The sequence below is a fragment of the Canis lupus genome, chromosome 14, assembly GCF_011100685.1.
Source record: "Canis lupus familiaris isolate Mischka breed German Shepherd chromosome 14, alternate assembly UU_Cfam_GSD_1.0, whole genome shotgun sequence".
NCBI lineage: Eukaryota > Metazoa > Chordata > Mammalia > Carnivora > Canidae > Canis > Canis lupus.
In genome coordinates, this window is record NC_049235.1 from 28,685,269 (window position 1) to 28,829,447 (window position 144,179).

Genomic DNA, 144,179 nt, shown 5'->3' on the forward strand with positions numbered 1-144,179 from the left:
TCTAAATGTATTTTTTTACAGAGGTAGAAAAAATATTCCAAAAGTGTATATGGAACCACAAAGATCTCAAGTAGCCAGAGAAATCCTGAGAAAGAAGAGCAAAGCAGGAAGCATCACACTCCCTGATTTCAAGCCCTATTATAAAGTTATAGTCTTCAAAACAGTATGGTACTGGCATAAAAACGCACAAATAGACAAATGAAACTGAACTGAGAACCCAGAAATAAACCTAGGCATAATTAATTAATATTTGACAAGGAAGCCAAAAATACTCAATGGAGAAAAGAGTCTCTTCAATAATGGTGTTGGAATAACTTGATCTTAAAAGAGTAAACCTGGACACATATCTTAAACCACCCACATAAAGTAACTTGAAATGAATTAAAAACTTAAATGTAAGACCTGAAGCCGTGAAAATTCTAGAAGAAAACATAGGAATAAATCTCCTTAACATGGATCTTGGTGGTAATTTTTTTGGGATATGACACCTAAAGCATAAGCAACCAAATCAAAAATAAATAAGTGGAAACATATCAAACAATAAAGCTTCTGCACAGCAAGAGAAGCCATCACAGAATGAAAAAGCACACTAGGGAGTGGAAAAAATATTTTCAAACTATATATCTGTTAATGGCTAACAAACAAAATATAAAAAGAACTCCTACAACTCAAAAGTAACAACCACCACCACCACCACCCAATTAAAAAAAAAAAGTTAAAGGATCTGGATAGATATTTTTCCAAAGAGGATATACAAAAGACCAATAGGCCTATGAAAAGATGCTCATAGGGAATTGGAAATTAAACCACAAAATAATGGTGTACGTATGAAACTAAAATAACATTTTAGATTAATTATATTTTAATTTAAAAAACACACAATGAGATATCACAACATGCATGATATGATGGCAATTATTAAAAAGACAAAAGATAATACTGACATGAATATAGACAAAAGGGAACATCTGTGCACTGATGGTGAAATTATAAACTGGTATAGCCAATATGGAAAACAATATGTAGGACTCTCAAAAAATTCCAAATAGAACAACAATATGACCCAGCAATTCTACTTCTAGGAATATATTCAAAGGAAATGAAATATCTTGTCAAAGAGAGGTCTGCACCCCACATTTATAGCAGCATTATGTACAGTACCCAAGACATGGAAACAACCTAAGTGTCCATCAATGGATAAATGGACAAAGAAGTCATGGTGTATATATACAATGGAATATTATTTGGCTATCAAAAATGAGGAAATCCGGGATCCCCGGATGGCTCAGCAGTTTAGCCCTGCCTTCAGCCCAGGGCATGATCCAGAGTCCTGGGATCGAGTCCTACATGAGGCTCCTTGCATGGACCCTGCTTCTCCCTCTGCCTGTGTCTCTGCCTCTCTCTCTTTCTCTCTGTCTCTCTCATGAATAAATAAATAAAATCTTTTTTTAAAAAAATGTGGAAATCCTACCACTTACAACAACACAAATGGACCTTGAAAGTATTATGCTAAGTGAAATTAGTCAAAGAAAGACAAATAGTGTATGATCTCACAAATATGTAGAATCTAAAACAAACAAAAACAAAAAGCAAACTCAAAGAAAAAACAGATTTGTACTTACCAGTGATAGAGGGAAAGGAAATTGGAGGAAGGTGGTCAAAAGGTACAAACTTTCAGTTATAAGATAAATAAGTATTAGAGTTGTAGAGTACAGCATAACAACTATAGTTAATGATGCTATAGGGTATATAGGAAAATTGTTGAGAATAAATCCTAAGAGTTCTCATCACAAGGAGAAAAAAAACTATTTTTTCTTCTTTCTTTTCTTTTCGTTGTTTCTATATAAGATGGATGCTAGCCAAACCTATTGTGCTCATCATTTCATAATACATGTAAATCAAACCATCATGCTGTATACCCTAAACTTGCAGAGATACATATGTAATTATTTAATTAAAATTGTAAAAAATGTCCAAAAAAACCCTTAAAATGATAAAACAGTAAGCAGGGGACAGAGGAATCACCAACTTTAGCTTTCACTGTGTCATTTGTTAGAGTTCAGACATTCTGGTAATATCTGTAAAAAGTGATGAAAAGAACTAAAGACTACTTGTATGGAGAAGTGGGAAGCCTCCAAAGCAAGAACTCATTCAAGCGAAGAGAGAGCTGTTAATGACAAACTTGCTTCCATACTACATGCTTATTTTCAGAAGGGAAAGTTATTCTGAGCATAGTCTCATGTCACACTGTCACTGGCTTAGTACCATGAATTTCTTTCTATCTGGGTCCTAATGGAGAAAGAGGACTCTGAGTTAAAACCAGGACAGGATGCCTAGCAGGCTCAGCTGGTTAAGCATCTGCCTTCAGCTCAAGTGAAGATTCCAGAGTCCCAGGATCAAGCACCACATCAGGCTCCCTGCTCAATGGGGAGTCTGCTTCTCCCTCTGTCCTTCACCCTGCTCATGCTCGCTCTCAAATAAATAACATCTTTAAAAAAACAACAGAAGGACATTATGAATTAATTTTTGTGTATGGTGTTAGGAAATGTTTTAGTTTCATTCTTTTTTGAATCATTATATCATGTACTTGAAACTAATGTAACACTGTGTGTCAACTATACTCAAATAAAAACGAAAACAATATTTTTTTTAAACTCCAAAGGACAGTTTCACTGGAAACTTTAAAACTATGGAGTACAACTTATATTATCTTGGTATGCCTCTAACAAATTTTAAAACAAAATTTTAAAAATTTCAAAACAAAATGGTGGAACAAGGCATTCTTTTCTAAATTGCCCCAAATATCTGTGACACTTCTGAACTTCGAGGACCTCTGTACTGCCCAGTGGTCACACATGTATCGAGTAGAGGGTCAGCAGCGGTAACAGAAACCGCAATACTCCCTGCAAGACACCAACAGGGAAAGAGAAGCACAATAGGTTAGATAGATATGAAAAGTTAGAATAGTGGTACTGATAACACTTAACATATTTAATTTGTCCTGGCAGCAATGCTAGTAGAGAGGATTAGTATTATGCCCATTTGATACATAAGAAAAACTGAAGGGTAAACATTGGCAATGTGTCATCCAAGACCACCAAGTTAGCAGACAGAAGAGAAAGTGTTTTAACCCAAGCAATAGGATTTCCAAAGCTGAGAATTTTCTAACATGGATGTTAAAAACCATTTCTTTTCTGTAAAAGTTAGCTACTAAATATTTTCAGCCCTGGGAGTTTTTATGGTTGCTGTTGCAACTATTTAACTTCGTCACTGTAATGTAAAAGCAGCCATGGACAATATGTATACAAACAGGCATGGCTCTCTCCCAATAAAAGCTTATTCCAAAAACTGGAATCAGCCAGACTAGACCTACAGGCCACAGTTTGCCAACCCTTGCCTTCTTTTAACTGCTGTGGCAAATGATTTGCTCAGCCATGAAAACATGTCATACAAAAACAGGATTTAAGCCCCAAACACCTCCATCTTCTTTGACTCTTAACTCTTGTGAAACTGCTAGATGTTTGAGGGCAGCACTGATTTGTTTCACATGGTGAGACTAGTCTCTTTGGTAAGAGAGCTAGAAACAGACCCTGGATGTGAGTTTTCCATAATAAATCATTAATTTTTGCACCTCTTTGGCTGCACCTGCTCATCGCCTGTACGCTGCTTGCTTACATTTACCATGATCTTTTCTGACACCTGTCCTGGCCCAGCTCCTCTTTCCCTTTTACTTCTAAGCTACCTTTTTATTTTTTTCTTTAGATCTATGACTTTTTTTTTTTCCCCCATTTGTGGTCCCTATTTCCCATTTGCAGCTGCGATTGCAGCACATTTATTTATACCTATAGCATCTGTGTTTCTGTGGACGCCCCATAAATTCTATGAACACTTCACATGATGAGAGGATTAGCACTGGGTGGGCAAACTCTTAAGAGCTCAATGTTGTTCATAACTTGAATTGTGTTAATACGGTAGGAAGAAGCGGAGAAGGACCTACAGGATGAAACAAACAGGAGAAGGACCTACAGGATGAAACAAACAAAACCTAAAGTGAAAGTAAACTCAGCACATTCCTCAAAGAGACTTGGATGAGAGCCAGAAGGAAAGTAACTACCAACACACACACACACACACACACACACACACACACACACACACACACTTTCTTTCAAAGAAAAAAAGGAGAGAAAGAAAGGAAAATAAGGGAGGGAGAAGAAGGAAAGGAAAGAAAATGAGAGAAATCTGGAGATATTTCCCGACTGTTTACAGAGTTTATTGCAGAGCTGACCCTTAAATTGAAGTCTGCTGATTCACTATCTAGGGTTTTTTTCTAGAGGCCTGAACACCTGGAAAGAAAGAACATTTCTAAAATGTTCCTTCTATTGCTCTAACACATTATATCGTTAGTCCTAGTTCTAATCACTCAGGCAAAATGACTGGGGCTTCTTCCCACATCTGGAAACATAAGGGTTAGAGCTGGTTAGGTCTTTAAAGAAAGTCCGATTTTAAATACTCTTTTCAAATCAAGCGTCCTTCTTTCTTGCTGACTTTCACCTGCAAAAAATTTCACCTGTCCTTTAAAGTCTTTCAACCTAGAAGATGAATTTTCCTAAAGCACAATTCTGAAAATGCCACTCTATTCACTCAAAAAAAAAAAAAAAAAAGACATTTAGAGGATCCTCTCTGCTTTCTCACACAAGTATTTCCTAATCTTCAAATTTTGCTCTCCGTTTTCCTTCATCTACAACTAAAACACACAAAGCATCTCTTTATTATTTTGTCAGAACCCTTGTATAGGTTTACCAGGGCTGCCTTAATGAAGTGCCACGGACTGATAGCTCACACAACAGGACAGTATTGTCTCACGGTTCTGGAGGCCATAAATCCAAAATTAAGGATAGCAAATTTCCAGAAACACATTTGAAAGGGTCGTTTTCTCCTGAGTGTCACGAGGGAGAATCTGTTTGAGCCTCTTACCTAGCTGGCAATCTTTCACATTCCTTGGCTGTGGCAGCGCAAATCCAATTTTACATGGTGCTCTCCCTGTGACTCTATGTCCACATTTCCCCCCTTTTGTATAAGGACACTAATCAGATTAGATTAGGGCACCCCCTAATGACCTCATTTTAGCTTGGCTACATCTGCAAAAACCCTATTTTCAAATAAGGCCACACTGGGAGGTTTTGGGAATTAGTACTTAAAATATGAAGTGAGGGGCAGAGACACAGACACACTATTAAACCCCTAACAACCCCACTTGTATTTCCAGGCCTTAAGCAAAAGCAGTATCTTCCACGAAAAATTTCTCTGCCTTGACTGAGACCGTGTTTTCCTCTGCTAAGCCTTTTTGCGATGATTTCCTCCTCCCACTTTATGACAAATTTCTCAAAAGAGAGATTGTGCTTTTCTCCATTTGCTACTGGATTCCCCAAGTTGATCCTGCTGTTTGACATGTAGCAGGCCTTCAAAAACGTTTGCCAAGTTGAAGAGAAGGTTTCTGTCCCCTAGAGGCCAAAAGGAGTTTTACGTGGGCCGGGTCCTGCAAAGACTCTGCATCTTCGAGTCGCATTTGACACCAAAAGGCTGAGAGACAGCAGAAGGTCATGGTTTAAGAGGACTGTGTTCAAACAGTGATTTTGTCCCTTATGTATGTGTATAACCTGAGGATGCTACTTAACCTCTCTTAAGACTCTCTCAAATTTCCTCATCTATAAAGTGTAATATTTAATCCATGCTGCCTTGAAGAATTTGATAGAAATATTAATACCTAGCACCTCCTAAACAATGGCAGCTAATACTACCGTTGTGTAGGGCAGCTCCAAGCCTCAAGTGCTGACACTGTTTTAAAAACTTGCAAGACGATGTGAAGAACTTGGTAGGACTAGAGATCACAGAAAGGCCTCCATGCTCTCATAAAGAAACCTTGTGAGCCAGATTCACCAGGAGGAAAAAAAAAAAAAAAAAGAAGAAGGGACACTTTGTATAACATTAAGGAAACAGTGGTCACCACTGGTCAAGGAGAACAGACGGCAATTGTGCTGATTTGAGCTACAGATCCTACCTTTGACTTTTTAGTCATGCCACACAATTAGCCAGAAGAGCCGTTTTCAAATATCAAGGGCAATACAAATACGGTTATTATCATCACTCACTCTTCAAAGCAGTGACCTTTCCTTGGGGCTAGTTTCTTTGGCAAGGAAGTTTGGCACGGAGCTTCGAAAGTAACATTAAGCAGCAAAAATCTGTTCTTGTATCTACGCTCTCTTAATGGCAATTTAACAAAACACCTAACTTCAGGCTCAGAGGTAAAAATGCTTAAGATAACCCACCTGAGACTCGCAGGAAGCATATTTATCAAAACGAGTTAAAGTCACCTTCTGAGTAATTGCTGTGAAGGTGTTTTAGCACAGCAGACAGGCACATTTTCTATGGGTTGAGCGATTGATCACTAAGTTCTAGTAACAGGTGCATCTTGTTTCTGGGGCCTTGAAACATGACAGCCTGTAGAAAGACTATTAAAATCGCTTTGCTAACAAAGAAAAATCAATTGTTCTCCACAAGGAGGTGCCCTCCGGCACAATCAATATACAATAGTACAATGCTGGGCTGTAAAGCCTGTGAACAGAGTTAAGCTTTTGATTAGGTAAAAGGTGGCTGTTTTTCATCTCTGATGGACAAAGCGAGATAAAGGTGTATTTTGCTGCCAGTTGCATTTGGTTTTCCTCCGGTAGATCAACTTACTAAAAGGACAGTTTTTTCTTTCAAGTACAATCCTTTATAAAGTATCATTTTGCTTGTTTTCAGTTAAAGTCTAGGGGAGGGAGTCAGAGTTGGTAAGGGACATATTTATGAGACTAGTCTCAGACTCAAAATGAAGAGAAACACGGGAGTGGTGACACTATCACTTCCATTGTTAAGAGCTCTAGTCGAAAAGTATATAATACTTGTGATTTTTTTGCTAAATGTAGGACACGTATGAGTTGAGATGTTGGTAAGGTCTTGGTACTTTTTGTGCATTTTTCCGCCAATGAATCAATAATCATCTGTCATTTACAGACCTATATTTCAAGAGTAGAGAAATAGCATTTTCGTGGCATTTACAACCTCCATGTATTTTCATGAAGCTTTATCTGTGTGCCAACAATCTTTGAAGCAGGTACAAAACTCAAAATAAAACTCAATTCAGGCTGTTCTAATGCAGAAAAAGCACATTCCCAGTAACAAAGAACTTTATGCTGAGAACATGAAGTCCCTTTTTTACTTAAAGGAATGTTACAGTTGAAGAGTGCAGCTAAAACCCATTGAGCAATTGTCAGTAATTTTTTTGTAGTTATCTACAATGTGTATACATTAATAGATTTGAAATTCAATGTCAAAAACATGTTAAATAGCCTTAATTTTATAAAATCAGCAACATAGTTTAGTATTTTCATGGAAAATCAATTATATATGTTGTTCAGCACAAAGCAAAAATACAAATGTTCTGTAGCTTACATGGTTTTGGGAAGTACACATTATTAAGGGGGTCAATTTTGTTCTGCATAGATCAACTAATAAGCCTCATTTCCTAAAACTTCCAGACTCATGAGTTTAACCAGATTAATCTATGGTTAATCTTGTCCCTGTGAATCTGTTCTGGCCATAGAGAAATCAAGTAGATTGCCAGAAAGAAAGGAATGTTGTTCTCATTCTATCAATCCAAAATAAAGATCTGGAAGTATAACAGGTAGTGATGGGAAATGAGGCCAAAATTTGAGGACAGAAGACTACTGTAGAGTTAAAAACCAGGAGAGGTCTAAAATTGTGTTTACCCTAACACCCACAAAGATACTGCTGCAAGTTCTCAACTGGAAGGAATTAGACATAGCTATAAATCATCCCTTATCTGCATCTATGGAAGAGGGCTATATTCATCTCTGATCAGGTACCCTCATTGCCTATATTTTTTACTCAACATATTTAATGGGACTCCTTCAGGAAGATGAAACTGATGCAAGAGGGAAGCCCAACGATAAAGGAAAAATATTTGGAAGAGCAATATATGTGGAAGGCATAGGCAAACCTAAATGGATATTAACAGTATAAAGGAAATAAAATGTTTTAGGTTTAAAAATAACCTAGTATTTAAAGGTCACTGTAGGGTCTTGAAAATGTTAACAAATTAATTTATATCTGACTTTAATTAGCCAAAAAGCTGTGTGAAAATCTCTAGAGTAGATGTTGATATGTCAAGGAATGTTGTAATAGTAAAAATAGTGTAAGAATGTGTAACTAACAAACTAATGGATGTTGAGTTTAGTAAACACAAACACAAAAAGTCTAATTTAAATAAAAACAAACAGAAGAAAAAATACACAAAGAAGACTTGGAGAAAACAAGGTACAGAGAACAGATAGAAGAACTAGAAAACAAATCGAAAGATGGTAGATTTAAACACTAATATACAAATAAAATAAGTGTAAATGAACTAAAATTATAATTAATAAATGAAGATAAAATACTTTAAAGAAACTAAACTAAATAAATGTTACTTATAATAGACATACTCTCAGTATTAAAATTCAGAAAAGTTAAAAACAGAATACTAATTATTGAACAACACTAAAAGAAAGATTTTTTTTAAAAAAGAATAATAATAAAAATTATTGAACAACACTAAAAGAAAGATTTTTTAAAAAAAGATTTTATTAATTTATTCATGAAAGACACAGAGAGGCATAGACACAGGGAAAGGGAGAAGCAGGCCCCATGCAGGGAGCCCGACGTGGGACTCTATCCCAGGACTCCAGGATCATGCCCTGAGCTGAAGGCAGATGCCCAACTGCTGAGCCACCCAGGCATCCCTAAAAGAAAGATTTTAAAACCACATTAATATCAGACAAAGCAGACACTAATGCAAGACACATTATTAAAGATCAAAGAGACATTTCATATTGATAAAAGGGTAAAACCCCCAGGAAAATATAATAGTTCTAAGTTTGTACACACCTTATAACATATCTTCAAAATGATGAAAAATTTTACAGAACTATAGGAAAAATAGTTTCACAATGATACTGAAAGACTTTATTTATTTATTTATTTATTTATTTATTTATTTATTTATTTATTTGAGAGAGAGTCAGAGAGCACAGGCATGCCAGCCGGGGAGGGGCAGAGGGAGAGGGAAAGAAAGGGAATCTCAAGCACACTCCCCACTCAATAAGAAGCCATTGTGGGTCTCTATCTTATGACCCTGAGATCAGGACCTGAGCCAGAACCAAGAGTTAGCTCGTCAATGGGCTGAGTCAGAGTCAGCAAGACACCCTTATATTGAAGGACTTGAAACAACTCTCAGCAACTGATAAAACAAGCAGATAAATCGGTAAGGTAAACATAATTAACCGACTTGACATAATGACAAATATAGAATATCCAACCCAACAATTTCAGAATACAAACTAATTTAAGCTAAAAGTAGAGGGAATTTATTGGCTTACTATTATTTATTATAACAGACAGGTATGTGCTCGTATCTTTGGGTTTCAGACATTGGACCCAGGGAGTTAAAAAATACCTTATAGATTTTAAATTTGTTTTCCTAGCTCAGTTCTGCTTTATTTTACATGTTTGATCTCCTTCTCTTCTGTTGCAAATAACCTGTCTTTCTCAGGCCTAGGAATATGGACCCAAGCAAGTCTAAATTTACATTTTAGCACTTAAATTCCAAAGGCAAGAGATGGTTATCCATATAGTAGCACTTGTTAAGATTTGGAGAATACTCTTATTGACCTGGCTTTGGTCTCATGCTAACGCCTGAATTAAACATTGAGGACAAGAAGATGGGTCCAGGATCTAATTCTACAGCAGCCTTATTAAAATCTCATGTCACAAGAGAGGAGTTTGGCAAATAAAAATGTTTCATGACTTCATAAGAACTCCTAAACTTCTGTTTACCAGAACTATGATCACCAAAGACAGTCTTTGATAATGTATCATAATGGAAAAATTACAAGAAGAATTCTAGTTGGTCCATTTTGGGTCACAAATGCCTCTTTGAATAATGTTAGCCAAGGGCATATAATATTTTTAATTTTTTCCTTTAACTTTTTATTTGGAAATAATTTCAAATTTAAAGAAAGTTAAAACAATACCATAAAGGATCCTCTTATTTCCTTACTCAAGTTAAATAACTTAATTAACATTTTGTCACACTTTTTAAATTATTATAATGTGTGTGTGTGCATATACATGCTTATGTTTCTAAACAATCCCAAAGTATGTTGCAAAAATCATGCCTTTACCCTTCTCAGCAATCATTTGCTAAGTACAAGGGCATTTTTTTGCTTATTAGAGTACAATTGTAAAAATCACAAAATTTAACATCAACACAATACTATTGTATAATATATAGTCCACATTCAATTTTGATTAATTGTCTCATTGTATTTAATCAATTTTACAATGTTGGATATTAAGGGTCCTCTTTTTATTACATACTAATTTTTTTAAAAGATTTATTTATTTATTCATGAGAGACACAGACTGAGAGAGAGAGAGGCAGAACACAGGCAGAGGAAGAAGCAGGCTCCACACAGGGAGCCCGATGTGGGACTCGATCCCGGATTCTGGGATCATGACCAGAGAAGAAGGCAGGCACCCAACCGCTGAGCCACCCAGGTGTCCCTCACATGCTAATTTTGATCCTATACCTTCTGTACCTCTGTATAGATAGTAGACTATTATTTTTCTGTGTCTCCTTTTCCTTATTGCCTTCTGCTATTTCCTTTTCTCATTTCTTCTCTGTGTTGCCTCCATGAGACCCAAATTGGTGTCTCCTCCTTTCTCCTACTATACATAGCTGCACCACTGTGTTTATGCCCTTCTGATGCCAACAGCTATACCTAGGTCTGCATGGACTTGGGGATTCTACGAGTCTACGGACATAAGATATTATTCACCCTAAGGAAAAAAAAATTTCCTTCAGAAGTAGAAAGGAAACTATGTTCCCAGGTCTTCACCAGTGTCCTCCTAAGCCCAGAGTATGTTTACATGTCCCTGTAGGTAGAAATAAGTCAATTACTTGAATATTCAATAAACCATCCTGAACTTGCACTTACCTTAACTGAAAAAACTTCATTGATTTGTTTTTGCATGGTTACCTTTTATTCAGGAATATGGCTTTGTTATTTTCTCTAAAATGACCTTGACATGATTTTTGCTTAAACTTCAGTAAAAGTTAAAATAATGGCACAAGCAGCATATCCTGTGACCCAGAACTTTCACTCCTGAGACTTTAAACCCACCCTCAAAAAACGATAAGATAAAAATACAAAGATAGTCTATCTGAAATTTATAATAATGTAAAAAAAATAGAAGCAACTAAATGTCGTTATTGGAAAAATAGTTAAATAAACCATAGAACATCTATACAATTAAGTATTATGTAACTTTTAAAAATCACAATGTAGGGCAGCCCCGGTGGCACAGCGTTTTAGCGCTGCCTGCAGCCTGGGGTGAGATCCTGGAGACCTGGGATCGAGTCCCAAGTCAGGCTCCCTACATGGAGCCTGCTTCTCCCTCCATCTGTGTCTCTGCCTCTCTCTCTCTCTCTCTCTCTCTCTGTGTCTCTATGAATAAATAAATTATAATGTTTTTAAAAAAAGAAATTAAAAAAATAAAAATCACAATGTACAATAGTACTTAAGAATACAGAAAATTGTCCAGGTCAACAAATCAGGTAATAAACTATTATTCTAGAAAAACTCTATGTTAGGTAGCAAAAATTGGGATTAGATAGATTTCTTACTCTGGAGACAAAAGAAAAACAAAGCCTAAAGCAAAAATTAGAAACGTTCTTGAGGTAAACGATAAATGAAATATATGAAGTCCAAAAGCCTTCTGTTTTCTGTGCCAAAATCTGTCTTGATGCAGTGTCTTCTTCTATATTAATAATCTTCAATAATACTATACATTGATAAGAATGGCTCCCTCATGACTGCTTGTCTGTCAAATTCAGAACCTCCTTATATTTAGTCTCTGTGCCTGTCACACCAAGGATTTATCCCAGGACCATGCCAAGCTCAGTAGGAGAGCCAGATTCTCTCAGTAATGTATACAGTTTATATTCCTCTTCTCTAACCCAATACTATTGGTCAACTCAAACACTCTTGCTATCTGGCCTAAGCATAGTGGCGAAACAAGGAACATAACAAAACTCTCCCTTGCCCTTTCTCCAGCCCACAGGCAAAGTTGGGGTATATCTGACTCCGGAAATAAAATGACTAAGTTCTCAAAGCAGGAAACACTACATAGTATGGGCTCACAGCTGATTATCCTCAGCAAGGTAAAGAAGAGCAATCAGGTCTAAAGTACCCAGTCAACACAGTCCAGGATGATTTTGCATATGATCTTCATGATTTTTATATTTTGCTTCAAGATGATAAATGCAGAGAATAGTAACAGATTGGTTTAATGCCCTATTTGGGCCACTTGGAGAGGTAGCAAATGACTCCAGACTGCTTATCTCATTTTATCCCTGATCTTCTTCATGTTTATATACATAAGATACTTGGAATCCCATTGCCCCAATGTCCTCTTGCCATGTTTATCAAACTAGCAATAGAACATGATAATTTTTTTAAAAAAGGACATATTATTCAATGTTTGCTTAATGTTTTATAAGTACATCTTATAGAAGGTCAATGTTACACAAGTTATTATTTCAATTAGTTATGACATACTAATACAGAGTAGAGCTAGAACTCGAATTTCTGTAAATACTAGCAATATTTTTATCATAACATACTGTCTCCCTGAAGAGGAAAATTTGCCCATTCTGATCTGAAATATGGGAGGCATGACACGAAGGTTCCTTCCAGTGTTCCTGTGTTAACCTACATATGCATATGAATTGACTCTGGCTGGATCAAGCAAGCTTTAGGTCCTATTATGATCCTTCCTATTCCACTGGCTCCTACTCACTTTGATGATGGGCCTTGGATAGTCACTCATTTTGTTTGGGCTATTCCATTCCTTGTCCAGCCCCCATCCACTCCTGTTCATGCTGCAATGCCGCCAAACCACTTATCTGGTTTCCACTGGCATCAATGATTTTCAGATATCCTTTTTTTCCCTCAATATCAGTTATTATAATATACCCTAGTTATTATAATAGAGATAATTTTGTTGTTTTAACATTCTGGTTCCAATCTCTTTATGACTTGTAATTGGGGCATTGGAAACAGAGGCCAGATTGATTCACTAACTAGCTGGCTAGAGATCTTCAAATATATGCAGATGCTCTATCAAATAACGTATAAAGGGTCATCTCTAAATATACTCAAAGACATTCTATTCAATAACAAATAAAAGAGTCATTTTTCTCAAGCTGGAAGCCCCCTAACCTCAACTCTGGAATCTTCTATTAGAGCAATTTGATGGACCGTGATGCGCAAAGAATTAAGGCACACTTTCAACTCCCAATCTGCAAGCCTGTGCAGTATTCTACAGTAAGTTGCAATGCTGAATAAGTGCTTAAATAGACCTGTCCATCTAAATCTCTTCTGTCATTTATAAATGAGCCAGGATGCTACCATTGAGCTGATTTGTGGGGCAGAATTTAAAAGACCTTCTGTCAGCTTGTTTCAGATCTGGGTACACTGATCTCTCCAGCATCATTGGTGATGTATTTAAAAGCAGTCTCTCCACACCAGGGTACCACTGCTCTTATTCTAGACCAACCCTGTACTCAGGACCTTCCCATACACATTTTCTTGATTTGTTTCTTTTTGTCTTGAGAAATGTCATATTTTAATATCCTTGAGAACAGAAATGAAGATGATACTTTTATATTCTCCACAATCAATTTCCTTGTGCTTTTAACATAGAAAGCAGACAATAACATTGGATTGGGGACAAGGAGGAGCCGAAACCTAGGGCCCTTCCTTCAGGCTTTTCCCAGAGGAACTCACAGCTCCTAGAAAATGAGGCTCCAGGGTCTAATTACAGTCCTCTTCTATCTCTTGTGTCAACTAATTGCATCCTAATTGATCAGCTTGCCTCCACTCTTGATAAGCCCCAATATAGCCTCCACATATCTACAAAGGAACATTTTTAAAACAAAAATATCACTCTTCACCCTTCTACTTAATAGTCTTTGATGACTCACCTTAGCCAAAAGCTGCATTTCTAAAATGTGCTTTATATTAAGAATCACTGGAGTCTTATTTTATTTTATGATTTCAATTAGCATACAGCAAAATTGACTTTTTTCTTTTGGTCTCCAGTCTATGAATTTTAACACATGTCATTGTAGGCAGAATAGTGGCCCCAGATTTATAGGCACCCTGAACCATTTTTCTTGCCAGAGAAGAACATCAAACTCTGGTTTCAGCCCCTCTCAAAAACCCTTAACCCCGACATACTTCCTCCTATCTTCCATCCCATATAAGGTCAGTGGATCACTTATAGCAGAATCGTATGGGATTAGGATTTCTAGACCCAATCCCAGACCTACTGAATCTGAAACTTAGGCATCTTTATTTTAAAATAAAACCCCAAGTGATCTTACCTGACTGCTAAAGATCCTTGTTTTAGTAGATCAAAACATAGAAATGTTGTGGTGTTCATCTAGGTTGAAGGTACAATCATCTTGGAAACTTTATAAGAAGGACGTGTCCCAGCTCTTTTGTGTGTTATTGGTAGTTGGAGATTGAAGCACATATCTTAAGAATGTTTCCCAGGAGGGGCAGCCCCAGTGGCTCAGCAGTTTAGCCCCACCTTTGGCCCAGGGCCTGATCTTGGAGACCCAGGATCGAGTCCCATGTCCGGCTCCCTGCATGGAGTCTGCTTCTCCCTCTGCCTGTGTCTCTGCCTCTCTCTCTGTGTGTCTGTCATGAATAAATAAATAAAATCTTAAAAAAAAAATTTTTTTAAAGAATGTTTTTCAGGAGATTCTGACAATCCCAGGTTTTCTTTCTCTCTCTTTCTCTCACCTGCCAGTCCCTATTATCTACCTGAAATTGTCCACCAAATTTATATGCTAGCATAATGTATCATTTCATCTATAAAGATGTCTCCATATCTATATTCAGGAAAGATTAACTGCTCTCATAACTGTACTCAAATACTTATTAGATATTTATAATACAAAATTTCACCTACTGAATTATAGTCAGTGATCTGTTTCTTTCTTCCTCCTGCACTGTGAGTTCATCAAGAGAAGGAGCCGAGTCGTCTGTACTTTGTCATCTCCAGAGCTGGTTCAATAAGTATGTGTTGAAGTAATTACAAATTATGCTTTATATTTTTTAAAGATTTGTTATTTGTTTGAGAGAGAGAGAGAGAGAGAGAGAGAGGGAGAGGGCACATGCACAAACAGGCAGGAGGGGTAGAGGGAGAAGCAGACTCCCTGCTGAGCAGGGAGCCCAATGTGGGGCTCAATCCCAGGACCCTAGGATCATGACCTGATGCTTAACTGACTGAGCCACCCAGATGCAAATTACATGTTTTGTAAACACGGCAAAGCAAATAGCTCAGTAACAGCAGCAGGAAAGTCACTGAGAGAGTTTCTAGCATGACAAGTCTAATTCTCCAGTCTCCAGAAAATAAAGCAGCTCTGTTCCATGTTTTCCTAAATTTCTTTGTTTTTTTTTTTAAGATTTTTTTCATTTATTCATGAGAGATATACAGAGAGAAGCAGAAACATAGGCAGAGGGAGAAGCAGGCTCCCCACAGGTGGCCGGATGAGGGACTCAATCCCAGAACCCTGGGATCATGCCCTGAACCGAAGGCAGATACTCAACTGTTGAGCCACTCAGGAATCCCTTCCTAAATTTCGTATTATAAATATCAGTGTAATAAGTTTCATCTCCTTTAAAGATGTCATTTCCACTATGGGAAACTTTATGATAAATTTCAATATTATTTTCCTTGGAATTCAAAAAGGATAGTAAGGGCTGATGGTAATTTGTTTACTCATATTAAATACCCCTCCCTGCAGAAAGGTTATATATTGCCACTTTCTGGAACTCAAAAATGGGTAAGTCCATTCTTTGGCCATTGACTATTAAGTGCTAGTTAGTGTAAATTCAGAGCAGAAGCCAGGAGATGGTTACCGTGTTCTTTTTCCCGATGCCATAACAACCATCAGTGTTCCGGCTTGAGACTGTACTGTCAGTGGTAATTCTGACACAGCACTGCAATTGACTCATGGTGGGTATATATAGAGAGAAACATGGTTTGTGTAAAACACTTAACACAATCTGGAATAAACTGGCTGATACAAGGCTCTTGTGACGTTGTATCCTTGAACAATCACAGCATCTGTCTTTGAGTTCCCAAACGGGTATGACAATAAACCTGAATATTGGGGTTGCTATGGTGAGTGTGCTTAAAAATTTGTTGAGCTTTTTTGGGGTGGAGGTTACATTAGGGGCACTTAGAAATGTGTGCATGTGGGGGGGCTTGGCTGTTATAGTTACTGTAGTTCTCACTGGCATGTAGTGCCTTTGGGGTTCCAGAGGCTATACATCCTACAATGCATCAGAATCTTGCTCAAGAATTATCTAGCCCAAATATTCATTGTTCTGGTGGAAAACACTAGACCACACCAACTACTTAAAAACCTGCAAGTTAATTATATTGAAAAATAAAAGAAAGAGTGAAAGAGAGGAACGAAGGAAGGAAGGAAGGAAGGAAGGAAGGAAGGAAGGAAGGAAGGAAGGAAGGAGAGGGAGAGAGGGAGGGAAGGAACATGCAGATTCAATAGTTATGTTTATAATGGATAAATGAAAGGTGGGTTTATCAGAATTTGAATTTTTATTCAAGAAGATTATTGAATCTGTTTGTGAAGAATATTCTGTTGTTCCTGACAAATCCTTGTTCAGAAAGCTATTACATTTCCAATTTTATGGAATATTCTTGAATCAGTTCTTTAATCAAAGGCTGAAATTTGAGGACTATCTTTCAGACATATAGTGTCTCCCCCCTCAGGATTTCAATTTTTACTAATATGGTTATGAATTTATTTATTATCTTTTTTCCCCATCGAGTGTTTTTCCTGCCCTTTACAGAAGTATTTATTCTATTTTGCTACTCTCCTTAAGAGATATTATACATCTGAAGACAAATGTTATATATAGTTCTTTCGCCTTTGAACATACTGTACACACCTTGATCCTTCACCATGAGCACTTCATGGTCATTCTTTATTACTAGGCTATGATTTCCCTCTGTACCTTTTTGTTGTTCTAGAAAAGGATGTTTCCAAAGGGAATAAATTCAGTCAGAAGGGACTTTAGCATTGCATTCAGAAACTGATGAATCTTTTTCAACCTCATCTATTAGATCAAACATCATGTTACATCTCTCGGGTGATGGCTGACATTGTAAACTCATATGCGCGTTGCTGTTCCCTGTCACCTTGTTGCATCCTTTGGCATTACTGCTGAATTTCTCTCCTAGTCACTTCAGTGCTTTGCATTTGACACAAGCATTTCTCAGTTGTGCCAGGGCACCTCTGTCATTTTTTCTTTTTTTTTTCTTTTCTTTTCCTTTCCTTTTTTGTTTTTTTTGTTTTTGTTTTTGTTTTGTTTTTCATGATTTATCCATTTAAGCACCACCGTCATTTTACTGGCCTCACTGCTTTTAGCAGTACTTCCTAATTTAGTATCAGCTGTGAATTTCAGTGGAAAACATCTACTCCTTTCTATTTGTTTAACTAGGTATCGTATTTAACTTGCACCTTGCGGGCAGTTTCTATCATGAGGCCCATGCACCATAGTAGAATTCAAGTCTACCCAATGCTGAAGAGTCCGGCAACAAAGAGTCGTGTGCTATCTGGTCAATCTTTTGTTTAAAGCTAGGCAGATTAGATGATAAAGCATTGGCTTGTCCTGAGACTCAGAAAAAGATCAAATAACAGCATCAGGATAGAATCTTGGAACGCTAAGTGAATTAAATGATCCAGTGACATAAGTAACTATTTTCAAAAGCAACATAAATGTTTGAGGTCAAATCTATTTTCTCCTTCCCCTAAATCTGGATTTATTGTATACCTTGTCTGAAATCCTGGGGTGCATGCTGAATCTTTTATTCCATTTATTTTTATCAAGCCTGAGAAAGCTGTGTGAATGTTAATATGTACTGAATAAATCCTGTGATCACTGTAGCACCTTATAATGATGTGTTCCCAAGCTGCCATATCACAGTTGATTATTACTTCTTTTTCTTTGCAATCCTTCATTTAATTACCACTCCTTACATCGGTGTTAATATTCCTGACTATTTGAATTCATTTTTGAGTTCATGAGATGCTGTATCAAATATTTTGCTAAAATCCAAACGTATTACATCTCCCACATTGCATTCATCCACTAATCTTGTAATTTAATAAAAAAAGCAATCAGATTTGTTTGGCATGATTTGTTCTGTGTAAACCCATGCTGCTTATTGCTCAATGGTGCTTAAATGATAAGTAGTGCTCAACGCAAATTTCCTCATCTAACTTCTCATTTTAGCTCGGAAAAGTCTATAGTGTTTTTGTTCATAGATTTTCTCCTGGCACATAGTTAGTTTCTAGGTCCTAAACACCAGAGAACAGCAAGAACATATTAGTTTTATTACAGTACCATTTTTCTTTTTTCTTTTCTTTTTTTTTTTTTTTGCTTTTCCATTATTTGTTTTTCCCATTTATTACCCCTGCATTTCCTCATTAGATTTTCCTTAAATTTATTATGTGAGTAATCCCTTTATTCTCATTTGCCTATAGCATCTTTTGAGGAAGGTGGTAACTGGTGGAGGGATGAGGACACTGAGAATAAAATATATTTCAAACATCTTTGAGAATAAAGGTCAATGCCTTGGTTATATTTATGCAATGTCTTTATCCATTTTAGTCATGTAATATAAGAAAGACATAGCTGTCTTTTACCCCTTAAGTCTGAATCTCATACTTACCATATAATATTTATTTCATTTTAATGGATTCTTTCATCTTCATTTGACCATAATTTAAATACTTGTTATGGGTTGAATTGTATCCTCTCTCCAAAACAGAGGGCGGTGGCAAGCTAACTGCAGTGCTCTGGAATGTGATCTTATTCAGAGAAAGGGTCTTTACAGAGAGAAATTAAATTGAGGTCATTAAGGTGAGCCCTAATGGAATATGACTGACATCTTTCTGAAAAGGAGAACTTGGACCATGGGGCAGAATCAGAGGGAAGACAATGTGAAAGGCACAGGGGGAAAAGGCCAACCACAAGCCAAGGAGAGAGTCCTACAACAGATCCAGCCCTCAGAGGGTACCAACCCTGCTAGTACCTTAATTTTAAACTTCCAGGGCAGCTCCGGTGGCTCAGCGGTTTAGCACCGCCTTCAGTCCAGGGTGTGATCCTGGAGACCCAGGATTGAGTCCCGCATCAGGCTCCCTGCATGGAGCTTGCTCCTCCCTATGCCTGTGTCTCTGCCTCTCTCTCTTTCTCTCTGTGTGTGTCTCTCATGAATAAATAAAATCTTTAAAATTAAAAATAAAAATAAACTTCCAGTCTCCAGGACTTCCACCACATTTCTGCTGCTTGACCTACCTAGCCTGTTTGTGTGACTTTGTTATGGCAGCCCTAGCAAACGAATACAGTACCTGTCCTCTATGCATATTGGTTTGTTCTCATCATTATTCCTCTTAGATTATACTTTTCAAGAACCTGCTAAACATTTCCACTTCTTGCTAATCACTGCTTTTATGTCCATGTACTACATCAGCAGCCTTTAAGGGCCTGTAGGAATCAAAGAACTCTTGAAGGAATGGGAAGAACAAAAAGGACATTCTATCTTCAGCAGTTTCCCCATTTGGGAGATGAATGATAATATTATTATTTGGGACTGTGAAAAAGACTGGACAATTCTGTTTCTTTTTCAGTTGCCAATGACTTGGGAGAATTGCTTCTCATCAACTGTACAAGGGCATGATGGGGCTGGTGGAAGAAACCAAACTAAGGGCCAACTCTTGGGTTTTCTCCTCAGGGCTCTGAATCGTCAGTAAAGTGATGTTAGCATGGGAAGATAGTTGGTAAACATTTATTTCAGTAGTGGTGGCCTGCAAAGATTTATCATTATTTCTTGCTTTTGGGATTTTTTAAAAAAACGAAGTTCTTTATCATATCCATTAGTTTTGCCATCTTACTATCCTACTAAGCTTCTTTTCCACTTAAAACAGGTAGAGTCGCAGTGTATTCATTTTCATGGGGGTGTAGCTAAAATTCAGAAACCTTAAAATCTATCCGGCTCAGCCCCACAGATACTCATATAGATGCCTATGCCTCTCATACTTATAAACATCCACCATTCCCCGACTGATAAAATAGAAGATACAGGAATCTTTTATCTTGATAAACACCACAGATATGGAGGGGAGGGAGGTTAATTTTGTCAGGTCCAGGAAATAATCCCTCAAGTATATCTGTCCTGGAGGAACGGTATGATGCTTCAATCACAAAAAGTCATTCTGTGAGGCAACCCAAATGGAGCATCTTAATCATGCTTTCTGATCTAGAGTTCAGGTAGAGTGAATTTACTTTCCAAAGTTTGAGAGTGAGGAGTGGGCGCTGTTAATAACACACAGGGACAATAAGTGGATTGTCCCAGGCAAAAGGGGATTGATTATCTCAGTATCCCAGAGGTTCTTAGGTGGGTATCAACCTATGAGCTGTCTGCTACGAAATAGTCATTGCCACTGTGAATTTGAAACGGAATGTATCAAAGACTAGAAATAACTCCATCTCAGAAGATGCTTTTTTCATTTCTATTGACCTTTTTAAGCATCAACGGTAGGTTGGGAACAGGGGGGCACTTGTCAGGGCAGATAACAAGGAAAACTACAGCATCTATAAAATGGGACCTCTTTGACTTGAAAACCTTCAGTTATTGTTGCTTGGAACCATCAACCATAACTAATACAATAACCCCTTCATAACAAAGGGAGAAATCCTAGTATGTACACATACACAGCAAGTAGGCATTTGATTAATGCTTTTTTTTTGATTAATGCTTTTAATCAAGATGTTTGAGATCAAGGCAGTCCAGAAGTTAGAGTCAGCAGTCTTCCCTGCCCTGATTTATAAATTTTGACCATCCCCTGCATTATGGGCCACATTACACTTAGTGACTAATTAAATGCTTCATTTAATGGTAATAGGCATGATTGAACATATAAACTCATTATATATATATTTTTAAAAGTATTCTTGCTTCCTACTGTCACTAGCATTCTTAAGGCTACTTCTTTACCACACTCCATTTGCATAGAATCCATACACTAAAGGATGGATATATCACATCCACTAAGTGATACACCAAACCATATAATTATCTAAGTGTATGTTAGATTTACATGGGTTAGTCTTAGTTTAAGTGCGGGGATCACTTTTTATAAATCTGTTGTATATTCCATATGGCCTACCTATGGAATGGGGCATTTATTTTTTTCTAAAGATTTATTTATTTATTCATGAGAGACACACAGAGAGAGGAAGAGACAGGGAGCCCCACAGGGAGCCTGATGCTCACAAGACTCGATCCCAGATACCAGGATCATGCCTTGAACCGAAGGCAGATACTCAACTGCTGAGCCACCAGGCATTCCTGGAACAGGGCATTTAATTTGAATGCAGAAAATGCACAATCAGCTGATTTTTAAAGCAGTGTTTAATACCAATTTGTGGAAAATTCTTATTAAGGGATTCTGAGAGATTAAATCAATGGATTTCCCAAATTAGAGCAAATTGCAATGAATAATCTCAAGTCTGTTCTAATATGAATTAATATTTACTCAATGAATAAATTAGTGCACAATGTACTTTTCCTTTGGGATCTACATATCCAAACATTTATTTTAATTTTTTCACTTGCTTTGGTTTTAGAAATATTGCCTCGGGGTTTCTACATAATCACAAATTTTGTGAAAAAAAGTAAACAGCAAGTTGTGGGGAAGAAGTCATTTTTCAGTTGGTTCTATTTCATAATTTTCTTGATACTGAATTTCAGAGGTAAGCAGGCAAAATAATCAGAAGGGCAATTATGTGTGTTATTTGTAACATTTACTATTTACAAGCTATTCACAATACAAGTAAAAATCAACAAACAAAATTGGAATGTATCACATTTGGGCCTGGTATTATATATCTGAGAAAAATTTAAATATAATAATAGAATCTTATCTCTTCACATGCTACCCTTTCAATAATGAAGTAAAAGTTTATTCCATAAGTGAATGATTCTAAACAAGCCACCCTAATCTATATATGATCGAGTACCACAATGCAAGAAATAGATTTTGAAAGGAATCTTTAAGAGACTTGGAGAATGCGAGAAAAATATTCTATTTCTTTTCACGTGGAAAGTTTTTAGTGCTTATACCTAAAAATATGGTGAGAGGACAGTGGAGAGATGCCCATTTTATCTTGATAGCCTACTTTAATTAAATATTGTTATTTAATTTAGGATGTTTGTGATTTTAAAAAAATTATCTGAAATTATCACTGTCTTAAAGAGTTTAATCATAGCTTCAGTATGTTTGTGTTTTTATGATGTTAATCAAATCTATCATTTCAAATTTAAAAACCATGACGGCAAAATAATTTACTGCTTGACATGGTTTGTGTAAAGGGATTGTTTTTACTTGTTAACCTACACCTAAATAACGGAGTTATTTTCAAAACAGCCAGTAAGCTTATTATCTAAATGAACTTTTCTCCCTGCAACAATAATTGGGGCTTTGTAGATACACTGTTTATACATGTTTATTTTTTTTCTTTAATAAAGCCATTAAATGACAGGGTAATACCAGAAACAATCTATTAATGAAGAAACTGCAATATGAATTATGAGAAAGCAGAAAAAAACTGCATTTTTACCTTTCATTTCTAATATATGATAAGGTATTTTAATACTTTAAGAATAGAAGGATCTAGATGTTTTGGAAATAGTGGTGATGGTTGTACAACATTCTGAATGTAATTAATGCCACTGAATCACACACTTAACATGGTTAAAACTACAAGTTCTATGTTATATATACTGTACATTTTTAAAACAAAACAAAGAATTTAATATTTATGATTATTTTTAAGTATAAAGTAAAATATTTCTGTAGTATTAAAAGTAGAATAGTATTTTAAATTACAGAGTAAAAAGCAGTGCCCCCTTTTTGTCTCCTTTTTTTTCTCCCTTTTTTCCCCCCTTTTTTATTCTGCCATTTAAATTTGTTAAACTATAGGACAAGTACTTTTACTAGCTTTTCATAAAATTAAAATGTATATAAGATGTCACAGTCCCCTTTGTAGTAATGTGACATTAACAAAAAAAAAAATCAAGATTTCTTTATAAAATAGTTTCTATGCTTTCAGTTCTTTCTAATTTAAACATCTGTCTCTTGCTTCTTCTGAATCATGTAAATTCAAATTTACTGTGCCTTAAAAGTTTTCTGGAAAATCTATTACTTTCAGAAGTCATGTCTAATAGCATAAATCACAGGGGCAGTGTTTACAACTTTCTGACGAATTTGATCAGTACATCTGTCTCTTTTGGGAGCGTTAAGCTGTATCCTTCTCTAGTAGGGGGGAAAAACCCACCACCAACAAAGTGGTACTTCAATCATTTTGATTTCTAAATGCTTAAAGACTCAAAAAAAAAAAATCACGGTTTGATGTTGCTGTGTTTAAATAGCACTTGATTTCTTTGTCAGATTTTTCTATAAAGACTATTCAAGAATGGTTAAAGAAATGTTTTAAGTAAGACTGTGTTCAGCAAAATGTGAATCATTGTTACATACATTTTTAAGTATTAGAAATTTAAATCGAGAAAGTAGTTAGGTCCAAGTAACAGAAAAAAAGTACAGCTTATGAATTTGCCTGTGATCACATGACATCTTGACACAAGGACGTTTTTGTTTGCCACAAGCCTCACTAAGCTTCTCCTCGAGTGAAGCCAATCAGTGATAGAGGCAGTAGCATATGTCATGCATGGTTGCTGGCTGGCACATGGGAGTCACTGAAATAATTTGGGTAGCTCCCTTCTACAAATTTCTTTCCGATATAGTTGCTGAAAGGATTAAGTGAAATAATATATTAAAAGAAATTAGAGCTTACAACTAGAAAAAGATTTATCAGATATCCTGGGACCTAAGTTACTGGAAAGAGAATAATACATGGGAAGTGGTAGAAGGGTAGCAAAGACATTACTCAAGTGTCTTGGTCATAAACTAAATGATTAAAATGATTCAGATGATTAGGAGCAAGTCAAAAATTTAGACAACATTTCTCAGTTTTAGATGTGCCACCATTCAGAGTGATCACAATAATACTTTCAGTTTCTGGGCTTTTATTTCAGATTTAAGTTTTGAGCATATTTAATTTGCTATAATCACAAATTTCATAGTATGTATTTCCAAACCATAATTTCAATACATCCAAGTGGATTGAAAATGTCTTCTCCATAGAAATATTAAATATCATTTTAGAATGGAAGAATATTGGAGTCTACATGCAAAATAAAAACAAAAACAAAAAACTGTACCCAATATATGAATTCCTGAACCATAGCTATTCTATATATAATTTAGCATTCTAAAATCATTACTTCTATAAAGGTGTCTGTCCACTCTCAAACTCTATTTTTCCATATTTTTTTATAAATAAATCTTTCTAAATGAGTCTTACTTTAAAAAAAAAAAAAGTTATAGTCAAGCCCTGAAAATACCAGTTCAGTTCTAAGTATTAGGCCAAATTCCTCAGGATCCCGTCCAACAGTGATATCTTAGGGAATCTTGTTATGAAATTCTTATCACAATTGCTTAATATGCTCAATAGGCTTTTTAATTCCCTTCTCTTATTTTGAACCAACTTTTTTTTTTGTACTACTCTATTTTTCTCATCTTCACATCAAACTGCAACTGGAAAATAGCTCATTCACTTATTTTTAAGTTTTACTTTTCCTCTTTTAAGATACCCAGTATGAAACATTCAAATGGCCTTCTCCTCTAATGTTTTGTTACTATAAGTTCTGAAAGTGTTGCTAGATAGACAAAGTAGCTTATTTTAGATACGCCCAAAATCTAGTTAAATGCTATTAACAGTGGGTAGTAGATTTCTGTCTTTGTCATATAGATGACTCATACTTTAGAACTAAATAGTAATCCCTTGCAGATGTTGAGATCGTATAGTAACAACTCATACTAGGACAAAAAGAAATTTATTTAAAAAATATAACTCTGGCTTGGACAACAGATTTAACTGAGCTACTACTCTGTAATTATCACACTTTTTTTTTTCTCTCATTACATAATATTTACATGAGCAGTTATTCAAATCATGTAAAAGCTTGATGCGATTACCAGATGCTTTAGTGGAATAGGTAAACTTGAATAGAATGCTTTCAGTACCATTTATGTGAACTAAAACTATTTCAATGGTAAACAAAAATGTTTTTCAATAACTTCCAATCCTATCTTCATCAATAAGACTTTTTGCCCATAGGTAAATCAATCCGTATTTTTACAAGTGTCTTCATCTACGTGATAGGATGAATAACACACCCTCCCCACACCCCTCCATAGCCCAGTCCTGTGAATGATACTAACTTCAAAGATGTCATCAAGTTAAAGATCTTGAGATGAACAGATAATCCTGGGTGGACCCTAAATGCAATCACAAGTGTCCTTAGAAGAGACAGGCAGAGGAAGATAGTAGACAAAGGGATGTGACCACAGAAACAGACTGGAGTGATGAAGCCAGGAGCCAGGAGCTGGGAGCCAGAAATGTCAGCAGCCTCTAAAAGTGGAAGAAGTTAGAATGAGATTCTCCCCTGGAGCCTTCGAAAGGAACAAGCCCTATACACACCCTTTGATTTTAATAGCTTTTGACTCATTTTGGATTTCTGATCTCTAGGGCTACAAAAGGATAAATTTGTGTAGTTTCAAACCATTAACTTTGTTATAGTAGCTATAAGAAATTAAAACAATCTGTAAAAAGGAGGTTCAAATAAATGACCTCCAAAATCCTTCTAGGATTTGAGAGAACTGCTCTGCACTGTTAGCTTTGTGAATTTTTATTTTTCAGCATAACTTAAGAAAGATCATTTTTCATTAGTTATTTAGGATATAACATTCTTTGTTGTAATTAGTCTGTTGGGTAATAGGCAGCAAACTCTAGGAGGATATTTCTTTTAGTTTATTTTACCAAGTTGAAGAAAAAAATATTTTTAATTAATTTTCTATGAGTAGCCAATTAAATTAGAAATTCAAAACACAAGAATCTTGCAGAAATCAGCTGCCAGATTTATTAATCTATCTGAAAATAAAAACACAAGCAAACAAAAGGTAGGATAAAAACAGAACTTAAAAAAAAAAAAAAGAAAACTTTAGATACATTTCCCAAAAGAGTTTATAATGCAATGTTTTGAACCCTTCCGTATCGGAAATATCCTTAATGTTGGCCAATTACTTATTTTGTTTTGTGATTCACTACCTTAAGCAGAAAAATAATTTGTCCTTAAATATTATATAATTAATACTAGTTCTTCCTTTGATCCCTTAAGATAAACTCATAGTCCAATTCCTTCCCAACGGGAAATTAGAACTTGAAATTTGAAAAGAAAAAGAAAAAAAGAAAAAGAGGAAAATAAAAAAAAGGAATCCTCAATACAATTTCATTTAGATATTTTAAAGACCCACTTTTCATTTCTCCTTTAATTTCTCCAAATATGTTCTCTTTCCAATAAATCTTCAGCTGAATATGTTAAAATTTGTTTTTATTCTAAGTGCTGTAAATGGCCACATGAGCATAGTGAGGGGAAAAAGTTCTCATTTTTAAGGCATTATTAGCCCAAATGGGCCAAATGATATATAATGTATATGCAGAACAATCATTGAAATCACAGGTTACATATATATGTTGAAATTAAAATCGTTTTTTTTTTTTTTGTAGGATTAAATGTGAGTAGTATTGATTATGGTATGTAAGTTTCCCAATACCTGTTCAATTTAGATACAGAAGCTGTGACCTGTGTGTGCCATGTTGGAAAATCGGTTGCCAGGCAATCATCTTTCATCAGTCTTTCCTGTGCTTGTTAAGAAATGCTTTTTTAAGTTCATTTTGGCTTTGTGTTTAAGATATTTTTCTTAATATTTCATTATAGACTCTTAAAAATGTTGTTCCTCTGGGATATTGATGGATTGAACAAAACTCACGCTTCTTGTTTGAACGGTTTTAGCAAGCTATTCAAAGATATTATAACACCACTTACTTTTTTTTTCCCAAGGTGAATGAAACAACATATCCTGCTTTCAATATTTTCTCCAAATGCCAAACAAAAACAAAACAAAACCCTTTGAAACTTTAAATCTTTAAATCTTCTTTCAAACAATCCAATCACATTTACACAAGAGTCCCAAACAAGATGAGTATCTGTGCCAGCACTATGTCATACAACAACTTCCTCAGATTCTTCGACAGTTTGTAAATAATTTTCTATTTCACCAAAAGTTACAAAAGTTTCCACAGTTTCCCTTAGCAAGCTGAAGCTTACTCTTCATTTGTCAATGTGCATAAAAGCTGCTTATAGCATAGCATGGCATAAGCTATTTTTTAAGCAATAAATGGTTTGAGTCATCTATTTTGTCCTGAAATGCTATCTGTAGTTAACTGCATTGCTTATAAATGGTCATAGTAAATTCAGCATGAAAGAGAATATTACAGAAAAGACAGCAGCAGAAGCATTAGCATTATCTAATATTTATATATGTTATCAACATAACACAGCAGTAAAAGGTTTAAATGCATATCAACGGGTACCATGTCTAAAAATTACTATAGTACCTATTTAGTGTATTGGATATTTTTCTTAAGGAGTGCTTGCTGTATCTAGAACAGCATAATACGTGATTTAGTACAGTTAATTCTTATCGATTAAATAATGTTTCTTTATGTACTGAAGGAAGTGAGATAGATATTTTTTGCTTCATTGTGATCCCAGATTTAACATTTAAATGAAGATCTCAAAGGACCATGACATATCGTTATTTAACTGAAACGGGCTTCAAAATATTTAAACAAGAGTATGATGTGTGTCTAGACAGCAAGGTGGCACCAGGTACATGGGATGCTACTGGCCTGTGACTCGATTTGGAGCCAGAGTCCAAAACTGTGCCCCTCATTTACAGTCATGGTGATCATCACTCAACTTCAGAGAGAATGACCCATTTTATGGTTATCCTCTGTGAGTCATACAGAAAGCAAAACAAAACAAATAACAGCAAATGCGATCTCTAAATACCTTTTTACAACAGGTGCAAAACCAGTCATTTCTAACAATTAAACTGCCATTTACAGTAGGTTTTTTTTTTGTTTGTTTTTTTGTTTTTTTGTGGATTTTTTTTGTACACCTTGCAGAGACTCAGAAATGACAGGGGAAAATGCCCAAGGCAAATAGTCTCCAAGTGGATATTTACACAATGTGAATTAACTGTACCATAGATACCCAGAGAAAATGAACATTTTCTTATGTTGTTATGAAATCAAATAAACATGATATAGCTTCATCATACTTAAAACCTGTAGGACCCCATCCCAAGCCTAAGTAAAAAGTAATCCCTATATCCCCCCACCCATTCACCCATTATTTTCCTGTTACACAGAATAAATGTTTAGATTACTCCCACCCACCCTCAAATAAAGTGCGCAGTCCATGGCAGACCATAGAATAATGCAACAGGAAAGCCCCTTTTTGTGTATTATTATTTAAAAATAAAATACAAACAACGAAAATCAAACAAAGATTGAAGAGAACTCAGAGATTCTCTGCATCCTGCAAAAAGAGGAGAAGCGCGAGGAGGCCCTGCGTGACTGTCACTTGGATTAATATACATAGCCTTCATTGTAGGGGTGGGGGTTGCAGCAGCCCCCTTCAGGCATGTAGGCCATGCTCTCGTCAAAGTGAGACAGAGGCACTGTGTCCTCTTCATTGATGTGACGTTCCATGTCTGTCTTCAGCAGTGGGCGCTGATTATCTGGAAAGGCCATGGAGAACAGGGCTTCTGGATCACACACAAATTTGTAGACATATCTCTCTCCGGCCACCTGATGAAAACACAGAAGAGAAAAATCGATCCTTACGTATAGTGTGGGATGTTAACTAACTAGCTTCCTGGGGTGATTATGTCATGATATATGCAAACAGTGAATCCCTATGCTGTACACCTGAAACTGACATAAAGCTATCTGTCACTTAACCTCAGGTGAGCCACAATCTTGACCATCCCCAAATGGTAAAGAGCAGAGAAAGAAAAGAACAAAAACATGGTTATACACCAGAAAGGATGCATAACAAAAGGAAAGTAACCAAGTGTTAGCAGGTATCCATAAAAGAAAAAAAAAAATCTTACTTTGTGGAATACACTTCAGTCCAATAGAGGGAAATGAGACCTTGAGCAATGATTGACCTTGAGTAATAATTACATTCATTCCAGGCACAGCTAGAAAGCTTAGCAGTTTGTTCATTTTAACATAAAGGTAAACTTACATTGTTATTTGGGGGGGGGAAAATCAATGATTTCATGCAAGCATCTCACAGTGAAATTTTTTTCCTTTGCTTTAGATAGTAGTATCTTTATTAAATAATTGGACCTTTACAACATAGTGTTTCCCTCTAAATATTAGATTTCTGAAATTCCTTAAAAGAAAAATGTGCTGTGTTCCTAATAAGACTAGACTAGTGACTCACTGATTCAAAAAAAGAACTGGTTCTTTTTTCTTTTCTTTTATTTGGGGGGTGGGGGGAATGACTGCATATTTCCATCTAAAAAAAAAAAAAGAAAGAAACGAAAACCATAAGATGCATAGCCTTATTTAAATGAAAGATGGATCAAGAGGACAGCATGATCCTGGGTACATCACTTTTAAAAATGAAGGCAAGATGCATTAGACAGAAGTTAAGGATGTGTGTAAAGTGTCAAATTGAAGTAAGAGGTGTAAAAAAGTGAAAGGAATTTAAAATATACAATGATAGGGAGGAAATGAGAAACAGAAATGTGACAGCTGCCTGAAATAAAGGAGAAGTAGCATAATTTGTAGGGAATGACATGTCCCAAACTTAAATTTTGAAGAATAATGTTTCTCTAGGAAATTATAAACAATTGAATGGAACAAATATGCACCCTCCTTCCCCATTAATAGACAAAACAGAGGTTCTCAAAAAACTGGGGCGGGTTGGAGATGGAGGGTGGGAGTAGGTGTGTGTATGAATACAATTCTTCGTATTGACATTGAGGTAACTCTTCATGTAGATGCAGAGATTAGTAATTTTAGAAAGGTGAAAATTATTCAGTGCCTCTGGGTTCCTAATGTATCAAAAAAAAGGCACTGCTAGCTGCTTTGTGATGTAGGAGAATGCTAAGTTCATGGTTCACAAACTATCTGTATATGTTTGGAAAATAAGAATCAACTACCAAAGACTGCTACTGTTCTGGACTTAAGATTTATAACATTTTTTTGTCCTGGATTTTTTACCTTGGAACAGGAACCAATTTAGAGGATCCAAGTAATCTGAATAGTCTTAGGTTTGAAAACAGTGAGCATTTAGTTTTTATGAATTTGGATGTGTTTTTAACCGGGCCTCAGTTCCTCCTGTTCTGTGAAATAGAGGTGGGAACGGCTCCCTTTGGAAAGCCTTTTGTAAAACTGAGATGGACAGCTCTCCGGTACATTGCATGACAAACAGAAGAGTTGGCATAAATTTACTTACTTCAGCCCCTTATAAAAAGGAAATTAAGTTCATAAAGGTGAAATTGCCGTAAAAATAAAAATTGGCAATGTCAGAAACAAACCCAAGATATGAAATCCTGGTTTTCCATTTTTTCTTTATTCAAACCAATTTGAGAAAAAAAAATAAATGGCCTGCATATCTTAGAACATTTAATAACCTGCTTTGTTTTGTTTGGAGCTGCAAAGAAAGAGGTATTTGCTTTACGCTACTGGTAGCTTTTTTATCCAACCTGTTGCTATTGGTTATAATTAGAACTGATTTGAAAAATCACTATGGGGAATTAAATGTACAACATGCAATCAAGATTATAAAATCTCTTAAGGAGTCTGCCTTGACTCATTGCTTCCTACTATTTTTCTTATGAAAAAACATTTTTGGAACTACTACTATGTTAAATGTCAGAGTTTAGAACAAGGGCTGATAATTACCATGGGAAATAATGTCTTTCATTATTAGGAATACGATTACAATCTAGAAAATGCTGTACATTAAATATACCCAAAGTGCAATGCTGAGATAGATAAAACATGAATTTTATAGGAGAGATGAATCAGAAATTAACAAGGAAGTATCTTTTGAACTGTGTTTTGAAAGACTAGATATTCGAATTAGGTGTTAACTTTTTAAATATCAGAAGTAACAGAAAAACTGGAGGAAAATTAAAAATTACAGATCAAGCCAAAAGAAAATAATGATCTATCCTTATATTATCCAGAAATAACTACTGTTAAAATATTTGCATAGATTTTCCTGGGAATTCCTAGGTTTTGAAATAGAAGTGTACACATATAGTCTAAAAGCCATATTCCAGGCACCTAGGTGGCTCGGTGGATAAGCATCTGCCTTTGGCTCAGGTCATGGTCCCGGGGTCCTGGGATTGAGTTCCATGGAGCCTGCTTCTCCCTCTGCTTATGTCTCTGCCTCTCTCTGTGTCTCTCATAAATAAATAAATAAAATCTTCAAAAAAATAAAAAGATAAAAAATAAATAAAAGCCATACTCCATCATTTTTTATCTCTTTCAGAGCTACTGAAATAATCAGGGTTTTTTTACATGTTTAGATTCATTTGATTATTTTTATTTCAATGTCTCATCTTTCCATTTAATTTTCCCTAACATACACCACATACATACATAATGTTAAGTTTATAAACAAGTGTGGTCATATAAACATTTTCCCCTACACACTGAAATATAAAATTCCACATCATAGATTTTTTTTTTTTTTAAGGATAGCATAATTTTCCTCTGAATGGCTCTGTTAGAATTTATTTAAACATTAGATTGGTACAGATGTTAGGTAAAAATCAGAAGGTAAGATACTATAGAGAATCATAGAATCATAGCAGTGAAGCAATGAGGGAGTCACAAGCGTGTCACACAGTAGCAAGTAGAATGGCTCAACAAGTGAAGAAGAGTAAACATACTGTAAAAACTGTAAAAAGCCTTCCCTCCTTTTGTGCTAGTTACAAGTAGACTTCAATTTTATATGTTTCAATCATCAAACAACCTATGCTTTCTTATATTATGTAGCAATACCCCAAAAGGTCTGTCACATACAGACACTTTGCTATTCTATATTAGCTGATAAATAAATAGTTGCAAATAGTTTCTTTTACCTTATTTCATTTAATAATGACAACAACTTCATGAAGTAAGAACACCACCAGTTAGCAGGAGAGGAATCTGTTCAAAAAGTTGATTCCTTGAGAAGGCAGCATGTAAACTTAAATCATGACTGTGTTTTCTGTGACAGCACCTCAACACTGCCCAGGGAAACTGGTGAGCACCTACAGTGACAGCCCACCTGACTGCCAGAAGCATCTAGATGGTGAGGGAAATGGAAGGAATGGAATGCATCTGGAATGATGCACTGAAGGGGTTTGGCTGCAGATGGGAAAGGTGAATGAGAGGAAGGGAGGAATTAAAAACGACCCCAGTGTTGAGGTGGAGAAGACAGGGGAGCAAGTAAGAAACGGTTACACATCCTGAAGGTGAGATTCAGGGAAATAGGAAGGGAGAGACTAATTGAGACTTATCTTTCAAAGATTTTGAGCATTCTGACTTGTGAGCCAGCAAACTCCAGAGCATTGATTTCCTTTGGTCTAAAAACTCAATGATGCTGTTCCCTCTAGTCTAGTATGTTTCGTGTAGCAACTGGTCTAGTTTTTCTTGGCATAACTATAGTGGTATAAAAATATGCCAAATCTGCAATATATAACTATGTTTGTGTCCCCCAACTGAACAAAGGATGCACAATAAAAGAGTAATGTTCACAATGGATAGATCATAAACTTAGTTCACAATCTAGACGTTGGAATGAATACACATGCAAGGCTTAAAACATGTAATAATAACAAATATCCAATGTTTGATCTTTATTCATGTATTCATGACCTTATTCAAAATTTTATTTTGTTCTACGTGTACTTCATTTGTTTTATCTTATTCTTTTTAAAGCCACCTTCAAATATTAAAAGAAGCTCATTTGAAATAAAATAAAATACATTTAACTCAACTTCATTCACCAATGAAATAATATCAAATACCGATTTTGAATAAATGGTTTAGGTTTCTGAGCTGTCAAGCAGCAAAACTGGGCAAGATTTCAAACAAGAAAAGATTTTTCAGGAGAACAAGAAATGTTCTGAATGTTTTAAGCATCAAAACACGGAGGGGAAAAGTAAGAATTCAGTTAGTATCAGAATCTATAAACAAAGGCATTTCAAAATTATGTCATTGGGGAGAATACAGCAGACTACCAAAAACTTCTGGGAATATGTGGGAATATTAGTACTGAAACAACATTTTTTTACCAAATACGGTAGAGTTGGGACCTCCAGAAAGTCCACTAGTTTCTATATGACATTATTACATAGGACTATAATGCTCATGAATTTATAAATAGAAAGGCTTGTCATACCAAAACCAAGAGCTAAGCATATGTTAAAATGAGTGAAAACCTTGCTTCAGCAATGCGATGATATGTGGCTTTTAAAGTATGACATGCAGATTAATGTGCAACATTTCAATGAATTTTAATGCTGTTGTAGCTGCTCACCTTTTGCATGATTCCTTTCTCATAATAATAGCGAAGCGAACGGCTAAGTTTATCATAGTTCATAGCTGGCCTGTTTTTCTGAATGCCCCAACGCCGGGCCACCTGTCACCAAAACAGAATTACATTGTAGTGTTAAGCATTACCTTATCGAGATATTTCCTAAAACATTAGTAAATTAATCAAGGACTTCCAAATCTTCCAAAAACACATCCAAATTAAAGACATAAGTAAAGAGGCAAAAGCTCTCATGATCTGAATTTTCCTGTGTCCTGGTTTGCTTTTAAACCAGGCGTGCAGTGATCATTCTGAAACTTCACAATAGAATTCTTTGTCACTATTGTTTTGGATACAAAATTAAATGGAAATAAGGGGATGTGTTTACAATGGGAATGAACAGGCTGCAATTCACTAAAACGAGGCAAGTTTCCCATTGTGAGATCTACTGCCTGTTGTTTCCTTCTATAGTTTTTCAGATAAAACCTATAGATCAAGCACAGCTTAGTGATTTGTGTAGGTGTTTTCTGAGGTTATGATAAACTAAAGAAAAAATACCCTGTTAGATACTCAATGAAAGAGTAAACAAGTGGCACTGTGTGTGTAGCAAAGGAAACAGTATACAAATTCATAATCTGAACTGCAAATAATTTTTATTGCCTGAAGCAGCACCAGAATAAAACTGTAACCAATACTGAACTGAGGAATTAAGCATTCATTTAGAGAACAGTAATTGGACACTAAAAATAAAAAGGAAGTGGAAAAGGTCACCATGTACATGAGTCCACAAACAAAAACTTCTAAAGCAGAATGTCCACTTTGTTGTTTAGTGAAAAATCTCAGAGTTTTTGAGAATGTGGCCTTGGAGGAGCAACCTCTCTGGCAAAGCAGAGCTCTTCAAGGAAACCTCCTTCTGCAATGTGTCTGTATCCCCGACCTCACCACCACCCTAGGCTGCCTGAAACGCTACATCCAACAGTGTAGCTTTGACTTTGCCTCTGCTACCCCAGTTAGAGACGTGTTCTCATTGATTTCCATATTTTATTACTCTGAGCAGAAACTGCAGCTGTCATGCATACCTAGGTGACCCCAAGAGGACGTTATCTAATAGGGTTAGGGTTTTCCTTCATTTCTATGAAATTCCAAGTTGCTGCTATGCCACATCCTATACTAAAAATAAAATGCTTTTCAGAGAGATCATTTCTGTCTCCTCTCCTCTTTATTAGCAATAACCTTTCCCCAGGGTTTGTTTTTTTTTCTTTCAAAAATACTGATCCTTGCTATTTTCTCCCCCTGCTAATTTGTATTTCCTGAATGAAGATACAATGTAATTTAGCCACTTGCATCAGTAGACTTTTTTAAGAGCAGAGAGATGTGATGTAACAGGAACATGATTACATATCCAAGCAGTCAGCATGGCAGGTACATCTGAATTTTCCAAAGATAAACTTCATTTTAATGTAAGTGTTCTTAGCAATAGTGAAATAGGAGGGTGGCAATAAGAAATGAAAGCAGTACTTTCTAAATAAAATGTCTTTTAAAAACCTAACAATGGGGGTGGGGCACCTGGGTGGCTCAGTGGTTGAGCATCTATCTGCCTTTGGCTCACGTCATGATCCCAGGGTCCTCAGATCCCACATTAGGTTCCCCACAGGGAGCCTGCTTATCCTTCTGCCTATGTCTCTGCCTCTCTGTCTCTCATGAATAAAAAAATTAAAAAAAAACAAAAACAAACCATAAAACGTAACAATGGGCATCAGCAAATCTTTAATAGACTTGGCAACTGAACAGCACGCAAACATGGAAGGGACATAAAAATAAACTACTAATATTTCCTTAAATTAAACACCAGTTTCTGACTACCTTTTCATTTATAAATGATTCTCCTCTAGAGATTCACCAGGATGCATATAGGAAGTCAAATACTTGCAACCAACTTTGAGACAACCCAGTGGAAGTCTCTAGGGAGAGAAAGATAATTTTTTGATACCATTAGCAGAGTCTGATTTTTAGGATGCCAGTTAATTCTCAGCACAAGTGGGTGTTAGTAGACATTTTTAAACAAAAAATATATTCTTCGAGCTGTTTTTATTTGTTCAATGTCACATTTATCATAAAGGGAAGTGGGATACACCACTATGCCTATGGGATGGTCATGCAAGGTAAATTCTAGAGATCTGCTCTACCTCAGCATGCCCATCGTTAACAATACTATATGATACATTTAAAAATTTGATAAGAGGGCAAATCCCATGTTAAATGTTATTATCACAATAATAAAAATAAAAAAGATTGAAACTTAAAATCAATAGGTAATACAGATAATTTCCTAGATAGCTTAGACCACGTACCAACACAGAAAGCCCAGTCGGCCCTCATGTATGAGCCACCAATCACTGCTACCTCCAGCACCACTAAAAGCCAAGGCAGCATTCTCAACATGGAATGGGTGCAGTGATGGCAACACTTTCAGTAACTTCCTTATGATACTCCTTCAACTCCGACTATTAATAAGGAAACTGAAAAGGCAACTGAACTATAAAAATCACTCTAGGGATGCTGGAGTGGCACAGTCAACAGGGTCAGACTCTTGATTTCAGCTGAGGTCATGATCTCAGGATCTCGGGATCAAGCCCCACAGTAGGCTCTGTGGTTAGCAAAAGTCTGTTTGTCCTCTTCCTCTGCTCCTACCGTCATTCATGCTCTCTCTCAAATAAATGAAGAAGGTCTTTGAAAAAAATCACTCATATTGTCAAATGAATTAGAAGGAAAATATAATAGCTCAAATATTAATTTATTTTTAAAAATCATGTTTGAATACCCAACAGTAAACCTGGAAACCATAACTAGGTCCTGGTTATCAGACTTCCTAGTAACTCATGTAGCTCAACAACTTTGAATATCTTTGAAAGACTTCACTGGGTCCTAGAGATGTTGTACTATGTGAACAACTGTTCCCTGAGACAATTCCCTCGGATCCATGATTAATTTGAAAATAACATCTCATTATCTCAAATATCTCAAAAAGAGAGCTGTTAAATAACATGCGCTTGCTTGAGTTACTCAAGCACACTGAGCAGATCATCAGCACAAGACCACAGGCTTCCTCAATATCATTTTAAAATGCAAAATGAACTAGAAAGAAATGAACCAATGAGTATTTCCTACAAGGATGGCTTCAGAGGCACCTTTCAGGAGCTGTATTGACACAGACACTCAAGGAGCTACTGTGTGGTTCAAGAAGGAGGGTGACCATGGGCCACAGAGGCTAAAGGGATTTCACAAATGCTTTCCAAAAAATAAATGTAAATGGTACAGCCATTGTCTAATGGGAGCGACTACAACAGTGAGCAATGCGGCATTAGAAACATGTTTTATTTTGAACAAAAGCCATAGGAGACTTAGTACTTACTGAACAACTATCATTGAGTCAGTTACTGTTTGGAAATGGTCTACTGCCTCTGAATTACTTGGCCTTTTTATAAGTCATGAGTCTACTGCAGAAAAGGTATCTAAATGTTTATTGTATTGAACAGATGTAACTGTGTCTTTCTTGCAATTAAAAATCACTGAAATTTAGAATCTGATAGAAGTTAATGGTCATCTGTTCAAGTCTTCTTATTCATGATTAAAATGAAGTCAACAATTGCTAAATAAAAACCTTAATGATGTACGTAAGAACTTTATTCTTCAGAGATCAGTAATTACCAACATAATTCAGAAATTTTTCCACCTTAACAAATAATATGGCAGGAAAAAAGTTCTGTTTCTGCTCACTTTATTTTAGTCCTAGGTAGAGGAAAGAACTAATAGAAATTGCTGTTGGATATACTCAGGTCTAGGATGAACCACCTCTTGCAGCGATTATTAACATGTTTGATGAGGTGAGGAACACACACTCCCATCATGTTAAAGGGCTTTCAAGTTACTTTACATTAAGTGTTTCTAGACTCCATTTGTTAGTGCTTCACATTTTTATGGGTCTTTCACTTACATCATTTAAGTACATCTACATAAAAATGAATTTCCTTTGAGAGCCAAATTAAGCCTTAGACACACTATGAAATTCAAACACCCAAACACTTAGCTCATACTAGATAATGGATATTTTCAAAGTCTGATACTGAGCCCTCTGTGTGTTTGGTGGAGGGCAATGGAGATACAAAGCTAATCCCTCTAGACTACTAGTGTATTCATGTCATCTGAAGTAGACATAATTATGCTAACCAGCTCCTCTTACTTCAAACTTCTTTTAATACAAATTTGAATCAGAGAATCTCTTAAATAAGGAAAGTAACTTATTTTCTGGCTATCAAATGAGGACATGTCATCTGATTATGCATGAATACACGGTTTCAGAGGGCAGAAAATTGAAGATGTAAAGTCCTATTAGCCTAGATTGTAGATGTCCAGTCTATACTAATCGAAACTAATCACTTTGGGTTCAAAATTAGCTGGATATCTTACTAAGTTTTACATGTTTCTGAGGCATTTAGACCCTACAGCCAATATGAGCCATTATAGGCATGCTAATTGAAAGTCGTCCATTGCTTTCTTGGCTAATGTAAACTAAAGTCAATTTTAATAGTAGCCGAGAAAGCACCTTTAGTAAGATACAAACATTTTACGTAAAAGTCACCTTTCTATAGAGGTCCAAAATGATATTAGTGGGTTATGCTGTAATAATGGTAGTAGTATTAAGCCTCAAGCTAGACCTGGGGAGAATAAAAATTGAACTGAGAAGATCTTCAGGAAAACTCCATTTGTACATGCATAGGGGTGGGGAGAAGGCAGCAGTAAGCCAGGTGAATAGTTAGTTGAAAGTATGTTCCATTTATCCATATTCTCTCTCTCTCTAGAATTATCTCATTCTGGTAATTTCTTAGTTAATATGGCGATACTCTCTCCTTACCCTCCAATGGAGTGTAAACAGCCCAGCTGACTTGAAAAGATGTTACCAAAAATCAAAGAGAAACAGTGTTATTATTAGGTTGGCATTTCCTAAGAAATACTTCCTGACTGAGAATTGTCTACTGTGGCCTTTGTGTGCCTTTATCCCACAGCAATTTCTCCCCCACCTCCTCTTGTGCATGACTTTGGTCTCTAAATGTTCCTCTCTAATCCCTTGACAAAATCAAGATTATCCAAATAATAACTTTCTCAATGAACAATTCCTTCATGTGCAAAACTAGCTGTCAACAGACAAACCCTCTCTTCTTCCAAGAATATCAAACATCCACAATTTAGATATTCTTTTAGAGACTTCCCAAGAATCATATTCTTGAATCAAGTCTAAAACCAAGTCTAGCTGGTTTTCTACAACATCAATCCTGTAGGATGTCATTCAACTGGAAAAATCGTGCAACATATTTATTGCTTATTTTAAATGTAGACATACTTTTCCTTTGCCCAACTTCTAATTCAGAAGGTTTCCCTAGAGTTTTAAAATTAAAAAAAAATAGGGGATCCCTGGGTGGCTCAGCTGTTTAGTGCCTGCCTTCCACTCTAGGCATGACCCTGGAGTCCCAGGATCAAGTCCCACGTCGGGCTCCTTGCATGGGGCATGCTTCTCCCTCTGCCTGTGTCTCTGCCTCTCTCTCTTTGTCTCTCATGAATACATAAATAAAATCTTTAAAAAAATAAATAAATAAATAAAATAAAATAAAATTTAAAAAATACATTTTGGCACATTAATCAATATGTTTCTTTATATTATAATATATCTGATTTTCCTAATGAAAATCTATTAGACCCACCTCTTCAGGCTCAATCAGTTTAAATTCCATGCCTCGCCCAGTCCACGCAATGAAATGAGAATTTGAAGGGTCATCCAGAAGAGCTACCAAAAACTGCCAGAGTTGAAGTGATCCCCGCCGCTGGTATGTGGGTCCTTCCCGATACATTCCTGGCTCCTGTTTGATGTCTCCTAAATTAAAAAACATTAAAGCTTCTATTACTAGCACTATTATGGCATTTACGTAAAATTTTCATTAAACCAATCATTAAAATGGTTAAATCACAACCACTTTATGGGTTTCTATGAAATAAAATATTACCACTAAATAGGGCTTTAAAATAGTTAAAGGATTTCATGTAAACCAAGAATCTGTACAAACTTACAAACAACTATATATAACATATAAGGGTCAGAAAAAATGCACACAGATGCAGAATAAATTCACATATATAATTTACTCATTAAAATTTTGTGTAACTATCTGTTTGTTTTCACTTATTTATTTAAAAACCATACCATCTAATCACACTTCTTTTTGTTTTATTGTTAATGATATTATTCACTGCTCTAAGCAACACTGAAGAAAAAGTATTCAATTTTAAGCTCTGGGCACTTTATTCATACAAATTCTGCAAACTATAATTTGTAATACTTCACTGGCATGCACACGAAAAATGCAAATTTTAATGCAAATATTTCAAAGCAAATTTGTTTATTCATCCATTCATTCATTCTAAAAGATGTATTTATTTGTGAGAGAGAGAAAGAGAGCAAGCAGGGGTAGGGGCAGAGGGAGAGAGAGAGAACCTCAAAAAGACTCCAGGCTGAGCACAGAGCCCGATGTGGAACTCGATCACATGACCCTGAGATCATGACATAAGCCAAAATCAAGAGTTGGAAACTCAACCAACTGAGCCACCCAGGTGTTCCATCTCAAAGGAATTTTAATAGCATCTTAAACTCTGAGTTAAGTAATCTGTACTTTATATAAATTAGGAAAATCTCATAAGTAAATCAGGGCATATTGGATTATCATCACACCATCTTTTTCCCACACCTTCATACTGGTACTACTACTTTCTTAACTGGGGGCAAATAAAAATTCCTTCGTTTTTCTTTGTCTTCTTTGCACTTCAATCACATGAATTTAATTTGCTAGTCTCTTTCTAAAAGTGCAATCTAAAAACACATATACAAGAGCTTTCTGTCGATCTATATTTTTAATCAAGAAATGTTGCTTTGTGTTACATTTATGTTATTTTTATATAGTATAAAAAACCTATTAAGTAGATTACAATAAGGGTGTTACTGTTCTAATTCTTCTGGTATAAATCTGGCCAGTTATCTTCCTTATACCAAACAAACAAAAATTCAGTCATAACTCCTGATTATTTACATCTGCCTCCAGCCAACCATCCCCAAAAGTATGTGGAATCGGTCACACTGGGGACTGAATGTCTAGGGCCCTACAAACATATCATTATTAATGCACGAACTTCTCTATGCCATGATAGAAACAATTCAGAAAATATATTCACAGTGTACGTGTGAATTATAAAATGGACCAGATCAGAAGCTTCTTAAAACTTTCCTTTGGTTGGGGCAGCCCCGGTGTCTCAGCAGTTTAAGCGCCACCTGCAGCCCGGGGTGTGATCCTGGAGACCCGGGATCGAGTCTCACGTTAGGCTTCCTCCATGGAGCCTGCTTCTCCCTCTGCCTGTGTCTCTGCCTCTCTCTCTCTCTCTCTCTCTCTCTCTGAATAAATACATTTTAAAAGTCTTAAAATATATATATATATATATATATAACACCTTTCCTTTGGTTAACAGACAGAAATGTGCATCTTAAAATAATTACAAAAAGAAAACACAACACTTTAAAAACCACAACCAAAATAAAATTATTCGGCCAATCGCTGCTAGAAATCATTATGTCATTTTGGTCTAAGCCAAATAATACAGAAGTGTCTCTTCATATTGATTTCAATGACAGTTTTATTTATCTCAGTTTTTCCTTCTGAGACTTACAAATTTTTTCATGGGGGTAACTGAGCAATTATGCAGAGTGAAGCACTATCAAATGTTTTAATCTCTAGATTGCTTCTGCCTATAAATGTGACAGGCTATCCTAGCCTTGTCAATGAAAAAATAACTCTGTGCTTTTCTAATCTCTTGCTCTCTATTCCTTATAAAATTTAAGACTATCTTCTAAAAAAATATTTTCTTAGTACAAAATTGAAGAATATTTAGTAGTCAAAGGGAATAAATAATCAAGATAGACAGCTCCCCTAAATATTAGTGTGACTTAGGCTTGTTAGATTATATCATAATCCAATTGGTAGTTTTGAGCTATTTTTTCTTCCTTAGATGCCCATTCTGGTCATCAAGAGTTTTTTTAAACGTTAAGCTCACTAAGAATGAAAAACAAAACAAAACAAAACAAAAAAAACTGATGAAGGTCATTCCAAAAAGTAAAGGCTTTATGCTTTGTCTTAAGAGAAAAGGCTGTATTTTAAGAATTGTGATGCTCTGCTAATGATGCTAAATAGCACATATCACACTGAAACTCGAAGCTTAAAAAACTAACATCTATTTAGAATAAGGCCAAAAAAGTGACTCCTAATGGAGCTTAACCCTGTGACCTTGAATGAATTTAGCCATTTAAAGGAAGACTAAGGAAACAGATCTTTCCCAAATTATCATTCTTTCTGAGAAGGACCAGAGTAGCAAAAGCCTTAGGAACAGAGTAGTCTTCAAGAAACTAATTAGAGATGGAGAAGCAATCTGAGCATGCACTTTGCTGTTTAAATAATGACAATTAAAAACTTCTGAGAGCTACCAAGTCATTACAGCCATGATCCCCAAAGTTTGTGCAATCAGCTAATCAGAGGGTCCCTGCTCATTTCCTGTTAAACAATCAAAGCAGGAAATATGGAGACCACTCTGAAGAACCACTAAATCAATTAACTGTTCACTTTTTACCCAAGCTTCCTCGTAGATGCTGACTTCTACCACCTTTGTCAAGGAAAAAAAATATTTTTTTCTAACTTGACACTCATTTCTAAAATCTGGGACTGTTTCACTGCAAGAGACAGTGATAAAAAAAAAAAGTAATGCTTTCCTAACTCCATTTTAAGCAATTACAAAGTAATTGCACATTAGTAATGAACATCTTCCCAGGGAAAGAAAAGGAAAAACAAAAAAGAAGGACTAACAATCACTAACTAAATGGGCAGCTATGTTGTTCCTGTGTTCCATAATGCATCTTTTCATGAACAATAAAAGGAAAGAAGCTGCATTAGTCATCTGTGCATCCACAGTAGCATGCTTTCTGTTCTGCTTTGTTAATTATGGGATCAGCTTTCAATAAATCTCAAGCAACAAGCTGCATGTGCTCTGCAGGGCAAAGGAAAGACCCCTCTTACTCTACACAAAGCTCAGCAAGAATGATACTCTCTGGTCGGATCTTTAAAAATGAGACCTCTCATGGGACAAAAGAAAAAGCTTCTGAATAGGGGAAGGAAGAGAGAATTTATAAAAGGCAAAGTTTAGCAAGAGTTAAATGCATCGTAAATGATGTGCATAAAAATCGTTAGGGCGCGATGTCAACTGTTTTCAGGGGAGTCGAGGGTGATCTTTCCACTCCTTCTCAGAAAAATTCAAACTTGAAGCACAGTGAGAAACCTACCATCAAATTTCTCTGGGACAACACAGGTGTCATCATAAAACTGCCTGGGGCCCTTCTCAAACATACAGCCTGTGGGAGGAAAAGAGGATACATTTATTCATGATAGAAATGAAGCTCACAAGCAATTTAAAATATAGCCATTAGCACAAAACTTGGGGTAGGAAAAGGACTCTGCCAGTTTTCAGCTCTGTGACCTTAGACACACTGTTTAGCCTCACTGTCTCTGTTCCCTCACCTATAGAATGGGAATAATGATAAATCACCTATCTCAAAGGGTTGTTGTGAGGAATAACTGGTTTAATATATGCAAGTTTAGAATAGTACCCAGCACACAGTGATACACGACAGATATTTATATTATTACCAACCCAAGCACAGAGCGGTTAACACTGGCAAGCCTAGAAATTATAAAGTATCATCTCCTTTTTCATTTTCTTCCAAGTTTTGTTATTTATGAGATAGTAGGAAAATCAAGATGAGTTACTCGTATTTACCTTGCACAATTACTTCCTGATAAACTGAAACACATTCTGTTTACCCCTTACTTCCCTGGAAAAATTTTTAGCCAGGTTAACCTCCTAATGTTTTCATCTTCAACAGACAAGATAGTTTTAATTTTCTTTTTTTTTTTTTTTAGCTTTTTTTCCCTGTAATAAAACTAAGTCCATGGAAAAAAATGCAAAATAAATCAACAGCTTTTAGCAATCATTTTCTCCCCCATGTATTCATGACTGTGACCCTCACTGAATCATTGTCGTCCTTAATCACCAGTAAGAAATTTCATATACTTTAGCCACAGTTTTCTTTCTCAGATGTACTGGTCTCTACAGTGAGTGCATAATATTAACAACAGTAGTGACAATAATCGCACTGCATTTTTGCTAAATTTCTGGTCCCAAATATTTTGGACTTACCAGCTTATTATATACTCTTCTTTAAAGACAAGCATTTACTTCTATCGATACCACTTATACAAAATAACCAGTATTAGACCTAACCTAAAAAGATGCATCTGTGTCATCTTCCTGAGGACACAGAACGTTTATGTCATGAACTATGCACACATTTCCAGAAACTCCTTAATAGGGAATGTATCTAAAGAAGATTATTCATTACTTTGTAGGTTATCAAAGTCCGTTAGATCAAAGCTTTCCCACGTGATTACCATGAACACATCCACAAAAACTCCTTCTGTAGGTCTCTGATGTGAAATTCCATTCTAGCAATTACTTATATAAAAATGAAAAATCCAGGATATTTAAAAGCAAATATATTTAAAACTACTCTCTTTTATTTCAAAACACAGACTTGGGTCTGTAAAGCAAAACTGAAATTCCTCGAAGATACATTTCAGTAGAGAGTAGGAAGGTAGGCTAATCTATAAAGCACATGTTCTATTTTAAAAGAATGTGGTTGTTGGCCAAAAAAAAACCCCAAAAAACAAAACAAAAAAACCCCACAGAAATCCACTTTTCAGCTGTTTATACACACATGACTCCTGTTAACCAAATTCAAGATAACATGAACTGAAACATCTTCCTTTTACTTTAAAAAGATAAAGTTTTTTAATAGTGGTTTAGGGAACATAAAATATGATGATTAATCAAATGACTGCATCTTTGGTACATCTGATTATTCTGATCATATTTACAAGGAATTTCAGTAATAAAAACTTAACTTCTGTTCTGCTGGGATGAGCCAGGAAGCCTTCTTGCCTCATATAAATGGAGTGGCAGCTAGGCACTTCTGAAAGAAGAAACATCAGTTAAAGAGCAGTTTGGAGCTGAAAATGTTATCAATAGACAGAGCAGTGGGAAAATAAAAGAAACTGACATGAATCTCCATGAAGGGAACTTGTCAACACTCAGTTAACATTTCAGGCAGGGCCCACACAAGAAATGGAAAGCTGAGGGGCGCCTGTGTGGCTCAGTCTGTTAAGCATCCAACTTGATTTCGGCTAAGGTCATGATCTCAGGGTTGTGGGATCGAGCCCCATGTGGGACTCCATGCTCAGCAGGGAGTCTGTCTGAGATTCTCTCTCCCTCTCCCTCTGCCCCTCCCCCACTCACATACTTGCACACATGCTCTCTCTCTCTCTCTCAAATAAATAAGTACATTTTTTCTAAAAATTGGAAAAATGAGAAGCATATCATGGCAAACACTGATCCTCTCCAACAGGCATGTAAATTCAAAGTTTTACCCACATTTACTGAAGGGTGGCTCTCCTGTAACCCCATGTGAGTATGAGAGTGCCCTTAAAACAAACGGTGTCATGAGTTTAGATACGTTTGGGGGCATTTATGTGATACATTTGTATGTCCCATGGTATTCAAAGCAAAGATCAACAAAGACTCATTCATGGTTTATTTCATGAACACTGGCAGAAATTATTATGAAAAGATGAAAATTGCCCCATCTCTTGAAATTACTCTAGCCTTTAAAGGTGACTGCTATTTTTCACCCCCAGATAAAAGTATGACTGCTGTTTAAGCACACAGATCACATTCATAACGAATGAGGCTATAAAACAGAAACCCAACAATTTCATAGCAAACACCATTATTACAGCAGGAATGAGGCCTTGCCTACCTGACCAAGTTAACTCATCACTGAGAAAATAAACTTGGTTAATGGTTAAACTAGAGTCATAGTGACAGCTGTGTATTTAACATGTTTAGTAGCTTACATAAAGGGAAAAGGAAAGAAATATGGATGAGGAGGCAAAAGATTAAAATTCAAGTCCTTAATTTACTACTAATAAAGCTACATGACTTTAGATAAGTCATTCTGTATCTAAGATTATATAAAATAAAGGGTGGGATCAGGGTTATCTAAAATCTATTACAGGCTCCAGTTCTTTGATTCTGAAAATAAAATGTCATTCACAGGAACAGAGGTTGATTTCTGGTGAAGCCAATGCAATTCAGCTTTAGGCAGGACCCTCCACTTACAGGAATCCCTTCTGATGCCCTATACCTCATTTTGTATATGCTATTTCTTTTTCTTTCAGAAGGTTCCCCAAATTTTATGTTTTAGTTCCCACAAACCTGTATATTACATATATAACAGATCCTATAGGAATTTATAAATATATATGACTAAATTAATTCTATCCTCTTTATGTATACTCAAGATTTTGAAACTTTTAACACATACAAAACTTGTAAGATATATATGACAAATGTCCTATTTAATATAAAAGTATGTCCTCCATTCTGCCATTTGTAGTAAGCACATAATTTCTGAACAAGTAATAAAGAATATTTAAATGACTTGGGGTCTAAAGCCCCTTATCTCTTCTTAACTATCCAAACATAGATTTTCATGTTTAACAGATAATTAGTATTATTTCTTTGACCTAGAGGTCATTCTTTCTTGGTATGGAGTGTTCCATTTTTAAAGTCTACCTGATTTTTTCAAAATTTGCCTGGTGACTAATATCAATCAAAATATGAGATGATGTTTTCACAGAAAAAAAGTTTACGTGGTTTGAGTCAAAAATATCTTTTTTTTTAATTTTTATTTTTATTTATGATAGTCACACACACAGAGAGAGAGAGAGAGGCACAGACATAGGCAGAGGGAGAAACAGGCTCCATGCACAGGGAGCCCGACGTGGAACCCGATCCCAGGTCTCCAGGATCGCGCCCTGGGCCAAAGGCAGGCACTAAACCACTGCGTCACCCAGGGATCCCCCTGAGTCAAAAATATCTTAATTGTAATTCCTAATAGAAATAACACTTAAAAATATGTAGAAATCAATAGCTTATGAGTTGAAAACAATATCAAACTCATTATCAAACATTTTAGAACACCATATCTTTTTTATATAACATATTATCTAGTATGTAATTCTCACCCCGCAAAAGACAGAGTTAATCTTGTTTCCTGATATCAGGAAACTTAAAATGGGGTTGCAGAGTAGTTGAACTTCTGTTACCAAATTTAGCAATCCACTTTATCCATACTTTTTAACCAGTGGTACTTCAAATTAATTTTTAATGTTACGTTGATTTATTGCTAGGCAAGGACCCTCAAAGCAGCTGGGCCTAGAAGGGACAGTGTTAATGACTCTGCCATCAGCTCAGCAGCTGTTTAGAGGTAAGAATTTTGTTGTACCAATGTTGACACCCTGCCACAAAATACTTTTACTGACTGCAGCCCAGCTGGAGTATGGCTGTAAAAACAGCTGGCTGGCTCTGGAGGCAGCTAGAGGAAAACATATAGATTAAACTCTATTATATATAAGTGTGACTAAATGTAGTCTTTCCTCCCCAGAGAGGGAGAGAAAGAGGAGGAGAGGAAATGCAAGCTTTTGTAAGAAACCCACTATTCAAAGTCAAAGAATATCTTATAAAAGTACTCTAACATAATACAAAATAAGCATAATCTTGGACATTTGGTATCAAAGACAGAATTTGATGATCATTTCACTAATCCTCATGTATCTATTGACCTTGCTGATTTGTTATTTATTTTACTAATTCTGTAATATTTTTCATAAATTCCATTATCGATATGACATTTAAAGAATACGAATTTGAAATTCATAATAAATTAATGATTTACAATAAGGTTAAAGCCAGAACCTCCATTATGGTTCCAGAGGCCAAACTTTGATCTAAGTTCTAAGAAAAGCCATGAAGGAAGGGCAACTTAAGAAAAAAATTATATACATATATATACATATATGTATATAATTTTGTTTTTGCCATCCTTAATACTACTTATTGCACTCCAGAGTAAATAAGATTAACATCTAGCTCTTGAAATTGAAACACGTGGCTAGCATTGTTTAAATCCAGTCTAACCTCAAAATCGGTATCCTTTATACAGTCCAGAGAAGCCTGAAAAAATATGGCTAAGAGGAGTTTATTCCCCTAAAGTAACTAAAGTCATGTTATCCTAAAGTGGTATCAGTTAATTTATGACTATCAGAGTGGGTCAGACTCTAATCAAATTGTAGAAACATTTCCAAAGTGATTATTCAATCAAATGACTAACATGGTTAATTAGGAGCCATAAACATTGCTCTGAAGTTCATCAAAGTAATGACTTGCCCAGAAAAATTACTGCTAATTAAATTGCCTGCTGCTTTCATTTCTACCTTATCTAATAAAAAATCCAACCAATGAAGTTTGGCATTACATTTTAACTTTTGCTAAATGCTCAACTAAGATCCAAACTAGCTAAGTGGTGACTTCAAAGGCAAATGTTTTGTAGCAGGGAATGGAGGCACTGCATACATATGCATTTGTGTTTTTTTCATGGAATAAGCTCACAAATTCAGCAACGTTAATAAACTGCAGTTTAACTTATGCATAAATGTTACTATGACAGCATATTTATACTGTTCTATTATGTCCGCAGCTTATAATTTTAGGATTGTGAGCACAGCACTGTGATTACAAATGTGCACCTTGTCTTCTAACACACCTGGTTTTGAACCACAGTTCAGGTGTTTCCTGGGAGTATGACGTTTTGTTAGTTATTTGACATCTCCAACTCTCAACTTCTATATCTATAAAATGGGAATAATAAGGATTTCCTTCAAAGGGTTGTGGAGAGGGACCATAAGGGCAACATTTAACTCAATGCAAACAGTGAGGATTCAAGATATGGTGCTTCTCATTAATAACAGAAACTATTTTAAAGTGACCCTCACGGGACACCTGGGTAGCTCAGCAGTTGAGCCTCTGCCTCGGCTCAGGGTGTGATCCCAGGATCTGGGACCGAGTCCCACATCGGGCTCCCTGTGAGGAGCCTGCTTCTCCCTCTGCCTATGTCTCTACCTCTCTCTGTGTGTGTCTGTCATGAATAAATAAATAAATCTTAAAAAAAAAAAAAAAGTGGCCCTCACAAGTGAGTGAACCACAGGACTTAAAAATAATTACATATTTAAACTATTTTATATTGTAATTTGCTGTTCTTAAAACAATTATCTACTGAGAAAGATGAGTTGTTGCTTATTAGTGTACTTAGTGATATTCTTCACAAATCTATTAATCTATGATATTTAAAATATATTGTTTTAAAATTCATTATAAATTTATGATTTACCAGGTTTAAGTGAGAATCTCTATCACATTTTCAAACTATTTGGAGGTATCTCTTTTGAATTTCTATTTACAATGTCATACTTTGATATTTACTGCTAAAAGACTTTTGTTTACAAAGTTTTAAATTCAGGGGTGCCTGGATGGCTCAGTTGGATAAGCATCTGACTTTGGTTCAGGTCATGATCTCAGGGTCATGGACCGGAGCCTGGGATGGAGCCCCCTGCAGCCCCCATTGCACCGTGTGCTCAGTGGGGAATCTGCTTCGCCCCTCTCCCTTTACCCCTCCCTCCCACTCGCGTTCTATCTCTCTCAAATAAAAATATAAATATAAAAAGTTTAAAAGTCAATCTATAAATTGCATTATGAAAATTTAAGACAAATGATTTTGTATCTTTTTGAAACTTAGGTAGGGATCAAAAAAGTACTACAATGTGACACTTAGCATGGGCCTAGTCAGCTTGCAGAAACTAAACTGCCTATAATTTGTCACACATGAATTCAGGGGATGCTTAGCCAATTCAATATGCTACAAAAATTCAAAGCAGTAAAGCACTATTCTCATTGTAATGCACCCGTGAATGTAGGGGCAGTTAAGAAGAAGAGTAAACGAACACCCCAAACTATCTGATTTGATTAGTCTGCACCTTTAGAAGCAGGGTTAAAATTGCCTTTCAATTTGCAGGTATGAAACTAAAAAGTTGACTTTTCTGTCTCGAATTTTAAAGCCATAATGGGAAATACAGGGCTGACTTGGGGAACGTTACCAAAGGTTTGACCACAAAGCGGAGTTTTGAATTTGCACACCTTATATAGCCATACACTGCTCTGATTTGCAGATTCACATACTGCTGCCCAGAGGTACAGAAGGAACGATCACCTTCAGGGCATGGTTTGCCTAAACCTTCTAGGAGCTGTATTAGGCCAGATCAGAGACAAAATATTTGCCACGACCATCTGAACCATCCCTACAGTTGGCTGGAATTATTATCAAGTAGTGTGCAAACCTAGAAATATTTGATATTGTAAACTTTGAACAAGGAGGAAAAATGCCTCTCACTGGATGCTTTTGGTTAAATTGTTGTAGCAATAATCAGTGTGATAATATAATAATGCATTCAAGTCTCTGAGAGTAAATGAGAAATCCCTATAAAACAGGAATAAGTCCAATGTTGTATTTTAATGTGATTTTACTTTCATATGAATACACAATGGAAAAAGATCGATTTTCTGACCTCTTGAGGAGGTGATATGACAAAATCAAGTCTACCTAAACTTTTGTGTAATACACTAATGATGGTGGAAAACTTGGCACATTAAATGTCCAGGAGAAAATATGTTTGTGGACATACATCTGAAATTATGAGATATTTAGTGAAAAATGTGTGTGGATATGTATTAATTCAGTGCATACAGAAGAGTTCAAACAAGTTTTTCAAAAACATATATCTATTATCTTAAGAAATACTGAGTTGTACCATGAACTAACGACACTATTTGCATTCAAGAAAGATGAACATTGTGACATATCTTGCCAAAGTTTTAGCCATCTTAAATTTCATGTTTTACAGTTTTGTTTGTTTCTTCCCATTTCCTTGGCACAGAGTTTAAAATCCAAAGCTTAATTAATTAATTAATTAATTAATTAAAATAAAATCCAAAGCTTTTCTAGAGTGCATAAATAAGTTTTATGAAGATGTATTTAAATGCAAATACATTCACATATACGGTAGTGTAGCATCCTTTTACTATGCATTTCCACTTGCCCCATGAATAGATTTCACGTATTTAATTGAGAAAATTATATATCGTAGAGTTTCTGAAAAGGATACTAAGGGGAAGGAATTATTCTTACAACCATATGATCTGTCCATGATAGAACAAATCTAAAAGCAATAAACTCTAAAAGTAAGGCCCAGGCTGAATATGGCTGAATTTGCTTGAGAAAGAAGGCAAGTGGGATGACACAAAGATGAAGTTTTGTAAGACTTGTTTGCCTTCAGTCACAAAAGCTCTACATGGATGTAATAACATCTTAGTCACTGGACCTTATTAAAAAAGGCAAAAAAGTTGGAGTTGGCTAAAATCTTAAGAAGAGAATGATGAATTTACTATGACCTCATTCACACTTAGATGGAATCTTTTACATTAGGATTTTTAGTCAACTGTGAATATAAATAATGTAAAATCTGCAGAGATATTCTCTTCCACCGCAGCTCAGAGATCTATTGTTGATACATTATGAGGACAGAATGATTACCATGTTAGTCTTTATATGCCTAGTGTACTGTTTGCAAAAAAAAAAAAAAAAAAAAGTAATGCTGTTATCTGCATTCAGGTACACATAAAGGCTACTTAACATGAACTAAACAGTATAGAAAAGTGTAGCTATGAGACCACAAACTTCTCTTGTAAGCATGTGGGTTTCGAGGGGGGACCGTATCCTCCACAAGTAATGGCCAGATTCAGGTTTCGCTCATATGATCTAGTAAGCTGACAATTTTACAAGTTTTAGAAGCCTGTGAAGGTTTTATTAAGTTAGAGTTAAAAGTAAAATTGAAGTGATAGGAAATATAAGAACAATTGTAACTGTTTATTAGGTATTATTGTACTCTGACAGTTCACCGAAGTTTATAAGAAAATATTGCCATTAGCTGTTAAAACAGGGCTACAAAAGAATTCTGAAGAAGGGAAGGTTGTAATGTTGAGTTTCAATACTGAATTGTTCCCCTTTGGAATCTATGTGATGTGAAGCAAACGCATCACGAATTGCTTTGTCCTCTCCCTTTCATCTCTCCTTGGATCACTGTAATATTCAGATATCTATTTTACTTGTTCTGAGCATGAATAATACTAGTGTGGAGTTCTGTGTGATGGCTTCACTCTGTTGCAGACACTGTAATTAGTACAGTATCCTGTTGATCTTGCACAATAAGATGGTCTTCCCAGAAGAATCTCTCTCTCACTTTGTCTTATCCACTAGCCCCCAAGAGGGTATTGGTGAATGTTAGAAATAATAATGGCATCTTATTCAAGGACTGGCAGTCTTTCAGGAAATCTCTAGAAGTAGTCAAGATAAAATTACATCTACAGAAATCCCATACTATTACCTGGATTCCTGCTACTATACATCTTAGTAACTTTACAAACATAACCATATCCAGTCCTTACAAAAACAGAAAGGCATAGGAATCATCTGCCCCTTTTTTATAAATGAGGAAACGGAGGACAAAAGGTGCAACAACACATGCTTAGTATGACAAAGAGAGTAAACAGTCATCAGGCCCAGAATTTAGTATAATATTTCCAGTGTCATACAAAGTGGGTGGTTTTGTTTTTTTAATGCTAAGAATAACAAAAACATGTGGATGAAGCAGTACATGGTGGAGGCTCACATTGAAATGAAGGGTCACCAGAATGAAGTACTCAAACCTACTTCTCCAAATTCAAGAAAATGGTAAATAAATCACAATGGCACATGCTTGCCATCCTCTCGGTTTTGTTTTGGTTGATTTTCACATCTATCTTTGAATACCACTCTTTGTAAAATTTTCCAGACTTTATTCAAAACAATTAACTAAAAATCCTAACACACGATAAAAACAATTATCATCTATTTAATGTGACAACAATTTCTTGAGAATGTTTCAATTAAATGATCTATGTGTTAGTTAAAAATAGTTTATGGAAATAAAGTCTTCCTTTTCCTCTAAACTATTAAATAGTTAACTCACTTAAGTATACAAATCCTTTAAATGAAAAAAAATTCTGTAATGTTTTATACCTAAAAATGCATATTCAAATACTTTTAAAAAATAAATAACACTTATCTTACCTCTCTCGTTCTCATTCATATGAACACACACATGCATGCATGCTCACACACACACACACACGCACAGATCCAAATATGCATCCATAAACTGTTTCATTTAATTTCAAATCTCAGTTATACATATAAAAACAGTTGTCTGTTCATTCCATCTACTTGCAACAAGCAGTTCTAGGCCTAACCATCCTAATGGTCTTCTTTAAAAAGAAACTAAAAATCCTACACCACAGAAGTACTCTCCCCTCCCCCTTAAATTTCCTTTTTGACGCTAGTATAACTCACAAGCAGATTATCTCTCCCTTCCCCCTTTCCTGCCTGCAAAATCCAAGTTAGACAAACACTGTGTGGCTGAAATGACATATTTGAATGGAATTCAGACCCACCAGTTCCTGTTTATGTTTCTGATTTGAGAATGTTGTCTTCTCATTCACTATACATTAGGAACACTGCAAGGCCATAAATAGTGTTGGGTTACATGCAGGCAGGACCAATGAGCATTAATCATTACTTCCAGTCAACTGGCAAAAGCAGCAGCTGACGGAACACTACACCCTTCAGCTCCGTGTAAATGGACATTCCAGAGAGTAAGAGTGTGTGTGTGTGTGTGTGTTTCCTTTCAGTCTCCATTTTATGAATGAAACTCCAGGCTCTATAGAGTCCATTCATGTAAGACAAATGCTTACAGGGCTCTTCCCCCAGGGATCAATCAGTCATGGGTAAAACTGATATGATTGGTTTAAGACAGGCTTCAGCCTTCCATTACTGACTTAAAATGCAGTCCCTGTCCATTTGACCTGTGTTAATGCATAAAGAGTAAATCCAGACCATAGTCTCAATTCTCAAATCAAATCACTAGCCAGTGCCACTTACTGTAACTGTAGATTTAGAGCATATTTAAGTATTTCTTAGAAAAAGCGAGAGTGGACCTGAGTACTGTTTTGGGAGATTTGCTATTTTAACTCGGAAAACTGAGGAAAACCCATATGTGGCATGCTGGACAATAAAAAGCAAAGTCAAGTTGTGAGGCCAATCCCTGACCTTTGTAATAACAAAATCAACTAGGAAGGCATCACTGTCACTTTTCACAATTGAAGCACCTAAAAATCTGAGATTAAATGATCTGCTCGTCCACAAATCACTGGCTGAGTAAAAGAAAATTATCTTTGGATGTTAGAGAAACAGAATGTTAACATTTTCTGAAGGATCAATAGCTCATTCCTTTAAATTCCCAAGTGATTCTCCAGTTGAATTTCTTGAAGCAATAGTTTTAAAGTTAGGATGGGGAGGAAAAAAAAAAAAAAAAAAAAAAAGAGCTGCCATGTTTCAGGAGAAAATGTAACCATAAGCAAATGATGCTTGCTAATGGAATAGGGCCAAGCGTTGGCCTCTGGGAGTGTTGAGTATCAGGTACAAAAAGCCAAAGTTCATGAAACTGTAACCATCACTACACTGGAAATTACTAAAGATGGTAATGCTTAAAAATATCTAGAGTTTTTAGAAGGAAAAAAGCTATTCATGAGCAATTATGGGAATGATTTGTGATGAGTTAGCCATATACCAAACACTGTTATACACAAAATAGGTTTTATCAGCCATCCATCTGTAACTTGGACATTGACTCAAGAGGGTAGAGACCACTTCTCTCTTCCACTGACTTGAAGCCATCTCGGAAAACAGTTGTAGTCAACAATCTCTATATATATCTTTAAACAATTTCTCACAAAATCTTTACCATGCCTATTAAAGAAGGAATGAGGAGAAATGAAAAAGATGCCTCGTCTTTGGCTTTAAAACTGTGAAGGACTGTCTACTGTGGCCTAATGACTATTTAATACATATCTTTCAATTTCTAATATCTGATTAATAAAAGAGCAGAGAATATGTAAAGTTACCAAGATATTTTGGAATTCAAAATTGAAACACCTGGCAACATCAGGCAGGAAGATAATAAAGAATTCTATCATCTCCCAGCCGAGAAAACAGGGAGCAGAGGCAAGACCACTGAAGAGTGAACATATACTGAATTATTAATTTCTAAATAACACTCTTTATTCAAGGCTTTAATTTTTTTTCTTCTATTTCATGTAGTCAAAAGACATGTAAATAAATGATGAAATTAAGCTGAATAGTTTCAAAGGTAATATTTCATATTTAGAAATTTTAAAAGTATAATTATTGGCCATAGAACCTTCCATTTTGGAGATGAGGAAGCCTGCTGGTTTATGGCAAGCCCGGATGTTTAAAATAAGTATCAGGAGCCCTTACTCCCTCTGTTCCATCTGACTTTAATTAGCATTTTTCGACAGTTTCCTTTTGTAATCACTACATTCCTTGTGTTTCTGGAACAATATGTTTGGTTGTTTACTTATGTGTAACTCAATTGTTCAGAAAAAAATGTATAAAAATTTATTAGAAAATAATGCATGAGGTCAGTATCTCTAAAATGTATGTCTCCACTTGTAAATAAATAATAAAACATCATTTTAAAAAATAATAAGCACTGATGACAACACTTGGGAGATCCTACTCTCATAGTAGTAGTAGTAGTAACAATCATTCTAGTAATAATTTAGAGATAAACTACTAGGGAACTGTGGTCTTCTGAATTTTGTTCTTTTGTTTTCACTTTTTTGAAATTTTGTATAAGTTGAATCAATTGACTGAGGCCCTAACGAATTTTCTCTGAACTCATAAAGCAATATTTACTTATATTTCCATGTGGTTGCAGAAAATAATCATGTTCACCTTGCTCAGTTATCCACTTATTTCAACCTGTATCTTTAAAAAAAAAAAAAAAAAAAGATTTTATTCATTTATTCATGAGAGACAGAAAGAGAGGCAGAGACACAGGCATCCCACAAGGAGCCGGATGCAGGACTCCATCCTGGAACCCAAGAATCACGCTCTGAGCTGAAGGAAGACGCTCAAGCACTGAGCCACTCAGGTGGCTCTCAACCTGTAACTTTCACTTTAAAACCTTATAAACGTTGCAAAGGGAATCCCAAACAAGCCTCTCTAGAAGCAGCATAAGGAATTACTTGACTACTCTTCCTATGATTGACTAAGATGCGTAGCCAGCCACCAACACAGAATAACAATGACAATCGAAAAATCTTCCTCCATTGCCATTTGAGAAACCAGAGAGTATTTATATTTAATTCTCTTGTCTAAAGTGCCAGCTTGGGCCCATATAAGTCCCAGATATATCTGTCAGCTCTGACAGCTGAAAGTTGAACGTATTCTTAGTTTTCACATACTAAACATGAAGTAAATATGTTTTCAGTACTTATTTCATCATTTCTATGCCTATATAATGTTTCTACATGCTAAAGACAGAAAATCTTTCTCTAAATTTAAAGATTTGTCTATTGGCCTTTGTCAAAGTCCTAAGGTGACAAAGAAGGATATAGGGAAACTCGGGAAGGCTGCTTGGGTAAAGAATGGGTTTAAAAACAGAGGATGGAAAAGTCCTACCTTATTTTTCCAAATGTAAGCTTTCCTTATATCTGTTTTATATAATGTGGTCCCTTATAAGCTTTCTGGTGAAATGTGGATTCAGCTGATCAAAGTTTGAAAAGACTGGTCTAGTTAAATTTTAAGCCTCTGAGAGCAATCAAAAAAAGTTTTTTTTTAAAGATTTTATTTTTAAGTAATCTCTGTACCCAACATGGGGCTGGAACCTGCAACCTCGTGATCAGTCCCATGCTCTATTGACTGAGCCAGACAGGATAGCCCTGAGCTATGAAAAATTTCAACAAAGTGGGCAGCCCTGGTGGCTTAGCGGTTTCGCGCTGCCTTTGGCCCGGGGCGTGATCCTGGAGACCCAGGATCGAGTCCCACGTTGGGCTCCCTGCATGGAACCTACTTCTCCCTCTGCCTGTGTCTCTGCCTCTCTCTCTCTCCCTCTGTGTCTCTCATGAATAAATAAATAAATTTTTTTAAAAATTCAACAAAGTATGAGTGATACCCAATAAATAGGCCTATATAAGTCTAAGTCCATATATAATCCAAGCATTTTAGAGCTGGATGAGCTGTTAATTAGCTGACTTTTCCTTCCAATTATTACTAAGCTTTTTCCAGAAGGCCTACTATGAAAAGTCACTTCCTTGACAACCTCAACTCTTGACAATACTTCTATTTTTTTAAACAGGAAACAATGTATTTTAATCTCCTAAATGTCATTGGAGGCCCCATGTTTTCCTACCTTACAACAGTGAGCACTTAATAATTAGATATGAATTTCAGGATCAGCTAATGTAAAAAGTACACCCCCCAAATTAGGAAAAGCACACCTTTAGTCTCAAAGCAGATGCTTTCATTGCTCTGGATCAGGAAGAGCTTTTAAAAACCATATAGAAACTTGGTCTGGGGGAATCCCTGGTGGTTTAGTGCCTGTCTTCAGCCCAGGGAGTGATCCTGGAGTCCGGGGATCGAGTCCCACATCGGGCTCCCTGCATGGAGCCTTGCTTCTATCTCTATGTCTCTGCCTCTCTGTGTGTGTCTCTCATGAATAAATAAATAAAATCTTAAAAAAAAAAAAAAGAAACTTGGTCTGAAAATTAGAGCATAGGATCAATAATATATGTAAGAAATGGTGGATTAAAGTACCTTATTTTCTATAACTGTGTAGAAAAATGGTGGTGAACAGTGTACTAAACTAAGACTAAGAAAATGTTGTTTCTAGTTTTGTTTCATGAAATCCCTGTGTCCCTGGAGGTAAGTCAACAGGAGTGAACCCCAGGCATTTTATCTGAACAACTGAGGCATGGGGAAGGAATGTTAACTAAGTGACCTCCAAGAGCTTTCAGGAGTTTAAAAATTTCTAATTTTCTGAAACAACTATTTGTGTCAACTTCCTAATTTAAAATACTGTTAACAACCTTTACCACCACATACATGTTACATGCCTCCAAACTGAAGGAAGGCCTCATCAGTACCTGCAGATTGGCCCTAAAAAACACCATTAAAAAATATAAAGCACTTTCTTTGGGAGACACATGATGTCCACTTCCTCTACTACCCACTCCTTCTAATTCCTCCTTTCCTGAAGGTCAAGACTTAACTCCCATTTTTTGATGGGACACCTTTCTTTATGTCCTTAAAAGGTTCTCCTATTCCCCTCTCCATCTTGTAGATTAAACAGCTCCCCCACATGGCTGGGAGGCATCTTTTAAACTAATTAGAGTAATAGAATAGGCCCTATTCTACATAGAATAAGACTAAAAAAAAAAAATCTTATTCATGTGATTGCCCTCCAATCAACTCCTAGGTTGAGCTTTTTAGTGCACCCCAAAATGCAAAGGAACAAAGCACCAATCATGGATTGCAAACAACGTGCAGAAATGAACCAGAAACCCACTGAGTAGCGTATTAATTATGTTCCCACCTTTAAGGCAGTCCTGGACACAAACTAATAGCAAGCCAGCTGGGTTTGCAACATGTGGGACTTTAATATCCTTTACTTAGCACTTTTTTCACTTAAAGGACTGATGTAATTAATTTGGACACTTCTTCAACCTCAACTAGGTTGATATTTTAAACTATAGTCCTTATTCTATCTGATTAGAAAAGCAGTAGCTAAACTCTACCAAGTACTGTTAAAATGCAAAGCACTTTATAGACCTAATAAAATTGTTTAGACTATCACCACCCATATCGAGCCACAGTATATCCATACTGGGTCTTATTTTGCATGAGTCCTACCTTATACGTGTCATATTCTTTTTTACTCAGGTCTCACTTCATTATTTTTTTTTAAAGATTTTAAGTAAACTTTACATCCAACATGGTGCTTGAATTCACAACCCTGAGATGAAGAGTCACAGGCTCTACCAACTGAGCCAGCCAGGTGCTCCTCATTCAATATTTTTTAAAAACCTGACTTCAAATGGCTGCATAATATTTCTCTTACGGAGGGCTATAACTCATTCTACCATTCAATACTATATATTTATAACACTTCTCTCTCACTCCAACACTCATTGTGCCCTCCACTGCTTAACATAATTTCCAGAGGAAAATGACCTGATCACAGTGTATGAGTGTATGAATATCATGTGCTGATACTTTCTTGAGTCAAACTTTAGTTTCATGTGCTCATCACTCCCTTAAAAATACTACCCTGTAAACTATCAAAAAAAAAGGAAAGGAAAGGAAAGGAAAGGAAAGGAAAGGAAAGGAAAGGAAAGGAAAGGAAAGGAAGAAAAAAAGGAGAAGAGAAAAGAGAAGAGAAGAGAAAAAAGAAAAGAAAAGAGAAAAGAAAGAAAAGAAAAGAAAAGAAAAGAAAAGAAAAGAAAAGAAAAGAAAAGAAAAGAAAAGAAAAGGAACAACCACCAACCAATCAACTAACACAAAAAACTCCACAATGAAATATGTTGCTCTGGGTGTGGGTGCCTGGGTGGCTCAGCTGGTTTAAGTAGCTGGCTGCCTTCGGCTCAGGTCATGATCCTGGAGTCTGGAACTGAGCCCCACATCAAGCTCCCCGCTCAGTGGGGAGTCTGCTTCTCCCTCTCCCTCTGCCTGCTGCTGGTGTTCTCTCTCTCTCTCTCTCAAATAAATCAATTAAATCTTTAAAAAAATATGTTGTTTTGAATACATAAAGCACTTGCCTCATTGGGCATTGTGAATCTGCAACACCTCATATGCAAACATGAAAACGGGAAAATAACTATGATTCTATGAAAATGGGCCATTGCATACGGCACTCGCACTGACTCAACCCTTTTAATGTAGTCACCTGGCCATTAGGGCAAGAAAGAGAAAATCACGTTGGATTCAGGTGAAACTAACCAACTAACAAAAAACCTGTGCATTGCTTTGTGCAGTACTATTAGGCTAGAGAAGAGGAGAAAGAAAACAATAATAACAGATGTAATTGTTTAGAACTTAATATCCTAATAGAATCATGATTACACTGTACTGGGTCACCAAATTGGTCCTAAGTATCATTTTTTTTGAGTCTTCTTAGTGTCTTCTGATCCAGGTTTTCTTCTCTTTTCCCGAAGAAAAATTTCTACTCTACTAACATAATATTTTGCATTTTTTAGCTTGAATATTCGGCAATTGAAATTGCATTCCTGTAATTATAATTATAACTAATAGACCTTCCATTTCCCATGTCATAATTAATGTCAGGCTTTATTAGAGCATAATCATGCTGCCTTTTCACTTACAAAGCTTCTTTTATTTTCACAACATTTATGTTATATTGAATTAAGCAATAAAGAGTTCTAGAGGCCTCTTGAAATGAAAATCTCTGGATCACAGATGCCGAGTAAACTATGAAACGTTTTTGCATTGTTTTTAAATCACATAAACTATGTTCTAATGTCCCATTTGTTCAATGTTAGTAAGTGAACCAAGAAATCAATGATCCAGTGATAAATACATTAAATTCTCTAAAAAGGTTATTGAATGTGCTCTCAGCAAAGATGAAAGAACTAATGACCACAAAACAAAATATCTGGAGATCATACTTGCTGACTGCAGTGTATAAATGTATGACATATGCAGATGTGTCACTACTGAACTGCAGTGATTTGGTGGCCAGGAAAATACATTTTGATACTTGTATATTAATTTTTCACAGGCACTGGTTACAAACTGTTACTTAAGTTTTTTTAGACCACAACCAGAAGATACAACTTTGCAATTTAACTACTGAAACAAGGCAGCCCCGGTGGCGCTGCCTTCAGCCCAGGGCCTGATGCTGGGGTCCCAGGATGGAGTCCCACATCGGGCTCCCTGCATGGAGCCTGCTTCTCCCTCTGCCTGTGCCTCTGCCTCTCTCTCTCTCTGTGTCTCTATGAATAAAATAAATAAAATCTAAAAAAAAAAAAAATACTGAAACAAAACACAACTGTATCTTATTGGCAATACTGAAATTAGAATTCAAAGGTGCTATTCAACTACTTTAGTGGCCTGCAATAGAATTTAGCGAGAAGAAAGGAATATAAATTAACAGCTTCTCAAATATTAAACAACTATTCTACAAGTAATTTGCCAGATATATGGTACACCTAACAATAGACATACCCTATATACCTTTAAAACAGGATACTAGACAGTTACTGACAGAATGACTATGTCCCCCACAATTCATTACAGATGCCCTAATGCCCAGTATGACCAAATTTGGAGATGCAGCCTATGAGGGTTGAATTAGGTCATGAGGGTGGGACCCCCATGATAGAATCAGTGCTGTTATAAGAAGAGGGATCAGAGCTTGCTTACTCTCTCTCTCTCTGCCACATAAAAGGACACAGTGAGAAAGGAGCCATCTGCAAGCCAGAAAGAGGGCCCTTCCCAGGAATTAATTCTGCTGGCACGGTGATCTTAGGACACCCCAACCTGTAGAATTGTGAGAAATAAATATATGTTGTTTAAGCTTCCCGGTCAATGGTAATTTACTATTGCAGCCTGAGCTAAGACATGGACTATGCTTTTTTGGCTAGAGCTGTGCTTTTGAGGGTCAGACAGTGACCAGCTCTGAAGTTCATATTATGTATGACCCACAAATAATGCATCTTCTCAAGAAAAGTTACACATGCTCAACACCATGTTATACATAATTTTGCATGAAACATAAATGTAAGGCAAAGATACATATATATATTTATATATATTTATATATATGGAGCTAACTACAGAATCAAGAAAATGGTTTCAGTGTAAATCTTGCTATACATAAAAACATTTCTACAACACACAGAGATACTCTCTAAATGCTATGCTTTATAAGTCCTTTTGAACAAATTATTTTGGCTATTTTATATGATTTCCATGTAAAGATTCTTGAAATCATGGTGACTTCAAAAAAATGTGCAGCCAATAAAAATAGGGTTTTGGGGAAAAAAGAGAACATCAGTTAAAAGGATTTTATATTTACAGAGAAAAATGAATCCTATCTATAATAAAATCCATTATATTATAGGACTCTTACTTATGGACATAAACTATGGACAAATATAAGAAGTTCTAAACTGAAACTGCTATGGTACATTTCAGGTACATTTAGTCCCCAAATTACAGAGCATTACAGACAAGCATTCAAATGAAGGCTTCATGCCATATGTTTAAATTTTTTTAAATTGTAAACCAACCAACAGATAAGTAAATATGTCTTCTCCTCTGATGCCTTGGAAATATATCATTTACAACAACCTAGAAGGCCACATCAAATTTAGAATTTGAGGAAAACTCTAAGATTAGCGTTAGAATAGAATGGTATAGAACCAGTTTCTAGTCTTCAGAATCTAGCTCACCCTGTTTCCTTTCTCTTTTCCCATCCCTTAACCTCATATTGTGCCATATACCATGAGGGCCTCACACACAGTGACATGGGCACATCCAAGCTCCATCCTCATTCTACTACAAACAGCTACCCGGTGGACCTAGAAGTGAACACAAGAATGATGTGTTCTGCCTTCAGAAAACTGAGCCTGGGATGAAACTGTTCAGGCTCTGGAAGTGGACTTAGGGCCAATTAGGCAGGGGATTCAGGGGCCCTTGGTAGTTGGTGCTCTTTCTAGAAGTGGAAGTATGACCTCTGAGTAGGCAATTCCTCTTGCAAAGAAGAATAGTGGCCAAAGGAAGACTCTGAGTTGTAGGGCTCCTGCTTGCTGAGCTTCAAGGGCAGTTTATAATGAAGTAGGGAATAAATAAATAAATAAATAAATAAATAAATAAATAAATAAATAAAGCAGGTAACTTTATGCAAGTTAAAAACTCAAATTAGAGACAATTTTTTCCTCAAGTAGATATGATAGAAAAATCAGCAATTATTCCTAGAGAAGCAACAGTTTCCTCACAGAGAACATCCATAATGTTGCATCTAAATGAGAAAATTATGCCATTTTCAAGTATTTCCAAGTTCACAACCATCTATTACAATGTTAATAGTGTTTTGTAGGAGCATGGTACCCTTTTTATAAGCATTAGCTTTTATTTCATACTTTCTTTCAAAATTTCTGAGATGTCTGAAAAGCTGGCATCCTGATTTTGAGATTATAACAGGTAAAAATGAGGTGAGTTAAGTAATTCTTCTAAAGTCTCAAGGTCACATGTTGGTGAAGTTGGTCATCATACTTATAACCGACTTGCATTTCCTTACTTTCAGAAGACTCCTTTTCTCCATCTTGATATATTATTCTATGGGAGCTTTCTGGTTCAGTGAGACCAAAGCTAAGCTCTATGAATTAACCATTTTGAAACTCTTCTTCTAATATGTAAGAATCCTTACTTCTGGACCATTGGAATCTTGCCATCAATAAAGGAAAAAACAGTTATAAGCAATAAATTGAGCCAATACAAAAGAATATTACTTTCTGGAAGCATTGTCACTAAATAATGCTACAGTAGCAAAATGGAAAGAAAGCTCAAAATTAAGAGAAGAATTACAATGTTACTCTCTTGGACTGAGAGTGTGCCTAATTTTACAAATTACACTTCTCGTTGGACTGGATTCATATCTAGACACTATTTCAACCATTGGCTCAAGCCAAAATGGTTTAATAGTCCAACTTCATATAGAGAGGATTCAAAGAAAGGATAAAATCAGGAAGATTCCACACCAAATGGTCATGTGCTGCTTATTCTGATGCCAACACTAATCAAGTGACAAGCAAGTGTAAAGATGTTTTAAATGTCACTTAAAGCATGGGCCTACCTGAATCATATGCAAAGTCTCTGGGTTCCTGTTTAATCATCAGAGGAGGAGGGAAGCTTTGGCTGGCTGCACCACCAACCATGGTGTTGTGTTCGTACACTGGGTCGTGGTACTCCTGCTTAAAGCCTTGAGGTGGGAAGGGGATGTTTGGCTCAGACATCTGCCGTTGGTACATAGGACGTCCTTCCCTTGGCATTGTCGGCAAAGGAGGAAAAGAATTACAGGGTTCAGAAAGCTGGCGGCGAAATCTGGGAAATAAGAGAGCATGTTTTAAATAAAAAGGTAAAAACCCATACTGCTTAAAATACTGATACAATTTTCAACTGTTTGATTAATGAGCATGATACCAACTGTCCCGAAGTGCAAATCTTTAACAAGGACTAGATTTCTCCTTCCTAGGGGCACCATGTTTTAAAATCATAATATGACTTGTGTTCCTTGATAATCTGTCTCTTGAAGCACCATTTTAGTACACTACAGTGAATTAAAGGTGTGTTCTGAGTAGGGATAGGAGAACAGTGTACTGTTTTGAGGAAACACACATCCTAACAGCTAAAATTCTAAACAAACTGGATCATTTACTAAATTTCCATATTAATAGAGTCTCAAGTAATTATATACAGAAAAAACAAACCAGGAAAAACAGAATCTGATTCCAAATTGCATCCTTTGTCCCTTAGCTGTTACCAAGCTAATCAACAAACATACCAAAGATCAACCAGGTTTTTATTAACCTACTTATTGGTTTTCCTTCCCTTACCATCAGTTATTGAGGAAGCAAGAGAGGAATGACCTTCCTCTCAAATGGCAGGATTCTTAAATCACCAATAATGTTCTAAAAACATTGTATTCTGGTGAGAAATAAAATGGGAAATTTTACAGAGACTAAAATCTAAGCTGGTTTTTAAAAGACCACCTCTTTAGCATCAAACAACAGCATGGAATACATCAGCTTCCGATACCTTCAAAGAAGATATCGGATTGATAAAAAAAAAAATAAGCATCAAATATACAGCAGGCCTCCAAAGATGAAAACAAGATGTATGTGTTGAGTAGACTTAGGACAGGTTGCCCTGTAAGGTCATGAGAAAGTTCTGAGGCCTCACTAGAAGGCTGGCGGCGAATCCCCATCTTCCTTCCTTCTTGGTTATGCTGTGTAATGATTGGCTAATCACATAATCGTTTGGTTCTGTGTTTCTCATCCATAATATCATTGACCCACCACAAAGATGTGGATTAATTAAAGATTTAAAAGTACTCTAAAATGCCCCAAGAGTGCTTAAAAATAACCTACCCAACATTTCTCTGAGCAAATATAAACCTATTAACTGATCCCCTGCCCCCAACACTAAAAGCATTCCTGAGACTTTAATTTGGAAAGTTAACATTTAATTTTGGTAACATTAAATGAAAATAAGGTAAAAGCTAAAGAATGGCAAAGCAATTACTTCAGCATTTCTACAAACGCTCTTTCCTCTCTATCCTGTGATTTAACTCTAAGTTTACTGGCTGCCATAGAAAGCACTGAAATTCCACCTACACCTGCAGAAAACAAACTTAGAAACTCGGATATTGCAAAACAGGCTGACTGGCACTGCATTCATTTCCCTTCTCTTGCTTATTTCATTAGCCAAAAAAAGAAACAGAAATTATCATTAAGAACTGTCAAGGAGTGAATCAGAAAATTGTAACTTGAAGTTAAAATAAGAAACCAGCTCACTCGTGAAGCCTTAAATGGAAGTTAATAATACTTATATTGAAAGCTTTGTAAGGAATCAAGCCATTTGTTATTACGAGTCAACCCCATTCTGGTTGGTACCTGCTGAGGACTGCATATATATGTAACATGCATGCTGCATAGGAAGCTACAAGTGTCTCGTGCCATTCTTAGGAGACACTGGGCAATGATAAAGGTAAAGGGACTCAAGGAGCTTCTAGGAGAGAGTTAATGGGTAAGGAGAGCACACTGATGATTCTTGGATACAGAAAAACAGTGTATAAGTGGAGGGAAACACTGACAAAGAGAGACAGGGCTCCTGCACAGTGGGTTTAGGAACATGTGCCAAAGGGCTGGCCCAAGGAACAGAATGAGCCTGAGGAAAGGAAGCAGGGGTGCAGCCCAGTTGGCCATAAAGCATTCCCAGAGTGAGGTGGGGTGCCTGGGCTGGAGGGGGCTATTTGGAGAAAGGATCTGTTCCCAGAGCAAATTTGCTATTTATAACTGAGGGACTGTCATTTGTTGGCTAGAACCCTCCAAGAAATCCTCCTCAGAAACATACGGCTTCAGAGATTTTCCTGGGATTGGCCAGCTGGTTCTGTCCTCAAAACTCAGTAGGGGGCAGTGGGAAAAGACCCTGAGCTTCCCTCTTCTAGTTCCGGGCCGGCTGTTCTCAGTCTCAAATATTTGACTTCAAGTGGAGAAACTAAAATGGATTTGGCTAAAGCATTTCAAGTTAGGTCACCTAAACACAGGCATTCTGCTGGTTCAGCAGTCACCTTCCCTAAGAAATAAGTGCTCCACGCAAAGGGCCAACATCACAAGCTGTAATGCCTATGCTCACTGCAAGCCCAAGAGCCTCAAGAATTGGGGACTCTGGGAAGTCACCAGAAGTGGACAAAATAAAACTGGCTTTTCTTGTTTGGACTCCTTCTTCCTTCCAGTTCTGCACAATGTGCATCTGTTGAATGGCCCACCCTGCAATAAGATTTCTTTCATCTGTATTTACAAAACTGTTTACACAGATGCACATACCATCATGCGCTGACAAGGTCTCAAGTCTACGGAGTAAAAAGGGAAAGATCATAGGAGGCATTTCATAACCAAAGCACAAGAGGACTTAGTGATGGAAACAAAGGTAGAAAAAATCCGGCTTAGTTTCACATTATAAAGAATGCTTTTATCTTATCCATCATACCAAAAGAGATTTAACTGCATTTGAGATTGAATCACATTAAATAACCTATAAAAAAGTAGATCTGAGTATTTCTGTATTTTCAGAAAGTTGCTAGTGACACATCTTCTGGTTTCCTTTGCTGATCCAGAGGATTCCTTTGGCTGAGTTATTTTTACAATGGTGTGTCAGAGCCAGTTTGCACTGGCTTATTGTTAAATTTTCAGAAATACTGTGAGCCAATTGTTAAACACAGGATTATTAAGAATTAAATGATGTCAATGTATAACTTTCTAAAAATTATATTAAAAACAAAGACAATAAGTACTCAAAACTCACCGCTTACAAATTATTTTACTACATCTTACTACTAATTATGCTCTGGAGCTTAAGTCTATTTTATCTAAACAGCAGAAATACTAAATAAAGGTATCCTACTACAGATCTCTTTCTGACTCGACCTTCAGGGCTGTCACAAAGACAGCTTGGAATCGGAATATTTACATCACAGACTTATCAAATGCTACAGATGACGTCTTCTGGCTTTTGTCCCATCAAGCCCATTGTTAAACATTTCCCAGCACACCACTGGCTCTATATAATTACAAGGCAGAAGGGAAAGGAAGGATGCTGTATACAATCAACCTGTGTTTTAAGCTGTATTATTAAAAGTGCTAAAGGTACTCCAATATTTTATTTAAATATGAATTCATCTCTAGGAGTCCAGAATTATCCACTGCAGCAAACTCCTTAGCTCCACGTTCTGGCTCTTGCCTTCCTTCTAAGTAATAATAATTCAGTCCCTATCTCTTTACTTTATATTCGAAGTGTCCAGGGTCATGCATCTAGTGACATTAAATATTCATCACTTGGAAAGGATGGAAAATAGTTTTAATCAAGTAAGTTCTATTCTGCAAAACTATGTACAGCTAAACCATTCAATCTAAGGTAAAGAACCTAATTCCATAAGCCACCTACTAAAATTAGTCTCCTAACTTTATAGAACAAGTACACACATATGCTCATAAAAATGGGATGATCTGATTTAAAGTTTAAGTGAGGCAATTTAATTCAGGCAAAGCGAAAGGGAAATGTTCAAATGTCAGTATATAGATTAATTTTCCACTTTAGCAACCAATTTAAATGTTTATAAAAGGAATGTTTATAAATGACCTTCTCCACAAATTATTTATAACTACAGATAGAGCAAGCTCTTTCTAAAAATATTTTGCAAAGATGTGCAAAATTAATATGCTCACCTTAAATCTACCATAGGTCCTAAGAATTGGTAACAGGAATTTCTTTCAAGATGCTAAAAACATTAAAAAAAAAAAAAATAGTACTTGCAGTTTACCTGTGGTCCATGGGGTAGCTGCTGTCTTGTATGGGCTGCGAAGGAGGGAGGTGAGCTGGGAAGGTGCGGTCAGGCTTCGGAGTGTGAGTGGAGTTTGGAGATGCATGATGTAGTGGGGACACTGGGGTGCTGGACGGTGTTGGGGGATTGGAGGGCCTCATTCCCACTTGTGGCTTCTGATCATAGGCACTACCCGAGGAACAAAAGAGAAGAGCACATTTGTTTCTTTGGAACGATTAAACAATTTTTCTTCCAACCCAAGAAAAGCAAAAAATATTCCAGGCTCAAGTTATAAGAAAGTGAGAATTTTAAATCTAATGGTTTTTTTGTAATCCTAAAACACATAATCTTTAGAATCACCCAACACTTAAGCAGAGAAGAGGATAATCAATATATAACTCGGTATCAGCATGAAGAGAAAAATGTGTGTTTCAATTACTACACAAACAACTTTGCATATGGAAAATCACTAAGAGAGAAGTGGAACTATGGAAATAATTATTGATGTATCTATTCTTGATATGCCTTCTTAAGCAAGTTGGATAGAGCTTTCCTAAGTCATTAAATATTTCTGATATTATCATTGTTCCATATCACATAAGATTTTAGAACAAGACACTAACCTCAGTTTCATAAGATGGAGACCATTCCTGGCTTGCCTTTATTTGTGATATAATTTTAAGAAGGCATTCCTTTTGCCTTATTTTCATTTTTTTATATAAAATAAATGATGCCTGTCATTAACTTCCTCACATGGGATAATAAAGAGTAATGAGGCAAATTAAAATGTCTCTGATATAGTTAAATTTTCTTGGAGTATAAGAATAGGTACAAAATGAGGTTCTTAAAAATAAAATCCTATTATCATAGTCTAACTTCTAAACACAATTACCAAAGAATAAAACGAGTAAGCCTGTTTTTACATACACTATGAATTTAAGTTGCTTTCCTGTGTGTAGCTCTTGGGAATATGATTTAACGAATTTTCCTAATCTAAAAAACTAATTTACTGAGAATAAATTTTACTAATATTACTGAATAAGAAAGGTATTTCTAGGTTAAAATAATATATTTTCTTTCAAAATAAAAAGCAATTATCAATACATAGTTTTGCTTCTTAAAAAAGAAACATTCTTTTTGGATTAACTTATGTAATAATTTATTCAGTTGCCACATCTATACCACAGAATTACATCCAAGTGCAAAAATACTTCACAGAAGTGTAGGAGTGTGTGCTGGGTAAGTCAACTGTTGGTTTTAAAACAAAGTCAACAGTACTCATATTATGTTTGGTTCTACCTATTTCCCTTACCAATATTTCTGAATGAGAAACCACCTCTTCTACAAAATAGTTTGCCTGTCTCGTGCCCTATAAAGAAAAAAAAAAAAAGATCTATCTTCTGCCCTGGGACACTACTTTTTTTTCCTCTGTGAAATACTGTATTGAGTTATCTTGTTTGTATAGAGATGGAAGTACTAGAATTTAACCCATACATTGCTGTGGAAATTATCGGTCTCCAAGAAGAACCTCAAAATATTCAGGTGAGGAATGTCAGGTATGTCATCCAAAGCAGTAGCAATTTCACAGTTACACATCTGATCAGTACCGAAATGCAATGACAATTCTACATATCTGGTTCATTAACTTGAAATTTTTCAGTATGTTAAATAATTATTCTGTGAATATACTACTCTAAAAGAGAGAATGCAAAAATAAAAACACTATAAATAAAAGTCAGATTGATCAATATGATTTTTAACTGAACTCAGTATGCTTTATGCTTTAAGAGCTTCTACAAGAGATCTTTTTAAATAAAAGCTTTGCAGTTTTAAGTAAGCTGGCTCATAATTCCAGGCTCTGGTAATCTTCCTAAAAAAGCATATATAAAAGACAAGTTTATAAGAACAAATAGCAATAGAATATCCCAACACTGGTCAGCTGCCATGAAATTGCACCATTCTAAGTTTCTTGAATCTTATATATCTTGGATATAACACTACATGCTGCAAATAGATGAGAAAATAGAACACTTTTTGGATCATAATGTATTATGAACTTGAATCTATGTAACTTCTAAAACTGCAAATATTTGTAGTCATTTTTATAAGTTTCCAAATGAGGTCCTTTTAAGAACTAAGTTTCTACTGTAATTGAGAATAATGATGCTCAATATACAGAGCCAACTTCTCCTCATGCAATTAGAGGACAATATGAAAAGTAACAGAATGCAATTTACTATGAAGGGTTTTTAATGAACATATATGTTATCAAATCTTCTAACAAATGAACAAAGTAATTTTACTGCTCCACCCTTTATTATCATCAAAAGGAACAACTGGCTTTTTAATAGATAATAGCCTGTACTAAGCCTTATAAAATTCTAACTTTATTGCAATTCTCCAGGAACACATCTTATAGATCATCTGCAAAGCCTGTCAGATAACTAATGTACTGCTCAGACCTGCCAAATGTTTCATTTTTTTCTACAGACTCTATCTAAAGTGCATAATGCATTCATTCTAATGAGAACTTTCAATAGCTGTTCATGCCAAGGAAGACCCTCTTTTCAAATCCAGGATGCATTACTACAGTAGAAAAGCAACTAATGATTTGGATGAAAATTATTGCTTTAAAATGATTCTAAAAGGTACGATCAGATAGTGTACAGTTCTTCAGAGTTTGGCTGAACACATTACCTAATTAGCTTGTTATCTGCTAAAGATGTAATTCATATAAAATAGAACTTGAGAACTGATACTATTCTGGATTTTTAGTTCTAATTAAAACCACCACCCTCTATATCCACCTGATGGCTTTACCTGACATTATACAGGCACTTCTCTCCATAGCTGAATTTAAAGGGCTGCTCCTGACTGCAGGCAGACCCAAGTTCTGAACATGGACTGTGGGGTTCCTTCTTGATTTTCAGTGGTAGGCCATGAAAAGCCACTAGAAAACAAAACAAAAATATCCACACAAATTAAATGTAGTTAGAAATTAAGTAATCTGTTCGACTTCTCTTGGTTAAAATGTCACTAACATTTCATACTGAAAAAGAAAAATCACATTTAGTGAATTTCATGGAAGAAAGATTCTAGAGAATCTCTGTAACTACATTCTTTTTCTGCTTTTACTGTTTAACAAAACGCATGCTTGAACTCTCATTACTTAAAGTGAATTACTTATAATTTGCTTAGCTGTATTAACAAAATTAGAAGCTCAGTTTTCAGAAAGTTTTAAAAACATTTCCAAAAAATTCAGTGATTAAAGAAGAAAACTGATTATCTAAGAATTAAGTGAGGACTAAAACACAATTTTCAGTGTCTTTGAAAGGAAAATATCTCGAGCCCATCAATAGTAATGGTTTCATGGAATGGCAATTGAACTATAAGAAAGAAAATCAAAGTGCAGGTCCAGTGGTAACTGATGAAAGTTTGGGCAAACAATTCAATGTCTCTGAGGCCAATGCTCATTTATAAAATAACTCTGCTAACTCTACTTAGAAGAATTATGAGATAAAATGTGAGAAATATGTGAAAATGATATGTCAAATGTAATCTACCACAAAATAATTCTTCTGTATCAAAGGCTATTTTCTCCTTTTTCATATGACTTAATGGTTATACTTATATATATTAATGCTTAATATAATATAAAGATCATATAAAATATGAAGGCTAGAGGAATATATATGTTTGGGAAGAAACAGCTTTAAAGCCAATACATAACACTATATATATTTTCATTCTTCTTTATGAAATTGAAAACAATTCCTGTTAGAGATCCTATTAGAAGTTTTAGTATAAAAGGAAAATTAGTAAAAAGATACACATGAGAATGGATTTTATTTTCATGTATGATATACACAAATGATTAATCAAGAAAGAGACACAAGAAGAATAAACATTTGGGAGATTAATTCTAACTCCTTTAAGAATTGGAATTAAAACACAAAATACTAAGTCTGTATTCTATAAAGGACAGTATGACAAGAGAAACTTCATGGTTTATGATGCCATTCAATCTTGATTGTGACATAACAAGCATTATAAATTTGTACTCGTTTGAATGTCGTATATAATTTAACATAATAATTTGATATCAAGAACTACCAAGCTATAGGCAAATATATGCTACTTGTTAAAATACATGTATATGATTTTGAAAGAAATGTTCTATGGTATTCAAAAGCCATCTGAAACATTGTAGAGTATACATTTGCCAAAGAAATAGGCACATTTCACCTAAATTAGTTATCTAAGAAAAATTTAACAAAAAGTAATAAAATAATTCCAGTGGATGGTCTATTTGAAAGTATTTTCTTGATATACTCTGAGTTTAACATGCCTACTTAAAATAGAGAGTAGAGGAACAGAAACAAAGGAGAAATTACATGTGTTTTCACATGTCAAGGGATTCATGCTCACTAACTTTAACAAGTCAGAAGTTATTGAGACAGAAGAGATATGAGAACATGAGGACTTGTTAGGATTCTAATTGGAAAAAAAAACTATAAAAAGGCAATTTGGTAACAAGACATCTAAATATGGCCTGGATATTAGATATTTAAGAAATTACTGTTAATTTGTTGGATGTGATAACGGAATGGTAATTACACAAAAAAAGATTTAATGTTAGAGATTCATATAGTGTTTAGAGAAAATAATTAGATGTCTGAGATTTTCTTTAAAATAGTCTAGAGGGTGGCTGGGTGGCTCAATAATTGAGTATCTGCCTTTGGCTCAGAGCGTGATCCCAGAGTCCCGGGATGGAGTCCCATATCAGGCTTTCCTGTGTGGAGCCTGCTTCTCCCTCCGCCTATGTCTCTGTCTCTCTCTATCTGTGTGTCTCTCATAAATAAATAAATAAAATCTTTAAAAATAATAGTAAAATAAAATAGTCTAGAAAAATGTATGAAAGATGAATCAAATTAGAAAAATATTGATAAATGTTTAAAGCTGATTGATGGGTAGGTGGGAATTCATTACATTATTCTCTTTACCTTTAACTCTCAAATTTGCATGATAAAAACTTTTTAAAATGTGAAAAAATCCACAAAAGATTTAAAGTAGTATTGAATAAGAAAATTTTCTGCCTGTGTGGGTTTGTGTACTGCTTCTTAGAATGACAAATATTGTATGATGAAACCACTGACTATACATTTGTTGCTTTCTTAACAAATAGTTTTCAACTATTTACTACTTCTTTGAACATATACAGTAAAATGGTATGCCCAAGTTCAGCACTTTGGGTTACGTATTGGGTTTTACACTTTTCTTAAGAAAAAGCAGTAGCAACACATCAGGAACTCAATTTGTCATTCAAAGTAGTACCAAATCATTATACCTGAGAGACTGCATCTAACTTGTATGGATAAAATAGGTGAGACTTCAAGAATAAATATACAGTATGATATAAAGTGTATTATATTTATCAAAATACCAGATCTATCACAAACTACTATTATATCCAATAGTAGTGTATCTTAAAAGTCTTTGAGGCCTTGAGAGAGAATAGGGTTAGTGAATGGGACTCTAAAAGCACTAACCATAAAAGAGAATAACCTACAAATTATGCTTCACTGAGATTAAGAACGTCTCTTCATCAAAAACACTATTAAAAGACTACAGAGTAAGCCACAAACTCCAAGAAGATGTTTTCAATAGAGAGATGACAAAAAGTTCATATTCACCATAATAAGAATCACTACAAATTTAAGACAAAACAAATGACCCAATTAAAAATGGTCAAAAGCCTTGAACAGGCAGTTCATAAATCGTAAAACAAACAAATGAACAACAATAAAAAGCCTATGTAAAAAGGTATTCAACATCTTTACTTATCAGGAAAATGCAAATGAAACCACATAAGATTATCATTATACACACACTGGAATGGCTAAGCTCCAAAAGACTGACATTACCAAGTTTTGAAGAAGACCTAGAGCCAACAGGAACTTTTATATATGTTGCTGAGAGTATAAATTGGTATTAGCACTTTGGCAAACTCTTTGGCAGCATCCACTAAGGCTGCAATATAAATGTACCCATGACCCAGTCATTTCACTATTAGGGACAGATCCAAGAGAAGGGACTGCATATGTTCACACAAAGCCATGTCTAAGAATGTTCATGGCAGCTTTATTCAAAATAGCAAAAACTGGACAAATTCAAATGTTCGTTAGCAGGAAAATGGGTAAATGATTCATGGCATATTCATACAATGAAATACTATGCAGGAACAACAATGAACAAATTACTGACTCATGTAAAAATATAGATGGTCTCATAGATGTGGAGTGGAGTAAAACAAGTCAAACACAAAAGAGTATGTAGGAGTAAAACAAGTCAAACACAAAAGAGTATGTAGTAAGTTCATTTCAAGAACAGACCAAACTGACAGTGAAAAAATTCCCTTCCATTGGTAGATGGGAATGTTAATCACTAAGAAAGGGCAATAGTAACCTGCTACAGTGCTGGGAATACTTATACCTTGCTCTGAGTGCCACTTCTATGAATGTACAAATATGTAAAATTCATCAAACTGTGCAGTTAAAAACTTACATAATAATGACAGCATATCCCAACTAAAATGCTAAAGAAAATATGAGGGCAACAAGCAATGCTACACAACTTAAAATACTTGAACATGTCTGGCCTCTTCTTCCAGCAGACCCATCTGAGAATGGATCTTAGAAGTGTGTTTTATTTTTAACTGGACAGGATAAATCATTCCAGATGAGTCAGGGGAGGAATGACAAATCTGGGGTGCCATCAGGAATGGTTGCTAGCATAACGGTAGACTCCTATCAAAGTATCTACTGATATCAACTTAGAAGAAAAAGTACTATCCATCCTAGTGAATACACTGCCTGCAGCTCTACTGCTTTCAGACTGGTTCCATGAGCTTCCTCAATTGACTTAAGATGAAAGGATGTAAGGAACCCTCCAAAGCTATCAGAGGCAAGTTGATCCCAAATCTGACCAATCATAAAATTTAACCAGGTACTTTTGAGAAAAACAAAACAAAACAAGACAGAACTGGGACTCCCAGGCCTGAGATGTTATAGGTTGAATTAGGTCCCCTCCAAAATTCATGTTAAAGTCCTAATCCCAGTACAACTCATGATGTAACCTTCTGAGAAGATTAGTTAAGATCAGGTCATTAGGGTGGAATCTAATCCAATATGATTCAAGTCTTTATAAAACAGATTTAGGATATAGAGACCCTCACAAAGGACAATGCCACAGGAAATAAAGGCAGAGATGCTGTGATGCTTCTACAAGCCAAGGAGTGCCAAAGACTGCCAGCAAACCACCAGAAGCCAGGAGAGATGCATGGAATAGCTACTCTCTCACAGCACTCAGAACCACCCTACCAATACCCTCATCTTACACCTCAAGCCTCTGGAACTGCGAGGCAGTAAATGTCTGCTTTTTAAGCCTCTCAGTTTGTGGTACTTTGTTATGGCAGCCCTAAACAAACCAATACACCACTCTCAGAGGTGATGATTCATTAAGGCTGGGATATACATCAGGATTCTGTATCTTATAAAAATTTCTAGGTGATTCTCCTAACTGGGCTAATTTCAAATCCACTGTGATGCTTATCCCTACCTGGATCCAGTGTGTGTGGCACTGAAATAGATCCAGTACTTGCAAAGACTTAAAAAAAAATAAAAAAAAATCTAACAACCTCTTTCTATTTAGTAGATGCGCACACTTGAGGATTTTCACAGGTTCTCCAAATCCAGAAGTTTGGGGCTCCCCTACTCCTAACATAACTCCACAACAGGAATGTGTCTCTAACACATGCAACGTGTGTGGGCCTCTTAATCATCCTGGGCCCTCGGAACTGTGATTTTTTTTTTTCCTAAATGTAAAACAAATAAGTAATCCAGTGAATTTAAGTTGGCTTGGGATTTTTAATTGCTGTGAGGGAAAAAAAAAAAAAAAAAGGCGGGGGGGGGGGGAGAGCCAATCTGAAGATCTCCAGCACTCTGCACAAGAACCACATGTGACTTTATTCTCCCCATTTTCACTTTCCATCTCTTTCTTCCTAGAGATTCCTAGATCACCAAAGTGACTTCTCCTATTTATTCTTAAGGGAGGATAGTAGGAGACTCCCCCCAGGGCTGAGCCGAGAACGGGTCGGGTGTTTCTTCACAGGGCTGAGAGGCTGAGCGTCTGCTAACAGGCAGTTTTCCAGCTCACTGGCACTGGCACAAGTGAACGCAGCACATTCATTTTGTGCAATTTGCTTTACCTTCCCACATGGAGTTGGTGCATGTAAAAGGCTGTTAAGTACTAAATTATTCCTTATCAAATCACCATCATCTGGAGTCATGATCAACACTAATTAAATTACTTTCACTGAACACGGCTCCAGCCTGCTGCCGGGCTGCTAGGTACATTTCATTTCGCTGACTGTACGGACCTTGCTGGGTCTGACACAGACAGTGCCACGCATCTGCATTGTTTGTAAGTTTTAATTAAAGTGAATCTTTCTGTCTTCCACCGTGTCAAATTGCGGGAGTTAACTCCTTCATTTCATTTACAAAGAAAAGATCATTCAAATAATAAATACCATGTTCTATCTTTACCCCTGACTTTGGACAGTTCGGAAAACACATCTGTCAAATCTGCAGCCTCCCTCAGGCATTCCTCAGGGGCGTTTCCAGGCAAACTTTTATGACCCCCGGCTCCTCCGGACAACCAGATCTTTAGGAGGAGGAGCCGCAGAAAGAGTTGCAAGAGCTGCATCTTGCATTTTTTTCTTTGATCGAGGCTTGACCTTTAAAACCACATCTTAAGGCTGACTAATGATGACTGGGTTCTTCTAATGGTTAAATTTAAGAGCTCCAAAATACCAGGACTTTTAAGAGTGTACTTCCAAAATAAACTTAACGACTTCTTAATTTTAAAGTTTACTTGGGGTTATGGTACTCATCATAAAGGATTGGTTAAATTAATAATGGTTTTCATTTTAGAACTATGAACTGCAAGGCATCATCTTGCTTCCATTTTTTTTTTTTTTTCCTGTCTACATTCTAGACAGAGGCAAAATCTTGTCCTTGTTCTACTGGGGCGCAGAGATGCCCTCCACATTTCTAAGTGCCAACAATGCTTATATATAACCATGTCTTTGGTTCAAAGTACATTTGAACACCTTAAAACAGAGATGATGATAATGAATTTAAAAATTCACTCATAGGAGAATAATTTCCTAAACAATCGTGACACTGGAACATTTTTCTAGCATTAAATTGAAAACAGACCATGTTTGTTTTAATGGACTGGTTCATGTTAGTCTGGAGAATAAACAATTTAATCTATACATTGAGTTTCTGCTTATATTTCTAGAGTGAAGATGATGATGTCTTCTGATACATTTAAGAAAGATAATATGTTTAACTATAAGTAGTGACTTATTGAACTGTGCTTGAACTTAGAATCATGATAGAAAACTCTAGCTACAATGCTTTTTAAAACCTTCAAATTTATATAGTATTACAAAGTTTTCAAAGAATCTTCACCTACTGTATTTGATTCTCATCATTCAAGACAAGAAGGACCTTTATTATACCTCCCACTTTTGCAAACATTTTTCAAAAGGTATAAAAAAGCTAAGATTAATACCTATCCAAAGACCTAGGACTAACTTATAACAGGTTAAGAATAAAAAGCCCTAGACTTCTGATGACAACTCTTGAGCACATAATTCAAATGTATTTTGAATAAACACAATTATTATCCTTCACATACATAAGCCCCACTATAACCTCCTATCAGATGTTTATCCATTCATTCTTTCATTAGTTAATTCATTTACTATGGCCTAGATATGATGCCAGGTGCTGAGAGGAGGAAAGACGATAAAGCTGTAGAATAAGGATGAATGGTAAGACATTCTTACCTTCAAGAACTCAAAGAAGGCCAATCAGAGCTTTATTTTGTTTTTTAAAGTGTTTTCTCTAATAAAGGTATTAGCCAGTGTCCTTTAAGTTTGAGTAATTCATATGTGTGGAATGCATGTTTACATATATATGACTTTAATAATATATTCATGCCACTTGTATCTAAAACACTTCTCAGACTATTCATGCTTACTGCTAGGCATTCTGCTTTCTTTCAATTTATTACTGTGACCAAAAGCATTTAAAAATTCACACCACTCATATGGAACTAAGGAAAAATGCTGCTATCCAGCCCCTAAAGCTTCCCCTAGAGTCTGATAACCAAAATGTCACAAGTGATGGGTCCCCTTCTATATGTGGACAGTGAATATAATTACAGTGATAAGTTGCCTTGGCTCTGACCTTTCACTCTGCTTTCTTCACAATCCTTATCATAAGAGTGAAATAGTGGAGCAATTTCTGTGAGTACAAAACAATTTACTCTGAGAAGAGAAACCCATCACATTTTTAATTACTTCTTCACTAAATAGAACTAAGTCTTTGAATCCAATCTGTAGGTTTAAAAAATTTTTTTGAATGTGTAGTTCTTAAACAAAAATAACCTAGGAATACAGAGCCTTTTGATGTTGAGATTTCTGATCTGCTCAAAAATTCTGCTTTAGAATAATCTACTTTTCGATATTCCAGAACAGGGGTTGCCAAATTACAGCACACGGCTTCCCACCTGTTGTGGTAAATGAAGTTTTACTGGAATACTGTCCCATCCTTTCACTGAGGTGTAGTCTAGGGCTCCTTTGAAGCTACAACGCAGTATTTGTGACAGAAACCCCATGACTTGCAAAGTCTAAAATATTTACTTTCTAGGGGCACCTGGGTGGATCAGTTGAGTATCTGACTCTTGGTTTCAGCTCAAGTCATGATCCCATATATTTACCATCTGACTCTACAGAAAAAAAAGTTTGCTGACACTTGTTCTAGATTATGCTAGATTATGGTCTACAATGAAAGAGGAGAAAGAAAATGTAAAAGTGAATGGTTAGAATAGTGACACCTGCTACTGACAAGGTTTAGGTAAATTAGTTAACAAAGGCCCATTGATTTGCTTTATTAACTCTGTTTACACTGACTCTCAAAACCAAGTATGCAACCCTATGCAGCCAATTTATAGGAATATACATGAACAAGATGAAAAATGACATGTTGTTGAGTCTCTAAAACAATACAAATTTATGTTATTTGAGGAATTTTAAGGCATTTACATAGACCGTGGTTATGTATCATGTATAGTTTTTTACACTTGTCTACAAAATATAACTGAGAAAATCAAAACAAATCATCCCGTGGACACTAAAGTGCTTATAAAAAAAATACTTTCACTTGGCTAAGCAGCAAATTAAAAAAAAAAAAAAAAAAACAACACTGTAAAAGTGGGAAAAAAATCAATGGTATACATAAATTAGATTATTTAAGACCAGATACAAGCATGGCATGAAAAATGCATGCAGCCTTTTATACAAATATATGTAGTTGGGAATACACTCACTAGATGAAAAGCATTCACTTTAAGTTAATATCATTTCAATTTCAGGTGATAAATGGATGGCAATGACCTCAATTAGTACTCAGTTAAATTCCAGAAGCAAAGGGGAAGGCCTGTGTACAAATAAAGACAATAGTGTCACATGTTCCGTAAATCCATCTTCCAAGAGACACAGAAAAACAGAAGGCACTTCTGCTGCAACTGAGCCTCTCAAAGAATCTTTTCCAGTACATTTACCTCTTGCAGGCCCTCCCCGCCCCCACTGTGCACACATACCACTCACAAATACACGCACCAACATCCATTACTAACGGACCTAATCTCAGATATCAGCAGAGTGCCTTTATGGGGCCATTAAACCATTTCTCTTGTTTACAGTGCCTGAAGAAAGATGTGAATTACGTCTGTGACAAAACAAGCGATAACATTTCTAAACTGCTATCAAAATGCAAACTGAAACACATTTAAGGACAGGGACCCTGATTCGAGTTTTCATGATTTTCCATTATTTGCAGCTTCTGGAAATACATTCAACTATACTATTTCCAAGACAGGAATTTAGACTGTAGTGCAGCAAGGTGATATTTATTTTTTTTCTTAAATAATACTCTTGAAGTGTAGTGGTTATTTTAGAAAAGATGATATAATGTTTTTAAAGGAATATTACCAGCTGGCCTAGGTCCCAAATCTAGTTTGCCCTCTGATGTTATTTTGGCAATATACAAGATGTCACTTAGTTATAATCAAAAGGCAAAATAAGGGAAACTCTCATTCTTGTTATGAATCTAAGAATTTTTTAATTATAGAGCATATTAGGTAAGATCCAGTTTTAGGGATTAAGCTAGTGTTTGTACTTAGAAACCACTATACTAAAGAAATCACAAGTAGAAAATAGCTGATTGGGTAACAAGATTTTTTTAAAAAAGAGGAGCTATATTTATTAGAGGAAGACAAATGATCATGAATCTGTCCATATCTTGCTCCTGGAAATACATATTCAGCACCTGCAAGGAAATTTCTGGGCAGGCTGAAAACCAGAACTGAGCTCAGAGAAACGATGCATTTCTCAGAAGAAGGTATCAAACTATTTTTTTCCCTAATACCAAACTCTTCTATTGGTTTCAGTGACCACACATTCTATTGCAGATTCTTGAAGGGTCTCACCGGGGCTGCTTCTGAATAAAAAGAGATGTACTTGGACAAAGTCCGGGAAGTGCTCCTGCACCTCACGGCCCCATTCAGAATCAGCAATTCACAGACTTGGAAACCAGGGCTGCAGTTGGAAGCCACAAGTCCTCATAATCTACAGAATAAAACCTTCTGATGTTAGAGGTTCACAAGAAAGTTATTTCTTAAAAATACACTTAATTCGACTTTCTCTACATTATAGAGTGCCATTATGCCATCTTAATAGGCAGAAGAGAATGGACAAATCTTCTGGGTTTGGGCCTGTGTTGCTTCTCTTCAAAATATAGCATTGATACAGAGATGTGGCCAACTCTTACTCACCTGAAGGTCATTTATCTACCAGTCCTGATTATCTAAACCACAGATTGCCAATGTTTCCATCTGGCTCATGGAATGGTTTCAAGTAATTTCTTATTGCAATGCTTTTAAAATCACCTTCAAAATCTCTTTCTGGTTTAAAAATCCAAACTTCTGGCTTCTCTAGGGAAAAATACAACATCCAGCAATACTGAGTCTACTTTCCAGCCTGAAAAGCAGGACAGGACTTAGCTGAGCCCAGTATCAGTTGCCTCTTTGGACACGATCTGCATTTTCCTATTTGCTGCAGTCCCTATCATCCCCACTACTCCACATCCCATTATCTCTTGCATGAAATTTGCTTCAGTCACTTATATCCTTGGCATGCGAGTTTCCTACTTCTGGAGAACACATAGGAAAGAAACCAAATCACTTCTAAACAACAAAAATACTATAAAACTCACATCACTCTGTGTGTTAGATACTCAGGTTACTCATTCTCCAGCAATAAGGCATAGTGGAGGAGCCAACAGACACACCAAATCTTCCACTGTTGCTGACCAACTATAAGAAGGGGCAAACCAGTTAACTTCTGTGTTTCCCTTTCCTCATCTATTAAATTAAAAAATAAATTAAAAATAAAAAAGGAGATACTAATAGTATCTGCCTCACAGAGTTGCTGATATGATTAAATGAGCCACTATTGTAACAGGAAGTACTCAATACTGTGAGCCATCGGTGCTGTCATCATTCAAACCGATAAAATCAAGAATAGAGCATAGACATCATTCAGAAATAAAAGAACAGAGTGGTTAAGAGCATGAAGGCTTAATCTTGGCTTTGTTATGTACATGCTGAATGACTTCTGGTAAACTGAGTAACTGCTTACGTGACTCAGTTTCTCCCTATGTAACATGAGACCTTCCCCTTGGGGTTTGTGTCAGAATTGCCTTAGGTGAGGCACACGAAAACTTAGAAAAGGACCTGGAACATGGCAAATACTCAGTAAATGTCAGTCACTATGGTTATTAGTTCAACCACTTCCTTTCATGGAGGTTAAAACAAGACTCGAGGAAGTAAAGGGACATTCCAGAAATATGACTACCACCCATCCAACTAGTATGTTACTACTTCTTTTTCGTTTTAAGATTTTATTTTATTCATGAGAGAGACAGAGAAAGAGGCAGAGACATAGGCAGAGGGAGAAAAAGGCTCCTTGTGGAGATCCTGGTGCAGGACTCAATCCCAGGACTCCTAGATCATGACCGGAGCCGAAGGCAGACACTCAACCACTGAGCCACCCAGGTGTCCCTATGTCATCACTTCTATTTTGCCCTGTCCCCAATTTTATTTTGCGCTCATTACCCATACACCAAGAGCAAAAACAAATATTACATATGGAGAAAAGTCTGACAGAAGTGAAAGAGCAAACAGGGTGTCCTGGAAGAATGAGCACTAAGATCAGGAATCAAATACAGCTGACTCTTGAACAACACGTGTTTGCACTGTGTAGGTCCACTTATATGTGGATTTTTTGACAAATACAGGACAGTAGTGTATTCCCTGGTAATTTTCTTTAAAAAGTAAGATTTATACGACAAGAGAGAGAGTGTGCACACAAAGCAAGGGGAGTGATAGGCAGAGGGAGAGGGAGAAGCAGTCTTCCCGCGGAGCAGGGGCCTGATGCGGGGCTGGATCCCAGGACCCTGAGATTGTGATCTGAGCTGAAGGCAGATGCCGAACCAACTGAGCCACTCAGGCACCTCTCTTATAACTTTCCTAATAATGTTTCCTTTTTCTCTAGCTTTATTGTAAGATATAATACATAAAGCATAGAAAATATGTCTTAATCAACTAATAACAGAAGGTTTCCAATCAATAGGAGGCTATTCGTAGCTTTGGGGGAAGTCAAAATTTATATATGAATTTTCCACTGTGCTGAGGCTCAGCCTCCCTAACCCCTACGTTGTTCAAGAGTGAACTGCAATATCTACCTAGTTCCCACCTTACCCGTAATTAGCTGTGGGCTCATGGATAAACTGTACAGCCTTTCTGGGCTTCCATTCCTACCTATAAAATGAAGACACTAGGCTAAGCAATCTTTCCTTACAGCTTTAAAATTTAACATCTGGGTGTAAGTACCTGCTTACTTACTGTCAGAGTGAAGAGGGAAATGTAAAGACTTGATAGAAGAATTCAAAGGGCCTAACATTCTAAGTCCATATAGAACTCCACACACTTCATTAATAATTGAGGGCATTGCTGCATTTTAGCAAGTAGTAGTCAGTGAAATTTATAATCATGAGCCTTAATCATCACGAAAAAGCAAAATTAGGTGTAATCTACCATAGTCAGAAGGGAGGGTATGTAATGCATATTAGAAAGGTGTATAGGCGGTAAGACAGCATTTTAAAATGCTCAGTGCTTTAAAAGGTGTTTCATGGACCACCTACTTTCCAGCTGATGCAAGTAATATGTTATTATATTAATAAAACAAAAAGTAGAGTCAAAAGACAGAAAGTCATATTCCTAATTGTAAAAGCATCACAGGCCACCATTAATTGAAAAATAAAGTGAGTACAGATCGTATTGATTCATTCCTCTAAATTTTAAAGCCCAATCGTATTCTAATAGGACTTTAGTAGTAGTGGCACTAAACGATCCTCATCTCCGCAGTCTAATTGCCTAGGAGAAAGTGCTCTGGGGGGAAACTGGTCTTTCCATCTGGAAAAGGGTAGGAATGGGGAAAGGAAGGCCGAATGTATGAACAATCCAAATCTAATCAGTTTGCATTTTGCATTGGCTTCAAATCAGATCTTCCTACCCCTACTGGTCCAGTAGATGGAAAGCAGCACGACACTATTTTTTTGGAAACAAATTCTGTACAGTGAGCCCAAACATACAGCACTTCATATCCAACTGGCAGGAATAAAACCTGAACAAGCTGCAGCTATTTGAGAAACAGATCTAATAAAATGAAGTAAAGTTCTGAATCAAGATGCCTATCCAAATCCATACCTCTCAAAAATTGCTCCACTTAATAAATTACCTAATTATGACCTTTATGAATATGGAAAACACCTCTAGTGCAGAAACTGTTCCACTTCGCTTTAATATGGATACTCTTTAAGCCCTACAAAGTTATTAAAATAAATATTACTTCTCTGCCTAGCAATTCTGTAATTCCTTTCTAATAATGCAGAATGTTATTTGGAAAAGACTGGGCAGTACTTACTATTCCTAGCTGAGGAGAGGCTGAAAGAGCCCATCACTACCTGGTGTTTCTCGGTCTAGCATGAAGAAGTTCTGAGGAATGCTATGACAGATGGGCCCTGCATAATACCCAGACACCAAGAGTGCTTTGTCCGGTCACAGACCATGAAAACAGGTCCTTCCCATAGGAAGAACATGTTAAAAAACAAAACAAAACAATGGTAGGCATCCTCTATCTTGCATCCTCTGCCCTCTCCAGGACAAACCCCAGAGTGCCACCCTTTGTAGACTATCAATCTAGAACTCTAACAAATAGTTTAGGGAAAAAAAAAAAATCCACTGATGAAAAAAGAAGAAGAAGAAGACAGGTAATAGCAAAGAAGAATCAGTGTGACTGGTAACATCCAGAGATATTTACTAAGATGTAAGAAGTGATAAATGTGATCTTTAATTTTCTCTTTTTATTACATCATAAACACAGGAGCTCTGACCTAAAATTTTACACTAATTACTCCAGAGTCCATAGTAACATAAAAAGACAAAATGAAGATAACGTTTCATTGCCAAAGAAGACTGCCAAATACTAATCTGCCTGTCATCACTTTGGAATAATAATTACTAAAAAGACCAGTAGTTTCTAGGGTTTGTAAGTTTCACTAAGAACAAGTATTCAAACAAGTAAGTTTTTTTTAATGAAATAAAGTATAACTCTTGTATCCAATATTATTTTAAAAGCAATGAAGAATTAGTGAAGCAAATAGTTGCTTGAATCAATTTATTACTGTGTTCTTCAGAACTAAAACAATATAATTCTAAATTTAGAAATCATCTCACATGCCTCAGATGATCTGAAAGAGTCTTTAAATAAGCCCAGAGATAAGAAAAATGGTACACAGCCTTCAGAGTCCACCAAGCCAACTGAAACTCTAAACCTGCACACCTCCCTGACAAAGCTAATAAAATTCTATTATTGTTCCACTTCCTCAAATGTTTGTGGTTTACTTGTTTTAATATGTAAACCCCTAAAAAGGATATTTTCATTTTTAATTTGGTGAACCTGTACTGCTTGGAAAATTCTAGTTTCCTTCACGTTAGTGAATCTTCACATTTCATTCATAATTTCAACATATTTTTCTTCCAGGAGGTATGTGAAAAGAGCCTGTAATTTGCATGGTCTTAAGTTGACCACGTCAGTACTCCAGTACTAAAATAACACACTGGATAAGGAAGAAGCAACACTCAAGTGCTCAAGTACACCTGCAGCATTCTGATGTCACGCACTGAAGACATGATTGAGATCAATTCAGTTATTATTAGCCACTTGGCTCCTTGTTCAAAAAGATCCCACTGGTAGACAATCAAAGTTGAAAATATGTTCTGAATACCAGAACTAGAAAAGTTTGCCCAAAAAAAGCAAGCCAGCTGGCTAGCACGAAAAAAAAAAAAAAAAGTACCTTTTCAGTAAATGCCAATAAAACTTTACAGGCTGCCAAATAACAATGATAGAATAATTACAAAGGAAACTTTGCAATTTTCATGACAGTAAACACGTTCTTAAAAAGAAATTATCTGTCACCTGGCCTCAATTGTTAGAGCTGTTAATACTAGCTAAGGTAAATCCTACAAAAGCAATTTATTTGAACCAACTATGAATTTGTCACAAAAATTTTATAATGTCTTCCCTAAAATAAATTTTTGGATTTTCATTATTTTTTTAAAGATTAATTAATTTGAGGGAGAGAGAGACAGAGAGCGAGAGCATGAGTGGGGGAAGGGGAGCAAAGGGCGGGAGGCAGAGGGAGATGGAGAATCAGACTCCCAACTTAGCAGGCAGCTTGATGCAGGGCTTGATCCCAGGACCCGTGGCTCATGACCTGAGCCAAAAGTAGATGCTTAACCTACTGAGTCATCCAGGCGCCCCTTAGATTTTCTTTAAAAGTAACTTGTTATATTAATTTCAATGTATATTAGAGCTCTTCCCATGAGGAACCATCATTTCTACAGAAAAGCTTTTGCCCATCATAAAAAATGTTCATTTAAACCCCTCAGATTAAGAAGCCTCCCAAAAGGAAATGGGAGATAGAAGAGATGTAATAGTAAAGACTATGACTTAGAAGCCACATTTTAAACCCCAAAAGAGTTTATAAGAGATCATTGTGCAGGGGGAGAAAAGATTTATCGATATTACTTAAAACATTTAGAAAAGTGCATTTCATTCTTCATACAGCAGATAATATTGATATTGGCCAAATTTTCTTATAAAAGTCCATGAGACTTTCTTATAAAGACCCACCACTAAGTACCAGTGTTTGCTTCCTCAACTGTGACAACACCATCATCACCTTCAGACATCAAGCAAGCCCTTTTATTCATTTCTTAGCAATATTAACTTAAAAACATCTACAGCTCAAGAGTTATGTCAGAATAATGAACTGTGAGAAGTCTCTACTGACACAAGCTCAGCCTTCAACAATAAAACAAGAAACAACTGAATGGTTATAAAGAAAACCAACCCAGGGAGTTATGCATAGGCTTAACCACGGCCGTAAATCCCAAGAAAACTGTCACTGGGACAAAGAGTTTTCAAATTATATTTAGCATTTGGTGAGTAATTTTTGAGATTTCTTAACATTCTTATTTCTTAATAGATTGTTTCCTTTGAATACAAGTTTGTTTTAAAAAATGTGTTATGTGTTAGATTAATTTTTTTTTCACCTAGTGGAACACATCTCTAATTTTTGACTGGCATAACAGCTGGGAGTTACAAATTACAAATGAATAAGTCAGGTAACAGTATTTCATAAGCAGTTGAAAAGATTGTTCTTGTCCACCTTTACAAACTTTACAACGAGCAGTTATTGAGAAGTACTCTAATCATGGATAAATACTTTAAGCTTGTTAAGTCTGATTTCTCTACCCTGAAGCCCAATTTATATTAAAACATATTTGGGGTACAACTGGGTGGCTCAGTGGTTGAGAGTCTGCCTTCAGCTCAGGTTGTGATCCCGGGGTCCTAGAAATGAGTTCTGCATCAGGTTCCCCGCAGGGAGCCTGCTTCTCTCTCTGCCCATGTCTCTGCCTCTCCATGTCTTTCATGGATAAATAAACAAAATCTTAGAAATATATATTTATAGAAAATTACAATTCTATTTGATTTAGTTGATATGGATCTAGGAATATGCAATTATTAGAACAGCTCAAAATATAAAATCAAGTTTTATGTCACTATTCTTTAATTATAGAGACTTGTAACTAAAGACATTTTCTTCATTTTCACTCTATTTATAGTATTCCAGAAAGGCGTCTTAAATGTGTAGAAAATGATCCTTAAATTTTTATTAAACTCTAGAGAGTTCTTGATGTAACTTCCTAGCTAGTAGTTCCAAAGATGCCTGTTTCTGTTCTGTCGACTCTAGAGCCTCTCTACTGCACTATCATACAAGTGCATTCTTGAGGCTTCAGAACAGGAGAAAACTCCTCATAATAAGATCATTGTGATCCTTCAGGAATCAAGCCCTGTCTGATGGCAATCAAGACAACTCACCAGTTACTAAATTTGGCTCCGTAACAATAGTGTCATGGCAACATTCCAATGTATATTTTTTTACTTTGAGTTGCCAACTGCAAATAAGGGGAAATCAGATTACCACATTAAACATAAAATAAAAAGCGTAACTAGGTAGCAGTGTTGTACAGGTGCTATTGGAAACAGAAAATCACAGTACGAAGGCAATAATATTTGAAGATTACAAATCTTTTTACTTCTGTCTTCAGCACAGCGTTTCATGGTGACATTAAAATACATACCAAATCCTACTCATTCTTACACAATGCAAGTCTTTATGTTATTCAAAATATACAAATGTACTAACTAGGATGGAAAGTTTACATGTGATTTGATTTTCACATAAATTTCACTTAAACAAATATTGCATCACTAATCCTTGTGGGTTTTTAAAATTTAGAGGTAAGGTATATATAAATGGATCTGTATTCTTCAATGAAGCATTGTATCCAAACACTCAATGTAGTCTCATATTTAACTGCTTTCGTCTAAATAGTCAAACCTGTATTTACTGCTGTCAACCTAAAGCACTATTTAAATTTCACCTTTTGAGACCCTCCAATGTTACCAGCATGCCTATGCGAATGAACAGGTATTACAAGGCCTGCTGTAGGTCATAGGTTATAAAAGAATAATCATGTTTCTGTAATTTAGTGATCAAAGAGGATGATAAGCAATGACAACAGAAATCTTCCAAACCCCTTAATGGTTTACCAACAGAACACAATGCAGTAAACTCATGAGTAGAATGGGTTTCTTTTTTACATTTCCCTTTAATTTCATATTCTAAAAAACACTCTAATTCTTCAGAACACAGACTTCTGCCTTCGGGTCTGCTGTTAACTCCGTGTATAAGGGGACCAGTAGGTGTGTCAAATACTGTAGCCAGATGATATATGCAACAGCTTATATTAGCACTTAAACACACAAAGAAGATTTATACAATCCTCCTTTGTAATTGATAGTTCCAAGAAATGAGAAAAATATGAAGATGAAAGAGTCCCTCTGCTCTCCTTCCATGTGTGCAAATAGAAATGAACTTTGGAGAAACACATGGATACCACCTGCAAAACGACTGTGTGATCACAAACATAATAGGCCTGGTTTGCATTCTCTTTCTTGCCCTTTGAAGTTAATAGAAGCTTTGTAAATTGAGGGTGTGCACAGGGCTAAAAATTAAATCAGATAAAGCATGATTCAAAAAGAGTCTTCCCTTACAGTGCATGCATAAATTCTTAGCCAGTAAACATTTGTTTGAATTACCACATTAGATTAAACAAACAGAATTATAAAATTTCTGATATATGTGCATTATGTTATTTGTTTTAAATATAGTTAACTACAGTGTGCCTATATGCTAAAACACATTTGCCCCCCTCCCAAATGTATTTTCCCCTTTGGGTTTTTTTTTATCCACTTTCTCTTGCTCAATAATATGACATCAAATTTCATGCTTAGGAATTTCCAGGCTGGCCCATTTGTTCTTAGGATAAATCCAAAATACATCTGACTGACTTTTGCTGACCCATAAAAATTGACTTTCTCTGACCTATCAAACTTCATCTCCACCACTAGCCAACGCACATCTCTATCTCCAAACACTGCTGCATTCTCTCAAAGGACAGAGAATACATCTGCCTATTTCATAGCAATTAACACTTGGTCTTTATCCCACCTAATAGGTCCTCCCTTCATTACTGTATAAATCACACAAATAGTGAATGTGGTAAGCACAGATACATTGAAAATTAGACACTAAGGAGGATTAAATTAAGTTCCACTTCTATAACTAACTACTCAGGTACTAACTTTTTGTCACCTTGGGCAAACTATTTAGCCCTGACCACCTTATTTTGGGCACACAGCTTTATCTGTAATAGTGGTTAGGAATGTAAACTCCAGAGTTGTATCTGCAACTTGGTTGCTGTGTGACAAGAGACAATCTATTTAACTACTCTGGGCCTCAATTTTTTCACCCTCCAAAAAACGTAGAATAACTCCCACTAATGGGGCTGTTGTGAAAAGCTTAGAAGGGTTTAACAGAGCATCCACCAAATAGTGAGCATTATACAAATAGGAGCTATTCTTACCCACCAAATACAGAGATACTGGGGGGATAATCTCTAGGTTCATTTCATTTTGAACCATTGATGAGTCTGGGTTTCCACTTCAGGCCATGTTTAATTTTCTTTATGAAGCCATTCTCAACTATTCCAATCTCTGTTGATCTCTTAAAACACACACACACACACACACACACACACACACAAACACACTATAGAAGTTACTGTCTATACCATTCATTTAATTTGTAGTCAATTTTTTTGTTAATATTATAATAACAATGGTATTAAGGAGCATCTGGGTGACTCAGTTGGTTAAGCACCTGCATTTAGCTCAGGTCATGATCCCAGGGAACTGTGATAAAAGCCCCACATAGGGCTCCCTGCTCAGCTGGGAGCTTGCTTCTCCCTCTCCCTGCCACTCCCCCTACTTGAGCTCTCTCAGTCAAATAAATAAATGAAATCTTAAAAAAACAAAAACAAACCACAATAGTCCTAATAATTTTGAATGTCCTGACTTATCCTATCCTTGTTTCACATCTATGGCATCCTTACTACTGTGAGCCTCTCAATAAGATGAGGAAATGGAAGTATTCAGAGATAAAGTGACTTACCAAGGTCTCAGAGCTAGAAAACAGTAGACAGGGGGCAACGGACTTCAGAACCTGCACTCTTAGCTGCTATGTTAACTCCTCCCTCTAATGTATCCCGCCTATCTCTATCATGTTTTCTCCTCTTCTCGAACTTCCCAGTATGCTTTTTGAAGTCAGAAATCATTTGTCTGGGAGAGGTTTTGTTTTGTTTTGTTTTTTAGTGTATATGAACTGTATCCTAATTTAATAAATATTGAAGTATTTGTCTATCTTTATCTTGGCATTCAAGTAATGTATACAATTATTTAAATGGAATGACTTAAAACATGGCTTAAAAATGGTTAGATCTGTCGGACCATTTTTTTTTTCTAATTGTGAGTTATGAATAGTCATGTGTGTTTTCTACAGGGCACTATGCAAAGACAAGCTACCATACAAACTAGAGAAAGAACTGGGTCTTTCACAAATTTGTAAAGTATATGCTGCCACAACTGTAGTGTTTCCTTTTTGGTTGGTAATGGAGCAAAATGGAAAGAAGGCTAATGATTACTTTTTGGAGAACAACTGACTCACTATAGTTATCTACATTATATATACTAGAAACATTTGGTAGGTAGACTAAATGACATTGCAAACCAAACTTTTTTCACTGCTAGATCAATCAATTGCAACCATTTTGATTCTTTTTAACTGTACTGTTGATTGTACTATTTTGAAACCTGTAACTTATGAAATCCTCTGGCCTCAAAATAATATGTTAAATATATACTGACAATGCCTTTCTTACTTCTATAGAACCACTGAGTTCTCAAATACTAAACTGTGTACCCAAATGTTGACATAAAATACCTCATTTAACCACATTGACCCATTTACTTTCCCTAACTTTTACTTAAGAGGCTCAACAGAGTTACATAATTAGCACAAAATCACAAAAATGGTAAATTGTAGAACTACGAAGTGAACCTATACAAGTTGGCCTGCAAATCCAACCGGTTGTCTCAGGAGGTTAGAGCAACTTCTGGATCTCTTCTACAGTGCTGAACAATGCTCTAATGTTGGTAATTCTAGGTACGGCTAGAATCTATTTTTCTTACATTTAGTGTGCAGAGGCCAACTGTTGAAACTCTCAAATTTGAATTTGTTTTCCCATGGATTTTGATTGTCTTTAGGAAACTTAAAATACAGGAATTTGTTATCCCAGAAGAATGAATACACTAATACCTGTAAAATGCCTTGAGTCAAACACATCCAGTCTCGTAGAAGCCAACCATTGTCTAATAGCTACTTCACTAGAGTAGCAGCTTATTTTATAAGAATGATCTTAGGTCATTTCACAATTTCATCAGCCAATTACTTTTATATGGGCTTCCAGAAGGCCATCTCTAAAGCCAAATATCATTTTATCACAAGTGGTGTTACAGCAAGGGACCCGTGGATTAATTTTTATTATTTAAATAAGAGATGATCATAAAATTAGAACTCTTCTAATACAGTTCTCATCTTGATTATTGCTATTTAACTAGTGAATTTTTTTCTTCAGTCTGAGTGAACACTATAATTATTTATTGCTTTGCATTGTAAAGGTTGCATCTTAATTGAAAAATCAACACTTTTTTCCCTTTCAGTGAATACATCAACTTCAAAATCACAAAAACATTGAAGATGCAAGCAATTTGCTAGACCCACAAATTAGAGTGTCCTCGATCAACCAAAATTCATAACCCATAATCTTAAACGTAAGTTGTTAACTAATCCTATAACCAGGCCAGTATTATAAGCATGGAATGTTTTCAGCTCAACTTTCTGGTTATAAATCCCTATGGTCAAAGCAACAGTAGATTTGACAAACACTTTTGAGTGTCTTCTGACAGTGTCACTATGGATAAGTACTGAACTGCACAGTAAAAGGTCAAGTTGTTCTTACAATTATTTTACAGTATGTGTAGAGAAAGCCTAGAAGTCAGTAACTATAGATATCATTTTTGAGTATGGCAAAAACAAATACAACACAGAAAAGTAAACTGATCAAAATGAAGGCATTTCATCATAAAAGTTATAATATAAATTGTAATTTCATATACATATTTGTATATGTATATGTAAATATAATAAAAGCTTATTCCATTGCCTTTTATGCCTAAACACATATGTTTAATACATATCATATGAACTCACAATGTTATGCATGTGTGTGTGTGAGAGAGAAAGAGAGAGAGAGATACTTATTTAATATTCAAGTTATGCGAGGGGAAGGTAATAATACTATTCCTGGTTTATGCAGGAAGGAGTTAAGGCACAATAACATGCCTTTATACAAGGTCACATACTATTAAATTGCAGAGATTTGAACTCCAATTCGCAAGGTCCAATACCTTGCTCATATGCAGTACACTTACTCAGTCCCCTGAGAGAATCCCATCACTTCATATTACACGACACTAGTGTTTACAGCAGTAATACCATATAAGAGCTTGAAGAGGTGTTTAAAAAGTACTATCAGACAAAATGCCAAATGTGATGTTCAGCGTAATAGTAGCACATCTTTCTGACCTACTTATGTGATGCTTGTTGATAAATAGTCTACCAACCAAAATTTAAAAATTCTCTTTGGAGAGCATCATTATTTTGTTAAGCAAACATTCAGGATTCCTGAAACTGAAGGCTTATGTCTACACAGAACTTAACCATACTCTACAATTCAAAGCATGAGGATGAAGATTTTCATAAAGTAATAGGGAACTAAGAGAGCTATCTACTCCACCCTTGCTTTCCATATATGTGTTACTTTGTACATTATGGTAGAAATTAGAAGAATTTATAAACATTTTATGTTTTTTATTTTTCCTTAATTTATATCATATAAACATGCAAGTTTATATATGGCAAAAATATCTATATGATTTTTTTTAACTTGTAAAATCATAGCATTTCAAAAAATGAGTGGTTGCCACATTTTGCTGTGCACTATCCTGTGTACAAGAACAAATGTTTCAAGATGAGTCTTGTTCTGCCATCCACTATTTATAAAACTTTGGATATTGTACTAAACCTGTAGGATCCTTGTCTGCTCTGCCTATGTCCCAGGGCCACTGTGAAAAGCAAATTAGATGACGGATGTGAAAATAATCTATGAATTCTAAACTGTAGAACCAAAAAGAAAGGAGAAAGAAAGAAGGAAGGAAGGAAAGAAGAAAAGAAGAAAGAAAGAAAGAAAGAAGAAGAAAGAAAGAAAGAAAGAAAGAAAGAAAGAAAGAAAGAAAGAAAGAGAAAGAAAAGAAAAAAAAAGAAAAGAAAGAAAGAAAGAGAAAGAAAGAGAAAGAAGAAAGAAAGAAAGAAAGAAAGAAAGAAAGAAAGAAAGAAAGAAAGAAAGAAAGAAAGAAAGAAAGAAAGAAAGAAAGAAAAAGAGAGAAGGATGCCTGGGTAGCTCAGTGGTTGAGTGGCTGCCTTTGGCTCAGGGCGTGATCCTGGAGTCCCAGAATCAAGTCCCACATGAGGATCCTTGCATGGAGCTTGCTTCTCCCTCTGCCTGTGTCTCTACCTCTCTCTCTGTGTCATACATACATACATACATACATAAATAAATAAATCTTAAAAAGGGAGAGAGAGAGATTGGTATCATCACTACTCTTGTTTTTATCTTTCATTCCATAGGATCTAGTACAATACCTGGCATTATGAATATTTGTTGTCCAAACTTATTTTTTCATTAGGAGGGAAAAAAGCTTCTGCTTCTTAACCAAAAAAACATGCTACATTTTACCAAAATAAAGATGTCAGATCTCCACATTCTAAAATTGTTATCCACTTATGCAATTAATAATAATCAAGCATTTGTGTGTATTTTACTATGCTTACAATTATTTCAATTTTGTGTGAAGGGGTTAGGAGGCACTTTACACGAGTCCTAACAAAAAAGAAGTGTTATACATATTTAGAGAGAAGGGGGGGGGTGGAAGTTGCTGATGAATAAAATTAGACAAAAACTTAAGAATGCAGTATTTTTTAAAAAAATACAGAAATTTGTATATGTGGGTCTCCTTATGTGTATATCACACATATATAAATTCATATGACAGCCTCAAAATAAACAGATAGGTCTATACATTCCATAAACACATTATCCAAACCTTCAGAAATTGCCATTTAAGAGCCAAGGGCCTAAATTTTCACTTTGATCAATGAGACAGCTCTATCGCAAAATGAAATGACTGAAGTTTATTGATTAGCTGATAACCTTCTAATGCACCAGCCTTTAATCTGCAATAGAACAGTGAATGTAAGGAAAGCTTTCAGAAAAGAATACAGGGTTTGATTATCCTAGAGGAAAACAACGTGGAGAGGCTCAGGATGGCAAAACATCCAGAAAAACAGAGCAATGACATCCAGTTACTTGGCTTGCCCAGCAGATCTGTGAGTTGAGACAACTGTGTCACCTGACATTCTAGCCCCAGTGCCAAGAACCAGAGTGAAATCAAATCAACATAATAAGGCTGTTGTGTCCATGAGGATAGAGAAAAACAACCTCAAACAGCAGTAAAAGTTCACTTCACAGCATGACTGCCATTTCAAAGGAAAAGCTAACACTATTGAAGTTAACATTTCAATATTATCCATACATCTTGATAGGACCGAGCCATTTTTAACAGAGTCCAGGGGCCTGAATAGTATTTTGACAGAATTTTTGCTGGCTACTCTGTGGCTCAAAGAAAATCTAAGATGAAGATCTTATGTTTGGGCCTTAAAAATCAAGACAGAAAGGTTCAGGGGGAAAAAGGGCAAAGGGGGGATATATTTCTTATCAAAATGTATCCAGAATTTGGTATTGGCTTATAGATCTTGATCATAATCAATGTGAAAAAACTAAATAATAGTAAACTGTGAATCATACACAAATACATTAAAATTGATAAAGTAGATTTTAAAAACTGGTATAAAGATATATTGAATGAAATTCATTCCCTCCTACAACAAAAATATATTTGTGTCACAGAAGTAGCAAAGTTTAAAGTACCTTCTGTAACAAGAAGATGGCTGAGAAAAATATTTCTTCTTCCAGTGTTATGGAGTATTTGATAAAGAAAAGGTCATCACTAAGTCAAAGAATCTAAGTTTGTATAATTCATATTTGCTATTTTCCCAACACACAGGTAAAGACATACAATCGTTCTTGTTTGAAAGTCACAAAACCAACTAAGCTTTCTGGATTTCACCTTTTCATTGTGAAAACAAGAGCTCTGATACCATTAATGTCTAATGTCCTCTTCAAGTTGCAGCTCTGGAATTTTTGTCGGTATTTACTACCTCTGTGGGAACTCCATGAATCCTACTACTCTGACTAGTACTAACACTATTACTTCTGCTATTGCCACTACTACATTTGCCCGAAAGGTTCTTCTCCCACAGTGGGGAAAATGTACCATGTCTGAAACATTCTTAGAACAAAAACTGCACAGAAGCAACAAATATATGATATACTGTAAATCTCTCTCAAATTCAAGATAAGAACCCTCGAGGCAGGGAAAAGTAAACACTATAGCCTAGATGAGAAGTGGAACAGTTCCAAGTACCAAGTCCTCCATAGCTATTAGCTCAAATATGTTCACCAAACATCTTCCTTTGGACAATCCCCTATGGGAAGGTTCTCTTGGTCTCTCTCAATCTATCATGCCTTGTTATGAAGAATTTTCAAACAATATCAATGACCTGTACGAAGAACATTCTCTGTAGTGATGAAGTTCTTTCTTTTTAAGAGTAGGAACAGTTGGTGCCCAAAGTAGAGGTCTTATATTTTCATCTTTTGGGGAGCCTGGCCAGCTCAAGTCGGTTAAATGCCTGACTCTTGATCCCAGCTCAGGTCTTGTTCTCAGGGTCAAGAGCTGGAGCCCCCATAGAGTTGAGCTCTGTGTTGGCCATGGAGCCTACTTAAGGGAGGGGTAAAAGAGCGCTACCAAAAAAAAAAAAAAAAAAAAAGTAGTGAAATGTTTTGAAACCCTTACAAGCAGACTGAGTACTGGCCCTCAGGGAAGGGAGATGTCCCCAGACTACACAAGTACGAGCTGGCGATCTGACCTATAGAATTTCAATCATCCTAGGCCTTAGTTAGTTGATTACTTTATGCCCTAGGTTTCTCTCTATAAAAAAAATGGGGGGGGGGGGGGGAATCAAGTTATTTCAAAGTATTTGTGTTAAATAGAGATTACTGAGAAATGTGTTATGATATATAAGTATCAAAGAATATTTATTACAGAGGCCTAATCTGATAAAAAAAAAAAAAGACTGATCCCTGATAGTGTTACATAAATGCAAATGGCTTTCCATTCTCCCTCAAAGACAAAGCATGGGAAAATACAAGCAGAATAGTTGCATGAGATTTCAGACAACTTAAGCCATCTGTGCATGAATATGTTTTATGACATTTTTTAAAGACTCTAAATATCCAAGAAGATATTCATTCAATTCACTGAATACCCACAACATGTGAATTATACAAAGATGTATAGGACATGATCCATCCTCTATAAGCCATCTAAAATAATATTAAAATTGAGATACATCTCAATATATACTTGCCACTGGAGTTCATGATTTATTAAAAGACATAAGATCATCTTGGTCTCTACCACAGGAATTTAGGCATGGGCTAAGATAGACACTTATGGGAAACATAGACATTGACAGTAATCCAGTGGCCCTACCTTTGAAGAGTGCTTTTTGTGGAAATAAACATAAAATTAAAAAAAAAAAAAAAACCACCACCTAAGCACATCTTCTTCAGAATGTAATAGATCAGCGTCTGAATACACAATGACGATGCATACACACTGACCCCTGCAAAATTTCACATCCCTTGGCATGGGATGAATAAGACTATTTATCAGTTGCATGCAGATTGGAAGGTAAGTTCCATGAGAGCAGAGGTATTATTCTCATTTGTCCACCACTGTATTATCAGTGCCTAGACAGAACATGGCATATAATAAACTCAAAACATGTTCATTAAAAGAATAAACCTTTAGAGTCTTGTCAACCTACTTAGCATCCTCAATAAAAATATACAACTATGGGTATTTGTATCAATAAATAATTTAAACTAAAATCTCATTAAGTGAGAATTGTTATACTATTAAGGTTTATTATTCAAATTTTAAATAATAAAAATCAAAATAATGGATATGCTCACATTTCTAAGAATATAATCATTCCAACTTTGCAAACAATTATGAATATAAGATTTCCCTAGTAAGACATAAATAAAGGAGCAATCACAATTCAAGCCTCTTTCAGGGATCTAAAAAAATCACCCCTAACAGGATTGTAAAGCCAGAAACTAGGAGTAACTATGAAACAAACCTCTGACTGGTTTAACAATGTAGTAGCTACAGCAAAATGAAGTTCTTTGCTAAACCTTTGATTTAAATAAGAGTCAAAGATTGCATATAAAATCATTACACAGGGATGCCTGGGTGGCTCAGTGGTTGAACATCTGCCTTTGGCTCAGGGCGTGATCCTGGAGTCCTGGGATCAAGTCCCACATCAGGCTCCCTGCATGGAGTCTGCTTCTCCCTCTGCCTATGTCTCTGCCTCTCTCTGTGTCTCTCAGGAATAAATAAATAAAATCTTAAAAAAAAATAAAAAATAAAAAATAAAAATAAAATAAAATCATTACACAAAGGCACTCTTTCTACTTTACAGTTTAATCAGACATTGTATAAACAGGATTTTTAATCCAGTTGTTTCTGATATATTATCAATAATTGAGTTTTTGAGTTAACATTACCTTCAGCTTCTGTCAAGTGCAGGTAATGCTTGTTGGGTGTAATTCATTAAATTTTTAAAAAGCAACACAACTGGTTCATTACTGGGTTTTGGCAAAAAAAAAAAAAGGCACCCAACCATTTTTACTTACTGAGTGAGACACAGCACAAACTCTTGTTAAGAAAAAATTTAATAACAGAAGCAAATAATAAGCACTGTGCATCTTAAGTAGATGTTTAGTGCTATAAGGGGAAAAGTAGAAAAATGATAAAAATAAAAACATAAAAACACTAATCATGTAAAAAAAACACTAACCATGTAATTATGACATACAGGTTCATATGTACTACTTTAGCTCAGATTACTTCTTCTTTAGGCCTGATTTCATAAAATTTACATGTTTTATGAAATGGTGGTCCAGAAATGTAGTTATTTTCATGACTGCTTTGGCCTTATTTGCAAATACTCGCAAATGTTGTCTTTGCAATTTGTAATCACCACTATACGTAAGTATATGCATACATATTAAAAATACAGGAACAAAGAATGTAATATTTGGTTCTGCAAATAATTTCCTGCCATCATCCCCTACCTAAGCTTTCCAACGAGTACTGTTTGGCTTTCAGCCTCATCAGTCCAGGACTTGCACAGCAATATGCTTATTTAATATTAAGCAAAGTTTAACCAAAGATGGCACAGATCACTTGCCTCTAAATAATTTGTTACTAATTATAGGCAGGGTAAGTGGAAAAGATTTGTTGGCATACTTCCTCTGATCATGTTTCTGAAGTCAATTTCTAGGATAACATATTAAACTAAAGGCAAAATTTAAGAGGATAAATAAAATAGGAAAGAAAAAGCTAAAACTTGGGGTGAAATATATCATTTTGGCTTTCAGCTATAATAAAGCTGCAAACTCCAGTTTTGTGAGGGGTTTGGCACTTCTTTGCTTTTTGGTTTTCACTTTGGCATTAAATCTTAATTGTCTACCTTAGGAAGAACAAGCTGCTAAAACTAAAAGTTTTGAAAAGGATCTACCTGAACAGACTTTACAAAAATTGATGCAATCTTCTAGCTATAAGTATATACTCACTTACAGGAATTTCTATTTATACGTATTTCCCCATTAATGGTGGGCTTTTTTCTAAAATCTACCTTTTTATATTTTGCAAGCATTCACCATCTTTAGATATTATCTTTTCTTTTTTTCCTTGAATGTGGAAGAAGTGCCACTAAATCATAATGTGTTCTGGGCCTGAGAGATTATTTCCTTGTCATTTTACAGATAAGTAAATAAAGGTTAACTGACATGCCTGAGGTGTGTGATTTAGAGTTTGTTTCTTCTATTGAACTTGATCAATTTTCCAGGATGTTACCTAAAACAAAATTTCTTCTGAGGTAGCTTTTTTTCCACTGGGTTTCTGTTTTCATTTTAAAAATATGTTCTTTGTCAAACAATCAAGCACCAAACTGTTTGTTTTGCTTAAAAGGTGGCCACTGGACTGTAACCTATGCCAAGCTTAGGTCAGGTGTATGCTACCAATGAAAGAGTAGATGGTCTGATGCCGGGAACCCCCAGTGGATACACCTGGAAGGGTAGGGCCACCGATGCTTGGTTCTCATTAACGCTAAGTGAGGATTGATTCCTTATAAACTAGAAATGATTCTAATATGATAGGAATCTAAAGTGAGCGATCACTTCCTCAAGGCAAAGGTAAGAAAAAATAAGCAAAAAAGAGTCTTTGGAATTGGGTAATACAAATAACTCTAACAAAGATAACAAAAATTAAGGAACTATTTTAACAATATCATGTCTACGTATACTTCATTTTTTAGTTACCTAGTATTCTTAAATAACAAAATGACAGTGTATTACTTACATAAAAATTTTCAGAAAGTCTATCACATAATGAATTCTATATGTGTATGAATAATAGAATCCATCCTACAACTTAACTGCCGAAGACTGATACAACTGTCATTGTTCCCCAAGTAAATAAATGACAAGATAAGCAATATATCTACATTTGTGTTGTATGGAAAGCCTGCATCAGAATCATCTAAGAGCTCATTAGAATTTTGGGGGCCCAATTCTAGACCTGAAAGTGAAATTCTCATACAATACGGAATATATGAAGCTGCATTTGAACAAGCTTTCCAAATGATCCCTGTTCATACTCAAATGTAAGATTACTGGACTCCTGTAGAATTACATAGCTGATTACTTTCAGTAAAATAGCTAAAACACATTTCCAATGCTTACTTTCCTGAAAAGGATGCCAGATAAAAATCTAAAACTGATATATCAAGAAGTTGCAGGGTAAGGATATTATTTAGTATGTGGGAAAAATGAAAGACATTTAAGAAAAAAAAAAGGTCGCCGTAGAGAATAAGAAAGACTGTGTTGAACAATCTTATTTGTGTTTTTTTTCCAACTCTGTGAACATGATGCTTTGATAAAGTATAAAAAAGAAAAAAACAAAACACAAAGAAACAAACAAACCCAAAACAACTGAAACAACAAAAAAACCCACACAAAGGAAACAGAACCTTCAAGAGCTAGCTGTAGCTTAGATCTCAAGCAATAATATCTAAGATGAGGAAGGCACCAGGCTATTGATCCTTGAAGTGGACAGTCTGAGGCTGACTACAATGGCAAGTTTAAACATGACTCAATTTTTTTAAAGAAAACAAAACACACTAACAAACTTATGTTCTCAAATCCCAGAAATGGACTTACTCTTTGAATGTATGTTCACTTTCTGGTAAAAGAAGCTGTAGGAATGAAAGACAAAGTCTTCCCAGCCAGTCATGACACCCACAAATTTCATCAGGCAAGGAAGGTTTCAAAATTAGTAATAAAAAGCAAACTTTTACCAAGGACTCACTATGTGCGTAAAAGGGAACTCAATGCAAGAAGGTAGCTTAGTAGAAAAGTAAGAAACACAAACCACAAATGGAACTTCCCAATCCAGGGCAAGGACAGGTTAATATAAAAGAAATATTTAGCCAGGTTCTGCATATAGACATCTCTGACTTTGGTTTCTTAAAACATATTTGTAGTCGTAATCTGTTAAGGTGTCCCTCCCTACCCCTACCCAATGTTACTGCAGAAAGGACCAAGTACTACCATTTTTTTTTAAATTCCTAAGAAAATGAAGTACAGCTATGAGTTTTATTTACTTGAACAAAGAATCACCCATGTAATAGTGGCTTTAGACAGTTGAGATCCCACACACTGGTTTGCCCAGATTCTTTTCAATTGGGTCACCAGCACCATATATTGAATTTCAATTGAAGCATACAAACTTGAAAAGTTTTTAATATTTACTTTCTGACATATAAACATATCAGAGTCAAGGTTATTATTCCTTTAATGACACTATTCTGACTGACTTGCATTCCAGTGTTCTTTCTTGAATATAAGAGAAAGGAATAGAGTTTCAAAGACCTATTCTGCTGGGAATTTTTACATAACCTTGGTTATACCCCTGGGAATGTTCTGGAAGAGGTAAAAGGTAAATGTGAACATCATCTATCCTGTGAATCACTGTAGAGAAAACACTGAAAGAACTAATGTAACCAAATGGAAACAAATTAGTTGGAAAAATTATATTACTGTAATGAAAAAAAATGAGAGGTAGTGCTATGATTGCATTTAAAGTATGTGATTTAAAATAGAAGATTATTAATGTATTAAACTTAAAACACATAATTTACAAAAATTCAGTTTATATACAAATTTATATCTATTTTGGAACGATAAGGCTAATTTATATTCTAAGTACTCTTTAAATCCTCCTTTCTGAAAAGAGAATTCTACTTCCTCTAGACTAAAGCATATCTTAGAGTAATTCTGCTTTTTTTTCAGCAGAGTGTCTGAGTTCTGAAAAGATCTGTTTCTAAGAAATAAACAATTTGTTAGAGCCAAGTAATCTTTTCTTTTAGCCTCTACTCATTCCTAGGATGGACTCGGAGGGAGTATTTTGTTTTCATTTGGCTTCAATGACTACAGGTGCTTCAAAAGTCAGCACCCTTCAAAGGTTAGCAGCAAGCTATAGATCCTTAGATTCTAGATTTTCTACTGACATATTTTATAAGTAAAAATAAAGGATGTTTGGGAATATTTTTAGAGAATACCCAAGTGTTATGGTTTAATCTCATTTTTCACAATTCTGAATGCTCTGCTCTCTACTCTTCTACATAGATTTACACATTACAGTCAAATATATGTTCTATAATGCAGTGTTAAGCAGACTTAGGCTGTTCATTCTCCTTACCTACATTTACCAAAGAACTAAAGCAATAAAAAAGAGAAGCATTTTACTTGATTGAGGTATGTCAGGAAATCTGATTATGCTTGAAAAAAAATAGTCCCATAGAGTTTACAGACAGGCCATACAGAGGAGGTGGGGTTTCTTTCTATTCTTAGAGATAGCATCCCTCTGCTTCACTAACCATTCCCAGAGAAGAATCAAACATTTGTAAAGGCATTTAGCAAACAATCTAACCTTTCAGTTCCAATATTTGATAACCTCCTCTACCCAAAAAACTTAGAATTTAATCCATACACCCAATTTCTCTTTTTAAATCATTTCCCTTTGTTCTGTTCTCAATGAATGCTGAAATTAGATGTTCGCCATCTGCGAACAATAGTCTTTTATACGTCAAAGGAAACATGAAATAAAGCACACCTCCATTTTCTTTTTATTAGGCTATTTCAGATTTATTTTTACCTTTGTTTAGAGGTTTCCTTTAAAATTAGGTGTTGTATTCACAAGTCCCAGAGCCAGATTTGTTAAACTGTAAATATTCACTATTGGATAAAAATAAAACCTCAGCCTTCTGAAAATGTTTGGTTAAACATTCATGGTTTTAGCATGTTTTTCTAGAATGAGACTCTATCTAGTGTTTTAAGGCATGATCATGTATTTTCCACCTTAAGAAGGGAATTAGGGCTTTGAAAACACTTAAGAGGAAAGGAGCATTAAGAAGCTGACCACATTTATGTGATCCAAGTTTACTTACTGTGCTTCTATAACATGCTAGGACATGCTCCTAATCTTCCAGAAGTTTGCAGTCTTATTGAAGAAATATATGTGTCTAAAATGTTCTAAGTACAAGATACAAGATACTGTACAGTCTAACTCTGTAGGACAATAGGACAAGGATGGCAAGGAAAAGCCAAGAAAGACTTCAAGGTGGTGAAGTCTAAGCTGAGTCTGAAGTAGGAGGTCTACCAATACCACCAAGCAAAAGTAAAAGTTTATAAAGCAAAATGAACAACACATGCAAAGGCAGAGAGACATAAAACAGCTCCATCTGTTTGGATAACTGAAAAATTAGAAGGGCTCAAATTCAGGGTACAGGCATGGCAAGAGTTAAAACTGAAACAGCAAGTCAAGGCCCAGATGGTAGAATAATGTTCTGTAGAAGTTTACTCTGAAGGAAGTTTAAGGAGAAAATTAACAAGGTCAGACAGCGATGCATTAATGCCACTGCAGAGAATGGACCCAGAGGAGGGAAAATTGAAAAGAACATCACCAGTCAAAAGGCTTACTCACAGGATCAGTCAAGGTAGAATGCAGATGTGAACTCAGAGGCTCAGAGACAATGAGAGACCACAAAATTAAGATATTTTTGAAAGGTAGAATTAACAACTTGGTAAGCAAGTAGAAGGGTATGCTAAAGAACTGGGAGGAATTGAAGACAAAGATTTTCAGCTTAGATAGTGATGCCATCAACGTGGAAAGGCAATAGAAGTGCAAAAGAGACGCTGATCAGGAAAAATAAAAATAATAATTTCCGCATCGGCCTGGCTGAGTGGGAATTGTCCATGGAGCATCATGCGTAATGGTGCTTTATGCCGACACTTAGCTAAGGGCTGAGGGTTGACTCCCAAGGTGTTGGTTTTTTCTGACTTGGCACAAGGATCACAGTGGATCAGGGGAAGATGTCCAATAGACAGGGGCAGGAGAACACCCAGGCCAGCAAGAACAACATTGGAGACACCCTACACAGAACTGTGCTGACCACTACAGCAACCAATAGCCACATGTATCTCTTTAAATTTAAAGTCACAGAAATTGGGCAGCCCCGGTGGCGCAGCGGTTTAGCGCCTGCCTGCAGCCCGGGTTGTGATCCTGGAGACCTGGGATCGAGTCCCACATTGGGCTCCCTGCATGGGGCCTGCTTCTCCCTCTGCCTGTGTCTCTGCCTCTCTCTCTCTCGCTCTGTGTCTCTCATGAATAAATAAGAAATAAAATATTAAAAAAAAAACAAAGTCACAGAAATTAAATTTAAAAACTCATTTCTTCTGTCCCATTTACTACAATTCATGTGCTCAGCAAGCAACATGGTTAATGGCTACTATATTGAATGGTACAGAAACAGATTATTTCCATCATCATAGATAGTTCTATGGGACCATACAAGGATGGCCCAGGTTAAAGAACAAAGACTCAGGGACAGAACCCTGGGGAAAAAAGAGGGAAAGAAGATGAATGGAGTGAGAAGAAGTAATCCAAGTAATTAAAATAGAAAGGAAAATTCATCCCACTGTGGACCAAGAGAAGAAAGAGTTCAAGAAAACGAAAGAGTCAAATATGAAAAACTAAAGAGGTCAAATAAGAAAAAGAACAAAATTTTCTTTCTGGTAGTGATTTCACTCTGGCATTTGGTATGGTATTGGAATCATTACCAATTTCTTCAGATGTGAAATGACTCAATGAGAATAATTCTCCCACTCAGATGACAGGTTTAGCTTTTAGAAAGAACTCAAGTGTCCCACAGAAAGAGAAATGCTGGAAATGTGACCATTCCCTTCCCACACTTTAAAGAAGAAAGGAAGGCCCTGCCTAGCTGTCATCCTTGGCTGTCATCTTTCTAGAAATTTCTAAGGGTCTCTAACTAAGGTCTATATCATTGCCGAATAGGTGCCTTGACATCATCTAATAACTAGAGTCGACATCAAACAGCACACAGAATTCTCTTCTCTGATCAAAAATCAAGCTGATAGAAGAGCAGTTACCAGGGGCTCGAGGCAGTGAGGAGTTATTTTTTAGTTAGTACAGAGATCAGAATGAGATGATGAGAAAGTTCTTTAGGTGGGCAGTGCTGATGTTTCCACAATGTGAGTACCACTGAACTGCACACTTAAAAAATAGTTAAAATGGTAATTTTTCTGTTAGGTATATTTTACCCCAAGTGAACAAAAAAATTTTTAACAAAGCTGAACTAAAAACACAGGAGGGAATCTGGACATTACCTCTTACCACCCTTGACACTTGGTAAATTTAAAATAGCAAACGTAAAGGGGAAAGCATCGCTCACAGACCTCAGTTCCTCAAAGTCACGTATTTGTGTGAGATTCCATGTGAGATAAGGGTTTGATAAGCTTTATAAGGCACCGAGCATCTCTAGTTGCTGTTGAAACTGCCCCCTGTGAAACTGTCAATGGTCTGGAAAAATGAAACAAGTTAGAGCTCTAAATGGTACTATCAGAATGAAAACGTATCAGGTCACTTTCATCATCAAGATGGCATTTATAGGGATGCCTGGGTGGCTCAGTGGTTGAACGTCTGCCTTCGGCTCAGGGTGTGATCCCAGGGTCCTGGGATCAAGTCCCGCATCAGGCTCCCCCAAAGGAGCCTGCTTCTCCCTCTACCTGTGTCTCTGCCTTTCTCTCTGTGTCTCTCATAAATAAATAAATGAAATATTTTTTTAAGAAAGATGACATTTATACCCCCCTTCTTTACTATTTACACATCAGGTCAACAGCTGCAGTTAGTTGGTAGAAGGGAGAGCATAAATAGGTGGAGGAAAGCCCGAGATAGCCACGTTGGTAGATGCATTAATGCTCACTCAGGGATTACGGGGAGGCCACCGTCCCATGAATCATGACTCGCGTTGTCTGACAGGCCCTGGAACAAAGCTCAGGGAAAGAAACACCCAAGGGATCCTAAGAGAAGTCATGGGCTACTTCCATTTGTGTTACTGTAACCAGGAAGCAGAAAACGAAGCTAAAAATTACATCAAAGTAGGTGAAAGTTCATGAATATAAAACAGTACAAGCCAACAAATTTTTCAAAGTCATTCAATAAAGTCTCATGTGGATCTTTACTGGCTTTCTCCCATCAACATTCAGACTTTATCTCGTGAACATACCAAAAAACTGGAAGTAAACATTTGTGCATTCATCGATCACTGCCTATTTCTTCTCCAAAGGTATTAGCCAAATACAGAGAATCAAAATCAAAACGGTTTTCCTTAGCTACTATTTGGAGCTCCACTCAGATCATACAGGGATTCTGCTAATGTCACTACCTGACACACAGAATCACCTCATGACTATAAGCTAAAAAGGTACCAACATAATACGAGAACAGACACTGGAGGTAGAAACCAACCAAAGAGAAAGAAGGAAAGAAGGAAACAAGGAAGACAGAGAGATTCAAGAGATGAGTCATACTATACTTACAACTTTCAGCCTGATAGTCTGGCACAAACTGCTCATCATTGTCAGGTACCTGAGCTGAAGAAAAAAAAAAAAAATTAAAAAAAAAATTAAGAGAGAAACTGCCAAGGCATAAGGAATGTCAAGCAAGATCTTTCAAAGTAAGATCTTTTTTCGGCTCAGACCAAACCTATGATTATTTGCCAATGAGCTCCCATTTAAAATGGTATTGACAGCAATACTTGGGAGGGAAAATAGAAGCAACCATTGATGTCAACTAGAAAACATAAGTGTCAGAAATCTAACTGTGGCAGTTGTGTCCCTCTGAATATCACTTGCCAGACAGAAATAAAAGAGACATGCAAAATAGAAGAAGCTACAGGATTTCTATTAGCTGCAGTGCTTCTTTGCAAGAATGGAGTAAGAAGTATTTCAATTCACCCACTGCCAGTGCTTCAGCAGCCCATCGAAATTAACTACAGCACTCTTTCAAATGATGTGTGCAGTTACACACATCCCTCTGCTTTTACAGAAATGCCTGCTTTTGGTATATTCGGTCAAGTGCAAATTAGACTACCATAATTAAAGGTGTTCCATCTAAACTTGGCCAAGACATGCTACAAAGATTTTTTTAATGAAAGCATGTCCATTGATTTTGCTCATATAGAAAATAAAATATTTTAGTGATTATGTCATAAGAATAAAATTATAAATAACAAAAATAAACTCCATCTTTTCATGCAAAATATTTTCCGGGCAACTATACAACACTAAAGAAAAGAGTATCACTATTTCATCAATCCTAATGTCAAGCAACTTCCCTATTTTTAGTAAAGGAAAAAAATACTGAATAGCAAGGACTTAATGCATTCGGCAGCAATCAAAACATAAGTACACTTTTTCGCTTCTAAAATATTTTCATCACGGCTGATTTACACATCAAAATAATCTATTTCGAATTGATAGGATATTAGTAAAATACATCTTCACATGCACACATAAGTATACACACTCTCACACACACACAAACCTCATAAAATAGAAGTTAGTTCCTTTTAATTTGGTGAAAATAGGAGTTAGCTCATTTAACTTTAGCTATGATCTGATGACTAGTATTACTTTACTAGTAATATTGAACACTGAAATGCTTTATCCAGTCAAATTATATTAAAATAGATTCAATTAATTTTTTAAAAACAGCCTACTGTGAATAGGGAATGTTTATGAAAATAATCATTCTCTATGGAAAAAGTTTCGGGTAGGTAGTTGAATGAGTTAAGAAAAATCACCTATAAAAAGAAATTCTATATTCAAAAGAAATACAACATAAATAGTATTAAACATCCTTTTGTATCAGCTTATGGAATCACATTTTTAAAAACAGAAATATGTGGCTGAATAAAACTTGTGTCCTATTATTAAGAGCAGAACAAATGATAACCTTGCAGATTGTTAAAATATACATAGTCTGACATTAAATTTTTTCCTAACGATCTATGTACACCCATACTTCAACTTATTAAAGACAAATTCTATCCTCTGTCACCAAAAATATTAAGAACCTTCTTCCAAGTTATAAATGATCAGCATATAATGGAAGAAAAATTTTTTTTCTCTTTATATTCCACTGACGTCTGCTACCATGGGTAACTAAAGCCATGCAAACTTCAAGTCATAGTTTTATGACTTTCTATCTGTAAACTGTGTACACTATTTAACCTATTTGAACTGTATTTCATTCATCAGTTTAATAATGATAATATAGGGGCTTTGTGACAATTAAATTAAATCCTCAATGTCACTTATCTTTTTCAAACTTTCACCTCCCACCCATTTCTTTCAATTTACATACACAAAACTACGTCAGTCATTACAGTAAAAGTTTAAAATCTTCACTTCTCCTAAATTATACTGGAAACAGATAAAAATAACAGCTAAAATTTGTACATTAGTACTCTCTTAACTATAAACATTTTTGACATTACAGCAAGCTTCATTTTTCTCACAGATTCATGTAAGTGGGGAAATACCCTTTAAAATAAGTCTTCACACCAAAAAAATACAAAAATGTTTTCAATATCTATTTAATAAATAACAGCAGGTAGACAGAACCAAATCCTACACATTTTTTCCATCAGACCCACATGTTTTGGTTTTCCTTCTAAATTAACAGCTAAACAGACATAACTATTGAGATGCAAAATTATCAACCACAGCAATTTACTATGCTTTTAAAAAGCCAACATTTACAAGAATCTAATAAAAATGTAATATCCCTTTACAGGAATAGTTAAAAATAGCTGGTGAGTAACAAAAATATATTTGTAACTAAATATGCTGGTATGAATGTCCTAAAAGCCAGACATTATTTTTTCCCTACTATCGTATCACAAGACAAAACTGCAACTCTGTGATATGTATCACTGCAAGAAAGACATAAAAATCACTGTGTTGGGATAGGTGTGAGGGGAGGAAAAAAAGCAAAATTTTAGAAGAAGCTGGAAGTCATACTTCACAAATATACAGAAAATAGGTCCATAACAATTTGTAAAAAGAATAAGAATTGCTATAAGAATTGCTATTTCTGTTCTAACTCCTTAACATACTGAATAAATACTTCACACTTATGCCTGAACATATTACAGCATTTTAACAAAAAACATATGACTCACATTTTCACAGAAGCTAATCTTAAGAAACGGAATAGACCAAATGAAGCAGCATGCTACTTAAATAGACAAAGGCTTAAGTATACTTCTAATTTCAAGTTAGGGTAAAGGGAAAGCAGTTAACGAAAAACACACGTTGGATCTGGGCAAGGAAAATATGACAAAGTATTGCCACACTCGTATCATTCGCTTCCTCTTTTCCTCAATTCACGGGAATTCTGTGAAGTAGCAAACTACAGCTGCCTGAAAATTTGTGGCAAGCCGTACCAACTCCAAAGTGGAAAATTAACAATAGAGGCCAACCTTTAAAAAACACAATTTCCACTGCTATCTCTTATAAACTAGGCTTGGAATAATCACCTTTGGGGAATGAAAATGTTTCCCCACACTATGTAATTAAAGAGGAAGGGGAAGAGTAAGAAAGGGCAAGGGGGAAAAGTACAGACCAAAAGACCAATAAAAGGCTTTCAAGAAGATGAAGCATGTGGATTTTATTGGTAATAGCTGGAGCGGCTCTATCAGTTCATTGCACATTAATAGACAAGTTGCCATCAAGTCTCAGGACTCCGGCTTTAAAAGGGTAGTATCTGCTCTCTCAGCTATTTGCTTTACCTAGATTATTATCCAAAGTTGTTGTGTTTTCTCTCTCTCTCTCTCTCTTTTTACTGCAAAGCAATACATATTATAAGAAACAAACACATGAAAATATTAATCATGATCTAGACATCACAGAATCACTAACCCTCGTTTTCAGCTTCAACATACTTTCTTAACACTTCTGGGGGGTGGGGGCAATTTTTAAACAGGGTTCCTTGATTTTTATGCTTAAACTTCCAGAAAGAAATTATAATTACTTAAGAAAAGGTGGGAGTTTACATATTTTCCAAGCCTGGCTGCAGCCAAGTAAAAAGCCCCTGGTTCCTTACAAACCAGGGGTCTGCAGAGTTTTCTCCCAGAGGTAGGGGTGAAAAAAAGCAGAAAACTCACAAATGGAACACACGTCAAGTATAAAAGGGGTTAATATTTAATTAAAACCAGTTCTATCCACTGTAACAATGACCTGGAGCCAAACAAGGCGGAAGATGTATGAGTCATTCTTTCTGCCTGTGAATGAGACAGCTGATCTCCTCAGCAATTCCTCCAGACAAGCAGGCAGAACTGGAGTTCTGCCTCCATTCACAAAAACACAGTCCAGCATGAGCCATGTGGCCCAACCGCAATCTTTTCATGTCACACCCTTCCAGGGAGCTAAAGCAAGTCAACTTGAACTTGCAATAAACACAGCGATTTTACTGCTCTGTCTCCTATACAGCTCAGATCCATTAAGGTATATACATTTAAATAAATGACAAATTTACAAAATTAAATCAATCTATAGCTAGATAGACAGATATAGATAGACAGACAGAGAAATAACCCATCCTGCTTTATACAGTAACTTACAACAAAAACTTAAATGTATAAAACTAGGAAGGAAGGAGGAGAGGGAGGAAGGAAATAAGAGGGGGGGGGAATCATTAAAGAAATGTCTTATTTTTCTTGCCTATTATTCAGTTTCTTTAGCCTGAGATGATAATAGATTTTTGCTGACCTTTGTGGCATTTCTCTTTGAATCAAAGAATTAGAAACAAGTTTCTCTAAATAAACTTAAATTGTATTTTAAATAAAAGTAAAACAGCGAGAAAATCAACCTTTGCGTGGTATTCTATTTAATCATGAAATGAAGCTTCAGGCCATGGAACAAAATAATCATGAAGCCACGAAGCCTGGTTTTATACCACATCCGCTTTTAAAAATTAAAAATGATTGTCCTGCTGTATGAGCATTAATTAATACAGTAATATAAACATATTTAAAGAAACAAAAAATAAAGGGGGGGAGGGGGAGCTACTTCCCCATGACAGAAACATCTTTAATTCTTGATACTCTAGAAAAAAGAAAGCAGTAAGTTCCGGTTGTCTTCAGTCTCAGGGCAGCTTCAATGGTAATTCTACTCTGACCTGGAGTGACTTAGAAACAAGCATAGCTTACAAGCTGTTGTTTCTATTACCTAATACTACTACAGAGGTCTGACATTGTTATTATTATTATTGGTGGTGGTGGTGGTGGTGGTGGTATTATTATTATTATTATTTTAATAATAAGCTTGTACACAGGTCAAAGGAAATAAAATTATATTACCAAATTCAAGAAATGACACATTGCTTGTCACAGAACCAGAAAAGCAGTATTTCATGAATCCTGATTAGGACCCTCTGGAAAACATAGATCTAAGCTATACTACAACCAAGTTCTATTTTTAACCAACTTTTTATTTTTATTTTTTATTTTTTATTTTTTTAACCAACTTTTTAAATTTGCTAGTAGACCCTACATGAAAAGACATTTATATAATTCCAAAAATATTTTAAAATATAATATACTTACTCTACTTGCTATCTTTTAATCAAGTCCAAGTAATAAGCAGTCTTCCTTTCGTATTTTAGACTATTTCCTGGTGCAATAAAAAAAAAAGGAGTAGTAGCATGCCCCTCCCCCCCATACAAAATAATTCATACTGAGAAAGAGTATGGACTTCTGTAATTTAATCCTTAATTCTCATTTCATTTTTTATGTAAGCCACATAAAATAATGTAGTTTTTAAAGTCTTTAGTTCGTACCATATCACATAAAAAAATTAACAAGCACATATCCAACGTATGTGCGAGAAACAGTATAATTGTTGAAAAATAAAAATAAGTACATCAGGATTATGTGCATTGTGGATGACTAGTAACAACAGTACACGTTATTTAAATGAACTTCATAGTAAGCTCTTCTGAATGTAAATTTAGTATCAGCTACTGAAGTAAATGGAGAAGATACAATGACATCTCTACTGTTAAGTCAACCTTTATTTGAAGGTCACACAAAACAAAAGGAAAAAAAAAAAAAGCCTTATCTGCATGAAGTAATAACCTGTGGTGTAGGGGGGTTGTTCTTGGACATAAAACTTCGATTCAAGTGGGGAGGCTGCAGGAATCCTACTTGCTATATAACACCACTGAAAAACATCCTACCCTGTGGCAGCGAATCACTATGGACTTTTGTCCTTAATACTACTGGTGAAAGGGAACCTCAAGAACATCTAGCTCCACACCAAAAACAATGTTCAAAAGTTGCTGTGAGTTTGCATTAGACACGTATGAAATTTATTCTTTCTCTTCAAGCTGCGTTAGTAGGTAAGCTCTAGTCAGCAATTTTAGAAGAATGCAATCCTTTTTAAACTCAATACTATATCCTTCTGTTTGTCTCCTTCACACACAAAAGAGTCCATTTTAACCATGAATTTCTAGGACACCATTCACTAAAGCACCACGTAAAACAGGTTGTTAAGAATAAGACGTTACCGTGATGCTGATAGGATTGCTATATGAACTCATTATTTCATGGGATCAAATAATTGAAATCGCCTTTCTGTCAGTAGCAATCTAACTCAAAAGACAAAAAAAAAATCAATAAAGAATTGTACATAGTAAAATAATGTAAAGTAGCTATGGCAAAATTTAAAATACACATATTTTTTAAGTGCTATGGTGGTCACTGAAAACCTCTTCATCAGGAGGAGGTGTGAATGGATTTCATCGTGGTAGATACATTAAAAACATTTAAATTGCAGTGTTAGTACTTAGAAAGTGATACTAATACAAAGTTACATTCTTTGCAAACATATTTTATCTCTTCTTCAGGATGAGGTGTGAATAGATTTCATGGTGGTAGAGATGTTAAAAACATTTAAATTGCAGTGTTAGTACTCAGAAAGTGATACCAATACAAACATATTCTTTACAAACATACTTTTGGATCCCTGTTTGGAAATTAAAAATATACTTCCATGCTTCCCCTCCCAAATTAGAGGACTTTAGCAAATTGAAAATAGGGGCTCCTACCCTCACCCTCAAATATTCCTGCCTTATCTACCCTAATCTGTCCTTAGACATAAAACACGCTGCATAATCCACAATAATTTACCTATGACTAATCCATATGTTGCACTTTGAGTCTAATTTATCAAAAACTCTTATAGGAAAAAACAAACATCTTGGGACAGATCATTTCCCAAATATTCAGGGCTTTGATCACTTTTTAAAAACATGGTTTTCATATGACACAACTTGACTCTCATGTCTAATAAGATTTTTAGACCTGTTTAACTTCCCAGTGGGATGCTAACTCATGAGAGAAACTTGGTTAATTGCCAATGATCTTTTCTAAAAGGGTCAAGATGCCTTAAAATTCCACGGTCACTTTCTTGGCTACCAAGCATTATGAAAAGAAATATATAAACAGTCCATAGTCTGCCAATTTGGCAATGTTTTAATTTCTAGATGTCCAGAAGGACAGAAATGGACAAATCTAGCTACAAATAATCTAATGTAATTTTAAGATCTCTTAATTCAAGATGTGAGATAAGTCAATTAAAATGCTAAAACAAAAACATAATTATATAGAATTGCCAAAAATAAAAATAAATATGCAGTCTATTAACAAATAGTAAAAAAAATCTCCATTATTAGATTTTAAAAATCATAATAACAACATTTTGCTTATATCATGATAGGATAAATTAATGTAAGCTATTTTGAAAACTGTTTACATTATCCTAAAATGCAGTCTTATCCATAGTTTGTAAACAGTCGCCCACCTGAGTATTCAATAAAACACCTCCAGGATTAATTCCTTAAAACTAATTTAAGCTTCTTAATTATTTTCTGAGTAAAAGCCCATGTTCCTCCAAATACATCAGTCATTTTCTAGATTTGTTTTATATAAAGTTAGATCTTCAGATCTGATTTACAGGTGCGTTAATAAACATGGGTAAAAATACATTCAGTGCAGTTTTCTTTTTTTCAGTGCAGAGTTTTAAAAGATTAACTTGGATAAGTTATTCAAATCACTTACCAAGCGACAAATAAACAAAACAAGTCAAAAGTAAGAGACTGTACTAAAACTGATTATAAAATGGCAAGAGTCTGTCACAGAATACACATTTTAAAATTCCAGAAACAGAGTTGCTATGCACATGCAAAATCTGCCAGCAAGTCCAATGACTTGGAATCAATGAGACTTAAACATCTAAGAACTAACAAACCTTCGAGAACAATTAAAATAGACATTTCAAGTTATTTTAGATAAGCGAATAAATGTCCTCATAAATGTAATGTCCTTACAACCTTCAACTTTGCAAAACTAACAGATCAAAGTTAACACCACAATCTCTGTGTAAATTTTTCTTGAAAAAGTTAGGTTTGGATATATAGTTTGTGTTGCAACAGTAAGTAACCTATTGCAATAAGTTTCATTTACAGAGACAAGCAAAATGACCTTTAAATATAACTAAAACTTTCATTAATACTTACCTTTTTTGAACATGCAAATACAACCACCCTTTCAAAAGGCTACTGGGAAAGCTACTTAACTTAAAAGATTTATAAAGACTGCAAGAGCTTTTTGGAGAACCAGAATATCAGCAAAACAAAGAAACTTATTTTACATGCTAACAGCAACTTGATGAACTGCAAGCAAGACCACCGATCAAATACTGCAGTCTGTTTCAAAGTAGCAATAGCAACACTTGGGTTCCATTTAAAGAGACCCTCTCTCTTCTTTTAACAACCTTAAAAAATCTGTTCCAAAAATGCCATGTTTCCCATTTAACATACAGACAGAAATATAAATTATACTCAATGCTAAAATGTGTATAATTTTCTCTTTGTGTTTCCCATAAAACACATCCTCGGATAAAATTAATATTTCACATTTCTGACAAACCCAAAAGAAAAATCAAATTATGGACACCAAAAAGAGCCCCTCAAGATTAGGCATTTCTCAAGTTGTATCAAGCTGTATTGAAGCAATATCTCATTGTTCCTATAAAATAAAGTTCCAGCCAGTAAAAGATCCGATAGACTGTAACACAAAATTTTACTAAAAAGTAATTAAAAATAAGAGTAAAGCCTTTAGATGTCACATTGCTGTAGTAAATAAATCCTAATAAAAGTGACACAAAAGCAAAAATCAATTTCAGCAAATATCACATAATAGCAACAAATAGAAAACATTTTTTTAAATCCTCAAATCCCCCAAAGATTTCTTTTAAAGCCATAGATTTCCTAAGTATTGCATACACACCTAACGTTCTGTGTTGTGAGCAAGGTGGAAAGAAGACACTTGCACTTAAATCTTGAAGCATCCCGTCCTGATGAACCCAGAGAAACTAATTTCTGCCATCAGAAAAGTCCTCCACCAGAACACCAAATAATGATATGCGCTGCTCTAAAAGAAACAGCAAGCCGGGATCTGGCTCTAGTAGGTCTCTCGAGGTACAATAATATAAACCTGATCAATTGCAATTAAAATCTGAACAGAGGCTTAGAACTTGAAGTCTTGGTGCATTAGTTCTTGCCAAAAGCAGATGTGATTGTGAGCTGGAAGCAATTTCTCCTGGTAATTTGTGATGACACTGGGTAGTGCAGCCCCAGATTCCCCAAAGACAAACTCATCAGAGACTCTAATGTATGCATGACACATGAGGTGGCTCTTTTAGAGCTCAATTAATTGGGCTGAACATTAAGACAGCAACTTCAGGACTTTTTTCCCCCTTCTAGAGTTGCTTTTCCCCTCCTTTTAAAGCTTTATTTTTTTTTTTTTTTTGCCTTACCTTCTGCAAGCCATGTTTCCTGTAATTGACTTAGATCTTGAAAGAGTTCTAAAAAACAAGTCAGAGACATAAACAGAAGATTTGAAAAACCTTTAGGCTCCATTAAATGGAAATGTTTGTCATGAAATTGGTATTAAGTATCAATTTAATTTGGGGAGGGGAGTCAATACAAAAAGAAAATAAGATTCATGACTTAAATAGCTCAATAATCCTGCCCTGTTAATGGCTATTAAGCAATACTTCTTTAAGAGATTCTTTTAGTGAATTAAATAACGAAGGCAATATTTTCCCCCTTTTAACAACGTAATAATAAGCTCAGGGACACACATACACTAGGATTCAAAAAAGGCTGAGGTGAAGGTGTATCTGTCCATGTAAACCTTTCTTAAATAGAGTCAATTCTTGCAGAGGAAAGAGGAGAAAGGCTGACAATCACTTTCTTTTTATCTTCTGAACCTTATATAAAAGATGTAACAGTACCTGGTACAATTCTTAAAGCACCGTATGTTTTGAGTTTCAATGGCTCAAAATTAAAAGGGACAACTTTTAAACACAAGATCTTAGAGGAAAATTTCTACATGAATAGATTTACAAAAGTAAAAGTAAGATAATTCCCTGGCACCTGTTTATTATCAAGTCCCAAACTCTGAATTCTGTCATAGTAGGAGGGAGAGGGTGTCCAACATGTATGAAGATTTGAGTTAAGTTTCAGAATTCAATATGCCTCATCAAAATGGCAAACTGAACTTTGATAATTAAATCTCAGTATATTAAGTTCATTATGAATGCTCCTGTATGGCTGGAATAATTTATAAAATATTGACCTCCTAACCAACAGTGCCTTAAAAAAAAAAAAAAAAAATCTGTAACCTAATTTCCCAAATAGGTATTATAATTATAAATTAGGCCTTAATTATGATTCAGTGAACACTCAAAGGCCTATAAACAAGATACTATGACCTCACCATGTAGTCATCAAAATTATCCATGAAAAGTTTGATAACAGTAAATGGTTTTAGTGTAAGAGGAATGGGAAATCAAACTACCATTCAGATCGTTTAACTTCTAATAGAGTAGAAATGAGAAATTAAGTAGTATACCTAGCTGCTTACTTTGTCTCACTGTGTTGGATATTTTAAAATTGTGACCTCAGTGTATGGAATTAGTTATGTGCCATATGGACAAGAGTATTTAAACACAAAAGAACGATTAAGAGAAGGATGTCACTGTTAAGTTTTTATTTCCTTCTTTCATTAGTTTGTGACAGGGCCATAAAATATCCTCCAATGCAAACTGTCACATTATGTGAATTGCTCCAAGTAAAAGTCTCAGTTAAATGCAGTAATTTGAAAGATTGTTATTTTTAAGCTAAGACTGAAGTACTCCTCTGCTTTATGAAGGTGGGGAGGATAGGTGAAGAGGGAGGAATTCAGCCCAAAATCAAACCTCACCTTCTGAATCATGAGCCAGATCTCTGTTAATGAATTTTCTTTTCCTGACATTTGTTGGTTTCTCGTTACAATTTCTCCCACGCTGATTCTACAAAGGGAAAGATAAAATCCTTTTAAAAAATGTAAACCTCAGATGTCACACACAAAAAAACACATGCAACCATAAGCCTACCGGATCCTCTCTCTAAATAGAAAAATAAAAGTCCATAGTATCAATTCCAATATTCATTTTCTGCGTTCATCTGACAGTGAGAGCTTAGGCTGAGAATTCAACAACCAGGGAGAGTTGCTTCCCAGCGCCAAGCGTAACACACTACTACTTATCAGTCATATATTCATGGCATCTCAGCATCAAAACAACATTAAGCAATCACACTTAAAGTCGTTTTTAGCTGGATCAAAGCTGGACTAAAATACAGTGAATTTTATTCTCTCTGATACCACCCCCCCAAAACAAAAAAATAAAAATAGAGTGGTGAAATTAAAAACATGAGGAAAAAAAGGAGACGACAAAAAAAGAAACAAAAACACCCCATGTAAACAAAAAGTGTCAGCATTTGTCTCAACTTCATTCTTTTCAATGTGGCAGACAAACCCAGCCAAAAACTTTGAGTGCAGCAGCTGCTGCTGCCCTGCGTCTCCTCTTCCACTCATCTTGGGCACTTTAATCAGAAAAGAAAAGGGGGGGGGGGGTCTTAAAAACAAAACTATGCCTTATCCAAATCACTGAAAGGTAAGCTCATTTTGAAGATTGGGCTTCTAGAAGCAGAGTCGCCCTACAGTGGCAACAAAGCAGATAAAGTATCTGCAATCCCAACCCCCTTACCCCCTCCCTTCTCATTCTCTCCCTCCTCCCCCCCCCCCCCGTTGGAGTCAAGTTTATAAACAGCAACTTTCGAACTGATCACTCACATTGGTGACCATGTAAGGCACTTGCTGGTCATAAAATCCATCCATTCTGCTGCTCTTCGCAAATCTCAGCTGAGTGTTTTATATTTTGAGCATTTAGCTGGAGATTTCCTCGGGATCTGGACTTCTATCAACCTAGAGGGGAACAAGATGGCTTTTAGGCTAAAAAAAAAAAAAAAAATCATGAATGAAGCTCTTGAATTTGCATAACTAATTACCCTCCGACAGTCCCATTCACAAAAATAACCCTCCCTACACCGCCTCCTTCACCTGGATCCAAAGAGAGCCAACAGAGTTCACAATTTACATATTTTCGGCAGTAGCAAAAATCCGAACCAGAGGCGATGTATTTATTTACACTCTCGATGTTTCCCTGCGCGGTCGGTGTACCCCGGGCAGCTCTGATTCGCAAACGTGTGCAAAACTAGCAATGGCGATCAACGAGACTTGCTTTGCACCTAACGGGACTAAAGAGACGGAGACACCTCTTTCATAAGGATAGTTTTTGCAACCCACAACCATGCAATTATCTGGAGAGACATAAAAAGTTGTTGGAAAGACCCACCTGAAGGCCACGCTAGGCGAACGGCTGCAAAAAATTCCCTCCAAATTTAATAAAAACATTAATTATTGCCCAGCACTTCCCCTTTGGAAGCCGAAAGCGCCTCTGACAGAGCTCAATTCGGTGGTTTTTCCTCTACTTCTCCTCCAGGGGCCTCCAATCCAAACTGATGGATCGCTGCCTCCCATTGGCTCCGCGTCTCTTTCACAAGATCAGATTTCGAGCTGTCAATCAGGCGGCTCGCGGCCCCTTCTCGAGGATCCCTCGCGCCCCTCTCCCGAGCCGATGCTCCGCGGGCGGGCGGGCGGGCGCCGGAGCCACCGCCTGCGAACGCCACCGAGGACATCAACTGCCTCCCTACGGCGCTGCGGGCTGTCCGGGCGTCCGGGACACCGAAGCCATGTGTGTCGAGTCGCTAGTGTTCCTCGCCGGTGGTGTGTTTGGTCCACTACGGGGCTAATTGCCTACATCACTTTTGCTCGGTTCGGGTGTACACTCTCAAGTGCGACCCATCGAGCCCGTGCCTCCGTCCTCCCCCGAATCCGCTCCCTCAACATCTCCAGCACCCCCACCCCCACCCCCACCCCCACCCCCTACTTTTAACCTGATGGGGAGCCCCCCTTGGCTCTGGCAGACTCGTTCCTACTAAGCTTTTGGCCCAAATTCTTTTCCCGTTTTCCCGGCATCCAGCACCACTTTTGAACCGCCAGCCGTCACGTAAAACGAGATCGTATCGCTCATGGGGCAGTAAAATAAAGAAAAAGCACCCGGGAACTGAGGGATTGCTTGTAAGGAGCGGCTGCGTTGGGAGGGAAATTTAGCAGGACCCCAGAGCAATCAATCTAGGCGAGGAAAAGTATAAAAAACAACACATGTGTCCCACGCGTGCACTGGGGCAAGGTGCTCCCAGCCCGCTGTGGAGGTGGGGAGGACCAGGGAGGGATGGGGTGGCTCGGATGTCCCGGGCACCCGCAAGTTTCCTGAGCTTTTGTTATGTACACACGGAGGCGGAGGGTGTCACTTACTGTACTTGACGCTCTCACTTCCTCTCCAGCTTTTAAACAGCCGGAGCCGGGGGCGAGCGGCCGTAGGGCTCGGGTTTCAAGGACCAGGATCTGGACGTTACCAAGTGGGGGCTGCAAGTCTGAAACCACTTGCCCTGGCGCGCCTCGGAGGCTCGGAGCGGCCAAAAGTCGCTCAGAAAGCAGCCTCGGCCCAGCAACAGTCGATGGGAGGCCGTGCGGATGGGACCAGGGACTTAGTGGTGTTGAAATTCACTTGTGATCCTGATGGCGTCCAGAGCTGGAGACCAAAGGACGTTTCCGGCAGCTGTTCCGCCCGTAGAGAAACGTGCTGCAGTTCTCAATTTCTATTGCAAAGTTTCCTGCCTTAAATGGAACGTGAGAGAGACGCATTTAAATGGGAGTGTGAGCCCACAAGACTCCATTCCGGACCCCATGGAGGGAACCTAGGAGGGTAATGTAAAAAAAAATAAAATAAAATAAAATAATTTTAAAAAGTGTTTTTTTTTCTTTCTTTCTTTCTTTCTTTTTTTAATAAGCAGCAACAGCAAAAGTATTACTGGGTAAACACCCAGTAACTGTGGACACCCACCGTGCATTCCCTGACACTAGTAAATGAGAGAGCCGGTGCACACGCGAGCACCCACAAGCATTTTGAGCGGGAACTGCACTTAAACCTCGGCCCCAGGGAAGGGTTCCCTGGCCCTCGAAGCGGAATAGTGAGGCTCTGGGGTACATTCTGAGGGTGTAGTCAGGCGGGGAGCCAAGAGCTAGGGTGCCCCGCCGCCCAGCATTCCCGGGATAAACCAGCCTCTGTAACGTGAGCAACAGTTTCCAAAGACCTTCTCGGCGGCCAGAGCCTGACGGGTATCCAGGGTAACCGGGAGGGGGCGGAGCTTCCCGCCTCAGCCAATCACGTGTCGTATGTTCCCAGCCCATTGTTGTTTATTGCTGACCCCGCAGCGCTCCGCTAGCAGATTGGCCGCTCCGGGGAAGGGGGCGGAGCTTCTCCCGCCCCTGCAGCCACCTTTCGGCTCCATTCACAAAATTCCGGCCTTTCTTGGTCACGTGGTTGGGGGCGTGGCGGGGCAGGGGAAATGACACCACAAAGGCCCAAGTTCCCCAAAGCCAAAAAAAAACTTTTTCCTACCCCGCTACCTCGTCTGTGATGCGTCCCTGAACAAATACTATCTGAGGAAAGGGAGGCTTAGGTCTGAGAACAAGAGGGGGAAAAAAAAAAAAAGTCGGAAATTCAAAGAAGGGCTCCCAGAGCGACAATCTCAGGGTGCACTGTCTACCAGAAAAGCTGCAAAAGAGGAGAGGGAGAGAGCTAAGGCGAGTGGGGAGAAAGCCCAAGGACAGACTAGTAACTCATTGCCAGCTTCAAGCCGCCGCTTTCAGAAGTGCCAACAGTTCAACTGCAGATAGATTTCAGTTTTCTCACCCAACTTTCCATTTTTACCTTTAATTTATCCCACAGTTGCTTGTGAGCTTCTTGAAGTTTCATGGAGGAACACTGCAGGGTTTTTCTGGCTGACAGTGTTAGTTTCCATTTCCCAAGTGCTCCCTGTTTTACAGGCTCCCCAAAGCACTCCCCCTCCTCCCCACCAGCGCTGGACTGGCAGACAGAAGCAGCGCCCTAATCCTCCCGATTTTACTCCGGAGTGAGGGGGGATCTGTATTTCCGCCTTTGGATTCTCCAAACGCACTCGGCTCTGAACTATTTGATCTTAACAGTAATTGAAAATGATGGTATGAGAATAAGCAGACAGTCAGTCTCACTACAGCTCAGTTTTGTTGAGACAGCACAATGTTTTTCTGAAATAAATGGACCCTTCTAAGCAAGTGAACTATTGGACCATGCTCCTCTCTCTCACTTTCTCTTCTAGCCTTTCTCTTTCCTTCTGTGCTGTGATACCTAGTGAAACACTAGAGCTTTTCGTTGGGCTCCTGTTTATTTTCTATGCTTGGCCCTGGCGGTGGGGAACCACCAATAGACCTAGTTGCTGAGGACACTGCAAGGACTGAAAATTCGTTTTTCAGAAAAAAGTGCCATTGTGGGAAATGTCCACAGAGGCAGCTGTTCTATCCACAGAGAGGAACGTCAAAAGTTGCACAGAATTTCCACTACTTTTGAAAGTGAGTCTTTAAAAAAAAAAAAAAAAAAATCAGCTTAGCAAATGCCAGTCCTTGAATGGAAAATTTCATTTTGGCAGGATTTCAGGCAAAGAATGGCAGAACAGAGGCCAAGAGGCTTTGACATTTATTTACTTGTATTTTGAAATCCCATCTGGGTTTTGAAATAGGAGCTCTTGAGAGAAAGCACCCCCCCCCCTTCAAAAAAAAAAATCCATTTCCGAGTTTGGAAAGTTTTTAACTTTCATATAAGCTACTTAAATCCTTATAGTTCCTTTGCTGATATTTAATAAAATAATATTCATTAGGGCTTTTCTGCAGTTTCTTATTATACCATTATACTGAAAATGCATGATGTTAAATAGAGTGAGTTTCTAAAAGCAGCAAAAAAAAAAAAAGAGAGAGAAATGATACTGCCCGTTTTAAATGATTAATATGATTAAAACGAAATAAAGTTTGTTCAAATTGGGTTGATTATTAACTAAGATAGTACCTTTTATAATTTGCTTCTTAAAAATATTGTATAAAGCAAATTGTTAATGGCCTAATTTGCACAGAGCTACATCAAATAGGTAAGGAAAAAATTGACTATTAAGTAGCCAAATGTGCAAAGGAAATAAACAAATGACTATAATTCCAAAAGAAAACTTAAAGACCTGCCAAAATGGTGAAAAATAATTAGTGGCTTAGTAGATTCCCTGTGAGAAGAAAAAGCAGGGATTTAATGGAAGGGTGGAGCCTAGGAAGAAGGGAAGGGTATCAAAGAAATTGACATTGTGTACAATGTCTTGGCTCCCACTTTCAAACCTGCCATTGTCAGCTTGAGGATATCTGCAAACTACCCAAGAAGAGGAATTGCAAACATGTGATTATAAAATTCTTAACTGCACCAGAAGTCACAACATTATACATTTAAAAAATAAAGAGCATTAAAAAAAATTTTAATACCTGGAGATGTCAGTGTTGGGATAAGGACACTCATATATATTGCTGGTCAGACTGTGACTTTATGCAACATTTTTAAAGTAATTTTACAGTATCTACTGGATCCTAAAATTTACAATATTTTTTAGATCCTAAAATTAGACCCTATAATCTGATTTGGGATCTACCCTATAAAAATAAAAGCAGTGTGCAAAAGAGCATTTATTGAAGTATTATTTATGAAGGAAAAAATTTAGAAGCAATTTTAATAGCTATCAATAAGGGAATGGTTTTTGTTTTTTAAGTTTTTATTTTTGCTCTCAATAGTTAATATACAGTGTTATATTAGTTTCACGTGTACAATATGGTGAATCAACACTTCCATCCAACAACCACTGTTCATCACAAGTGCACTTTTTAATTCCCATTACCTATTTAACTCATCCCTCCCCCCAACCCTCCCCTCTGGTAATAATCAGTTTGTTCTCTATAATTAAGAGTCTTTTCTTCTATTTCTGTCTCTCTTTCTTATTTCTCTTTGTTTGGTTTCTTAAATTCCACATGAGTGAAATCAAATGATGTTTGCCTTTCTCTGACTTATTTTGCTTAGCGTTATACTCTCTAGCTCTATCCATGTCATTGCAAATGGCAAGATTTCATTCTTTTTTATTGCTAAGTAATATTCCATTGTATAAAAAGCTTCTCCACAATGAAGGAAACAATCAACAAAACTAAAATGCAGCCTATGGAATGGGAGAAGATATTTGCAAATGACATTTCCAATAAAGGGTTAGTCCAAAATATATAAAGAACTTATAAAACTCAATACCCAGGCATCCCTGGGTGGCTCAGCTGTTTATCGCTGCCTTTGGCCCAGGGCGTGAACCTGGAGTCCCAGGATCGAGTCCCACATCGGGCTCCCCTCATGGAGCCTGCTTCTCCCTCTGCCTGTGTCTCTGCCTCTCTCTCTCTCTCTGTCTCTCATGAATAAATAAATAAAATCTTAAAAAAAAAAAAACTCAATACCCAGAAAAAATCTAATTAAAAATGGCCAGAAGACATGAACAGACATTTCTCCAAAGAAGATATCAGATGGCCAACAGATACATGAAAAGATGCTCATTATCACTAACCATCAGGGAAATGCAAATCAAAACCACAATGAGATATCACCTTTTACCTGTCAGAATGGCTAAAATCAACAACACAAGAAACAACAAGTATTGGGAAAGATTTGGAGAAAAAGAAGCCCTGGTGCACTGTTGGTGGGACATAAGCTGATATATCACTGTGGAAAACAGTATGGAGTTTCCTCAAAAAGTTAAAAAGTGAATTACCTTATGATCCAGAAAAGAATCAAAGAATACAAGAATTCAAAGGGATAAATGCACCCCTATGTTTATAGCAACATTATTTACAGGAGCCAAAATATGGAAGTAGCCTAAGTGTCCATCAATTGATTGATGCATGGATAAAGATCCTGGTATAAACAAGGAAATGGTTTTAGCAAAGTATGATAGTTTCATGCTTTAGAATTCAATTCTGGTTGTGCAGCTGTTAAAAAGTATGCAATGTCCTTGGTTCTCAAACTTGAGATTACATAAGAAACTCCTTGTTAAAAATTCAGATTCCTGGGTAGATCCATAAACTTTCTAAATCAGTAGGCTTGAGCTGGGCCCAGCAAGTACATCACATGCAAATTCTGTTGCAGGGGATTTTGTTGAAAGGGGTTTCAGAATCTTTCTTGAGAAATCCTGGGTTGGACTTTTACTAAAGCCCGAAGGCCTGTTATAGCGCTGCCTTCAGCCCAAGGCAAGATCCTGGAGACGGGGGATCAAGACCCACGTCGGGCTTCCTGCCTGGAGCCTGCTTCTCCCTCTGCCTGTGTCTCTGCCTCTCTGTGTCTCTCATGGGTAAATAAATAAAATCTTAAAAAAAAAAAAAAAAAAGTTGGCTCTAGAAAAAATATTGAAGATGTAAAATTTGGTATTTAAAAAAAATAGGCTAAATAAAAATAGACTAAATCCCTTCATGGCAACCATTAGCTGGAGCTAAACATTGCTATTCTTAAGGAGTAGAGGGTAAAGAGGCATGGGCTCTCAATTTTGCTATGGTTCACATTCTTCTCCAATCCCTATTTTTTTGTTTATGTTACCCATCTGACCCCTGTAAGCATTTGTATGTGCCAACCCATTATCATGTCAAGTGAAAAAATCTGGAGACAGAATATAGAGAATAATATAGAGAGAATTTATAGAGAATATTATATTCTGCTTTTGTTCAAAATAGAAAACAATGCACATAAAAGTGTACCTATATAGACATACACAAATATATATACACATATATATAAGGTGTTTCTCAACATTGTTTCATTATTTCCCCCTAAGGAACCTTTTCAGATATTTTTTATTCCTAACTGCCCTTCTCCCTTTAAATTTTAAAATCACAGATATACTGTAGGTTTGTTCATGTGCTGTATTCTTTGGAGAGTCACAAACTATTGTAATACCTAACATCCATTACTCCAAGATTCAATTTTCAACATGTGGGGGCAATATCATCCCCACTGAAACTGTATAATATAAATATATACTTCTTTTTTCTTTTTGTGAATACTATATTTACCTAAACTTGTTGATTTATCATCGAAAAGAAGGATATACCCATCTTTTATTTTTAGTCACATGTACCTTTAGTAGATCTGATTAATGTGAAGTAAAAGATAACTAAACTTTTCTCCTAGAACTCAGAATGGCTGGTTACAATACGCATGTATTATAGTCATTTTTTTAATCCATTGAAAGAATTAATGAATTAGTAGTTTAAATTAGAATTAGTTTTCTAAGAACCAAAAAAGTCTCCATTTCAAAAATAGCAATATATGTAGGTGGTCAGAGATCATAATTTCTAAGTGATACATAATTGGGAATAACTAATAAGCAAAGAACCAAATACAAATCCTTTACTTTCCTTTAGAAAGAGGAAAACTTGCATTTCTTTTACACCTGAAGGCATGTCACGGATAACTTTAAAATAAACAGCAAAAATAATAAAATAAAATAAATAAAATAAAATACAGCAACAAAGTTCACCAATCTCTACTCTTATAGTTCTTTTCTTTTTTTTTTAATTTTTATTTATGATAGTCACAGAGAGAGAGAGAGAGAGAGAGAGAAGCAGAGACATAGGCAGAGGGAGAAGCAGGCTCCATGCACCAGGAGCCCAACGTGGGGTCTCCAGGATCACGCCCTGAGCCAAAGGCACGCGCTAAACCGCTGCGCCACCCAGGGATCTCTCTTATAGTTCTTTTCTGGACCATAGCAAGAAAATCAGGTGTGGTTGCTACACTTTCCTCAAATGTAAAAAGGGGTTAACTAACTAAGGCAAAAAGGGTTCTGAAGGTCCATTTTAGAAATGGAATTTTAGGGATGCCTGGGTGAGCACCTATTTCAGTTCCGGGTATGATCCTTGAGTCCCAGGATCAAGTCCCAGGATCAGGTCCCAGGATCAAGTCCCTGCACAGAGCCTGCTTCTCCCTCTGCCTATGTCTCTGCCTCTCTCTCGGTATCTCTTATGAATAAATAAATAAAATCTTAAAAAAAAAAAAGAAAAAGAAAAAAGAAAAGAAACGGAATTTTATTCTCCTGAGACACAACTTGATTTAGAACAATCTAAATCACTAACAAGTTAACCTTTTTTGTGTATTAGACATTGAGAGGAATAATATTTCCAGGCTGGCTTCCCCAAATCCCTCCTCTAGAATGTCTTCCTGGAAAGAGTTTATTTTACCCAGTTATGATCCCCAAAGTAGAATTAGGAGAATTCCTCCTTGTGGGCTTTCAAAGCTGACATTTTTCCATAGCTCTAAAATTATGTGTAAAGGTTTCTTACTGTCCTTCATTTGATAAACTTCTTAGGATCTTGATTACAATTGTGTTCTTAGTCATTGGCATAGAGAAGGTGTTTAATGCTTGTTGCAGGATGAATGAATCAGTAAATGGATACCATGCTGCTGAACTGCCTTGCTCTACAAATATAAACAGATTATAAATATTTAAGCAATGTTATGAGCAATGACTTTCTGAAAGTAAATAAAAATTCACTGGACAATTGAAGAGGGCTTCAATTCAAAAGCTGAATTCAACGATATATTTCTCATATTTGTAGGTTTTCTCATCTTTTTTTTTTTTTTTTTTTTTTTAGATTTTATTTATTTATTCATGAGAGACAGAGAGAGAGGGGGTGGGGAGCAGAGAGAGAAGCAGGCTCCATGCAGGGAGCCGGACGAGGGACTGGATCCTGGGTCTCCAGGATCAGGCCCTGGGCTGAAGGCAGTGCTAAACCCCTGAGCCACCTGGACTGCCCAAGTTTTCTCATCTTAAAAAAAAATTCTTTGTGACTTCTAAGGCTGCAACGTAAAGTATCCGAAATACATAATTCAGAATCATAGCTTATATGAATGTGACCTTTTTTTAAAAAATTATTAAATGAAAGGTTTGTACTTGATGCCCTTAGATCCCTTATGAAAGCAATCTCGATTTTCTTATTTTTAATCAGTAACTGTGTTGAACTCAACCCCAGGCAGGAGAGAAAATGAACAGTATAGTAGAAAGAAGATTTGGTATCAGAGAGTCATGGATTTGAATACTGGCTCCAACACAAGCCAAATCACTTTATCTCTCTAAGTCTCAGCTTCCACATCTATATAATGGATATAAAATCTATTTTTCTAAATTGCTGTGGGGAAGAAATGGGCTAATGTATTTAAGCTGCAGAATTGTTACTCTATAAAAGCCACCTTTCTCATCTGTTGGAACTTTTCTATTGTGTAGGACGATAGATCTCAACTCTCAGTCCTCATTGTTGTCGTAGTTCTATCCCTCCAACCTTTTGGATGACTTTTAGAAATGTCCTTGACACCTGGGAACACCAGCCTGGCTTCCAACCCATGTTTAAAACAATTTTCTACCTTCCCATCTACGCGGAGGCCAATTTCTGGTCTCCAATACTTATCCTGCTCAGCGGGGGAACTGACACATCAGAATCCTCTCCCTGTCCTCTGGTGGTTGGCTGACTTGATGGTGACACAATGGACCAGGGATCTTGTCTTTAAGGTCTCATTACTGAGTTCAAAAAGTCTAGCAAAGTAGTTGAAGGAGAGAGAAAATGTTGCTTGATGAGAACGCACAACACAAGAATTCATCTCAAGAAATTAAAAAAGAACAGTTGTCCAAAACAGAGCAGTTCCTGAAAAGGGGGGCAAAAAATGGCCTTATGTCCATAACTTCCTTAAAACCTAGAAAGTCTTCCTTGAATGGGGGTCACCAAAGATACTTAAGTCAGCTTCTTGGTATTTGAAGAACAATGTGTCTTTGAACTCTGTAATAGTGATTTCACTTCTTTGTGATCTTCCTGAATTCCCTTTTATATTTAAAATGTTCCTTTTGTCCTGAATTCCTTCTCAAGTTTAAAAATAGCCTTTGACTACAGGCATTTCATGTAAGCACATCAAAGAAAGCTACAAATCTTCTTTGTATCTGTATGACACACTCTAAATAAAACTCAGGTTTTTATTCTTGGTTCACTTTTATATTCCAAACTGAAGTTACTCCCTGTTTCTCTTCTGTCAAATATTATCAATGCTTATTGGCTTATCAAATATATTTTGGGACAACATAGTCCACCCAGAAAATAAGTTATTTATGAATGAAAGCCTTACCTTTGTTAGGAAAGATGGGTACTTTGAGTCAGTAAAGTAAGTAAAGATGGGTACTTTGAGTCAGTAAACTTTGAGTCAGTAAAGAAAGGCATTATGAGAAAGGCATTCAGGAAGCAGAACCCCATTGCTTCAGGTATGCGTATGGATGAGACCTAAAAATAATTTTCCCATTTAGAGTTAAAACAGATATTTTTTCCTATACATATATACATTCTTACACCCCCTCCTACTCAGAATTCTTAAAATAAAAAGTGTTATCAATTAAAATAGAGGAAAAGGCCATGACATTCATTATAAATAGCTCTTGTTATTGTTATTTGACTCACTTGTGACGTAATTGGAAATACCAGTGCTTGGATTCTGGATAATTTAGTCTTACAGCAGGAAGAAGCATCCATAGCTCACCTAGTTTGTTATCAGTGCCATCCATAACTGGTCTTATCCTCCAACACACCAGCCATACTTATTAAGAATTTGTTAGTTCTTACTTAAGCCTTTGATAGCTAATATAATTGTCAAAAATGCTCCACACCATTGATTCTCAAACTAATTGCATTAAACCCTGCAGTGACCCTCATCAGTCGTCTGCAGTGAGTATCAAATGACCCCCAAATTTAGCAGCTTAAATCAAACTACAATTATTCTCTCCCAGTATCTATCAGTCAAGAATCTAGAAGTAACTCATTGAGTGTTTCTGGCTCAAGGTTGCTTTTGAGATTGTAGTCAAGCTGTGGGCTAGGGCTGCAGTCATCTGGAGGGAAATCTGCTTCTAAGCTTGCTCATGTGGTGGTTGGCAGTCTCAGTTCCTTATGACTACTGGCTCTACAGCTCAGGTTTTCACCATGTGGGTTTCTCCATAGGGCTGCTGCTGACATGACTTCCCAAGTGCAAATAGTCCAAAAGAGAGAAAGCTCAAGATGGAGGCCGCAATCTTTTATAACCTAATCTTGGAAGTGACAACCCATCAGCTCTGCCGTAAGCTATTGGCTACATAAACCAATACAACGTGAGGGAGGGATGGCACCGAGCTGTGAATATCAGGAGGCTGTGATCATTTGGGGATCATTTAGAGGCTGACTATAAGAATTATTATTTTTTTAAGATTTTATTTATTTATTAGAGACAGCACGAGTGGGGAGGGGGTGAGAGGAGAGGGAGGAGCAGACTCCCCACTAAGCAGGGACCTTGCCATGGGGCTTGATCCCTGGACCCTGAGATCATGATCTATCACAAAGTGAACAGATTTATCTGCCATTCTAATATATGCAAAAAGGCCTCCATAATTAGACCTAAGGCTCTAGGGCAACAGCGATTTGATCTTATTCATGGTTATATTTCTACACATAATTGATTGATGACTTGAAAGATTTAGTAAACACATACTATTCTTAAAGCTGCTAAAACAATGTTCTTGGCTAAACATTTATATCCCCCTCAAAATGTGTATGTTGGAGCCCTAATTGGCACGTGATAGCATTGGGAGATGAGGCCTTTGGGAGGTAATGAGTTAGATTAGGTCATGAGAGTGAGGCCCTCAAAACAGATTAGGCAGCTTTAAGAGAAAGAAAGAGAAAGGGATCTCTTTCCTATCACCCCTCTTCTCCACCTTCCCTCCCACAGACCCCTCACCTTTCTACCTTCTCTCCTCTCCCCTCCCCTCCCCCCTTTTCCTTCTCTCTCTCTCTCTCTCTCCCTCTCCCCACAATTAAGCCATGTGAACACACAGAGAACAGCCAAACCAGGAAGAGAGATCACCAGAACATGACCATGTTGGCACCATGATAGTGAATTTCCAGTATTAAGAACTGTGAGAAAATAAATTTTAGTCATTTAAGGCACCTATTCTGTAGCGTTTTGTAATAACACCCTGCGCTGCGCTGACTAGGACACAAAGGAAATCCAGAACTTCAAATGACAATACCATTTAGGGATTTAACATTTTAGGGTTGAGATATGTCTGGTAATAACTGAACTAAATCCCTCATGCTGAATTTAAATTTATTTCCTCCTATTAAATTCTCTACTCAGCATTCATTACCACAGCATACCAGGCATTGAATTATAGCAGAAATACACAGGTAATATTGCACCCCCAATCAAATGGAAAGCATAAACTAATGTAGAGATACAATAACAGCAAAACAGGGCCTTTGGAGGGGCCTTTCATGATATCCCCCCATGTTTCTCCTAACTTACTCTCCTCTAGCATGTTAAGCTGTTTTATTTTCATCACAGGATTTAGCTTGTAAAAATTTTCCTACTTGGGTACGTATGTACCCCTAGTTTTTCTTTGCTTCCCTACACCTCTTCTCTCCCCTTCTGCCGACTACAGATATAAGCTCTGGAAAGTGGGGTGGCTCCCAGTGGTCTTGACTGTTATTTTATTTACAGATCTACCTAGAAAGGGACTTGGCTTAAACTAAGCATGTACCACATACATGTTGAATAAATGCAGTTAACTAGAGGTATGTTCAAGGTGACAAGGAATCTTTTACTCTCTTCTATAAATCTTGTCTCAGAATGTCCATGACAGGGCCTTGAATTCTACATTTTTCATTTATGCTTTCACTTAAAGTCTTGCCTTTCAGTGTTTTGATCACAGACTTCTTTTGCCACTGAGTCCCCTTCTGCTAGCTTTTTCAGTTGTGAGGCCACACAGCATGAGCCCAATATTCTTGCTTCTGTGCAGTGATTCTGCTTTTATCATTTACATTACCTAATTTAGTTTGGAACTAAGTGATGTCAATGGGAGTTTTGCATGAATAAGGACAGCAAATGAATCTGTTCCAATTAAATGGAAATTAAAGAGACATTTTCGAGGACATTTATTCTAAAAATTTATCTGCTTTGCAATTAGTCTCATGTAAAATTATTTTTTTCGGTAGTCATGGAAATCACAGGTAGCCCACTAACCCAAGATGAGTAAATTAGATGAGTTCCTCAGAATTTATAAAAACTTGGATGGAAAAGTTTTTTTTTTTTTTTTTAATTAGAATTTTTTGTTGCTAATTTTTAACTGTTCATTTTTGAAATGTAGCAGGGTAAGGGATGGTTGGGAAGAAGCACTGAGTTCTGCTCTGGGCACTGGGCACTTTATATACTGCTTGATTTTCTCACTGGATCTTGAGAACAATACTGCCACAGCAACATTAGTGCCCCAGTTTATAGCCGAGAAACCAATACTCAAAAAAGTGAAAGGCATCACCTACAGCCACAGAGCCCACAAGTGGAGAAACAGGGCTATAAACCCCAGTTCATTGGACTCGCATTCACCTCAAGACCATGAATGAATGATCTCTGAATAATTGTTCATTCCTGATTTCAAGCACTTTCTAATGTGTCCTCTTGACCACTATGATTACACAATAAAGGTAAAACCAAAGTTTGCCCTGAGGGAAGGATATTATCTTGGAATACAAATAGCTGCTATCTGGGGCGGGAGGGGTGAAGCTGCTGGGGAAAGTTTGTGAAATGCTGAGCTGAATTCAATTAAGTCAATTTAAAATAAAACAAAACAAATAAACCTTTGGCACTTATCAGAGCTTTAAGATGCTAATGTTCCCAATGAAGTAAATCTCAATGGAGGTGGTTTAGTGTTGAGACAGAATAAACTTAACAAAAGTTTTTGAACATCTAATATTTTCCTCTGGCAGAACATTGTATAGGGCTAATGCTCCATGGATTAGAGTGTGTGAAATGCTCATGTAAATTATCCGAGCAAAAAACAAAGTAGCAAAGCAACATTTGAAGGAGTCAACCAGGAGGGTTACTAATTCTACTGACATTCTTTCCTAAAAAAAGGTTATAATAAGAATATGAGAAAATTGATTGGTATTGATGAACTGATTCCCTCCACCCACACTCCTGCCCTGTGCTTCTTTTCCCATCTCCATTTTTGTTTTATTCTTCCTTAGTGACCTCTTTCAAGTCTCCCAGGCATCTATTGCCTTAATGAGCTCATCACTCAGAAAAAGGAGAAATCGTTCCTCACCTAGAATACCAGAGCATCCTTTACGAAGAGTTGAAGGTTCTTGAGTAGTTCATCAGTTTGGTCTGATTGGGGATTGGTAAAATTAAAAAAAAAAACTATATAAGGGTTAACATAAAGTTAACAGTCTTTATTTCACCAAATAAGAAAACAAGTATAACAGAAAAGGCAGGGGTGGGGGCAGGTGGATATCAGCGAAGAGGGAAAATACTTACCTTTGACTGTTAAATTCTCCATAAAGGAAGAATACATTTTAACAAAACACTTAAAAAGTACAAAGAGCATATACTTGAAAACATTCAATAAATTAACTACTACTATCTCTCACACCACCTATGTATCATATATATACATGTTTGTGTGTAGGGTGCCTTTGTCTATTCAAGCTGCTGTAACATACACTGGCTGACTTAAAAACATTAAGAATGTATTTCCCATCGTTCTGGGGGCTCCAAGTCCAAGATCAAGGGACCAACATGGCCATATTCCAGGGAGAGCCCTCTTCTGGATCACACACTCCCTACTTGTATTCGCACACAGCAGAGGGCGGAGACAGCATTCTTGCAACTTTTATAAGGATGTTAATCCTATTCATGAGGGCTTTACCCTCATGACTTCATCTAATTCTATTTATTTCCCAAAGGCCTGACCTCCTAATACCATCATATTGGTGGATAAAGTTTCAACATATGAATTTGAGGAGGACTAAATATGCAGTCCATAATAACTTGTGAAAAAATTTTACTCTATAGGCACTTGACTGTGAGCCAGAAGTAGGGGACTATTATCCCTACCTGAATCCCCAAACCAAAGCATGGGCTCTCAACCTCTTATTTGAAACCCTCATTATTTTTCAGAGCATAGAAAAGAAATATGCACTTCAGTACACTGCATGTTATATAACACTTCACAGGTAGAGAACTCTGGGATGTAATACAGCACTATTTCTCTAATAAAGCATGAATATTCGCAGAAATAATCAAGTGAATGTAGATTGTAACAAGGCTTGACGTCAGAACAGATCAGGATGCAACATTTCAACTACCTTTTAACTTTCAGAGTATTTTCAGACCTTTATCATCAATCCTCGACCCCCACCCCCAAATATGGCTTTCCACTGAACTAATGAAGCTCAGTGAAATAACGTACTTGATTTCAGTCTTCTGTTTTGTGAAATTGACCTCAGTTACATTTTATCGTCTACAAGCACTTTCTCTTCTGATTCTGAGTATGGGGTTTAGAAGTAATGAATGAAATCTACAGAGAAAGGAAGATTCATATTTCTTGAACCTTTTTGGTTGGGAAGAGTTGATGGAATGCTATTAGCTGGGAAATAGGAAGAGGGCTAAGTAATAAGTAGGTAACTATGAAAGAAAAGTATTCCCACAACTAAACTGAAGAATAGGTGCCTGTGAACTTTATTAATAAGAGGGAACAAAAAAAAAAAAAAAAAAAAAAAAAGAGGGAACATAGCACAGCATTTAAGAACATGGCTGTAGTTTGACATGTGGGGGCCACAAATGCATTTGCTTTCGTGGGCTGCTTTCATTGAAAAAAAGAAAAAATTTAAAAATATGTATATATAATTTTGTTATTGTATTTTAAGTCTGTGTTGGCATAAGGAATCATTACTAGACATCCAATGTTATTATATTCATAATATTTATTATATAATCAATGTTATTATATCAATTTTTTACTTCTGATTTTAGAAGAAATTAAACTTGAAACATTTTTTTGCCCCCCCCCCCAAAAAAAAAATAAGGTAGGGCCTTAGCACTGCCTAACGGAGAAGTCGGCCCCTGTTAAGAACACAGATTCTGGAGCCAGACTGCCTTGGTGCCAATCATAGCTTCTCTGCTTAGCAGATGTGTGACCTGAGGTAAGTTACTTTACTTCTCTGCACCTTCGTTTATTCTGCAAAGTAGGGAAAATACAATACCTACATCACAGTGTTGATAAAAGGATAAAAGGAATTACCTTTTGTCAAGCAGTTAGATCAATGCTTGTCACATTCACTTTCTCTAAGATTATACACATTTATTTGATTATTAAAAAAAAATTTGCTATCACAACTGAAATTTTTCTGAATGGAAACAAGCTGCTTCTTGCCTAGGAAGACAAATAATAATAATAAAAAAGATATGTTGGATACAGCTGAGCAAAGATGAGAGGGGAGAAAGAAATTGAGAAGGGATACATTCCTGGGGTGAGATTGCCTGATTCCAGAGCTTGCTTCTGTCACTTAATAGCTGTGTGTGATCCTGCACAGGTTGTTTAATCTCTCTAAACCCTGTTTCCACACTTTTGAAATGTAGATTAAAAATAGCATCCCGTTTATAAGGTTACTGTTGGCTTAAATGACCATGTAATGATTTACTTAATAATAGAGGCTACATAATAAATAATAATAAAATCAACACTTATTTTTATTCTTAACTTTTCCACTTCTCCCTTATAACTGCCACCTTTTTTTGGAATCCAGCTCATAGTTCCAACTCTAAGGAGTGACAGCTGTCGATAGGAAGACTGCAGTGGTCTCCTGTTCCTCTTTTGATCCAATGTGTGTAAAGAAATATGAAACCTGAACACTAAGGAAATCCTACAGTAATAAAAACTCGTTATCATTAAAATATTATCTTTGTCACCATTTTCTCACTAATCTCTACAAACACAAATCCTTTCTTAATATGTATTATCAATTTTGCCATTACTAAAAAACTGAAAAAGGGGAGCCAGGGAGGTAAGGAGAAAAAACAAGGATGTAGGAAAGAAAAGTTAAGTATAACTTCCAATTAATTTGCTGTATGTATCATTGGTTCTAAAGAAGAATCTTAGATAAATGACCATTGTCAAGAAGAACTGAAATATTTATATGCAAGCCAATCCCTAATATTTTCAAGATAAAATAATATTTTAGGAAAAAATTCCAAATGAAGGCCCATGTAAGTGTTGGGTCCTAGAAAGTGCTGAGTCCCCTCTTGTGTCAGGACAGGACTGCTTAGATGTTTCATAATTCTCTCCTGATCTCTTCTATTCTTCCACACTTTTAAGAACGAAAGGGGTAGGATGTATATGTATAGTTAGTATTCATAATCTCATTTTAATGGTTGGCTTGTGTTCAACAAAAGTCTCTAATTCAATGAAGTGGCATATCTTTAATGGAAGAATAACAAAGAAGGGGAATTTGCATTTCCTGTTTGGTAAAGTGAATACAATATATGGAACTTAGGAAGTGGCCACTAATATTGTCAGGAGGTGGTTTATGTACTACTACAAAAGATTTGCTTTCCAACTGAAGTCATATATACTGGCATCATTTTTAGGTCTGTAAAGCAAAGAGTTGAAAATTTTAAATCAGATTGAAAACATGCATACCTTAGGATAAACTTCTACGTATATGTAAATATATAAATACTTCTTTAAAATATTGGGCAGAGGAAAATATTTACAACATATTTGTCTATTCATAAGAGATTTTCCTACAGTTTGACTGGTTAGCTTATTTTCTGTGGGTTAAGGAAACCAAGGATGACTTCTGGTGATGTCAAGATTTCACAGACACTTTTTAAAGGCAGGCCGAATCCCAACACAGTATTATTTATTTGGGGTTACTTATATTTGTATTTAGCTATTTGTATTAATATTTCCTTAGGGAATGGGTGAAAACTTACTTTATAGGCTAAACATTCTTGTACTTTCCATAAGTACAAAGTGTAGCCAGGAAGTTTTACTAAGAGGATTAATTCTTCTGACTTTATTTTCATAGACTGAAAAATAATGGCTTAAGATTCTTTATGTTCTAGACTTAACATTGCCTACTCTCTAACTTTGTGGAACTCACTTAATAATGTCTCAGCTTGGGGCACCTGGGTAGCTCAGTGGTTGAGTATCTACCTTTGGCTCAGGTCCTGGTCCTGGGGTCTTGGGATCAAGTCCCGCATCAGGATCCCCACAGGGAGCCTGCTTTTCCCTCTGCCTATGTCTCTGTCTCTCTCTCTGTGTCTCTCATAAATAAATAAATACAATCTTAAAAAAAAAAATGATGTCTATGCTTTAGTTGTGCTAACTATAAAACAGAATTACTCCCCTTTTTTGCTTTCTTTCCTGCCCTCAAATCCTGTAGACAAATCTGAGGTGTTCAGAGTTTCAGCGAATGCCTTTATTTTAGTCTCATTAAAGGAATTGCAGGGCTCCCTGGGTGGCGCAGCGGTTTGGCGCCTGCCTTTGGCCCAGGGCGCGATCCTGGAGACCTGGGATGGAATCCCACGTCGGGCTCCCGGTGCATGGAGCCTGCTTCTCCCTCTGCCTGTGTCTCTGCCTCTCTCTCTCTCTCTCTCTGTGTGACTATCATAAATAAATAAAAATTAAAAAAAAAAAGGAATTGCAAACAATTCCTACTGATAAAAGCTAATGTGAAAAAAATGTATGCACATTGTAATTATACAGTTATTGAATTGATTTCCAGAAAACATCCCAAATCTTTAAATTAAAAAAAAAAATGCTGGCCCTTTGATAATGTGGGGCTTTGGTTAGCAATGGGCACATGCCTAACAGACACCTCTTTAAAAGGGTATTTCTTGAAGAAAATCATAAATAAGGGTTCTGGCCAAGATGGTGATGTGGAGAGATCCTGAACTTACCTCCTTCACAGAACATACCGTATTATACCTATTTAGAGAGTAATTCCTCCTGAAGAACTGAAGGCTGACTGAATAGCTTCTGCACAACAAAAGATAGAAAGAATGACAACAGAGAGTAAGTAGCAAGAGAGACCCAATCCATTCCTTCAAGTATACAAGTAGATGTTCTATCTAATCTACACAAACACAGAACTCAAACAAACTGGGGAGGCAGAGAAATATGCTCCAAAAGAGAGATCAAGAAATATTGTGAATAAAAAGATATAAACTATATCAGCATATACATAAAATATGGAAGAGAGAATAAAAAACATTTTTTAAAGAATATGTTCAGGGACACCTGGGTGGCTCAGTGGTTGAGCGTCTGCCTTTGGCTCAGGGCATGATCCTGGGGTCCCGGGATCGAATCCCACATGGGGTTCCCCACAGGGAGCCTGCTTCTCCCTCTGCCTTTGTCTCTGCCCCTCTCTCGTGTCTCTCATGAATAAACAAAATCCTCTAAAAAAGAATATGTTCAAACTTAAATGACCATGTGATATGCTATATCAACAAAACCAAAACATAAAATTATGTGATCATCTCAGTAGATGCAGAAAAGGCATTTAGCAAAATTCAACATCTGTTCATGATAAAAACTCTCAACAATGTGGGGGAATAGGGAGAACGTACCTCAACATAATTAAAACCATATATGAAAAATCTGCAGCTAATGTTATACTCAGAGGTGAAAAACTAAGAGCTTTTCCTTTAAGATCAAGAACAAGACAACAATGTTCACTCTCTCCACTTTTAGTTAACATATTACTGGAAGTCCTAGCCACTGCAATTGGATAAGTAAAAGAAAAGGCATGTTGATAAGGAAGAAGTTAAACTGTCACTATTGGTACTATTATACATAGAAAGCACTAAAGACTTCGCCAGAAATCTGTTAGAAGTAACAAATGAATTTAGTAAAGTTGCAGGATTCACAACAATTACCCAGAAATCAATAGTGTTTCTATACACTAATAACAAAGTAGTAGTAAGAGAAATTCAGGAACTATTTTATTTATAATTGTACTAAAAATATTAAAATACCTAGGAATATATGTAATCAAGGAGGTGAAAGACCTATACTCTGAAAACTAAAAGATGTTGATGAAAGAAATTGAAGATTACCAAACACATGGAAAGATATTCCATGCTAAAGGGACTAGAAGAATTAATATTGTTAACATGTTTATACTACCCAAAGTAGTCTACAGATCCAATGTATCAAAATACCAATAGTATTTTTCACAGAACTAGAATAATACCAACATTTGTATGGTAAGCACATAAGATCCTAAATAGGCAAAGCAATCTTTCATTTTTTTTTAATTTTATTTATTTATTCATGAGAGACACACACACACAGAGGCAGAGACACAGGCAGAGGGAGAAGCAGGCTCCAAGCATGGAGCCCGATGTGGGACCTGATCTCAGGTCTCCAGAATCACACCCTAGGCTGAAGGCAGCACTAAACCACTGAGCCACCCAGGCATCCGTAGGCAAAGCAATCTTAAGAAAGAAGAACAAAGCTGGACCTACCACAATTCCAGATTTCAAGATATACTACAAAGTTATAGTAATTAAAACAGTATGGTACTGGCACCAAAATCTACAACAGAGATCTATAGACCAATAGAACCAAATAGAGAGCCCAGAAATATGCTTATATCATCAATTAATATATGACAAAAGAGGCAAGAATATATGATGGGGAAAAGACAATCTCTTTAATAAACTAGTCAGCAACACACAAGAAAATGGACTGGACCACTTTTTTTACACCATACACAAAAATAAACTCAAAATGGATTAAAGGCCTAAATGTTAGACCTGACACCATAAAAATCCTAGAAGAGAGCACAGGCTCTCTGACATCAGCCATAGCAACATTTTTCCAGGTATGTATCTTAAGGAAAGGGGAAAAAAGCAAAAATAAACTATCGGGTTTACATCAAAATAAAAGGATTTGCACAGTGAAGAAAATCATCAACAAAACAAAAAGGCAGCTTACTGAATGGGAGAAGGTAATATATATACTATTTATTGTTATGTATAAGATATGTTATTACATATTATGTATTATATATATAAATATATATCATTGTAAAAATTATATATCAGATAATAGTTAATATCCAAAATTCATAAAGAACCTACAAAACTCAACACCAAAAAACCAAAACAATCCCATTAAAAAATGGGCAGAGGACCTGAAAAGATGTTTTCCAAAAACACACAGATGGCCAACAGATACTTGAAAAGATGTTCAACATCACTAATTATCAGGGACATGCACATCAAAACCACAATGACATATCACCTTATATCTATCAGAATGGCTAAAATAAAAAAGATAAGCAATAACACATGTGGAAAAAATGTGGAGAAAAAGGAACTCTCCTGCACTGTTGGTGGGAATGTAAATTGGTGTAGCCACTGTGGAAAATAGTACAGAGGTTCCTCAAAAAATTAAAAATAGAAATACCATATGATGCAGTAATTCTACTACTGGGTATTTTCCCCCAAAAAACCCCACTAATTTGAAAAGATATATGCACCCTTATGTTTATTGAAACATTGTTTATATAATATCCAAGATATGAAAGCAACCTAAATGTCCATTAATAGACAAATGGATAAGGGAGAGATCACACACACACACACACACACACGCACACACGCACACACACACTGGAATATTACATAGTCATAAAGAGGTTGAGATCATGCCATTTATGACAACATGGATGAGCCTAGATGGTATTAAGTGAAATAAGTCAGACCAAGGAAGACAAATACCATATGATTTCACTTATATGTGGACTCTAGAAAACAAAACAACAAGTAAACAAACAAAAAAGTAGAATCAAACCTATAAATACAGAGAACAAACTGATGGTTGCCAGAGGGAAGTAAGGATGTAAGTAAAGTGTGAGGATGAGCAAAATGGGTGAAGTAGAGTGGGAGATACGGGCTTCCAGTTATAGGATGAAAAAATCATGGGAATGAAAAGCACAGCAGAGGGTATGCAGTATTTATATTGCAATGGCATTATACTGGGACAGCTGGTAGCTACCCTTGTGGGGAGCAGAGCATAACACACAGAGATGTTGAATCACCATGCTGTATATCTGAAACTAATGTAACACATGTGTCAACTATATTCAAATTAAAAATTGAAAATATATACATGATTTTGCAGCTTCTCTGGTGCGTTTTATTGGTTTCAGTCATTATCTCTTCTAAGATCTAGATCTTTTCTAGAAATCCTTTTTTTAAAAAAATTTATTTATTTATTCATGAGAGAGACACAGAGAAATAGAGGCAGAGACAGAGGCAGAGGGAGAAGCAGGCTCCATGCAGGAAGCCTGATGCGGGACTCGATCCTGGGACTCCGAGATCACACCCTGAGCCAAAGGCAGACACTCAACCACTGAGCCACCCACGCTTCCCCTTTTCTAGAAATCCTAATTGAAATTGGCATTTCCATAAATATTGGGATTTTTTTTGCTTACCATGTCTTCCTGTATACTTTGGTATATTGTTTATTGTCTTACTTGGAGTCTTGCAAGCTATATATATAGTTTTTTAGTTCTTCTAGTACTGCTGTTACAAATTTAATTAATATAAATGCATTTATATTTGTCATTTACTACTTATAAAGTAAAAATAAACAAAAGGAAAAATAAAAGGAAAATATTTAATGTATTGAGAAAAAAAATTGGCTAGAACTGCTATTTTTCACTTTTTGATAAATTAGTTCAGAAATTCCAGATCAGTCTCCCTACATTTCTGAAGTATAATCTGTTCAGTTAAAAAATGTACGTATGCAGAAAAATGCAGTCTCTTTTGCTAAAAATTGATAGAAGTATGGTATCATTACTTTTGATTTTGAGGAAGAGCAAGTGACATAAGTATATACTTTTTCTGGCCTCAGGCTAATACTTTCTATAATTAATAAAACCTTCCTGATATTTCAAAAATAAAAAAATCCTAAATAAGGCAAAAATATATTCCTTACATTAAATGAAATGAATACAATATATAAGCTAAAGGTAGATACTTATTTCAAGACATTGTCATTGCCTAAAATACTTTCAGATTTCATCCTTTGAAGATGTCACCAATGTTGGCAACATATTTTTGTTGAATAGTTTTAATGTAAGAGAGTCTTTGAGTGTGGGTTTTCTTTCAGACAACTTAAACCATTTAGAAGGCATCTTCTGAATAAAAAGAGGTGGGTAAAGTTGCCTTTGTTCAAATATTGGTGTGAGTTTAAAGTCATAGTATTGATACCTACTTTGTTGTAGAACTCAAATAGACTCTGAAAACAATAAGAAAAGGGAATTCTGAAATTGTTAGCTGATGTAAGAATCATAGAGAATTCTTTAATTGGTGATATTGATATATGAATGGCAGTGAAGATGGTAGATTTTAGGATATTTGACTAAAGCCCAGGAAAATAAGGTATTTGAAAATTTTTAATTATAATAAAAAATCTGGGATCCCTGGGTGGCGCAGCGGTTTGGCGCCTGCCTTTGGCCCAGGGCGCGATCCCGGAGACCCAGGATGGAGTCCCACATCGGGCTCCCGGTGCATGGAGCCTGCTTCTCCCTCTGCCTGTGTCTCTGCCTCTCTCTCTCTGTGACTATCATAAATAAATAAAAAAAAAATTTAAAAAATTATAATAAAAAATCTGAGTTAGCTAAAGCCTTGGCATCTCTCATAATCTTTCTAATTTGCACATGATACCACTGAGAATCAGAGAAGTTAGGCAATTTAACCACGTCAGCAGAGTTAAGATCAGAAACTGGGAAAAAAGTCAGGGTACCTGACACACAATAGAGTGTTTTTCCCACTACATCATGCTGACAAGTTCATTGAACTATCACTCAATGTAACTAAGCTTTGTAAAGGCAAATCTCTTGAATAGTAGTGATGTACACCCATTAAGTACTAAAAATGAATGAATGAATGAATGAATGAATGAATTAATGAATGAGTAGGGGATGCCTGGGTGGCTCAGTGTTAAGCATCTGCCATCTGCTCAGGGTCATGATCCTGGGTTCCTGGGATCTAGCCCCATATCTGGCATCCGGCTTTCTGCTCTGGGCGGGAGCCTGCCTCTCCCTCTCCCCTTGCTTGCATGCAAGCACTCTCTGTCAAATAAGTAAATAAAATATTTTCTTTTAAAAAAGGATGATTTAAAAATGTTTACCCCTTAGGTTTGTAAAAACAAATTTGAGAGCTTTACATTTTTCTGTGCACTACAAAATCCTAGAGAATTTATATCTGCAGTGATCCATTCTAACAAACAATAGCACTATTTTCACTCTCTAGTTTGAACTTTGCCTTTCGATGCTTAGAGGGAAGGAAAATAATTCTAATTTAATTATTCAGAGTTATGTTTATAATTCATTTTCAAGGAAATTTTTACTGCTCAATACTTGCTGCCGTTATAATTTTTGGTTCCTAAACTCACAAGCAATAAATGTCACATTATCTTTCTTGTCATTAAATCAAATTGAATCTGACTCCAAGCTCCTTCTTGCTTGGTTGGTGAGATTCAACTTCCAAGTAATTTTGGCAACATCTATCTACCTCTCTGGGACCACACAGGAATCCAGCAGTTTTACAGGATAACTGGAAAATGGCGCAAGACCTCATTTCTTCATGACTCTGAAGACATACTCAATATGCAAGCTTACTTCTTCTTAATGGTAGGTAGTAACCAGTCAAAGGAAGCTTTGTCAAGTATTTTAAGGCCAGCCTCCTTAGAAGACCCATGTCCTCAACCAACCTCTCCCAGCTTTTTCCACTCTTTTGGGTTTTGAGCAAGGAATGATGTATAGACCCCTGTAATCATGGGTCCAAGAGCCATCCATCACCTTCATAGTTGAGATAATCTTCTTACTCTACTTTGATGCTTCTGTCTCTCTGTATTTTCTTCCATTCCTCTCTCTCCAGCCTCTGGCATAACTCCTCAATAAACTGAGACTTTTAAAACAAATGCTGGGAGGGAAGTCTATCTTTAGGTAACAAAAGGAACACAAATTCTAGCTACTTTCTGGAATGAGGAAGGGAATAAGATAGAAATACCAAAATAAAAATAGTTCTTGTTTTTTCTGGTCCTTCAATAGCAATGAAAATGAAACACAAATTAATATCTCAATAAATTATTCTGTTACATGTTCTGTACTGAAGACCAACACAAATATGCTATTTTGACCATGATGCATACTGGTATATAAAAATAGTGACTAAACACAATTCTCCATCACTACAATATCCTATTATCAGAGGTAACCCTGGAGCGAATATAATTCTAATTCTTCATTTTATAAAAAATGAAATTAAGAACCAGAGTTTTAGTATCATCACATACATACCTGGGGAAAGGTAGTATTATCAGTCCAGCATTCTTTGTACTGAAAAATTCAAACACTCTTCCTTATGAGTATGAATAAACGATGGTAATAAAAGCCAGATAATGTTTTAAAGCACCAACCTTGTCAAAGTTGACTACGGTTTCAGGTAATTTGCACACAGCTCTTGCCTGATATAGATCTGAACCCTCATTAAAAATCCAATACGGGATGTCTGGGTGGCTCAGCAGTGAGTGTCTGCCTTTGGCTCAGGTTGTGGTCCTTGTGTCCGGGATCAAGGCCCACATCAGGCTCCTCGCGGGAAGCCTGCTTCTCCCTCTGCCTGTGTGTCTACCTTTCTCTCTGTGTCCCTCATGAATAAATATATAAAATCTTAAAA

General features: G+C 36.2%; 2 protein-coding genes and 1 long non-coding RNA gene across 13 annotated transcripts; 1 reads left to right on the forward strand and 2 right to left on the reverse strand.

The window, feature by feature from the left end:
• Window positions 1–14,557: 14,557 nt before the first annotated feature.
• LOC119865742 lies at window positions 14,558–16,091 on the reverse strand. The gene is made up of 3 exons (XR_005369184.1): window positions 15,786–16,091; window positions 15,145–15,239; window positions 14,558–14,870 (listed from the first exon to the last, which is right to left on the reverse strand). It is a non-coding gene; the product is annotated as an uncharacterized LOC119865742 (long non-coding RNA).
• Window positions 16,092–25,205: 9,114 nt separating this feature from the next.
• On the reverse strand, window positions 25,206–120,772 carry ETV1 (ETS variant transcription factor 1). Of its 11 annotated transcripts, XM_038556968.1 has the most exons (15): window positions 120,564–120,772; window positions 119,975–120,417; window positions 118,658–118,854; window positions 118,391–118,522; window positions 117,479–117,566; window positions 116,028–116,075; window positions 106,683–106,736; window positions 70,890–71,019; window positions 68,070–68,258; window positions 63,825–64,072; window positions 44,948–45,016; window positions 43,271–43,339; window positions 39,603–39,772; window positions 33,853–33,954; window positions 25,206–29,108 (listed from the first exon to the last, which is right to left on the reverse strand). In XM_038556968.1, exons 4-15 carry the CDS (start codon window positions 118,433–118,435, stop codon window positions 28,887–28,889), a joined length of 1,434 nt encoding a protein of 477 aa, XP_038412896.1. In that variant the 5' UTR covers window positions 118,436–118,522; window positions 118,658–118,854; window positions 119,975–120,417; window positions 120,564–120,772; the 3' UTR covers window positions 25,206–28,886. The 11 variants fall into 11 exon arrangements, with proteins under 11 accessions (XP_038412896.1, XP_038412899.1, XP_038412894.1 ...); XM_038556971.1 differs by lacking the exon at window positions 118,658–118,854; XM_038556966.1 differs by lacking the exons at window positions 119,975–120,417; window positions 120,564–120,772 and adding an exon at window positions 118,953–119,226.
• LOC119866403 lies at window positions 119,104–120,448 on the forward strand. Its single transcript, XM_038556976.1, has 3 exons — window positions 119,104–119,383; window positions 119,640–119,737; window positions 120,004–120,448. Exons 1-3 carry the CDS (start codon window positions 119,119–119,121, stop codon window positions 120,340–120,342), a joined length of 702 nt encoding a protein of 233 aa, XP_038412904.1. The 5' UTR covers window positions 119,104–119,118; the 3' UTR covers window positions 120,343–120,448.
• Window positions 120,773–144,179: the final 23,407 nt, after the last annotated feature.

Bases quoted from the DNA above. Each gene is read 5' to 3' on its own strand.
- LOC119866403 (XM_038556976.1), top strand. From the start codon at position 119,119: ATGGATCGCTGCCTCCCATTGGCTCCGCGTCTCTTTCACAAGATCAGA. The intron at 119,384-119,639 runs GTGTGTTTGGTC...CCCGGCATCCAG, and splicing joins GCTAGTGTTCCTCGCCGGTG to CACCACTTTTGAACCGCCAG. The intron at 119,738-120,003 runs GTAAGGAGCGGC...CTTCCTCTCCAG, and splicing joins CGGGAACTGAGGGATTGCTT to CTTTTAAACAGCCGGAGCCG.
- ETV1 (XM_038556965.1), bottom strand. From the start codon at position 118,132: ATGAGTGGAAGAGGAGACGCAGGGCAGCAGCAGCTGCTGCACTCAAAG. The intron at 45,017-63,824 runs GTAGGCCCATGC...TTCTTCTTTCAG, and splicing joins AGACTTTGCATATGATTCAG to AAGTGCCTAGCTGCCACTCC. The intron at 29,109-33,852 runs GTGAGCAGCTAC...TGTTTTCATCAG, and splicing joins AGAAAGGAATCATGCAAAAG to GTGGCCGGAGAGAGATATGT.